Here is a 144,179-nt window from a genome sequence, read left to right on the forward strand (position 1 = left end):
AAATTTCCTGCTCAATCTTCTTCAACTCTAATCAAATAAATTTCAGCATTCTCGGGAACTTTTTCGTCACCCTCTCTCCTCACCGAGCTCTCTTCAAAGACAGGAATGGACAGCTTCTCATGTATGAGAGATTTGAATTTCTTGATACAGGCAGAGAGAGCAGTGAGATCCCTTTTAAAATATTGTCTCGATGGCTATTCTCAATACGATGGCGAACTGATTTGTTCGATTTGGTTGGAAGTAGCAGCCCTCCAAACCGAATTTTGTCCTTAGTCAGTAAGTGGCCAGACACCAGTGCCCATTCTGTGGCACCTGACCATGCAACTCCTAGCTTTCCTCTCCTTCCTTCCCAATTTCCAGACATCCTAACAGTTCTCGCAGGCGAAGCAATTCACTCGCAATTCTTCGAGTCCAAGGCATGGCATTCGGTGCACATAGTGTTGACTAATCTAATGCAGGCAGAAATTTAATCCCACCTGCAGACACAGGCCGATTGTTTTGCATTCAGTCCGCCTGTTTATGTCTGAGTGGGGAGCGCACCGCTGCCGCCGCCGCCTGGCCATCCAGCGAACTCTGGCTAGTGAACCGCTCGTCACCGCTAACAGCAGTAAATGGCGGAGAAGCTGCCCGGTCTCGGCCTCTACCTCAGCCCCGGCAACGTGCTGCTCAGTGGGGGCAGTATGGACGCGGAGAAGGTGAGGAAGGGGGCTCGGTGCTGAACAGGCGGGTTCCCAAATGACCGGAGAACCCCAGTGGGCGGGCGGCGAGGGCGCGGCGCCAGGGCGAGAAGCCGGGCCCGATCGGCCGAGAATGGCTGGCTGTATTTCCTGCAGCCGCCGGGAGTGTTTCCTAGTTCCCCACCGGGAGCAGCCTCCTTCCTCCCCCCTCCCGAGAGCGGCCGGGAACGGTCTCCAATTCCCTCCTCGGGAGCGGCTGGGATTCATCCTTGTCCGTAACTCTTTGCCATATGTCACATAAAGTAGATGATCGTCAATCGTTCCTAAATGGGCAATAGCTCCTTCCCCTCCCATTTCAGCATTTCGCAGGGATCACTCACTTTGTAACTCCATGATCTGAACATGACAGCACAAGAACAGGCCCTTCAGCCCACAATGTTGTGCTAAATTAAATAAATTAGTAATCAAATGATCAGCCAAACTAATCCCCACTGTCTACAGATTATCCAAATCCTTCCATTTCCTGTACCTTCATGTGCCTATTTAACGCCTCTTGAATGCCCATATGGTATTCGCCTCCACCACCACCCTAGGCTACATATTCCAGGCATCCACCACTCTCTGTGTGGAACACTTGCCCCTCTCACCTTTAATGTACGCCCTCTGGTATTAGGCATTTCAACCCCCGGAAAAAAGAAGATACTGGCTGTCTACCTCTACCTTCTGGCTGGCCCACTCTGACCTTCGGTCCTCTGGGCTCCTGCATTGCTATGTGTTCAAAGTCAAGCTTGAGGAACAACACCTCCTCTTCCATCAGGATTGCATATTGAATTCTACAATTCTAAGTAGTTCATTCTTTCTTTCACTCTGCTTCAACACTAGCCATTTCAGCTGGTCATTATGTTGGTTCAATTTTTCTTATTTCTATTCATATAGTCTAGTGTGTGGGGGGCATATCCCACAGCCTCACCATTTATAGTATATTTCATAGAGAAATGAGCTTATTATGCTGGTAACCATTCCCTTTAAGCTACTTGACTTACCCCTATTAGAGATACTTCATTTGTTCTACACATCTCTCCCCATCTGCTCACTTGATGAAAACCAATTTGTATTTCCCTTTCACAATTCTGACCAAGATAGGTTAACCATTCTGTCTTGATTTGTTGAGTGATTCCAGCTCTTTCAGTTTTGTTTCAGATTTCCAGCATATTATTTTCTTTCACTGTCCAGCCAGACTAGGAGCTGGCCACTTTCTTACCAGTATTGCTGGAAATCACTGATAAACCCTCTAGGAACACACGGCATTAGGGTAGGCTGAAATTGGCCACTGCCCCATCAGAATAATCTCTGATCTGTTCCTGCTCCAGAAAGGCAGGGTAGGAAATGAAGCAACATACATCAAAGTTGCTGGTGAACGCAGCAGGCCAAGCAGCATCTCTAGGAAGAGGCGCAGTCGACGTTTCAGGCCGAGACCCTTCGTCAGGACCTGGCGTTCACCAGCAACTTTGATGTATGTTGCTTGAATTTCCAGCATCTGCAGAATTCCTGTTGTTTGCGTAGGAAATGAAGAATTGGTTGAGCCATTATTTGGGGCAGCTGTGAATTTTGTAATAATTTTGTGACAGATAATTAGAAATAAAAAATAACATCCCATCAAAAATGAATCAGAGGAACAAGAATTCACATCCTTAAGATATAAGAATGACTAAAGTTTGGAAAAGAATGTAAACTGACAGGAATGCGCAGAATGCCAAGTTTCTGGAAAGTAGGCAGGATTAAGAGCAAAAAAAACAGACCATTTGGCATTGCATTTGCTCCGCAATTGCGACAGTTAGCTCATTGCCACATTCCTGGGCTAAATCCTATTTTCTGAATCATTTAATATCTAGAAATCTATTATTATTTCTGTGATCCTCCACTGTTCTCCGATAAATAATTCCAAAGATTCAGTAACCTCTAGATGTAGAAACTTCCACTGGTCTCAGTTCTTCTTTAGAGTTTGTGATCTCTGGTTCTTAGATGTATAGCTTTGGTAATACTATAAATAATTCTATATGCTTTGTACCATTTTTCAAAACTCTTATAGAGTTTACACCCAGTCAATTCAATCCAGTACATCTCTCCTCACAGGAGGAACCTTCACCCTAACAATCAATCTGGTGAATCTTTCTTGCTTCAATTCCAAGTTTATTCTTCCTTTAGGTGGGAAACAAGCCCTATATATAATATTCCAGGTATGGGCTCTCTAAGGTCCTTTGTGACAAAAGTTGCTACTTCAGGGTATCTGAGAGTAATGCTGTCTATACAGAATCAGCATCTAATTTCTCTGGTATATAACTAAGCTTCCATCAATTTCAGAACAGGTTTTTGAGGACAACAACGAACTTCTTATCAAACGCTCCTCATACGATAACGCTTTCAATCCTGCTATCATCCTCCTCTGAAGCCTTTCCAATGCGAGCACATCTTTTCTTAGGTAAAGAGCCCAAACCTGCTCACAATACTCCAAGTGCATTCTGACCAATGCCCTTTGAAGTTCAAAATAACACGAAGTCCAGTGGAATACCACTCGTCACCGTCAGCAAACTAGAAAAGGCCTCCTTTTTTCGCGCACTTTTCCTGCTGCCAGTCAGCCTGTCTTCTACCTATGTCAGTGTCTTTCCTGTAATACCATGGGCTCTTATCTTGTTAAGCAGCCTCATGTGCGGTACTTTGTCAAAAGCCTTCTGAAAATCCAAGTAAGCAACACCCACTGACTCTCATTTGCCTATCTATCCTGCCTGTTATTTCCTCAAAGAATTCCAACTGATTTGTCCTTAAGGAAACCATGCTGACTCTGGCCTATTTTATTATGTGCCTCCAAGTACTTTGAAATCTCATCCTTACTAATTGACTCCAACATCTTCCCAACCACTGAAGTCAGGTTAACTGGCATATAATTTCCTTTCTTCTGCCTCCCTCCCTTCTTAAATGGTGAAGTGGCATTTGCAATGTTCCAGTCCTCCCAAACCATTCCAGAATATAGTGATTCTTGAAAGATCACTACTAATGCCTTCACAATCTCTTCAGCAACCAATTTTTAGAACCCTGGGGTGTATTTCATCTGGTCCAGGTTGGTCGTCCCCTCCCAACAATGTCTACCTTCAGATGTTTGTGCTTCCCAAGCACCTTCTACTTAGTAATAGGTATTAAACTCGCTTCTGCACCCCTCAGCCCCCCAACACTCTCAAATTTTATCAGGCTGCTGGTACCTTCCACAGTGAAGACTAAGACAAAATACTTATTCAATTCGTCCATCATTTCTTTGTCTCCCTTTACTACTTCTCCAACATCATTTTCCAGTCGTCCAATATTCACTCTCACCTCCCTTTTACTCTTTATATATCTGAAAAAGCTTTTTGTGTCCTCTTTTATATCATTGGCTAGCTTATCTTTATAGTTAATCTTTTCTCTCCGTATTGCTTTTTTAGTTGTCTTCTGTTGATTTTTAAAAGCTTCCCAGTCGTCTAACTGCCCACTAATTTTGCTTTTTATGATGTCTTTGACTTACCTTATCAGCTACGATTGTGTCATCCTCCCTTTAGAATATTCCTTCATCTTTGGAATGTATCTATCCTGTGCCTTCCAAGTTGCTCCCAGAATCTCCTGCCATCACCCCTGCTAGTGTCCCCTTCTAATCAACTTTGGCCACCTCCCCTCTCATGTAATTCCCTTGACTTCACTGTGATACTAATATAAATGACTTAAGCTTCTCCCTCTCAAAGTGCAGTGTGAATTCTGTCATATTATGATCTCTGTCTCCTAAGGATTTCTTTACCTCAAGCTCCCGAGACACATCTGATTCATTACACAACACCTATAGCATTTTCTCTAGTGGGCTCAACCAGAAGCTGCTCTAAAAAGCCATCTACCCGCATTTTGGAATTCAACTAATATAACATTGCCCTTTCTACCTGCCTTTTCTATATCCTGTTGTAATTTGTATCCCTCATCCTGAGTACTGTTCGGAGGCCTGTATGTAACTCTCATCAGGGTCTTTTTACCCCTTTAGTTCCTTAACTCTACTCACAAGGATTCGACATTTTAAGGATTTGATTTCATTTTTTTCCAACAGAGCCACTCCAGCCCATCTGCTTATCTGCCTGTCCTTTTGATACAATGTGTGTCCTTGGATGTTAAGTTCTCAGCCATGATCTTCTTTCAGCCACGACTCAGTGATACCCACGTCATATTTGCTGATCCCTAACTGCGCCACACAAGCATCTACCTTAGAAACATAGAAACATAGAAAATAGGTGCAGGAGTAGGCCATTCGGCCCTTCGAGCCTGCACCGCCATTTATTATGATCATGGCTGATCATCCAACTCAGAACCCAGCCTTCCCTCCATACCCCCTGACCCCTGTAGCCACAAGGGCCATATCTAACTTCCTTTTAAACATAGCTAATGAACTGGCCTCAACAGTTTGCTGTGGCAGAGAATTCCACAGATTCACCACTCTCTGTGTGAAGAAGTTTTTCCTAACCTCGGTCCTAAAAGGCTTCCCCTCTATCCTCAAACTGTGACCCCTCGTTCTAGACCTCCCCAACATCGGGAACAATCTTCCTGCATCTAGCCTGTCCAATCCCTTTAGGATCTTATACGTTTCAATCAGATCCCCCCTCAATCTTCTAAATTCCAACGAGTACAAGCCCAGTTCATCCAGTCTTTCTTCATATGAAAGACCTGCCATCCCAGGAATCAATCTGGTGAACCTTCTTTGTACTCCCTCTATGGCAAAGATGTCTTTCCTCAGATTAGGGGACCAAAACTGCACACAATACTCCAGGTGTGGTCTCACCAAGGCCTTGTACAACTGCAGTAGTACCTCCCTGCTCCTGTACTCGAATCCTCTCGCTATAAATGCCAGCATACCGTTCGCCTTTTTCACCGCCTGCTGTACCTGCATGCCCACTTTCAATGACTGGTGTATAATGACACCCAGGTCTCGTTGCACCTCCCCTTTTCCTAATCGGCCACCATTCAGATAATAATCTGTTTTCCTATTTTTGCCACCAAAGTGGATAACTTCACATTTATCCACATTAAATTGCATCTGCCATGAGTTTGCCCACTCACCCAACCTATCCAAGTCACCCTGCATCCTCTTAGCATCCTCCTCACTGCTAACACTGCCACCCAGCTTCGTGTCATCCGCAAACTTGGAGATGCTGCATTTAATTCCCTCATCCAAGTCATTAATATATATTGTAAACAACTGGGGTCCCAGCACTGAGCCTTGCGGTACCCCACTAGTCACCGCCTGCCATTCTGAAAAGGTCCCGTTTATTCCCACTCTTTGCTTCCTGTCTGCTAACCAATTCTCCACCCACACCAATACCTTACCCCCAATACCGTGTGCTTTAAGTTTGCACACTAATCTCCTATGTGGGACCTTGTCAAAAGCCTTTTGAAAATCCAAATATACCACATCCACTGGTTCTCCCCTATCCACTCTACTAGTTACATCCTCAAAAAATTCTATGAGATTCGTCAGACATGATTTTCCTTTCACAAATCCATGCTGACTTTGTCCGATCATTTCACCGCTTTCCAAATGTGCTGTTATCACATACTTGATAACTGACTCCAGCAGTTTCCCCACCACCGACGTTAGGCTAACCGGCCTATAATTCCCCGGTTTCTCTCTCCCTCCTTTTTTAAAAAGTGGGGTTACATTAGCCACCCTCCAATCCTCAGGAACTAGTCCGGAATCTAACGAGTTTTGAAAAATTATCACTAATGCATCCACTATTTCTTGGGCCACTTCCTTAAGCACTCTGGGATGCAGACCATCTGGCCCTGGGGATTTATCTGCCTTCAATCCCTTCAATTTACCTAACACCACTTCCCTACTAACATGTATTTCGCTCAGTTCCTCCATCTCACTGGACCCTCTGTCCCTTACTATTTCTGGAAGATTATTTATGTCCTCCTTAGTGAAGACAGAACCAAAGTAATTATTCAATTGGTCTGCCATGTCCTTGCTCCCCATAATCAATTCACCTGTTTCTGTTTGCAGGGGACCTACATTTGTCTTTATCAGTCTTTTCCTTTTTACATATCTATAAAAGCTTTTACAGTCCGTTTTTATGTTCTCTGCCAGTTTTCTCTCATAATCTTTTTTCCCCTTCCTAATTAAGCCCTTTGTCCTCCTCTGCTGAACTCTGAATTTCTCCCAGTCCTCAGGTGAGCCACTTTCTCTGGCTAATTTGTATGCTACTTCTTTGGAATTGATACTATCCCTAATTTCTCTTGTCAGCCACGGGTGCACTACCTTCCTTGATTTATTCTTTTGCCAAACTGGGATGAACAATTGTTGTAGTTCATCCATGCAACCTTTAAATGCCTGCCATTGCATATCCACCGTCAATCCTTGAAGTGTCATTTGCCAGTCTATCTTAGCTAATTCATGTCTCATACCTTCAAAGTTACCCCTCTTTAAGTTCAGAACCTTTGTTTCTGAATTAACTACGTCACTCTCCATGTTAATGAAGAATTCCACCATATTATGGTCACTCTTACCCAAGGGGCCTCTCACGACAAGATCGCTAATTAACCCTTCCTCATTGCTCAAAACCCAGTCCAGAATAGCCTGCTCTCTAGTCGGTTCCTCGACATGTTGGTTCAAAAAACCATCCCGCATACATTCCAAGAAATCCTCTTCCTCAGCACCTTTACCAATTTGGTTCACCCAGTCTACATGTAGATTGAAGTCACCCATTATAACTGCTGTTCCTTTATTGCACACATTTCTAATTTCCTGTTTAATACCATCTCCGACCTCACTACTACTGTTAGGTGGCCTGTACACAACTCCCACCAGCGTCTTCTGCCCCTTAGTGTTACGCAGCTCTACCCATATCGATTCCACATCTTCCCGGCTTATGTCCTTCCTTTCTATTGCGTTAATCTCTTTTTTAACCAGCAACGCCACCCCACCTCCCCTTCCTTCGTGTCTATCCCTCCTGAATATTGAATATCCCTGAACGTTGAGCTCCCATCCCTGGTCACCCTGGAGCCATGTCTCTGTGATCCCAACTATATCATAATCATTAATAACAATCTGCACTTTCAATTCATCCACCTTATTACGAATGCTCCTTGCATTGACACATAAAGCCTTCAGGCACTCTTTTACAACTCTCTTAGCCCTTTTTAATGCTTGCCCTGGATTTGTCGGCCTGCCACTTTTACTTTTCCCCTTTGTACTTTTTGCTTCTACGCTCACTTTACACCCCTCTGTCTCTCTGCACTGGTTCCCATCCCTCTGTTGTGAACTAACCTCCTCACACCTAGCCGCTTTAATTTGATTCCCACCCCCCAACCATTCTAGTTTAAAGTCACCTCAGTAGCCCCCGCTAATCTCCCTGCCAGGATATTGGTCCCCCGAGGATTTAAGTGTAACCCGTCCTTTTTGTACAGGTCACACCTGCGCCAAAAGAGGTCCCAATGATCCAAAAACTTGAATCCCTGCCCCCTGCTCCAATCCCTCAGCCACGCATTTATCCTCCACCTCATCGCATTCCTACTCTCACTGTCGCGTGGCACAGGCAGTAATCCCGAGATTACTACCTTTGCGGTCCTTTTTCTCAACTCCCTTCCTAGCTCCCTATATTCTTCTTTCAGGACCTCATCCCTTTTCCTACCTATGTCATTGGTACCTATATGTACCAGGACCTCTGGCTCTTCACCCTCCCACTTCAGGATATCTTGGACACGATCAGAAACCTTATTCCACATACTGCGAGCATTCAAATATAAAACCTTCAACGCTGTTTTCATCACCCTTTTCAATTTTCCCCCATGTTATACTTCAATTGAACCGACTGCAAATTTGCCTTATCATCTACCTGTCCTTCCTCACAGTCTCACTATATGTTGCATCTTCTTGTAAACCAACTGCCCCATCCATAGCCTTATCACTCTGGTTCCCATCCCCCTGCCAAATTCATTTAAACCTTTCCCAACAGCTTTAGCAAACTTGCCCATAAGGATATTGGTGCCCCTCGAGTTTAGTTGTAACCCGTCCTTTTTGTTCAAGCTCGAGTTTATTGTCATTCAACTGTATACATCCAAATGAAACAACGTTCCTCTGGACCAAGGTGCACAACACAGTACATATAACTCACACACACACAACACGTTAGGTAACATTACCACTAGTAAATTCACAAATAATAAGGTGCATTTGTGATACAAGTTAATGACTATACCAAGTTAATGATCATACTTCCCCAGAAGAGATCCCAGTGATCCAGAAATCTGAACCCTTGCTCTCAGCACCATTTCCTCAGCCACACATTCTTCTGCCAAATCATCCCATCTTACCCTCACTGGCACGTGACACAGTCAGCAATCCAGATATTACTACCCTTGAGGTTCTGCTTTTCAGCTTTCTCCCTAACTCCTCCCATTCTCTCTTTAGGACCTCATCCCTTTTCCTACCTATACTGTGGGTACCAATATGTACCATAACTTCCATCTGTTTACCCTCCCCCTTTAGGATCCGAGACATCTGTGACTCTGGCACCTGGGAGACAACATAATATCCAAGTGTCTCTTTTGCATCCACAGAATCTCATGTCTGCTCCTTTAATTATGGAATCCCTTATCACTACTGCACTTCTCTTCTGAGCCACAGAGAAAGACTCGGGGCCCAAGGCCCAGTTGCTGCACCTTCCCCCAGTAGCTCATCCTCTCTAACAGTATCCAAAGTGGTGTACTTATTATTGAGGGGAATAGCCACAGGGCTACTCTGCAGTGGCTACCTATTCGCATTTGCTTTCCCTTTCCTGACAGTCACCCAGCTATCTGCCTTGTACAATTTAGGAGTGACTACCTCCCTCTAGCTTCTATCTATCAGCGCCTCATTTTCCCATATGAGCTGAAGGCCATCCAGCTTCGCACCTCCAGTTCCTTAATGTGGTATATAAGGAGCTGTAGCTTTATGCACTTAATACAGATGTAGTTATCAGGGAGACTGGGGGTCTCCCAGTGTTCCCACATCTCACACAAAGGATATATCACTAACCCTGGATCTATTCTCAATGCACTATATACTAATAAACAAAGGAAGAAAAAAAACTTAGAGCCTCCGCCATTGTCATCAGAGCCTGTTGAGCTAAAGCCTTCCACTCTAACCCTGGCCCACTCCAACAATGGCCGCTCTGCTCACTTCTTTTTATTGGTCCTTGCTAATTTACTAACAATGCAAGCAGTATTCTGCTCTGCAGACAAATCCTGACAGGTCCCACTTGCTATTGAAAACTGGCGTGTAAACTGCCCAAGGAACTGTCTCAAAATCTCTCTGCCTTGAAGCATTCATTTGACCAAAATTCTACTACACTGGATGTTTATTACTTTCCCCTTTTTATAGGCCTCCAACAATTCAGTGGTAACATTCCGTCCTTCAAGTTTGAACATCATGGTTTTACATTATTTTACAGAGACCTGAATGAGACTATGGAGCACTGCATTGTCAGAGGTGCAAAACAAAATTGAGATGATCCTGCCTGCCCCACTTAAGTAAAATATCTTGTAACACAAAACAAAGAGTAGGAAAGTTGTCCTAATGCAATTCCAGAGTATGCACGTTCTCTTTTGTGAGTGTGATGCAATTGGTTTGTGCACGGAAGAGTGCTCAACAGAAGTGAGATGAGGGATATGTCTTAGTATTGGACATGTCCAGTTACTGTGTCATGATAATACAATAGTACCCAGTTGGTAGAGTTGGCTGTGTTAAAACAATGCAATATTATATTTTGTGTGCTATTTCTGTTCCCTGTTGCCTTGGGAAAGGTCAGAATCAGATTTATTATCATCGACTGAGATGACGTGGAGTTTGTTATTTTGCAGCAGCAGTACAGTGCAAAGACAATTATTATAAATTACAAAAATAAATAGGAAGTTAGTGATCATGCACCATTCAGAAATCTGACCGTGGAGAGAAGGAAGCTGTTCCTGAATCGTCGAGTGTGGGTGTTCAGCTTTGTGGTCTTTCTCCCCCATCAAGAAGAGGGCATGTCCTGAATGGTGGGGGTCTTTCGTGAAGAATACCAAATCTCCTTAAAGTCTTAACAAAGTAAAACTACTGACTTAGCTTTGTTGTGATTGCATCAGTGTGTTGGGCCCTCTGAAAGATTGACGCCCTGGAGTGTGACACTGCTCACCGTATCTTCCACTGATCCCTCAATGAGGACTGACTTCCTTTTCACGTTCCAGTCAATGCTTGTGGGAAACTTCAGTGCAGAGACAATTCAAGATTGACTCTTTGAGAGTTGTCTTTTTTAAAAATCTCTTCCCTCTGGCTCTGAATTGAAATGATTATAAAGTAACTCTTGAGCCCTTCAAGGGTATCCTGATGAGAGGGAATCTCAAAACTAATCCTGGGACAAGATGACTGAAAAAATATTTCCTGGCATCGACAGGAACAATAATAGAGATAATCAGAAATGATTTTAATCTTGTTACAAAGGAATTGTTATATTGAGACTTTAAAATTAAAATTTAAAATCACTTGGTTAACACACTCTGAGTAGCACACTCCTTTAAAAACACACCATGATATTTGAGAGTACATCTGATAATAGTTGTGGAAAACATTGTGTAACTAAAACCAGCTCATTTACTGTTATAGGTTCTTTACATCCAAGTTGCTGTATCAAACAGGGAGCTTTCATATTTCAAGAGTGTATATGATGGACCATTGTTCATAATTTGACCCAGCCTGTCCAATATTTTTGACCTATGTAAATACAGGATGACAGTACTGGCTTAATAGGGCTGATCTCAGTAATGCTAAAATCCAATACCTTGAATTTCCTTTCCAAAGAAAATGTAAGCAACTGGAGACTGATTTTTCAAGTTATGCTGAAACTGGACAGAAGGTGTCTGTGTACTGTATGTCATGGATCCAAGTGAGTAGGGCAGTAGCAGGAAATGCAGCAGGACAGCGCTCGTACTTCCTCCGCCAGTTTTTATTTGAATTTCTGTCAGCATACACTTCAATGTTCAGGATAAGGCAACATCTACTACGAACTGCAGACATCCCACCCTGCAAAAACTGATTTCAGGGAGGTAGCACCATCAATTTGCGGGAGACTTCTGGGAGAGGTGGGATGTTTGCAATAGAGTAGCTCCTTAGCAACCAGACAGCTAGTTTAAATAACGTTAACTATGCCAATAAACGAATGACACCTGTTAAACTCACCTCAACATGTCTTTTACAGTCTTAACCCACCATGGGCAATAGAAAAGTCACTGTTGTAAACAGTGCAGCGAGCAATACTGTCATTATTTTTGACCCCTATTAGGCAGGGGTACACTTTAGTGTAGTCTGGGGTGACGTACTTTTTATTTTTTTTTGGAACACTCTGCCATGGCGCGCCCTTGCTCTGTCTCTCACGCTTTCTCTCGCGCTCTCTCGCTTGCTTTCTTGCGCTCTCACTTGCTCTCGTGCTCTCGCTTGCTTGCTTGCTCTTGCTCGCTCTTAAAAAAATTTGATTTCTGTGATATTGTATATAATTTACGGGCATCAGGGAGCCACTAATTCATATGCGGGAGGCTTCTGGAACTTATGGGAGAGTTGGGATGTCTGGAATTGACACTGTCAAATTTATTCTTTTGTGATTCTTCTAAATGGTTTATTTCTTAACAGCTGCAAGCAAGTGGAAAATCATTTGAGAATATAGAACTTGGAGACGTGAGCACAAGGAAACAAAAGGTTCCTCGGAGAATCATTCACTTTGCAAGTGGCGAAACAATGGAGGAGTATAGCACTGATGAAGAAGAGCCGGAAGAAGATAAGAGAGATTTGTTGCCTACAATTGATGTGGTAAGTTTAAAATGTACTATAAAGTTATTTTTGCGAATCCTGGCAGTATGAGTGTCCAGGTATAAAGTATCAAACTTTTTTTTCTAGAGCAAACTTCCATGGGGCCCATTTCTGTGGTTCTACATGCTAAGATTTGCAACAGGAACACTATCTGGTAAGCATGGTATTCAAGTAGTATCACTAACTACAATGGTCTTTTGTCTGGATTGGATGATGGTTCTATGATTAGATGCAGGAGTGTAATTAGTTGACAGAATAAAGAGTAAAAAATTAAATAAAATCAACAACTAGAAAACAAACAAAATCTGACAATGATAAAACTGAACATTCATTAACAATTTTGTAATTTTGTTTTGAATAGTGTGCGACTTCTTAGGAGAAAAATTAGCTTCCCTTTTTGGTATAAATGCACCAAAATACCAGTATGCTATCGATGAATACTATAGAATAAAGAAGGAGGTAAGCAAATGGCATGCTATTATTCAGTAAAGAATGTGTAATTTGTCTCAAATCTCACTTTGGAGGTGCTTGTGGGAAAAAAAGTAAGCACGTTTGAACTCCTTAAACTAATTAGAGACAACAAAGATGATCTGTAATTCCCCATATATAGCCTCAGAATTTGCATTTAGTGCTTTAGAAAGTTTACCCGATGCAGAGAAAAGGAAGCTTGAGATCATGGCTCCAGGATCATTCATGACTTGAAGAGGAATAAGGAATAAACAACAGCCATCTTAGGCTTGTCTCTGAACTTAGGCACCATCAACAACTGTATGACGATCTGACACAATTTAAATTTTAATATTTACATCTAAAAATACTAATATAGTGCTCATAATCATTTCTCTCTTTTGAAATCAATGAACAAGGTTTATCTGTGTCACATCTACATGGACAGAGGTTATTGGAATGAACAGAAATTATTTGTAGACAATAGGCAGTTGCTGCAATGTCACGTTCCCTCGCTACAGATCTTTTGGAACCAATGTCAGTCGGGAAAAGTACCGCATACAGATCATTACAACTTAGGGACTCCTGACATAACTCTGCAAAGTCCTATTGATTTGCAAAGAGTCTCAGTTATATAGGTATAGCCATGATCATCATGGGGTGGTGAGAGGGCTCTGGGGAGTGGGTGATAGCAAGACGTAATCATTGATCGAGCGGCAATACAAAATGTAGATTCTAACAAGATACTTAACAGGGTACTTCTTCCTAAAATGTTTCTATGTGAAGCATTTCAAATCTAAGATACTGACATTATATTTTAAACTTTGAACTTGAAAATTCATTTATATCCAAGAGGCTTAAGGTAGTTTGCAAACTCTATCAAATTTCCAGACATTTCTATTTCTTTGATATAACATAGAGCCAAGGTTTAAAACACAGATATCAAACATAATTTTGGAAAAAAAGTCAACTTAAAACCAAAAGTTCAAGCAAGTTGTCCAGAGTGGAATCCTACTTTTACGTATTCCTGTGCAATTCTATACCATGTTTCCATATGTTCTATATTTTCCATATATTCTACATTTACATCAAGTAATTGTCCTCCAATACTCTATACTTTGACCTGCATAAGCTGTAATTTGAGCTTCCTTACGGGTTTGTGGATGGTATTAATCCAGTATTTCTTTAGGATCCTGGCGATCTGTAAGGAAGCTCAAATCACAGTTTAAGCAGGTCAAAGATGACCTGGGACTTAGGGTGGCTAGTGTTTACAGGATTCCCTGTGAATGCAGAGCGGTGCATATTGGCCAGACGGGGCACAAGGAGAAAAGGTACATGAAGATACATGAAGCCTAGAAAAATAGAGGGCTGTGGTAGGAAAATTCTAGGCAGTTTCTAGATTAGGTTACATGGTCAGCATAACTTTGTGGGCCAAAGGGCCTGTAATGTGCTGTGATTTCTATGTTCTAAGGAGCACAGGAGGTGTAACCGTTTGGGTTACTCAAAGAAATTGATAGAACATCATTGCATTCACAATGGCCATAGGATTGCCTTTGACAGCACAAAACTACTGTGCCACGCCAATGGCTTTTGGGACTGCATGGTGAAGGAAGCCATTGAAATTGTTGTTGTTTTGTATGGCAGGTGTTTTTCTCTTCACACCTCTAGTTGTCATGATGAAGTGTGGCCCCATAGGGGCAGATGCGAGTCTGTCAGTTTGGGAGCTGGGGTTGGATCAATCTCCATCTGGCATCTCGTCCAACATGGGTGGCCCTGAGTTGGCATCATTGCCTGGTGGAGTCCTCGAAGCACGCAAGCCTCCATACGAGGTCAATGTGTTGATCCGGGCCATGAAGGAAGCCATTGAAATAAAACTAGAGAAAAAGAATTTTAACAAAGACAAAGGTCTCACTCTAGGTAAAAACTAGAATTTGGTTGTAAACAAGGTGGGTCAAGCAGAAACTTGATTGGATGAAGACTGACGGATAATGGTATATATACACCATCAGACTAGACCTGCCCAGGCATCATCCTGGATGAAGATGGAAAAGTTTGTCATCGAAACATCAGTTAAGATCGCTATCTGTATCTGGTTGGTGAATTGTTGCAGAAGAGCAGGAAACCGTAGAGAATTGGCATTAGATTAAACAATTTATTGCAAAGAATTAAGTAAAGGAATTTTATTGAATTAAGCTTAATTGCCAGTTTGCCTAAGACTGCTAATATTTGAAACTGTAAATGTTACAGGAGGAGGAAGAAGAGGAAGAAAATAAAATGTCAGAAGAAGCTGAAAAGAATTTCCAAGAACAAATGGAAAAGCAGCAAGATGTAGTCAGTTCACATGAGGGTTTGCCAGCGGTTAACGCATCATTTGTAAATGTCAGTTTTGAAATAGAAAATGATCCTACACCTATAACGGAAACCAAACAAAGAGGTGATCCTATCCCTTCTTAGAGGAAGCTCTACAAAAGGAGGATAAACAGGCACTCAAGTTCAGCACTCCTCCCCTCCCCCCCAAAAACAGGCCTTAATTCACTGATTAAAATGCAGCTGTGCCTTGTTAAAGTCATTCACTTTTCACCTAATTTGACCTTCTGTCATGAATCTGCTATTATAATAATACTGCACATCAGGTGTTTATTGTTTAATCTATATAATTACATTATTTATTTGTAGTTTGTTCTTTATAAATAAATTGTCTATTCACTTTTGTAAATTACAAAACTTTAATAAAATTTTACGCAAACTATTGTTACACTATGTACAGTTTTAAAAACTCAGTACAAATACTGATCAATTATAACTGAGGGGAAAGAAAAACAAGCAATGCACAAAATCATGGATCTTCCAGATCAGCACCACCATCGTTGTCACTTGCAACAAGAACTTCTCGGTTTTCATAAGTCCAAAATCCATTTAGATCAATCAGAATGCTGCTGACAGTGTCACCTTGCCCACTGCTTATTAAATCTTGAAGGGTGATTTTATATGGATCTTTAGGCTTAACCATGTCAAAGATTTCATCCTGCAAAATTTAAAATGTTCTTTAGAGAATTTTATAGATCAAACATTAATTACAGTAAAACAAGCCTAAGTTTTCTTATTCTACCAAGGTGTAACAGCTGAGCTAGGGCTTCCAGAGCTCCCAACAGAAACTTGTTGCCACATTTCTACAAAATGAGGCATAATTGCAGGTTTGTGTGCCTTTTTACAGTTGGATTGTGGAGGTGCAATTTAAAGCTGTATGTTAATAGCATAGGTCTTCGTAGAGCAATAGGAATACCAACAATTTGAAAGGAAAGTCGCTAGACAAACATTTGGTACTCCCAATCACTGCTTTTGATTTGTGATAAACAATTTATTCCTGTCCCCATCTATTATGTTGATCAAATGACAAATTGCAAAATAGTTGTGCTTTTGTATTATTTATCATCAATATGACTTCTCACAGTTACAAATATACCTTAACATCCTGAAAAGAAACTGGTTCCTGCCCGTGAAGCTTCATTTGCTCCTGGATAGCCTATATGAATACAAACAAATAACATTAACTTCATTTCAATTGCAAATAAATCAGCAAAATGCTTTTGCTAAAATCTATGTCAGCATTTAGGTTTGTAAACATGTAATGAACATTTGTTTAGAGTTTATTAATTTCCATGAAAACCGAACAGCTTTGCTAATGTCATGGAGGGAACGAATCTGCCTTGTATGTGACTCCAGCTTCACGCTAATGTTTGGCCCACCTGTCACTACATGGCCATTAAATCATCAAAAAGTAGATAGACATATGCAATATATCAAGGCATTATTCTGCAAAGCATGCCTTGTTGATAAATCAAACCAGGTGTCAAAGTCTCCAGCTTGCATTCATTCATAATTATGTCTATGAGACAGTATCCCAAGCACCTTTCAGCATCAGCACAGTGGAGTCTTGATTATTGGGAGTTCTCAGTATTAGCCAGACTCTAAGTTATATATCAACAGGTTAAATAACAATGAACTCTTGTGCTGATTCTCACCTCCCTTTATGAGGCACCATTCAGAGAAGCCACGAAAATAATGTACTTTGGGTGGAGATTATATATTCCAACGCTGAGGATGGTTTGGTACCTAGATAATCTGGCCAAACCCTGAAGGATGTTGCTGTCAGAATGAGGCTGCAGCAGATGGCTCTTTCTCTATGGGTTGTTCAAAAAAAGCCTGACCATAGTCCATTGGACCTCAGCCAAATTACATAACTACTTCCACATCTTAAATACAACAATCTCAAACAAGCTATTGATCTGTTTGAGGATGAAAAAAAATAAATATTCAACAAGAATATAGGATATCAAAAGTTTCATCAGATACATAAAGTGTAAAAGAGAGGCAAGAGTGGATATCGGATCGCTGGAAAACAATGCTGGACAGGTAGTAATGGGGTCAACAAAATAATGGACCAACTGAATAAGTATTTTGCATCAGTCTTTACTGAGGAAGACACTAGCAGTATGGTGGAAGTTCCAGGTGTCAGGGGGCATGAAGTGTGTGAAGTTACCATAATGAGAGTGAAGGTTCTTGGGAAACTGAAAGGTCTGAAGGTAGATGAGTCACCTGGACCAGTTGGTGTACACCCCAGAGTTCTGAAAGAGGTGGCTGAAGAGATCATTGGGGCAATAATCTTTCAAGAATCACTAGATTCTGGAATGGTTCCAGAAGACTGGAAAATTGTAAATGTCACTCCACTCTTCAAGAAGGGAGAGTGGCAGAAGAAAGGAAATTATAGGCCAGTTAGTCTGACCTCAGTGGTTGGGAAGATGTTGGAGTAGATTATTCAGGATGTCTCAGGGGACTTGGAGGCTCATGATAAAGTAGGCAGTAGTCAGCATAGTTTCCTCAGGAAAAACCTTGCATGACAAATTCATTGGAATTCTTTGAAGAAGTAACAAGATAGACAAAGGAGAATCGGTTGATGTTCTGTACTTGAACTTTCAGAAGGCCTTTGACAAGGTGTCACACATGAGGCTGCGTAACAAGTTATGAGTCCATGGTATTACAGGAAAAATTCTAGCATGGATAAAGTCATGGCTGATTGGCAGGAGGCGAAGAGTAGGAATAAAAGGAGCCACAGGGGTCTGTGTTGGGACCGATTCTTCTTACTTTATATGTCAATGATTTTGATGATGGAATTGCTGGCTTTGTACAGTTTGCAGAAGACATGAAGATAGGTGGAGGTGCAGGTAGTTTTGAGGAAGTAGAGAGGCTACAGAAGGACTTAGACCGACTCGGGGAATGGGCAAAGAAATGGCAGATGGTATATAGTGTCAGGAAGTGAATGGTAGAAGAAATGGAAGGGTTGACTATCTTCTAAATGGAGAGAAAATAGAAAAAAACTGGGTTCAAAGGGACTTGGGAGTCCTTGTTCAGGATTCCCTAAAGTTTAATTTTCAGGTTGAGACTGTGGTGAGGAAGGCAACTGTGACGTTAGCATTCATTTCAAGAGAACTAGAATATAAAAGCAAAGACGTAATGTTGAAACTTCATAAAACACTGGCGAGGCCTCACTTGGAATATTATGAACATGTTTGGGCCCTTTATCTTAGAAACAATGTGCTGAAACTGGAGAGGGTTCAAAGGAGGTTCACGAAAATGATTCCAGGATTGAATAGCTTGTCATATGAAGAGTGTTTGATGGCTCTGGGCCTGTATTCAGTAGAATTCAGAAGAATGAGGGGTGACCTCATTGAAACCTATTGAATGGTGAAAGGCCTTTATAGAGTGGATGTGGAGAAGACGTTTCCTACAGTGGGAGAATCTTAAGAATAGAGGACACAGTCTCAAAATAGAGAAGCGTCCTTTTACAACGGAGATGAAGAGGGATTTCTTTAGCCAGAGTGGTGAATCTGTGAAATTCTTTGCCACAGGCAGCTGTGGAGGCAAGACTTTATGTATATTTAAGGCAGAGGTTGATAGATTCTTGATTGGTCAGAGCATGAAGGGATACAGGGAGAAGGCAGGTGATTGGGGCTGAGAGGAAAATTAGATCAGCCACGATGAAATGGCAGAGCAGACTCGATGGGCTGAATGGCCTAATTCTGCTCCTATATCTTATGGTAACAATGCAAGTCCGGTGGTGGTACTAAACAAATCAGCCTGATCAGCATAAAGGAGCGATCCGAGCTGGCATGGCCCTACCCGACCCTGAACATTTACTGGAATATATACTGCACCTGACCCAAACCCAATACATACAGCTGGGCTCCAGCAGGTTTTAGTCCTCACCAATCTACTATTAGCTGATACATCTGTTAATGACACATCACTATTTGTTATCATTGCAATCATTCTGGAGTGGCCATTTTCACAAGGGTGGGAGCATTGTGCAGCAATACCACCATGTTGAGTGTTTCAGATCAACAGATCCACTATCTTAAAAATCAGCTCTCAAAGCACTGTGCCCAAAGGCATTAATGGAAAACATTTCAGTGTCCTGTTTCTCACTGGGAAGGTACTGCCTGTTGTTCTGAATATCCCCAGCGTTTTGATTTCATTTTAGATTTACAGCAACTACTGTTTTTTGCTTTTCAATTAACAAGTGGGTAACTTCGCAAAGGTCTGCATCTTGAGCAACAAAAGACCCCAGCACTCTAATGCAAGTCTGTACAGGTTTCCATCATCCTGACTGGAACATAAAATTCTGTTCTCTTTCTTGCTTGATCAAAATTTTGGAAAATCTAATGCAACATCATTCTGTGCACGTTTAGAATGTACACTGAACAATTGGCTATTAATTCGGAGGTTACAGCATTTTATAGTATAAACAGGCCCTTTGGTGTACAAAACCTGTGCAGGCCATGGTGTCAATTAAGCTAATACCTTCAGTTTACACCTGATCTGTATCCCTCCACTCCATCCATATTCTTGTGCCTATCCAAAAGCCTCTTGATGCCACTATCATTTCCATCACCACCACCATCCCCAGTAGCACATCCCAGCTACTACCACTCTGTTTAAAAAAAACTTACCCCACACATAGTCATAGTCATACTTTACTGATCCTGAGGGAAATTGATTTTCGTTACAGTTGCCCCAACCAAGAATAGAGTATAAATATAGCAATATAAAACCATAAATAATTAAATAGTAATATGCAAATTATGCCAGGATATAAGTCCAGGACCAGCCTATTGGCTCAGGGTGTCTGACCCTTCAAGGGAGGAGTTGTATAGTTTGATGGCCACAGGCAGGAATGACTTCCTATGACGCTCAGTGTTGCATCTCGGTGGAATGAGTCTCTGGCTGAATGTACTCCTGTGCCCAACCAGTCCATTATGTAGTGGATGGCAGACATTGTCCACAATGGCATGCAACTTAGACAGCATCCCCCTTTCAGACACCACCGTCAGAGAGTCCAGTTCCATCCCCACAACATCACTGGCCTTATGAATGAGTTTGTTGATTCTGTTGGTGTTTGCTACCCTCAGCCTGCTGCCCCAGCACACAACAGCAAACATGATAGCACTGGTCACCACAGACTTGTAGAACATCCTCAGCATTGTCCAGCAGATGTTAAAAGACCTCAGTCTCCTCAGGAAAAAGAGACGGCTCTGACCCTTCTTGTAGACAGTCTCAGTGTTCTTTGACCAGTTCAGTTTATTGTCAATTCATATCCCCAGGTATTTGTAATCCTCCATGACCACACTGACCCCCTGGACTCACCCACTATAGGAAACATCCTTTCAACATCCACTCTATCTAGGCCTTTCAATATTCGATAGGTTTCAATTAATCTACCCCATTCTTCTAAATTCCAATGAGTACAGATACAGAGCTATCAAGCATTCCTCATACATTAACCCTTTCATTTCTTGAATCAATCACATAAACCTCCTCTGGACCATCTCAAATGCCAGCACATAATTTCCTAAGAGGCCCAAATTTGCTCATAATGCCCCAAGTGTGGTCTGACCAATACCTTATAAAGGGTCAGCTTCATATCCTTGCTCTTATATTTTAGTCCTCTTGAAATAAATGTTAACATTACATTTGCCTTCCTTACCACTGATTCAACTTGCAAGTTAACCTTCAGGGAACTCACAACGAGGATTCCCAAGTCCCCTTGCACCTCTGAGTTTTGAATTTTTTCCCCAGTTAGAAAATAGTCCACACCTTTATTCTTTTTACCGAAGTGCATGACCATGCACTTCCCTACACTATATTCTATCTGCCACTTCATTGCTCATTCTCCCAATCTGTGCAAGCCTTTCTGCAGACTCCCTGCTTTCTCAACACTGCCTGCCCCTCCACCTATCTTTGTGTTGCCTGCAAACTTGGCTACAAATTCATTAATTCCATCATCCAAATCGTTGCCATTCAATATGAAAAGAAGGTAACCTGTGGGGAAAACCACTAGTCACTGGCAGCCAGCCAGAATAGGCCCCCTTTATTCTGACTCTTTGCCTCCTGCCAGTCAGCCAATCTTCTATTGATGCTAGTATATTCCCTGTAATATCCTGGGCTCTTATCTTGTTAAGCAGCCTCATGAGCAGCACCCTGTCAAAGGCCTTACAAAAATCCAAGTACACAACGTCCACTGACTCTCCTTTGTCTAATCTGCCTGTTATTTCCTCAAAGAATTCTGACAGATTTGTCAAGCAAGATTTCCCCTCAAGGAAACCATGCTGTCAATAGCCTATTTTACCATGCACTTCTCAGTACTCTGAAACCACATCCTTAATAAAGGACTCCAACATCTTTCCAATCACTGATGTCTAGGCTAACTGGCCTATAATTTCATTTCTTCTGCCTCTTTCCCTTTTAAAGAGTGAAGTGACATTTGCAATTTTCCAGTCCTCCAAAACCACTCCAGAATTTACTGATTTCTGAAAGATCATTATTAATGCCTCCACAATCTCTTCAGCTACCCCCTTCAGAACCCTGGATATAGTCCATCTGGTCCAGGTGACATCTACCTTCGGGCCTTTCAGCTTCCCAAACACTTGGTAATATAATAGCAACAACCCTCACTTCTGCCCCATGATGTTCTCGAAGTTCTAGCATTCTGTTAGTGGCTTCCACAGTGAGGATTAAAACAAAATACTTGTGAAGTACATTCGCTATTTCATTAACCTCCATTACATACTCTCCAGCATCATTTTCTGGTGGTCCAATATCCACTCTCGACTCTCTTTTACTCTTTATATATATGAAAATAACCGTTAGTATTCTCTTTAATATTATTAGCCAGTTTACCTTCATATCTCATCTTTTCTCTCCTTATGGTTTTTTAGTTGCCTTCGTTGGTTTTTAAAAGCTTCCCAACCCTCTAACTTTCCACTATTTTTGCTATTGTATATGCCATCTCTTTCACTTTTATGCTGTCTTTGACAGTCCTTGTCAACCACAGTTGCTTCATCCTCTCTTTGGGATGTATTTATTCTGCACCTTTTGAATTGCCCTCAGAAACTCCATCCATTGCTGCTCTGATGTCACCTCTAGTATTGTCCCCTTCCAATCAACTTTGACCAGCTTCTCTCTCATGCCTCTGCAATCCCCTTTACTCCACTGAAATATTGATACGTCCGATTTTAGCTTCTCCTTCACAGCCTGCAGGGTAAATTCTAACATATTATCATCACTGCCTTCAATGGATTTCTTCACCTTAAACTAATCAAATCTGATTCATTACACAACATCCAATCCAGAATTGCCTTTCCCCAAGTGGGCTCAACCACAGGCTGCTCAAAAAATTCCCTCTCTTAGATCCAGCACCAACCTGATTTTCCCAATCTACTTGCATATTGAAATCCCCCATGACTATCGTTAACTTATTACATGCCTTTTCTATTTCCCATTGATATTTATATCCCACATCCTGGCTACTGTTTGGGGGCTTGTACATAACTCCCATCAGGGTCTTTTTCCCTTTGCAATTTCTTAACTCTACACACAAGGATCCTACGTACTCCGGTGCTGTGTCACCTTTTTCTAAGGATTTGATTTCAATTTTTACCAACAGAGCCACTCCATCCCCCCGCCTACCTTTCAATACAAGGTGCATCCTTGGATGTTAAGTTCCCAACTATCTTTTCAGCCATGATTCAGTGATGCCCACAACATCAAACAACACATGCAAAATGCTGGAGGAACACAGTAGGCCAGGCAACGTCTAGAGAAAAAAGTAGTCAATGTTTTGGGCCAAATCCTTCAGCAGGCCCACAACATCATATCTGCCAATCCCCAACTGCACATGATCATCTATCTTATTCCATAAACTGCATGCCATCAGATATATCTCCAGTACTCTATTCATCACCCTTTTCAATTTTGACCCCATGTTATACTTCTGCTCATGCCATTGATTGCAATTTTGCCCTGTCATCTGCCTGTCCTTCCTCACAATCTCACTCACATTGCATCTCATTGTATACCAATTGCCCTATCATCACTCTGGTTCCCATCCTTCTGCAAACTTAGTTTAAACCCTCCTCAACAGCTCTAACAAACCTACCTGCAGATATTGCATCCCACCCCCACCCCGTATTCATCCTTTTTGTACAGGTCACACTTTCCCCAGAAGAGATATCAATGATCCAGAAACCTGAAACCGTGCCTCCTGCACTACTTCCTCAGCCACTTATTCATCTGTACTATCGTCCTACTCCTGCCCTCACTAGTTTGTGGTACTGGGAGTAACCCACAGCTTCAGCCTCTTCTCCAACTCCGTATACTCACTGCGCAGGACCTCTTCCCCCTCTCTACCTACAGTATGTCATTATGCAACACAACCTCCAACTGCTCATCTTCGCTCTTGAGAATCTTCTGTAGCCGCTGAGACATCCTGGACACTAGCACCTCGGAAGCAACACGCCATCACGGCTTCTTCTCATGGCCACAGAATCTGCTGTCTGTTCCTCTGACTACCGAGTCTCCTATCACTCCTGCCTGATTTTACCCTTCCCTGCAGAGCCTCAGAGCCAGCATTAGTGCCAATGATCTTGCTGTTGATGCTGTGTCCTGATAGGTCATGTCCAACCCCCTCCCCCATACCCTGCAGCACCCACAGGGGTATTCTTGTTGCTGAAGAGAATAGCCATGGTGAACTCTGCTTACTTCTTCTGGTGGTCATCCACCTACTATCTGAAGACTGCACCCTGGGCGTCACCACCTCAGTAAGTCTCATCGCTAAAGTTTTCAGCATCTCAGATGGTCCTGAGTGCACCCAGCTCCAGTTCCAGTTCCTTGACTAGTCAGTCAGTTGGGTGCACTTCCTGCAGAGATAATCATCAGCGAGACCATTAGGTACTCTGAAATCCCTCATCTCACAGGAGGAGCATTCTACTATTGTCCTGCCTACGCTTGTTATACCTCTAACTTATCAAACTCAGGCTCTAGCCTGGGCCTGTTCTCACCCAAGCCTGTGGAGCTAAACCCTGCCCACTCCAACAATGGCCACTCTGCTTAAACTTTGCTTCTTTTTACTGGCTCAGTAAACCTCTTCTGAATCCTCTGCACCCTTCCTGTAATGGGGTGACCAAAAATGCACACACTAACCAGAAGTGCAGCCTAACCAAACTTTCAAGCAACTGCATCATGTCTTTGTGACTCTTATAACTTATGCCTTAGCGATGAAAGCAACTGTTACCATATGCCTTCTTTACCACTATCTACTTGCTTTGCTACTTTTATTACCTAGTGACACAATGCTTAAATTACTTAATGGTGAAAGTAATGGATGCGTACTGTGTAAACAGATTTAGGTATTACTATATATAGTGAAAACAATCTTAACTAAATTCGAGTTTCATTTAATTAACAATATATTGCACTAAAGAATATATAATGCAGTTAAACTTTGATAAGCTGGCATGCTCAGAACATTGGTGGTGCAAGACTAGCAGAATTTTGGTACTACTGGATGTTATTCCCTATTAACATCACAACACATTATTATATTAAACTTCTGTGTAATATATTTATAACTTTTCCGATGAGCCAACTAAGTTCAATGGGAGTGCAGGAAATAGGGTCCCAGTGAGTTGAAAGGGATCATGAGAAACGTCACCCAGTGAGGAGCCCGATTTCAGAACTGCAGGAATTCCGAGCAGTTGGATAATACATTATTGGAGTTTTATTGTAATGTAATAGTTAAATAACTTGGAGATTAGACACTAATTCACCTTTGAGAACTTGGGAAGGTGGGAAGGCCAAGCAGCTGGAATGAAAAGTCCCATGTGGTTAGAGCTCTGCTGGTAATGGCAAATGATTCACGTGGTTCCATGGTGAACAGTATTATCTACAGCATTTGTTAAACTTACACCAATCTCAACACTTACTCTGAAAAAAAAATTGAGGGAAAAAACATTTAGGTATCCTTTATTTTCCATATCTAATAACTTAAAGATATACTGGAGTGCAGCAGGTTCCTTTCGATTCTCCAAAGCAAGAACAAAGTCTAGGTAAGTCTTGTAATCCTGGAAAAAAAAATGCAAAAAAAGACAACATGACATCTATCTAACCTATGATTCACAAAGATATATCACACGTAAATATTAAGCATGGTATTAATATGGTAAACAAAAATTAGTCAATTTCTCTCACACAACATTTTCATTTCCCTTTTAATTTACTGAGCAGAGACATTTTTCTTCTTTCACCTTTCCGTGGTTTCAGTAAGAATACTAACATTTTAAAATGACAAGTGACCAGCAAGAAACATTAACCAAAAGCAAAAGAGAAAAGGAATGTGATGACTGGAAATCGGAAATATGTACTGAAATAGTGGAAACATTCAGTCAGGAAGTATTTCAGTTGATACTTCATTGGTATTGGAGGAAGTTAATTCCCTAACAAGTTTTAATTTGACACAAAATGTAGCGAAGCAGGATGGGGAGAGAACAAGAAGAAATATGACAACAGGAAATAATAAATTACAAAAAGCTGGTCATAGGTAAAAGGGTCGTAGAGGAACGAGAACGAAGAGTCGAGAGGAAATGTAACTGTGAATAAGAACCTTTACTAAATGCTGCTTTTCTAAAGAAAGCAATGATCATGATTTGAATGTGTTGAAATCATAAGACAATAAAGTTAATTTCTTAAGCAAGAAGTTGAGACGTTATTCCTCAACCTTACTTTTTGCCTGAGAGAAACAGGAAGCCAAGGAAAGAAATGTCAGTGGAAAAGTGTCAGGCAACAGGAAATTCAGTCAAGTTTACCAACTGAATGGATGTTCTGCAACATGAGCAGGGATTACAGTGTATGAAATGCAAAGTATAACAAATAAATTGTTATTTCACCTGGAAAGCACATTTGGGACCCTACACAAGAAAGGAAGCCAAATGGTGGTAGCAACTGAGGAGCGGACCAAGGTGTTACCATAGGAACAACTGCTTCAGAATGCTGAAAAGAGTGAGATCAAACTAGGAACGTAGAAGATTGAAGGATGGTCATACAGAGGTGTATAAAATCAAGAACGAACAGGTAGAGTGAACACACAATCTTTTTCCAGGTCTCAAAGCTAGAGGGCATAGGTTTAAGGTGAGAGGTGAAAGATTTCAAAGGGTCCTGAGGGGCAACTTCTTCATATAGAGGGTACTGCGTATAATGGAATGAGCTGAAGCAGGTATGATAATAACATTTACAAGACATGTGGAAAAGTACAAAAATAGGAGGGTGTTAGAAGGACATGAGTCAAATGTGGGCAAGTGGGACTAGTTTGGTTGCACAATGACCAGCATGGACGAGAAGGTCTGAAGGGCCGTTTCCTCTGTGACTGCTAGTAAAATGATAGAGCATTATCTATTGAATGTGAAGAATGAGCCTCCTTTAATTTATTAATTTCTCAGGACTGGTGTCACTGGCAAGGACAGCATTTGTTGGTCATGCCCATCCCTAGATGCCTTTGAAAAGATGATCATGACTCCCCAGCTGCAATCCTTCTGGTGAAGGCACTTCAGCAGAGCTTTAAGGTTAGGATGTTCAGATGTTATGCTCAGAGACTGGTGATGTGTAATTTGAAGGGGAATATATAGGTGGTGCTTTCTGAAGTACAATCAGAAAGCTGTGAGAGTCAATAGATGTTGGCTGTAAAGATCACCCTGAGATGAAAAATGGGGATATGAAGGTAAAGTGAGATCCAGAAATGGACTATGGCTTCCTTTGACCCATAATAAATGAGGTAGGAAAAAAAGCTTGCATAACAATAACCATATGACAAATAATGGACTTATAATGCACAATATAACTTGTCACATTAGACAATAATTGTTTGATACAAGTCATTTGACTTCAAATAGTAATCAGACATTCTTAATGGAGATAAAACATCAAAGAGCTTAATATTTTTAAAGTATACTATCAAAGAATTACAGTGGATTTATGCATAAACTAGGGTTAGTACATTAAAATAGCAGATTCAGAAATAAATGTGCTATGTCCAGCGTTAATAATCTATGAAGTCGTCGTAAGTCATACAGCTATTATTTATTACAATAGGTTAATATTTTGTGATGGTTGCAATGATGGAATTCCATTTCAATACACAAGGAAAAATTCTAACTAAAATAAATTGTTACAGGTTGAATTTGTAAACAATTACCATTTCTCCATCATATGTTAGACACTCCTGAAAGACTCGATCCAAAAACACTCCTGTAAGAGTTCCAGTACCATAACGTGACAATTCTTCTTTGCTGAGCATTCCATTGTGATCTTTATCTAGATTTAAGTATTGTCCTAAGGCATAAACAAAATTATATTAGAAAAACATGATTATAAGTAGTTATACCCACTTATTATGAATATAAAGTTCATGTATGCATCTAACACATACCATATACTCTCAATGCAGAGGGAGCAGAAAACCAGTTTGATTCTTGACTTTCTTTGGACAGTTCCTCATCTCTGAGCTACAAATAAAAGCGCCAAGGCAAAAGCAGTCACCATCTTTAAAATATATAAATACATCAGATTTGAAATTAAACTTTTATTAATGTTTTACCTCCAACAAATCATCCAGAAAGCTGCAGGCCAAAATATCTTGGATTTTTATCTTGCCTAGAAGGATATTAAATGAGAAAGTTTTGTATTGAACAATTGTATCAGCTTACATATAGTACCACGCAGAAGTGTTAGGCACGTATATATAGCTAGGGCACCCAAAACATTTGCAGAGCACTGTAGTAATGTCATGTATCACACTGTTCTGCTGCTGCAGCATAAAAAAAATCGTGACATGTGTGTGATGATAAACCTGATTCTGATGTGTGTCTCTACTGTGGACTGAGAGTGGGAGGGGGCAGGGAAAGGGGAATCACGTTTGGGAAAGAAAAGGGAAACAGGAGGGAGTGAGAAGCACCAGAGAGACATTCTATAATGATCAATAAACCAATTGTTTGGAATCGCATGACCTTGCCTGGTGTCTCAAGGCTGAGTGTGTCTGCACCCACCCCTGGCACTCCTATGCCTATTGTCCCTCATCACCCTGCCATAGTGCTCCACCCTCACCATTCCCAACATCCTTTGCTCCTGCCAGATTTACAAACTTGCTGTCTGCTCCACGTTGACAAATACAATAAGGTCCAAATGTCTTAGGCACCCTAGCTATGCATATATGTGCCTAAGACTTTAGCACAATACTGAACATAAAAATAACCTAAAGTTAAAAGGTTTGAATCAACAGACACCAACCTACTACAATTTCCGTTCCGATCAATTCTATCCATCAAATACCACAAGGATAAAAGGAGTGAATTTATACCTAGAGCCAGAGGATGTAAATGAAGTACTGGGACCGTTGCTTTTCACATTATTTAGATATTGGAATTGATGGCTTTGTTGCAAAGTTTGCAGATGATACGAAGATAGGTGGAGGGGTAGGTAGTGCTGAGGAAGCAATGCAATTGTAGTAGGACTTAAGACAAATTGGAAGAATGGACAAAAAGTGGCAGATGGAATACAGTGTTGGGAATTGTATGATAATGCATTTTGGTAGAAGGAACAATAGTGTGGACTATTATCTAATTGGGGAGAAGGTTCAAAAATCAGAGGTGTAGAGGGACAGGAGTCCTCGTGCAAGACTTCCAGAAGGCTAATTTACAGGTTGAACCTGTGATAAAGGCGGCAAATGCAATATTGGCATTTATTTCAAGGGAAATAGAACATAAAAGTAAGGAGATAATACTGAGCCTTTGTAAGACACTAGTCAGGCTGCACTAGAGTATCGCCAACAGTTTTAGGCCCAATATCTCAATGTGTTGTCATTAGAGAAAATCCAGAGGAGGTTCACGAGGATGATTCTGGGAATGAAGGGGTTAACATATGAGGAGCGTTTGGTAGCTTTGGGCCTGTACTCACCGGAATTCAGAAGAATGTGGGGGAGGATCTCATTGAAACCTACCGAATGTTGAAAGGACTAGATAGAGTAGATATGGAGAGGATGTTTCCTGTGGTGGGTGTTCCAGAACTAAAGGGCACATCCTCAAAATTGAGACACGACCCTTTAGGACAGAGGTAAGGAGGAATTCTTTTAGCCAGAGAGTAGGGAATCTGTGGAATGCTCTGCCACAGACTGCGGTGGAGGCCAAGTCCATGCGTATATTTAAAGCGGAAGTTGATAGTTTCCTGAGGGCATCAATGGCAAGAGGGCAGGTGTATAGGGTTGAGTGGGATCCAGGATCAGCCATAATGGAATGAAGGAGCATACTCGATGGGCTGAATGGCCAAATTCTGCTCCTGTGTCTTATGGTCTTAAGTACTAAATGAGTATTAGATGGGCTGATTTGTACGCTTGCAGATGAACAGAAAAAATGGTGGAGCTGCGGATAGTGAAGAAAATCATCAAAGTTGTCAGTGGGATACGGATCAGCAGCAACATGGCCCAATAAATGTTTAATCCGGGAAAGTGTGCGGTGTTGCACTTTGACAGGTAAGGGGAAAGTATCCAGTAAATTCTAATTCCAAATACTGATGTGAACACTAGCTCTGTGAGGATTTCAAAACAATGTCATGTATTCTTGCAACCATATAGCTGGCGCCAAACAACACGAGGTGATTCTTGTGAAAATATCGCACAGCTCTCAGATTATAAAACATCATTTGCTGTTTATTTGGCAGTAATCATTATGTACATGCTGTATGAGGATTATCTGTTCAGCACTTCCAGCTGACCATAGTCAAGGTACGTACCTAGAAATAATAGTGTCAAAATTAGATGGAGACTATATTGGACTGGCACAAGGAGAGTGCCTTAAAAGGAGAGGACTCAGACCTTGAGTTTATTCAAAACAATGGATGGATTTCTGGATTCTAAAGGGAATGAAGGAACTGGGACAATGCATATACGTAGATAGAGCTGATGTTGACTATCAGCCTTGCCGTTGTTAGATGGTGGAGGAGACTTGGGGGATGAGGTGGCCTATTCTTATTCCTACTTATGTTTCAGCCAAAAGCTTAAGTACATGAATCCCAGTCTGAGAATATTGTGAATCTACTTGCTCTCACATTTCATTGGATTGTGCAATTGTTTAACACCATCCTGGCAGCATGAGGACGAAAATAAATAATACGTTGGCTAATCATAGTGACAGTGCTAATTACCAAAACTGCTCAAGTAATCTACAATAGATATTCAAAATTAACAAAAACATTTGAATACAATGAAATATACAGTAGCATATAACTTGCCTGTTCTGAGTGGATCAAGGAAAAAGAAAAATTTTCTAACAGCTGTGCACACATAAAATGAATAGAAGGACTTCTCTAAGCCATCAAGCTGTGGTAAAGTTGGAATGAGCTCCAAAATGTAATTTTCCAAGTCCTGTTGGTATAATTTAGTAAAGTGTTAACATTTCATAGACACAACATATAGCATTAAAGGGGAATCATTTTAATTTAACCGTCAAGTCTGAGCACAAATACTTACAGATTCACGAAGATATCCTTGACCTGCTACATCATACAAACTGAGTCCTATTCTTGTCTGATGTAGCCAAACTGAAATGCAAGGTTTCAGTATGTTATAAATAACTGAATATTCAGTTAAAATAGAGATGAATGTACATTTATAGCTTATAATTCTATTACCTTTTCGCATGACATAATTGAAGAACTGCATAATGGAAATCCTCCCATATGGATCATTGTGCAAAAGTTTTGCAAATATCTTAGCTGCGAAGAACTGTCTGTTGGAATTCATTAAAATGCAATACAAAAGCTCTAATAAATTAAAAATGTCCTAAGATTAACATTTAAAGTATATGCTTCCGTTTTAACTTCATATGAAGAAGCTGGATAATTCTCTACAAAAATTACATCACAACTTCGAACCACTGAAGCAAGTAACAAGACACCAACCCACTCTTTTGAGAGTTTTCTGTTGTGCAGGCTACTTCAACAAAAGTAGCAGCTTTACTCAACTAATTACTTTATTTAATTTAAGCTAGGTCAAGTTACAAAGTATTATAAAGTTACGAAGTATTTTAATTAAAATACACTGAATTCCTTTGTTTTAAAAACCTCAAAAGATATACATAAGACACTTACTTGCATTTCTGGCCTGCCTTTTCTTTGACCTGCAGAAAATTTTCATAATTTATCATTGCTTCCTCTCCTAGCAAAGGAGGGGTTTGATGTTTGTCTAGGTGAAACCACAGATTCTACAAAACAAAATTAAACAAGAATAAGCTCAACTATTTCAGATTCAAAGTATTTGTTACGGAACCTGGAACACAGGTTGAACATTGGCTTTCGCATTGTGTTGTTAATCCAAAAGAAATCTAACATGCATCAGTAGAACCACAAACTTCTACAATCGAAAATATTTGTTTTAAATTTCTGTCAGCAAATTAAATTATAGATTCTGTTACAACTACTATGTGTAAACCATGACTAGGAAGCCAAATACTTTAGCAATTTACCAAGAATGCCATCCTTTTGTGATGCCTAGTCTGAATTATCTTGGCTCAAACTACCACGTCATGTGGCTAAGCATAACTCCAATGCCATCTTCAAATTTGCCCAGATACCACTGTTGCTGGATGAATCAGACAAGGTGACGAGTCAGCTTACTAGAGCAAGATAGGGTACCTGATTACGCAGTGCCATAACAATAACCTCTCGCTCAATGCCAGCAAAACTAAAGAACTGATTGTTGACTTCAAGAAGGGGAAGGAGGATAAACATGTGTGTCTATAACGAGGGATCAACAGTGAAGTAAGTCAGTATCTTTCAATTCCTGGGAATTAACCTATCAGGTGACTTGTCCTGGGCCCAGCACACCAATGCAATTAGAAGGAAAGCACTAACATCTTTTCTTTCTTCGGAGGTTAAGAAGGTTCGACTTGTCACCAAGCATTCGAACAGGGTACCTCAGTAGCGTCGCAGTTAGCGTGACGCTATTACAGCTCGGAACATCTGAGTTCAGATTTCAATTGCAACGTCATCTGTGAGGAGTCTGTACTTCCTCCGCAGGGCACGTGTGGGTTTTCTCCGGGTGCTCCAGTTTCTACCCACCGTCCAAAGACGTACCAGTTGGCAGGGTAAATGGTCATTGTAAATTGTCCCGTGATTGGGCGAGGGTTAAATCAGGGGTTGCTGGGTGGCACAGCTCAAAGAGCCAGAAGGGCCTATTCTGCGCACTCTCTCTCTAAATAAACAAAAATAAATAACTTCTACAGATGTACTGTTGAAAGTATCCTGACAGGTTTCATTTGTGGTTTGGTATGGCAACTCAAAAACATAGGAACACAAGAAGCTACTAAGAGAAGTGGACTCTGCCCAATAAATCATGGGCACATGCCTCCCCGCCACTGATGGTTTCTACTGGAGGCGCCACCTCAAGAAGACAACATTGATCAAAGATCCCCACCATCTGAGCAACGCCATGTTTTTGTAGCTACCATCAGGCAGGAGATACAGAAGTCTAATGTTATACACCACCAGGTTCAAGAACAGCTACTTCCCTTCGACCATTTGACTCTTGAAACAACCAGCTGCAGTTTAGCAACACTATGATCACTTTGAACTCTTTGCACTAAAGTGGACTTCTTTTGTTCTAATTGCACTTTCTGTGCATAACTGATGTTTAATAAATTGTTTCTCGTGAACCCTGTGTATAGGATGCTATGTGCCTGTGATGCTGCCGCATTGAAGTTTTTCAATGTACCTGTCCATGTAATAAACTTGACTTGGAGACTGAGACTGTCCGTTTAAATTCTAGAACTGTGAGGAAAATACGGAGGGAAGAAAGGCACAGCAGACATTGATCCTGGTCCTCACATAACAGCAAGCCAAAATGAAAAATAATTCAAACTTGAACTCATAAATTCATGTTTGAATTGGGTGGGGAGAACAGGAACGCAGGGATGATCACAGTGCCAGAAGGATGGGGGCAGTATTACTGTGCTTTTGTTCTGTTGTTTATATACTAATTATCTGGAGGCAATTAAACAACTTTCATTTTCACTTTGTATGTATCTTTGAATACAATGGTAGAGTTATGCTGTGTGAAATTTCTGCTTTTCCTGTGAACAGTATATATTAGGTGAACAAAACTTTACAAAGATTTTTGAAAGTGCAAGGCCATATTCAATCTGGTGTCAATTAAATCAGTGTTATTTTAAAAAGGGATTTTGATTGTATATTATGCTAATTTTGGTGCTACAAATTAATTTTTCATCCTGACAGAGCAATTCATTAAAGCTTCAAACATATCTATGCTTTCCATCAAAAATAATATCAACCTACTGTGCAAACGGTTTGATTTTCTTGAAGGCATCTACCTATCTTTATCTATCAATGCAAGTTCTCAAAACAAAAAGCAAGATTAAACTTCAAACATTTGTGCATGAATGTTTCTTCATAAGGTCAGATCTGGGCTTTTTTTGAAGATTGAACCATATTCTATTAATTGATTCTTCAAGAAAGTAAATAGTCCACACCTGTACACGAGACATAGATACCTTCAGGCACAACCAGATAATTAACACACTATATTTGCGTCACAACAGTAGCAGACAACTCCATCAAGAAAGAATCTAAACACTTACTTTGACCATTGCCAAGTTTTCCCACTGAAAACCTGGGAGTCTTAACTGGACCATATACTGAATAACATGGCTAAAAAATGAGTGTCCAAAAGAGAGTATATCCCTGACATCCCAAAGCCTTTCTATCACTTACAGCGCACAGGTCATAATAAAAGCAAACCAAAAAGGAAACTGCAATAATTTATTTATTGAGATACAGTGCAGAATAGGCCCTTCAGGCCCTTAAAGCTGCACTGCCCAGCATCTCCCGACTTAACCCTAGCCTAATCACAGGACAATTTACAATGACCAATTAACCTACCAACCGGTACATCTTTGGACGGTGGAAGGAAACTGGAGCACCCGGAGAAATTCCACGCATTCCATGGGGAGGACATACGAACTCCTTATAGATGACATCAGAAATGAACTCCAAACTCTGACACCTTGAGTTGTAATAGCGTCATGCTAATTGCTATGAGAGTTCAGTTAACAAAACTTTAAAATGCATTTAATAAAGATCTATTTGCCTCCTTTTTAACAAATGCTTTTTTTTTGCTACTCAGATACACTCAGTTACATTATTTAGCTCATGAAAAGCAAAACTATAACAAGCTCTTGCATTTACTTCCCTACTTTCTTGTTTGTGAATTACATAATCATGAATAAATATGACAATGAGGTAGATATCAAAATTAATCACACATTATAGTACATTCTGGTATCATCAATCATCATCTTATAAATGTAGAGGTTTTTCATACCTGTAACTCTTCATTATCTAACAATTCTCTACTCTTTCTTTGAAGAAATACTGCTCTGGATTCTTCTCTTAATTTCTGCAACAAAATTTCGTCTTCTGCTGGAAGCTTACAAAGCATTGAAAGGGTTTAGAAATCTTGTTAGTTTATTCTCAGCAAAACAGTTACAATTATGAAATACAGAAAGTAAATTACATTATCAACCAACATCAGTTATTAAAATACAAGAAATTACTCTAATTATAGTAAAACATTTGAACTTAAATTTAAAAACAAATAAATTTATACTGTTTCTATGATTATACAGATATTTGAAAATATATATTGCAATCCTGCAGCTTTTACATAGTGAAAACTATGCAAGCTGGAAATAGAAATTACTTACCCTATAATAAAATCTTGGGATGCTTCGGTAAGATAAATTGGCCATTTTCCTGTCTCCTCTCCATTCCACGTAATATTTAGTAAATAGTTCCATCTCATTATCCTTTAGTTCTTCATCTGTCTTTTTGGCTATTTCATTAAAACAAATAAAATAATAACACTTCCTTCAGTAAGAATATTGTGACCATTATCAACGAGCTGTTTTACATGTATTATTCAGTTATTATAAGTATCTAATAGTGGGACATATGTAATGAATATTTTTTCACTTATTTTCTTCTGCCAAGTACATTCAAACCGTTCTCAAAATTCTATTCTTACTCGCAACGCAATGTAAATATGGAAGAATCAAGTCAAGTGACTTGTTTTGCTAAGTAACCACAATATAAAAATAGGAAAATTGCATGTTTTGTATACATGCAATATTACTGTACTGTATTATCTTGCTGCTTATTTAGTTAATCAGCTTGTAGGCTGTTGGACTGATACTTGCACTGTTTATTCTATGAGCTTCTACTTAGTACAGTTAAAAGAAAACAATTTTTGCTTGAATTTCCAGTATCTGCGGATTTTCTCTTGTTTGGAATTTCTATATTTTCCCCAGGATCAACAACATTTCACAAATATCAGCCATTTAAAAATGGAGGAAGTTAATGGGAGAAACTGGAATGGTTTCAGTACTGAGCACAAACATGGTAGTGGTGTTTCTGCTCCCTTCAGAATGTCAATATTCTCTCTGAGTTTATGCTTAAAGAGTACTTCTATCATAGTGCAGCTAATATCCATGCACCAACACTGTAAGAGCAAAGATTAAACTCAACAAAGCTTCAGAGGCATTACAAATGTTGACAGGATGGTCCAATTTCAATTACTAATGAGTGGTGTTTTCTGAGACTTACATGTTAAGTTCTAATGAAAGTTGTGCATTTTAGAGTTATGAAAATAGAAAGTCTGATGCTATGTATATGGACTTTTCAAATACCTTTTGAGAAACTGCTACCTAGAAGCAAAATTGAAGCCAAAAGGAACTGAAGAGGAATATAAAATGTATACATAATTAACTATAAATCAGAAAGCAGAATGGCTGATTGTCATTTTGGATGGAATAATAGTTATGACCCATAAGGAGGTGGTATTCGGATTACTGCTTATTTTAATACATTTGAATGGCCTGGAATCAGATATAAAGGACATCATTTTGAAGGCAGCAATAGTCTGAAATGGAGTTAACAACAAGGAGAATAGGTGCAGATATCATGGGAAAAAAAGAGTTGATAAAGCAAACACACACAGAAGATATTTGACAGAAGCAGAGAGGAAAGAATGCAATAATGCAACATAAGCAAGATGATATAATTTTAAAGGGAACTTAGTAACAATATTATCTGAGATTTCCCAAAGAATATTTTTAAAAGTGGAAGGACAAGTAATGAAGAAGAACACATTGATTTTGTATTTCTAAATACAAAAAGAAAAGACATGCTAAATCATTATATATCACTAGTTAAGCTACTGGAGAAAATAAGAACCATACCAGTGGACTGAGCAGACGACACTCAAAATGCTGGAAGAACTCAGCAGATCAGGCAGCATCCATGGAAATGAATAAAGTGTCGATATTTCAGGCTGACACCCTTCTTCAGGACTGGAAAGGAAGGGCGAAGGTGCCAGAATAAAATAGTGGGGGGAGGGGGAGGAGGACTAGCAGGAAGGTCTTAAGTGAAGCCAGATGGGGGGGGAAGGCAAAGGGCTGGAGATGAAGGAATCTGATAGGAGAGGAGAGTGGACCATGGGAGAAAGGGAAGGAGGAGGGGCACCGGGGGAGGTGATAGTTGGAAGGGAAAAGGGCTGGAGAGGAAGGAATCTGATAGGAGAGGAGAGTGGACCATGGGAGAAAGGGAAGAAAGAAGGGCACCAGGGGAAGGTGACAGGCAGGCGAGGAAAAGAGGTAAGAGGCCAGAGTGAGGAATACAAGAGGGAAGGGAGAGAAAAAATTACTTCCAGAAAGAGAAATAAATGTTCAGGCTATCAGGTTAGAAGCCACCTAGACGAAAAAATGAGGAGTTGCGCCTCCTCCCTGAGAGTGGTCTCCTCCTGGCAGGAGAGGAGGCCATGGACCGACATGTCGGAACAGCAACGGGGATAGGAATCAGGCATCTGAGGTTGGCCACCAGGAAATTCTGCTTTTTGCAGATGGAGCGGAAGTGCTTGACAGAGCGGTCTCTCAATATACGTCAGGTCTCACCAATATCGAGGAGGCCACATTAGAAACATCGGATTTCACAAACAAGCCCAAGAGATTTGCAGGTAAAGTCTTGCCTCACCTGGAAGGACTGTTTGGGGCCTGAATGAAGGTAAGGGAGGAGGTGAATGGGCACATGTAGCAGTTCTGTCACCTGCAGTGAGATTAGTAGGGAGGGACAAATGGACAAGGGAATCATGGAGGGCGCAATCCCTGCAGAAAGCAGAGTGGGGGGGGTGAGGTAAAGATGAGTTTGGTGGTAAGATCCTGTTGAAGATGGCGAAAGTTGTGTAGAATGATGTGTTGGATGGGGAAGCTCATGGGGTGGTAGGAAAGGACAAAAAAGACTCTATCACTGTTAAGTCGGTGGGAAGATGGGGTGAGTGCAGATGTCTGGGAAATAGAGAAGATTTGGGTGAGGGCAACATCAATGGTGGAAGAAGGGAAACCCCATTCTTTGAAAAAGAAGGACATCTCTGATATACTGGAAAGGAAAGCAGCAAGGAAAGGGAACAGATGTGGCAGAAATGAAGGAACTGAGAAAAGGAAATGGCATTTTTACAGGAGATAGGGTGGAAAGAGGTATAGTCAAAATAGCCATGGAAATCGGTAGGTTTATAAAAGATGTCGGTAGGCAGTTTGTCTCCAGAGATTAAGACAGAGAGATTGAGAAAAGGGAGGAAGGTGTCAGAAATGAACTGTTAATTTAAGGGCAGTACAGAAGTTGGAGGCAAAGTCGATGAAATTGATGACATCAGTCAACATGGGTGCATGAAGCAACACCAATGTAGTCATCAATGCAGCGGAAGGAGAGATGGAAAGCATTACCAATGAAAAGACAGGCATAGCTGGTGCTCTGCGGGTACTCATGGCTCCCCTTGAGTTTAGAGAAAGTGGAAGGAGCCAAAGGAGGGTGTTGAGGATGAAGACCAGTTCTGCCAGACAGAGGAGAGTGGTGGTGGAGGGGAACTGGTTGGGTCCTTAGTTGAGAAAGAAGTAGAGAGCTTTAAGGCTTTCCAAATGGGGGATAGAAGTGTTCAACAACTGGGCAGCCATGGTGAAAATGAGGTGGTCTGGGCCAGTTGTTGAGGAAATCGAGTACATATGAAACATTGGGGATGCAGGTGGTAAGGAAATGAAACAAGGGGGATTGAATGGAGTTGAGGTATGCGGACACAGGTTCAGTGGGGCAGGAGCAAGTAGAGACAACGACCATACCCGGTCTGCCATGTTTGTAGATCTTGGGTAGGATGAACTTTCACCCACCACATCCATGCCATATTTATGTTTGCTCTCAACACCACTGCTGTTGGCTGAATCAAAAGTGGTGATGAAACGGCATATACAATGGTGCTAGAAACTTTGTGAACTCTGTAGAATTTTCTCAATTTATGCATAAATATGACCTAAAATATGATCAGATCTTCACACAAGTCTAAAACTAGGTAAAGAAAACCCAGTTAAGTAAATAACACTAAAAACATTATACTTGTTCATTTACTTATTGAGAAGAATTATTCAATATTACATGTATTTGTTGGAAAAGAATGTATCTCTGGGGTAATGCCTTCTATAAAAGCTGTTTGGAGTCAGGTGTTCTAATCAATGAGGTGAGATTGGAGGTGTGAGTTGTAGAGGTGCCCTGCCCTATAAAAAAGGCACACAGAGTCAGGTTACTGACAAAGCCTGTGCCTCTCAAGAAAGAGCTGTTTATCTGCACTACGCCTCAATCAAAACAACTTTTACAGCACCTTAGAAGAATTGTAGAGATGCATGAAGCTGAAAAAGGCTACAAAAGCATTTCTAAAAACCCGAGTGTTCATCAGTCCACAGTAAGAGAAATTGTCCACAGAGGAAACTCAGTACTGATGTTACTCTCCCTAGGAGTGGGCATCAAACCAATAGCATAATGTGCAATGTTGAAGGAGACGACAAAGAACCCAAGAGTAACAGCAAAAGACCTGCAGAAATCTCTAGAACTTGCTAAAAGTCCCGTTCATGTGTCCACTATAAGAAGCACAATGAACAAGAATGGTGTTCATAGAGGGACACCACGGAGGAAACCACTGTTCTCCAAAAAAAAAAGCATTGCTGCACGTCTGAAGTTTTCAAAAGACCATCTGGATATTCTACAATGCTTCTGGGACAATGTTCTGTGGACAGATGAGACAAGAGTTGAACTCTTTGGCAGAAATGCACATTGTTAGGTTTGAAAGAAAAAGGGCACTGCACACCAACACCAAAACCTCACCCCAACTGTGAAGCATGGTGGTGGAAGAAGCATCATCGTTTGGGGCTACTTTGCCGCCTCAGGGACTGGACAGCTTGCAATTGTAGAGGAAAGAATGAGTTCAAAATCGTATCAAGACATTTTACAGGAGAATGTCAGGGTAGCAGTCTGTCGCCTGAAACTCAATAGAAGTTGGATAATGCAACAAAACAGTGATTCAAAAGACAAGGGTACATCAACAACAAAATGGTTTAAAAAGAAGAAAATTCATTTTCGAATGGTCGTCAAAGTTCTGACCTTAATCCTAGAGATGGTGTGGAAGGACCAGTTCATGCAAGGAAGCCCACCAATATCCCAGAGTCGAAGCAGTTTTATTTTTAAGGAGAAATGGCCTAAAATTCCTCCAAGCTGATGTGCAATACTGATCAACAATTAGCGGAAATGTTTGGTTGAAGTTATTGTTGTACAAGCGGGGGTCACACCAGTTACTGAAAGTAAAGGTTCACACACTTTTTCCAACAAATACATGTAATATGGGATATTTTTTCTCAATAAATAAATGAACAAGTATAATGTTTTTTGTGCTATTTTTTTAATTGGGTTCTCTTTATCTAGTTTTAGGGCCTGTGTGACGATCTGATCACATTTTAGGTCATATTTATGCAGAAATTGAGAAATTTCTACAGAGTTCACAAACTTTATAGCACCACTGTAGGAGGGACAATGCAAATCTGGTTGAATGGTGCCACAACAACAACCTCTCACTCACTGTCAGCAAAACCAAAGAGCTTACCATTGACTTCAGGAACAAGCTGCCAGAGGTCCATGAGCCAGTTCTCATCAGTGGATCAAAGCGGAGAGGGTCAGTAACTTTAAATTCCTTGGTGTTACCATATTAGAGAATCTGTCCTGGAACCAGCACGCAAGTACCATCAGAAAGAAGGCATGGCGGTGCCTCTACTTTCTTAGAAGTTTGCATTGATTCAGTATGTCATCCAAAACTTTGACAAACTTTTATAGATGCACAGTGAAGAGCATCAGGGCCTGGAATGGAAACACCAATGCCCAAACGAAAAGTCTATAAATAGTGATGGATACAGCCCAGTCCATCACAGGCAAAGCCTTTGCCATCACTGAGCACATTTACAAGCAGCGCGAGCCCAAGAAAGCAACATCCATCACCAAGGACCCCCATCATCCAGGCCATGCTCTCTTCCTGCTAGCACCTTTGGGCAGGAGGTACCAGAATCTTAGGTCCCACACCACCAGGCTCCTGAACCAGAATGGATAACGTCACTCACCTCAATGCTGAACTGATTCCACAATCTATACACTAATTTTCAAAGACACTATAACTCATACTCTCAGTATTACTTATTTACTTTTATAATTATTTTCAGAATTTGTCTTCTTTTGCACATTGGTTGTTTATCAGTCTTCAGTACTTCATAAATTATATTGTAGTTTATTTTTCTGTACATGGCTGAAGCTAAGGAATCTCAAGGTAGTGTATGGTGACACACAAGCAGTTCTGATAATAAATTTACTTTAAATTTTGAACATTGACGATCAAATTCCCATCTATATTAATCCCATTTACAAGCACTTAGTCAGTAGTCTTTTATACCTGGGGGATTCAAATAGGTATTTTGTACAAAATTGGTAAGAAAAAAAATTAATATCAAAATCACAAAGAGTTTAGCTCAAATAAAGCAAAAACTCTCTGCTGGGAGATGGTTTTTCATGTAGAGGATATACATTTAAAACGAGATGCGGAGGCTTACATGAATAATTACAGGCAGCATGGCAGTGTAGTAGTTAGCACAATGGTTTACAGTACCAGTGATACAGGTTCAATTCCCACCGCTGTTTGTAAGGAGTTTGTACTTTTGCCCATGGCTGTGCGGGTTTCCGCTGGGTGTTCCGGTTTCCTCCCACGGCCAAAAATGTACCAGTTAGTAGGTTAATTGGTCATTGTAAATTGTCCCGTGATTAACTAGGATTGCTAGATGGCACAGCTCGAAGGGCTACTCTGTGCTGTCTCAATAAGCAATATGGAAAACATTACCATCAAGAGTAGCAGAACAAGTTTCATGGAACATTAAAAGTGATTTTAATAGACTATTGAAGATAATTTCAGAACAAAGGAGAAAGAAAGGGGCAAAAACAAGAGATTCTACAGATGTGGAAATCTTGAGTAACACACACAAAATACTGGAGGAACTCAGCAAGTCAGGCAGCATCTACAGAGGAGAATAGAGTCAATGTTATGGGCCACAAGTCTTCATCAGGACTAGAAAGGAAGAGGGCAGAGACCAGAGGCCAGACTATGAAGGTGGTGGTGGTGGTGGTGGTGGGGTGTGAAGTACAAGCTGGCAGGTGATATGCAAAGCTTGGAGAGGTAGAAGATGGGTGGGTGGGGGATGCGGGATGAAGTAAGAAGCTGGGAGGGCACAAGTGAAAGAGGTTAAAGGCTGAAGGAAAAGGAGCCTAACAGGGGACGATTGTGGACCATGGAATAAAGGAGAAGTGAACTAGAGGTGATGGATAGGTAAGAAGGTAACCAGAATGGGGAATGGGAAATGGGGAGAAGGGAGAGTACCAGAAAATGGAGACAAGGGGAGAGTAATTATTGTAAGTTTATATACATTGATTTCTCTAACTTCTAGGTAATTACTACTTCCTCCTCTCTTTTTCCCATTCCCCATTCTGGTTTCCATCTTACCCCTTCTCTTCTCACCTGCCCGTTGGCTCCCTCTGGTTCCCTTCCTCCTTCCCTATATTCCATGCTTAACAGTCCTCTCCTATTAAGACTCCTTCAGCCCTTTAGCTCTTCTACCTGTCATCTCTCAGCTTCTTACTTCATCCACCTTCCCACTCAATTAGTCTTAACTATCGCCTGCCTCTTTGCCTGCCCCAACTCCTTATTCGGTCTTCTGCCCCCTTCCTTTCCAGTCCTGACGAAGGGTCCCGACCCACAACGTCGACTGTTTCATTCGCCTCCATAGATGCTGTCCGAGTTCCTCCAGCATTTTATGTGTTGTTGAGAAAAGCAACGTGACAGCTGGAAAATCCTTCCAAAGAGTAAGTAAAAGTGGAGCGAATTGCTTTTTGTGCTGCTTCGGAATTAAACCGATGATCAAAAATCAGATTTTCAACTTTTTACATTTTTGTTTTAGATTTCCAGCATTCGAATGTGTTCATGAGTTCAATCCTAGATACATATGCCTTCAGCAACTATTGCAATTCATTAAAAAGTTTACCGTAACTAAGCGATTTACAATCAGACAGCAATGTTATCAGTAGCACAATTAATGGTGAAACCTCGCTTCTTTACTTACATAATTGCAAATACAAACCCCAAAATCCTAATGAGGAGATGAGTGCCTATGTGGTCTTTGTGCTCACTAAGCGAAGACACTTACGTTTCTGGGAAGCCACAGTTCTCAACCGATTCTTTAACGTCTGTTTCCAATCCCGAGCCGGGGCCGGAGTCGGAGTCGGAGTCGGAATTGGGACCGGGGCCGCAGCCGGTGCCTGGCCCTCGACCGTCTCCATGGCGCTGCTGCCGGAATCGCCGTCCGGCAACCTCATTGGTTGAATGTCTTTCACTCTCACCTCTGACCCTAAGACCTTCTCCAGACAACCAATGCTCAGCGGCGGCTTGTTGTCGTCATGAAGATGCGGCGGCGGCGGATGATGTGAGTGCGTGCTGTATTTGGAAAGGAGAGTCGCTGTCGGCGGGGATTTAAGTCTCTAGTGCTGATAGCTGTTGTCCATTGCTGTTTTATACGTTCAGTGTGCTATGCTGACACCGGCTAGACCTGACTGGCGGAGAATTATTTGTGAATCGCATCGTTTCGCCCGGGAGAGCGTGGTTTTCAGCCGACCTGTTGTGACGGTCGTGAGGTCAAGGAAACGTGCTTAGTATGTTGCCTTGGCGTACAGGGACTTTTGCTTCCAATTTAAAACGTACGTTTACTTCTGTGATCAGAGCTCAAGGTGTACCGGGACTTTTGCCATGTTCCTTTGCTCCGTGGTCCTGCACCCCTTTGAGATTTTTAATGTTAGGTGTGAGTAGACAGGATGATGGCAACAAGAGGATTTCACCAAGTACTCAGCAAGAAAAAGTTCGCAGAAGTGCAACTGGTACTTCGTTTTCTTTGTTTACTGCAGGGGCTGCCAGAAAAAGAGCCGGGTTAGCAAAAAGCAAACTTGGTAACAAACTGATTGATGTTCCAAAGATAGTTAACTCTGCAAAAACGCCAATACCAATAAAACCTTTAAGTATTGATGAATGGAAGAAAATGAAAGCTGAAACGTACAACAAAACCCGTTTTGAAGTAAGCATGATGGAAAAGCTCCTGTCTAATCATGCAAGTATTGACATAGCTAAGTCACTTTTAGTTTATGTGACAAAGGAAACTGGTACAGTTGACTATGAACTTCTTTTGAAATATTTAGCACTGTGTGTCCAAGGGAATCATGTAAATGAGGTGCTAGATTTATATGGCATTATGAAAATGAAATTTGAGACATTGGATACTGGAGCTTACAGCCTCTTCATCAATGGATTTAGCAAGACTGATCGTTGGAAGGAAGCCATGATATTTTTGGATTCAATCAAAAAGATGATTAACCCATCACCAAGAAATTATGGTGATATTATTATTTCTGCGCTCCAGCACAAAGAAGTAGAAACCGCTTGGAGGTTATTTAAAGAGATGGAAGAGAGAAACCTAAGCCCAAATGAAGATACGTTACAGGCATTTTTTGATTGTGGTAAATCATCTTGTGATGAACATTATGAAAGTATGATGTTGAATATCCTTTCATATCTGAGAGACAATCAGATATATCCTGGAGAAAGTTTAATGCAGAGTATCCAGTCATGGTTTGAGAGGTAAAAACAATAATCTGCTTTTTGAGGTTTAATAACAAATTCAATTTATCTTTGTTCCTTTATAGTGCTGTGGGTTAGGTACAGTTCCTTTGTGTATGTTGTTTCAATGTAGCAAGCTGTTGATCTTTGCACAGAAAAACTCTTGACACCCAGTCTGCAATGCCCACTTTTTTTTTTAATGGTCACCTTCTATCACAAATTAGCACCATTTAACATTATTTGCTTGACTTTTATTCTTAGTCTTGTTGTTCAGTCGTTAAGTTGAGTCCAACTCTTCGTGATCTCATGGTCATAGGGTTCATAGGGTTTTCATGGCAAGATATGGAAGTAGATTTCCAGGCCTTTCTTCCATGCAGATGCTGCTGCTGCTGCCCTGGTTGGGACCCGGCTGGGTTTGAACTCAGGACCATCTGTCTTGAAGTTCAGTGCTGATGCCACTACACCACCAGCCGGCCCATATTCTTAGTCACTTTTCATTTAAATGGAGATTTCATATAGAATAAGCTGTGAGTTTAATTATTACTCATTTTTTTAAGGAAAATATCCTTAGCTTTTCTTTTACCAATTGGACCAATTACTTGTGTGGGTACATCTTGTGATTCTGTGATAGTTTTGAGAGAAGATGATCTGTAATTTTCAAAGTTAATTGGTTCACTTGTATTAATCAATAATATAACAGTTTCAACATGATATTGATGAAACTTTACTGTGCATGTATTCAACAATTACAGAATGATAATATCAAGATTGGAAGTTGGCTGTATCTAAAACTATGGACACTTGTATATGCTTTCTAGTGATCATCACAGAATGACTTGTCATAATTCAAATCCTTGCACTGTCTCTTATTTGATCATAAGACATGGCTCCAATATTCTGAAATGACTACAGTGTTCCTTATCATAGCCTATGTGAGTACTGGAATTTGGGAATATAGTAAAATATTTTGAACATTATTTTGAATGAACCTTTTTACAATAGCAAACTTTAAACTTTTTTTTCATTTATTATAGCTGTTATTTATTATGTTTTTATTGTAATTTCAGCCTTCCAGGTAAGAGATGGGTAGGACACAAAGCAACTATTGCACACAGGTATGTTCTTATAATTTAGATTCCTTAGCATCAGTGATTTTTATATATCCTCTTTATACAATAAAGAAGTAAACTTATTTTGTAAAATCCTGGCCCAAATTTTATTCCTGATAGTAAGTTGAATTATCTGATCTTGGCTGGAGTTAGTGAAAGGAATTTGGTGGAGCTGAGTGTGAATGCTGAAAACTATGTGTACTTCATAGTTCAGTGAAATCATTTTTATGTACAGAACTAAACACCTCTTTGCTGTCTATAGTCAAAGCATGATGGCTTTTGAAAATAATTTTTTAGCATTCAAATGTATTTTGTTCTGATTTACAGCCTGTTGTCTGTAGACTCAACAAAGGAGTAAATTTCCCTTTTATAGCATCATTTAAAAATAACCTACAACATGTAACTTTAGAACAATGTAATCTGATGCAGTGTCTGTTAAGTACATTTTTTCATTCATGTTGTTCAGTGTTTTTGCACATTAACACATTAAATTAAAATTATTTTATTTCTTAAATAGATGATAGAGTGGAAGTTGATCTTTGTGCTCTATTTATTATTATTATTATCATCATCAATACTACAGAGTCTAATTTGGATTCAAGTACAAATCAGAATTGTGGACATTTTATGTTAAACATCCCCTGGACTCCACATTGTCTTGCATTTTTGTGCATGTGTATTCATGTCATTGAAATGGTTTTTTAAAGATAGTTTGGCTTGATTTTAAAATTTTTCAGTGAAGACATCATTCACAGTTTAATTGCCAAGATTATTAGCTAATCCTTCGATTTAAATTGATTCTGCAAAAGCCAGAAGCAATCTTAGGTGGCAAAGACTTTAAAATTAGTTTACAGTTATTTTAAAGTTCGAACTGTTTCTTATTGTCGAACTGCAACTTGGATGACGATCACTATTTCAATATGTAACATTACCACATGCCTCTAATATAAGATTGCAATCGATATTAAAGGAACTACCTACTATGGATTGCTAAAGTCATGCTTTAAAAAGTTGGTGTGATTTAAGGATTAGGGACAAGTTTGGACTGTGTTCTTTTGCACATTTTCCTTTAAACCTACTTTAAATGTGTACTGTCTTGAGATTCATTTTCTTGCAGGCATAAACAAGAGAAATAAACACAATAGAATTTTATGAGAAAACTATATATAAACAAAGACTGTGCAAAAAGAAAACGAACTGCAAAGAAAAAAGTACTGAGAATATGAGTTGTAAAAAGTCCTTGAAAGTGAGTTTGTAGAATCAGCTCAGAACAGAGGTGAATGAAGTTATCCATGCCAGTTCGGGAGCCTGATGCTTGTAGGGTAAAACTGTTCTTGAATCAGGTGGTAACTATGGCTTCTGTATCTACTACCCAATGATAGTAGCAATAAGAGGGTATGGCTCGGATGGTGTGGGTCTTTGGTTGTTGCTCTCTTGTGGCAGCACTCTCTTGTAAATGTACTCAGTGCTGGGGATGGCTTTGTCTGTGATGGACTGAGCTGTATCCACTGCTTTCTGTACCCTTTCTGTCCTAAGCATTAGTGTTTCTATACCTCCATGATATAATCAGTTGGGATACTGTTCATCTTGCATCTTTAGAAGTTTGTCAAAGTGTTTGGTGATATACCAAATCTACACAAACCTCTAAGAAAGTAGAGGCACTGTCGTGTCCGTGCGCTCCAAAGTTGAGTAAAGAGTCAGTGAAATGGCATCTACTCTTGACCGGTTGTGACAGTGTGCAAATTGGAGCAGGTCCAGGTCGTTCCTCGAGGAGGAGCTGGTTCGCTTCATGACCAACCACTCAAAGCAGTTCATCACAGTGGATGTGATTTCTGCATGATAGTCATCGAGGGAGATTACTATGTTCTTATTTGGCACAGGTATGACTGTTGCCTACTTGAAGCAGCTGGGTAATTCAGACTGCCAAAGTGAGAGATTGGAGATATCCACGAGACCTCCAGCCAGTTGATTAACACAAATTCTCAGTACTCGGTCACGTGTGTCACCTGAGCCAAATGCTTTTCACGGATTCACCCTCCTGAAGGATTCTCTCGTATCAGCCTCAGAGACTGAGATCACCGGCTCATCGGATGCTATGAGTGTTTGTGAAGGTGCCTCCACATTCTGACAGTGAAAGTAAGCATAAAAGGCATTGAGTTCACCTGGGAGTGAAACATCATTGCTATCAATAGCTCATTGCCAAGGGCGCTTCTGACTCTTGCTTGTATTAAGATTCACCTAGTAATTTGGCACTCAAGACTTTAAAACAAATGAAGTATTAGAATAATAAAAGAAACAAGAAGAGAAAAATACAAGAAAATATTTTCAAAAGCAGTGTAATGTGAAATATGGACGAATTAACTTTGATTTTTATAGAAACTGCACATCCTTGAAATGGTCCTCTTTAATTACATGTGAACATGTAGTTGGTTTGTCAAGCCAAATATGGTAATCAATATAGAAACAGCAAACTATCACAAAGGATTAGCTAAATGTCCTGTTTATCCAATTTTGACTCAAAATATCAACAATTCTTAACCAACCCACGCCCCCAAGAGGTGCTGCTTGACTCCCAGCAGGCTGATTGTCTGTTTTCTGAATCCATGAAATGTGTAATTCCATTATCTGTGAAGAGACAAATGAAGTTAACAAGTCAGATGAATTGCCTTTCATCATTATGGGATGTTTTTAGTTGCAAAGGATGGGGAAGAATAGTGGTTCTGCTGAGAATATGGTGATTAATTGTTAGTTGTGGCTGATGCATCCAGTGGAGATGTATGGATAAGGACTATGATGCTAGTAAATCCAGTGCAGGTCAGGCAGCATCTGTGGAGAGGAGAGTAGAGTTGAGATTGCAGGTTGATAACCTTTCATCAGAATTGACCAGTTCCTAAAGCAAACAGAAAGGTTAATTATCTGAAATTTATTTAGATCAAAGTTGAGTCTGAAGGCCTATAATGTACATGGTAGAAGATAAGGTGCTTTTCTTTGAGCTCACATTGGATTTTGTTGAATCAGTGTTATAGGTCAATGATCAGGAGATCAGAGTTGGATAGAAAAACAAAGTGAGAGGTAGTTGGAGCTCCGGATTATCCAGATGGATGGAAAAGAGGGACTCTGCAAAGTGATTTCACGTTTTAGATTTGGTTTCTCAGATGTAGTCAAGACTATTTTGTTGATTCAAAATTGTTCTCTATCTTGAATGTTTCAGAAACTTGCAAACTTCACAGCCACCTTAGAGAGATTTGCAAAAATCCTCTACCTTTCTTTCATGAATATATTTCTTCACATCATATCACAGTCCTGAAAATCCAAACCCTCTTTGACACTGACCCTTTGGACCTTGTAAGATCAGCTAAGGGAAACAACATCAATTGACCTTCCTCACTCAGTCGTGCGCGAGTTCTGAATTTTTCAATATGGGATCCTCGCAGTTTTCAAAACTTTCTAGTCAGTCTAATCTCTCTCCCATAGGACAACAGGACCCATCACTAGAGTCAATCTGCTGAACTTTCTAATGCAGTGTATCCTTCCTTTGGCAAGGAGGTCAGACCTATAGGTACTTTTCCAGTTGTGGCCTCATTAGGGTGCTATGTAATTGTAGTAAGGTGTCCTGACTCTTGCAATGATATTGCAATACTTTTTACCATGCCTCCTGTTAGCTTAAAGAGATATACATACAAGCATATGCATGCATTTCACTCTAAAGCCTTATTTCACTCCTAATCAGTAAGGCCTCATGCTGCAACCAGGCTTGTACAAAGTAAGTCATTTCAGAGGGCACAATAATCCTGAATATTTACTACCTCTTGATCTCTAGACATTTTTAAAAAAAACACTTCTCCCTTTCATTGTTGCTTTTCCTGTAAGTTAAGTTCTATCTGTACAATCTTGTGCTTTAACCTAGCCCTGATTTCATCTTGCAGAAGCCTCTCTGCATGCTATCTGCAACTTAAAACATACGTTTTTGGATCTGATGAAAATGTTAGAGCTATTTCTCCCTCTACTGGTGTTGTACAGGCATTTTATGATGATACGTTATTTCAGCATTTACATTTTTTTGTGCAACATCAGTGAGATATTTGAATCTCCACCATTTTGTGTCATACTTGGCTTGTAATCAAAATTCTACTGAGAAGGTACCCAATGAAATTTCATATGGGAACATCTGGAAGCAGGTTTATGTTCTTTATTCAGCTCCCATGGAAGAAGGCATATGTTTCACATATTTGGTTATTTTCTTCAAATGCTTCATCTTGTGCAAGAATACCACTGTGCATGGTGAAATGAATCCCTAGTTGAAGATCATTGAAATAGTGTGTATGCAGTGCAACATAACCCAATTTTTGTTTGTGGTCTTTACCAACTGTTTAATAGAGCAGGTGATCTGGTGTGGCACGATATCTTATAAATATCCATGTAGCACCAATTAATGTGTTACCTATTTGAAAAATTAGTTTTCCCACAGTGTGCAGTAAAAGTGGCAGGATTAAAGTAATGATAGTAAATGTACGTACCACCAGCATTTATAACTAATCAATTGAAATATTTCTTTTAACAGTGGGGAATGCCATATATGCAACAGATTGCTGGAGACCATTCAGCTGAATGAAGATGAGTACAGTATATTAAAAGAACATGTGATGAACGATGTCATACAAGGAAATGATGTTTTTAGGAAGACAACTCCTGCGGTAAGCAGTGCGGATAATATAATGTGGAATTCTACAAGTTGTTTATCTATATTTGAAAACAATGACTAAAATAACCATTGCTGACTACTGTTGTCAAGATTTCCTTTTGGCAATTGCCTGACCAAAGCCTTATTTCACTCCTATTCAGTGAGGCCTCATGCTGCAACCAGGTGTGTACAAAATTAATCATTTGAGAGGGTGCAATAAGCTCTGACTACCGTGTACATACGTCTACTGATGCTTCTGGACACATCTTCAGTGATGTTCCTGGAATCATCGGGTGCTTCGGGTCTTTCAACATCATACAACCTCTTCCAGGGGACCCAGCCGGGGCTGATCAGACCCCAGCTTGTGTCCAGATGGCTAGCTACTTATGACTCCATGGCTCCCCCCTTTTTGAGCCTCAACCATCTTGAGGCCCTCTCTGCCGCATCGGTGGTACTGCGGATGGCTCTCCTCTTCCTCTCTCCCTCGATGCCCAAAATGCTGAAGGCTCTAACTAAAGAACGGGCTATGAATCCCCTACAACCAACCTCCACTGGGAGACACCTTGCTCTCCATCCAGCCTGCTGACAGTTGCTGACCAGTCCTGCGTGACTACAAAGGTGGCATGCAGATAAAATATACTTAACTCTTTAAGCTGTTTAGAACATATTCTGAATGTTACTGGTGGTCAAACTTACTATTTGATGCATAGATTGGGATTTAAGTAAATAGAAAAGGTGGTAAATGAATGGAGTTAAAACTAACTACCTTGCAAATGTTTTGCTCATTGTTGTTGTATCTGTGGGAAGATCATATTAACACAGGATGAAGAATTGGCCTGATTTTGTAACCCCTCACTGGGAATTGCATCAGGATTCCAGCATTTTGTGCAGAGAATGAATAAGCAATAGAATTGTTCTTAGCAGGATTGGCACTTAGGGCAGGCAAGCTGGAAAATTTGCAATTTCCTGGTATTCACATCGGAAAGGCCGGGATTTCCACACACAATGGTATGAAAGAGTCTGCCGGAAGACACTATAAATTGTAGATTTCAATATTCTGCAGAAGAATTTTGCTGTGTCATAGGTAAAGTGGCTACCAGTACTTGCTGACTTTTCTCCATCTGCTTTTTGTTTTCATTTCATCTCCCTTGGTTGGAAAAAGTGATGGACAATACTAAATTGCCCTTTCACAAACCAGGCAAAATCAGAATTCGGTTTATTATGTTGTGAAATTTGTTAACTTAGCAGCAGCAGTTCAATGCAATACATAATACTGTATAGAAAAGAGAAAAAAATAAAATAAAAATAGTAATAAGTAAATCAATTACAGTATACATTGAATAGATTTTTAAAAATGCAAAAATCAGAAATATGTATATTTTTTTTAAAAATGAGGTAGTGTCCAATGTCCATTTAGGAATCGGATGGCAGAGGGGAAGAAGCTGTTCCTGAATCGCTGAGTGTGTGCCTTCAGGCTTCTGTACCTCCAACCTGATGGCAACAGCGAGAACAGGGCATGCCCTGAGTTCTGGAGGTCCTTAAAAATGGACACTGCTTTTCTGAGACACCGCTCCCTGAAGATGTCCTGGGTACTTTGTAGGCTAGAACCCAAGATGCAGCTGACTAGATATACAACCCTCTGCAACCTCTTTTGGTCCTGTGCAGTAGCCCCCCCCCCCCCCACCAGACAGTGATGCAGCCTGTCAGAATGCTCTCCATGGTACATCTATAGAAGTTTTTGAGTGTATTTGTTGACATGCCAAATCTCTTCAAACTCCTAATGAAGTATAGTCACTGTCTTGCCTTCTTTATAACTGCATCAATATGTTGGGACTAGGTTAGGTCCTCAGAGATCTTGACACCCTGAAACTTGAAACTGCTCACTCTCTCCATTTCTGATCCTTCTATGAGGATTGGTATGTGTTTCTTCGTCTTACCCTTCCTGAAGTCCACAATCAGCTCTTTCATCTTACTGACATTGAGTGCCAGGTTGTTGCTGCGACACCACTCCACTAGTTGGCATATCTCACTCCTTTACGCCCTTTCGTCACCACCTGAGATTCTACCAACAATGGTTGTATCGTCAGCAAATTTATAGATGGTATTTGAGCTGTGCCTAGCCACACAGTCATGTCTATATAGAGGGTAGAGCAGTGGGCTAAGCACACATCCTTGAGATGCGCAGTGTTGATCATCAGTGAGGAGGATATGTTATCACCAATCTGCACAGGTTGTGGTCTTCTGGTTAGGAAGTAGAGTAACCAGTTGCAGAGGGAGGTTCAGAGGCCCAGGTTCTGCAACTTCTCAATCAGGATTGTGGGAGTGATGGTATTAAATGCTGAGCAGTGGTCGATGTACAGCATTCTGACATTGGTGTTTGTGTTGTCCAGTTGGTATAAAGCCATGTGGAGAGCCATTGAGATTGCATCTGCCGTTGACCTATTGTGGTGACAGGCAAATTGCAATGGGTCCAGGTCTTTGCTCAGGCAGGAGTTCAGTCTAGTCATGACCAGCCTCTCAAAGCATTTCATCACTGTAGATATGAGCGCTACTGGGCGATAGTCATTAAGGCAGCTCAATTTATTCTTAGGCACTGGTATAATTGTTGCCTTTTTTGAAGCAAGTGGGAACTTCCGCCCGTAGCTGTGAGAGGTTGAAAATGTCCTTGAATACTCCCACTAGTTGGTTGGCACAAGTTTTCAGAACCTTACCAGGTACTCCATCGGGACCATCTGCCTTGCGAGGGTTCACTCTCTTTAAAGACAGCCTAACATCGGCCTCTAAGACAGAGATCACAGGGTCATCAGGTGCAGCAGGGATCTTCACAGCTATAATTGTGTTCTCCCTTTCAAAGCAGGCGTAGAAGATGGTGAGTTCATCTGGTAGTGAAGCATCACTGCCATTCATGCTATTGGGTTTCACTTTGTAGGAAGTAATAGAAACATAGAAACATAGAAAATAGGTGCAGGAGTAGGCCATTTGGCCCTTCGAGCCTGCACCGCCATTTATTATGATCATGGTTGATCATCCAACTCAGAACCCCGCCCCAGCCTTCCCTCCATACCCCTTGACCCCCGTAGCCACAAGGGCCATATCTAACTCCCTCTTAAATATAGCCAATGAACTGGCCTCAACAGTTTCCTGTGGCAGAGAATTCCACAGATTCACCACTCTCTGTGTGAAGAAGTTTTTCCTAATCTCGGTCCTAAAAGGCTTCCCCTCTATCCTCAAACTGTGGCCCCTCGTTCTGGACTTCCCCAACATCGGGAACAATCTTCCTGCATCTAGCCTGTCCAATCCCTTTAGGATCTTATACGTTTCAATCAGATCCCCCCGCAATCTTCTAAATTCCAATGAGTACAAGCCCAGTTCATCCAGTCTTTCTTCATATGAAAGTCCTGCCATCCCAGGAATCAATCTGGTGAACCTTCTTTGTACTCCCTCTATGGCAAAGATGTCTTTCCTCAGATTAGGGGACCAAAACTGCACACAATACTCCAGATGTGGTCTCACCAAGGCCTTGTACAACTGCAGTAGTACCTCCCTGCTCCTGTACTCGAATCCTCTCGCTATAAATGCCAGCATACCATTCGCCTTTTTCACCGCCTGCTGTACCTGCATGCCCACTTTCAATGACTGGTGTATAATGACACCCAGGTCTCGTTGCACCTCCCCTTTTCCTAATCGCCCACCATTCAGATAATAATCTGTTTTCCTATTTTTGCCACCAAAGTGGATAACTTCACATTTATCCACATTAAATTGCATCTGCCATGAATTTGCCCACTCACCCAACCTATCCAAGTCACCCTGCATCCTCTTAGCATCCTCCTCACAGCTAACACTGCCACCCAGCTTCGTGTCATCCGCAAACTTGGAGATGCTGCATTTAATTCCCTCATCCAAGTCATTAATATATATTGTAAACAACTGGGGTCCCAGCACTGAGCCTTGCGGTACCCCACTAGTCACCGCCTGCCATTCTGAAAAGGTCCCATTTATTCCCACTCTTTGCTTCCTGTCTGCTAACCAATTCTCCACCCACACCAATACCTTACCCCCAATACCGTGTGCTTTAAGTTTGCACACTAATCTCCTGTGTGGGACCTTGTCAAAAGCCTTTTGAAAATCCAAATATACCATATCCACTGGTTCTCCCCTATTCACTCTACTAGTTACATCCTCAAAAAATTCTATGAGATTCGTCAGACATGATTTTCCTTTCACAAATCCATGCTGACTTTGTCCGATCATTTCACCGCTTTCCAAATGTGCTGTTATCACATCCTTGATAACTGACTCCAGCAGTTTCCCCACCACCAACGTTAGGCTAACCGGTCTATAATTCCCCAGTTTCTCTCTCCCTCCTTTTTTAAAAAGTGGAGTTACATTAGCCACCCTCCAATCCTCGGGAACTAGTCCAGAATCTAACGAGTTTTGAAAAATTATCACTAATGCATCCACTATTTCTTGGGCTACTTCCTTTAAGCACTCTAGGATGCAGACCATCTGGCCCTGGGGATTTATCTGCCTTCAATCCCTTCAATTTACCTAACACCACTTCCCTACTAACATGTATTTCGCTCAGTTCCTCCATCTCACTGGACCCTCTGTCCCTTACTATTTCTGGAAGATTATTTATGTCCTCCTTAGTGAAGACAGAACCAAAGTAATTATTCAATTGGTCTGCCATGTCCTTGCTCCCCATAATCAATTCACCTATTTCTGTCTGCAGGGGACCTACATTTGTCTTTACCAGTCTTTTCCTTTTTACATATCTATAAAAGCTTTTACAGTCCGTTTTTATATTCCCTGCCAGTTTTCTCTCATAATCTTTTTTCCCCTTCCTAATTAAGCCCTTTGTCCTCCTCTGCTGAACACTGAATTTCTCCGAGTCCTCAGGTGAGCCTTACCCCCAACATCAATACCTTACCCCCAATACCGTGTGCTTTAAGTTTGCACACTAATCTCCTGTGTGGGACCTTGTCAAAAGCCTTTTGAAAATCCAAATATACCACATCCACTGGTTCTCCCCTATCCACCCTACTAGTTACATCCTCAAAAAATGTTCTGAAGACCACGCCAGAGTTGCCATGCATCCGATGTCGCCTCCAACTTCATTTGAAATAGTCTCTTTGACCTTGAAGATCGCCCTCCGCAAATCATACCTGGTTTTCTGGTACAGGCCTGGGTTGCCAGACTTGAATGCCACAGATCTAGCTTTCAGCAGATGACATACCTTCTGGTTCATCCACGGCTTTTGGTTTGGGAATGTACAGTAATTGTTCGAGTCCCATCAGTCATGCTGCGAAACAACAGATATCATTCATGTGGGTGCAAAAAACATTATCCAGATAAAAGCCGGTGGAGCATTTACCTCAGTGGAAGTAACTGTGGGATGCATCAGTGCAGATCACTGACTCTACAGCATGTCCTTGGATTTAATCTTCCCTCTGAGTCACTCAGTGTATAGCCCAGTACTGCAGGACACAAAAACGCAACCAATGAACATTAATGTGTATTTGGCAATTTTTTTTTTGTGTGGCTCATATCCTGATTTGAGGGGAAATGGTTAAATTGACAGACTGGACATCAATATGGGGTTCCTCATCTCACAATAAGGATGAAGAATTACTTAACAGACAAAGAGTAAAAGTTCACATCAGTACAATATATAAAAGAAAACCTAAGTCATTAAAGTGGTTTGTTTTTTTTAAACATCTTTGCCTAAACTGGAGACTTTAGAGTGCCTTTGTCTTCTTGATTTTAGCCAGAAGGTGGCACTTTTGTCATAGGAGCTTCACAGACTTGATTACAGGCAAGAGGAAGCTTAAGCAAACCGTTTTTTATGTTGGTATCTAGCTTGAAATTTTTTTATTGTCTTCAGAAAGTGGAAGCATTAATATTGTGGTTATTACAATACTGAATTAGAGAACTAGATGGGAATTATAATTAATTGTGGAATAAGACGGATTGTCATAAAAACATCTGATTTACAATTGTTTAAGGACTACTGTTAGGCCTTCAAGCCAAAACAGATCCACAGCAATATTAGCCTCCCTGACTTTGACAGTTTCAACATACCTCGTGGGTGAGGTGATGGGCAAAAAGCATTTTAAGTTCAATCTTCCCTCTGTTTTGAGATATATATGTTTAAAATTTGTGGTATGGATCCTGTCCTCTGCATTATTATTTATCATTCTGCTAAATCCAATGCTACTCTGTCATGGATGGTCCCAAATCTGACTGCCAAACGAGGAGGGTTGGGCATTGGGCTAGAAACTCCTTTGCTTAAAAACTCAGAAGAGCTACCGAAATGCCAACAGAAGCTCCAAAGACTTCATTCCTGGGAGAGAAGGGATCTTTGCCTTGAAGACGTATGAAGTCGTTTGCTGAAAGTGAAAGTCATAGAGCTGATCAACCTTCTGTCGGCGCAGGACAGAGGACTCTGGGGTGCTGCTGTCGGCTGCCTATAGAAGGATAACCTATAGCACAATACAGGCCCTTCAGCCCACAAAGCTCTGCTGAACAGGTCCTTACCTCAGAAATTACCTAGGGTTACCCATAGCCCTCTATTTTTCTACGCTCCATGTACCTATCCAGGGGTCTCTTAAAGGACCCTATCATATCCACCTCCACCACCGTCACCGGCAGCCCATTCCACGCACTCAATTCTATCAGGTCACCTCTCATCCTCTGTCGCTGCAAGGAAAAAAGGCTGAATTCACTCAACCTATTCTCATAAGGCATGCTCCCCAATCCAGGCAACGTCCTTCTAAATCTCCTCTGCACCCTTTCTATGGTTTCCACAACCTTCCTGTAGTGAGGCAACCAGAACTGAGCACAGTACTCCAAGTGGGGTCTGACCAGGATCCTATATAGCTGCAACATTACCTCTCAGCTCCCAAACTCAATCCCACGATTGATGAAGGCCAATACACCGTATGCTTTCTGAACCACAGAGTCAACCTGTGCAGCAGCTTTGAGTGTCCTATGGACTTGGACCCCAAGATCCCTCTGATCCTCCACACTGCCAAGAACCTTACCATTAGTACTATAATCTGTCATCATATTTGACCTACCAAAATGAACCACCTCACACTTATCTGGATTGAACTCCATCTGCCACTTCTCAACCCAGTTTTGCATCCTATCAATGTTCCGTTGTAACCTCTGACAGCCCTCTACACTATCCACAACACCCCCAACCTTTGTGTCATCAGCAAATTTACTAACCCATCCCTCCACTTCTTCATCCAGGTCATTTATAAAAATCATGAAGAGTAGAGGTCCCAGAACAGATCCCTGAGGCACACCTCTGGTCACCGACCTTCATGCAGAATATGACCCATCTACAACCACTCTTTGCCTTCTGTGGGTAAGCCAGTTCTGGATCCACAAAGCAATGTCTCCTTGGATCCCATGCCTCCTTACTTTCTCAATAAGCCTTGCATGGGGTACCTTATCAAATGCCTTGCTGAAATCCATATACACTACATCTACTGCTCTACCTACATCACATCCTCAGTTTTAGTCACATCCTCAAAAAATTGCTCTAGTAGGGCTGATGGGTTTAAGAAAAAGAAGAAATCCAATGCCTGCTTTCTCTTGGCATTCTCATCCTCTGTTACATTGAACTACTATAGGATTTTTCATTGCTGGTGATTCCAATACTTACATCAATGATCTCTCAAATGCGAACTCAGCTGAATTCATGAGGTTACTAGACAGCCTAGATCTTACCCAGTCCGTCACTGAGCCCACTCATCGACTTGGAAATGAATTTGACTTAATAATGACAAAAGATTATTAATGTTTCTCTGTCTGATATCACAATCTCTGATTTTTGTATACTTTTTGATGCCCTCCTATCATAACCAAGACCACGAAATAAATTAGTTTAAAAAAACTGGTTTCTTGATGCTGCAACACTACTTGAATTCGCTGAATTGTCTGGTTTATATGACCTATATTGCTCACTGAATGAAATCATTGATTCTTTCAGCTTGATAAATATATTAAAAACAGTGTCCCCACTGAAGGTTAAAAAGGAATCACTTGGTAAAATGTTGTCATGGTTAAACAATTCTGTCCACAAACTTGAGATCATGCAGAATAGCAGAGAGAAAATGGAGGAAAACTGGACCAGAAGTCCACCATAATATTTTCAAGGGAAAATTAAATTCCTTGAATTCTGTTATATGCTCTGCAAGAAGAGGCCATTTTCCCAAAATTACTATAGAGAATAGCAGCGATTCAAGAGTCAGGCAGGAAGGCAGAGGGGGTGGTATGGCTCTGTTGGTAAAATATGAAGTTAAATCATTAGAAAGAGGTGACACAGGGTCAGAATGTGTTGAATTGTTGCAGGTAGAGCTAAGGAACTGCAAGGGTAAAAGCACCCTGATGGGAGTTGTATGATGGTATCGATGTGGTAACAGTAGTAAAGATGTGGTCTACAAACTACAATGGGAGATAGAAAATTCATGCTAAAAGGGCAATGTTACAATAATCATGAGGAATTTCAACATACAGGTAGACTGGGAAAATCAAGTTGGTGCTGGATCCCGAGAGGATGAATTTCTAGAATGCCTATGAGAGGGCTTTTTAGAGCAGCTTGTGCTTAAGCTCACAACGGGATCTGCTATTATGGATTAGGTATTGTGCAGTGAACCAGAATTGATTAGAGAGTAGAATTGTTTAGAGAACTCTTGGGGGGAGGGGGAAATGATCATAATACGATAGAATTCACCCTGCAATTTGAGGAGGAGAAGCTAAAGTCAGATGTATCGGTATTACAGTAGTGTAAAGGGAGTTACAGAGGCATGAGAGAGGAGCTTGGAAAAGAACACTGGCAGGTATGACAACAGAGCAGCAATGGCTGGAAATTCTGGGAGCAATGTGGAAGGCACAGGATATACAGATCCCAAAGAGGAAGAAGTATTCTAAAGCCAGGATGCCACAACCGTGGCTGACAAGAGAAGTCAAAGCCAACATAAAAGCTAAAAGGAGGTAATATAATAGAGCAAAAATTAGTGGGAAATTAGAGAATTGGGGAGCTTTTAAAAACCAGAAGCCAACTAGAAAGTCATAAAGAAGGAAAAGATGGAATATGAAGGTAAGCTAGCCAATAATATTAAAGAGGATACCAAAAGCTTCAGTGGATATATAATGTGTACAAAAGAGGCAAAAGTAGGTATTGGAGCACTGGAAAGTGATGCTGGGGAGGTAGTAATGGGAAATAAGAAAATGGTGGACAAACTGAATAAGCATTTTGTATCAGTCTTCACTGATCAATATTGGCTGGCTGATATCCCAGAGTCCTCCATTGTTACCCCTGATTATATAATGGTTCAGTGGTAGATCTAATGCACCAAAGTGGTTTGCAATTAAGAGGTGGTTCTGGGTGTCTTTAGTATTGATTCTGAACCCTATGGAAATTATCATTAAGCCATATATAGCGAGGTAAACTACCTGATTGGTATCTGCTGCTTCTCTCAGGTAAATTTATTATCCTTCATTTTGAACATGTAAAACGGAGAGTCAACTATAGTTGGGGATTTCAAAATACTCCTTCAAGAATGGTATGATAGCACTTATACTGAGCATGTTCACCAAGTTGAACAGCAGAACTACAATGCAGAGTGTGGTATTTAATGAGAAAATTGACATCAAGGACAAGGCTACTTGCCAGTCTCCCTGTTTTGTGTGCATCTGCTCAAGGCTATTGATAGGAGTAACAACACAGTCCCTCAGGGGAAAAGTCCTGCTTTCGTACTAAGGACACCCCAACAAAAAGATGGACAAATCCAATCTTGCAAATTACCACCCTTCAGTTTACTGTCAGTTACTAGCAAATTAATTGATTGTCAAGAAGTACTAAAAATCTGGATTTAATTACCAAGAACATGAAGCTCAGTGGTAGATTAAAGATCTAGACCTCCCTGCTAACTGTTAATCTGTTGGGTCTCCAAAATCTAACATCTTTATCAGAATGCAATTATCAGCCTATATATAAAAAAAATTAAGGAAGATATAACAAGATGGAACCTTATTCCTTTTCTTGGTCCACGTTCAAGGATTGAACCTATTAAAATGAATATACTGCCCAGACTGCTGTATCTCTTTCAGACCCTACCAACAGAGAATAACCAAAATCAATTCAATGAATGGAACAAGATGCTATCAAGATATATATGGCAAGGTAAAAGGCCTAGAGTTCATCTCAAAACTTTGCAATTAGCCAAGGAAAAGGGGGGATGGGGCCTACCTTCTCTTAGAGATTACTATTTTGCAGCACAGTTGAGAGCTGTGCTATGCTGGTGCAATCCATCATATGACACTCAATGGAAAAACATTGAGGAAAGGATACTTTCCAGCCCCATACAAGCAATTTTGGCTGATAACAACCTACAAAGTTACATAAATAATATTGATAACCCATGGGTGAAATAGACTCTTAAAATATGCAAAATTATTATAAAAGAATATAAACTAGAGAGAGACATTGCAATTCTTAGATGGTGTGCATATGACTCGGATTTTACGCCGAATAAACTGGATGCTAGATTTAAGGACTGGACAGCTAAAGGAATAACAGCTATTTGCAATATAATGAAAGAAGAAACACTGTTCAGTTTTGAAATGCTCAAAGAGAAACACTTATTAAAACAAGACTTTTATCGATATTTACAGATGCATCATTATGTTAATAGGACGGTTAAGAATGTAACCAAGGCAAGTACATGTTTGATAGAAATATTTAGAAAAGCATATAATTCAGACAACGGTGGTAGAATAATTTCAATCGTGTATAAGGGTTTGTCAAATTTTAAAACACATTCGACTTCATACATTAAAACAAAATGGGAGACGGAAGGAGGGATAATAATATCTGAGGAAGACTGGACAATAATATGGAGGTATCAATGGAAGTGTATCAGTTCACAGAAATGGAGGGAGTTCGGGTAGAAAAACTTGATAAGATATTTTATAATACCCTTTCAGAAATCTCATTATGATAGTAACCTCCCTGTTTGCTGGAGAAATTGTGGAAATCAGAATGCAAACCATTATCATATTTTCTGGGAATGCCCCGTTATCAAAGACTATTGGAGTGGGATACACAATGCCCTACAAGACATCTTTAAATGTGAAATACCCTTAGAAAGTAAGATCATATATTTTGGGTATATACCTCAAGAATGGTTGAAAAGAGATAAATATTTAATGAATATACTGCTGGTGGCTGATAAAAAGACCCTTACTGGGAAATGGTTATCAAAGGAGAGCCCAACTTTAAATGTATGGATAGAAATTATAATGGACATTTACAAAATGGAGACGATAACAGCATCTGTTGATCACAAGTTGGAACAATTTGATTCATACTGGGAAAAATAGTTTAACTACATAACACCTCATAGGTCTGACTTTATTCTCACAAGTCAATGAATATGTTGTAAAAAAAAATCACTCCCTACTCTGTACATAGTTTTCTTCTTTTGATTGTTCTTTCTTTCCTCTCCTTTCTGTAAGTGTATACCTCAGATAAATATTATGTGGAGATTTGTGACAAATATGACTATATGATAGATATATATACACACACACATACACAGTATCTAGAATACATCTTATGGAAAGTTTTGTTTGATGAACTTCAATAAAAAATAAATTACAAAAAAAACAAAGTTTCATGATTCCTTAAAAGCTCAGTTGTTAGTAGGTCATCTGTGTACATCAGGACAATTCTGAAAATTATTCTAATCTATTTAATTCCTTTTGCAGAGGTATTGACTTGAGTTTCTGAAAATACTGCAAACAACTGGTCAAGCAGCATCTGTAAGAACAGAAACCGTTAACATTTCAGATCACACAAATTCTGATGAATGACCGTACCCTTGAAATGCTAACTCTATTTCTCTCTCCACAGATTTTGTCTTACTTACTAAGTGCTTCCAGCATATTTGGCTTTTCTGTTTCAAGTTTCTAATAGCTGCAGTTCTTGGTTTTGCATTGGCATAAATCTCAAATTACATTACTCTAACACTGGCCCTTCTATTCCTTGTAGCTGCTGGAAGAGAAACCACTACTATTTCAGGTTGAGACAAAAGATTCTGCTGATGCTTGAAATCTTGAAACACACAACATGCTGCAGAAACTCAACAGGTCAGGCAGCATCTACTACATGAAAAGAACTGTCAGCATTCCAGGCTAAGACCCAGTGAATGTAAGGGAGGGGTACGAGTCTGATGTGTTTAAGACCAGGGTATGATCTTTGGGTGGCACAGTGGCGTAGTGGTTGGCGTAACGCTATTACAGTGCCAGCTATCACCAACAGGGGTTCAATTCCCACTGTTACCTGTAAGAGTTTGTACATTTTCCTCATGACCTCATGGGCTTCCCCCCCCAAGTGCACCTGCTTTCTTCCTCAGTCCAAAGACAAACACTTGGGGTTAGTGATTGTGGGCATGCAGTGCTGGCACCGGAAGTGTGGCCACATTTGCAGGCTGCCCAGTGTCAATCCTCACTTTGACACAAACAACACATTTCACTATGTTTTGATGTACATGTGTTGAATAAAGCTAATCTTTAAAGATTAATCCCTCTTCCTCAGTAACTTCTCCAAGAGAAATAGAACTTCTACTACTGAAGATTCAGCTCTGCCCCCTCCTTAATCTCAAACTATCCCAGCACATTAACATGCCCCTCTCTTTTTCACTATCCCCTAATTCCTTCTTGACAAATATTGGTATAAGTGCTCATTTAGTACCTTGGTCACTTACTCTGACTCCAAGTACAAATTCCTTCTTCTATCCTGGAGTGGACCTCCCTCTCCTTAGTTATCTTCTCTCAATGTAAGTATAAAACGCTTTGGGATTCTCCTTGATCTTGCTCACCAGAATATTTCATGGTCTCTTTTAGCCTTCTCAATTGACTGCTTAGAACTTCCCTAGTATCTTTACATTCCACCAGGGCCAAGTCTGATTTTAGTTTCCTAAACCTTGCTCATGCTTCCATTTTCCTTCCTGACTAAATTTCATTCTTTCAGGTCATCCAAAATTCCCTTACCTTACCATCCTTGTGCTGCCTTCATACTGGAACATGCTGGTCCTGAATTCTGATCAGCTGGTCTCTTTTTTTTTCCGGAAAAAAAAAAGTCCTCAAAACTAGGTCTTGTACGTCTCTCCTCTAGTTGAACTCTCCACATACTCTTGCAAAAACCTTTATTGGATTCATTAAAGAAATCCCACCCCCTTTTAAGTTTGTTGTGTTAAGTGAAGTCCAATTAAAACTGGGGAAGTTAATATCCCTACCATTACAATACTGTTGCGTCTGCATCTTTCCATAATCTGTCTATATCTGTTCCTCCACTCTATTGGGAGACCTATAATATCCTATCAGCCTAATTGTATCTGTCCTGTTTGAGCTCCATTCAAATTGCCTCAGTGGATAAACCCTCCACTATGTCACCAGAGTACTGCTGTGATATTCATCCCTATAAATAATGCGACCCCACACCCCTAAAGACAATGAAACTCAGAAACATCGAGCAGCCAGTCCTGTTCTCATGCAACCAGGTGTGTCTAATGCAAACTCATTGTAATTCCATAGACTGATCCAGGCTCTGCTTTCATCCTCCTTTCCTATAATACTGGTTTTGAAATAAACACATTTATTAGCCTGGCCCTTGCTGTCCTTTCTCACAGTTTTATTTGTCGTACCATTTTTCTTGCTTTCAATCCTACCACCTGTTTCCATGCCACTGTGGTTCCCATCTCCCTGGCACGCTCATTTAAACCCTCCTGAGGGGCACTACCAAACTTCACAGTGAGGGTTTTGCTTCCTGGACTGTTCAGGTGCAATTTCCCTTGTACTAGTCCCACCTGCTAAGGAAGAGTTAGCAGCTGTTGATCCATATATCGAAGCCCTTCCTGCTCCAGCTCTGGAGCCACATATTGAACTGCACCATGTATCAATTTCTCACCTCATTAGCAGTAATCCTGAGATTACAACTCTGGTAGTCCTGTGCTTTAGCTTTCTAACCAGCTCTGTAAAATCACTTTGCAGGATCTCATCCCTGCTGCTGCCTATGTCAATGGTACCTATAATGGACATGGCTGCTCACCTTCCCCTCTCAAAATATCCTGTACTTACTGCGAGACACCCTTGACCCTGGCACCAGAGAGGCACTGCATAATCCTGGACTCTCATTTGCAGCACCTATCTGCGCACCTTACTCTCAAGGTCCCTTTCGCTATTGCTCTGCCTGTCTTTATCTTTTCCTCAGCTGGGCATGTTGTCTCTGACCCTGCTACAGGTACTGGCCTCTGAAAGGTCATCCTCAATATCCTCAATATCAAGCCTCACTCAGTCCAGGCAGCCACAGATCAATTTGATAAAAGGGAGAACAGGATTACTGCAGAATAGGGGGAAAAATAAAGTGATTGCAATGCATTGCTAAATATAGGTAATGAACTAGAAGAATTAAGAGCAGTTGTATCACAGGGCAACAATTTATTAGGACAACAGAAGATCTGGTACTGAGTGGAAATAGAAAGGAACACATTGCCCCAGATTTTGTAGCAGGAATAACAGTGGTCACCATTATTTAAGAATAAGTTAAACAGCACTATCTAGCATCCATTCACATATTCAATGCATGTGGAAATCAGGAAATTGATGTCTGATTTTTTTTTTCCTCTGCTCAATTCCTTGATATTCTGAAACCTCACTGGAGAGTCGTCATTAGACATATAGCATGTATACAGTGCTTGCTGCACAAAAAAACAAAAACTATCTGGAAAAGGTTGAGCTTGTATGTTCAACTGCAGATGAATATTTGTGTAAAACTTAGTAGTGTACTTGTCTATGATGTGCTGTGCCGTTTGTATTTACAGTTAATGTTCATTTATTACTTGTCCTAAATTGCCAATCAATTGCTAGGCTTTTTCAGGGGGCAGTTAAGAGACAACTGCGTTGATATGTATGGGGTTATATTTGGGCCTGACTGGGTAAGCACAAAAGATTAACATTTCTGAAGAACATTGAAGTACCAAATACATAGATTTTATAACAGTCCAATAGTTTTTTATGCTCAAAATTACTGATATTGGCTTTCCAAAAAGCAAGTAAATAACATACACTGTAATAGATATGTCTTTCATTGCTCTGAAATTGCTGGCTTCATGCATCAATGCAATACTCTTCCTCTGTAACTAAGTCTTTTGCTGAGAGGCTGGCTTCCAGCACTTCAAGGTGGCCCATTGCAACAAAGGGGATCACTCAGCCCAGGCAGTTGCTGACTCACTTTGATGGTTGGTGAGCCTTTGCTCCAAGCCTGTCAATGTAATCGGAGCTATTGAATGCTTGTGAGGTTCTTTGACATTCAGTAACATGCGAAAAGTCTCTGCGGGGAGGGGGAGGGAATAAAATGTTAATTTTTTTTTACATGTGCCACTTTAAAGACATCCACGTGGATGAAATCTATTTTAAACCAGCATGAAACTAATTTAAATAAATAGTTTAATAAGTTATTGCTAACTCTTTTCCTCCAACATTTGCTCTCTCCCACTCATTTGAAAGAGGGCTGCTGGTCTTATGTTGTGTTTAACCCAGCATAAACTCAGTGGGGTGTGTTCTGAGTTTGAGAACTGGGAAATGTTCAGATGTTTGCTTGGAGCTGCACGTTGTCACTGGTGATGTAGGCTGATGTAAGCAATGGAAACTAGATTTCCAGTGGAATTAATCCTGGTATAAATGTTAGTTTAACAGTGGAGGATCTGCTTCAATCACTTCTTCACATACATTTTTCTAAACTTTTAACTACAAAAGTGACTTCACTGGTTTTGCTTGACATAATGGCTGCACTTATACTGCTCTTCTGCTGACCCCAGCAGACTTTGCGTTATGGGAGTAGTTCATTTCAGCTGGCAATGATTCAGTGCTCCAATCAACTTCAGTGTTTCTAAATTTAAAAAAAGATGAAATTAATTTAAAGGTTCAAATACGATTTCTTTCCAAAATGCTTATTACAGCAGGTTTCTATACAAGCCACAGTTAAGGAAGGGTCTCAGCAATAATGTGTACTAAGATTAAATTGGTTGCTAAGTCCCCATTGAGACGAGTATATGAATAAGGTATTTGGATTGCTAATCAGTTTATCATTGTCACATGTGAAGAGATACAGTGAAAAGCTTTTGCTTGCATGCCATCTAGACAGATCATTCTGCATGTAAATTCACTGAGACAGCAGAAAATGGGGGGAGCAGGATACAGAATATAATATTACAATTACAGAGGAACTGCAGTGCATGTAGACCAAATAAAGTGGATGGGCCATGATGACTTCTATTGGGAGGCGAAGGATTCATTAAGCTGTAGCCTTGGAGAAACTGGCACATTCAGAAAATACTGAAAGGAAAATAACCATCATTGGATCACTATTGAAAGTTTACTAAAAGTAGAAGTCTTGGCTGATTTAATTCCTCCATTCCCAAAACTGCTACCTATCCCAATTAAATCTTGAATTGGCAGAATTGAATGACTTGGTGACACTGGATTTTTGAAAACTTCCTCAGACTAATTTTTTTTTACAAGCTCTGCACAAAATGATACATATTCATTGGACTAATACTGATTTGTATATGAATATTTGTAAGTGCACTAACAGATTATTCTAAAGTTCAAAGTAAATTTATTATCAAAGTACATCGGTCACCATATTCAACCCTGAGATTCATCTTCTTACAGGCATTCACAGTAAGTTCAAGAAACGCTGTCCCCAACAGGACGGACGAACAGCCAATGTGCAAAAGATGACAAACTGTGCAAATACTAATAATAATAAGAAATAAATATTGAGATATGAGATGAAAAGTCCTTGAAAGTGGGTCTATAGGCTGAGGGAACAGTTTAATGTTGGAACAAGTGAAGTTATCCCCCTGGTTCAAGAGCCTGATGGTTGAGGGGTAATAACTGTTCTTGAAACCAGTGGTGCGGGTTCTGAGGCTCCCATACCTCCTTCAAAGATTCAAAGTACATTTATTATCAAAGAATGTATAAGTTATACACCTTGACATTTGTCTGCTTACAGGCAGCCACAAAGCTTAATCCCTAATGGCAGCAGTGAGAAGAGAGCATGGTCTGGGTGGTGCTTTCCTACTCTGTGTAGATGTGCTCAATGGTGGGGAATGCTTTATCAGTGTTAGGGCAGATTCAGTCAGTCAGTGGGTGCCGTCCCAAATCCGGGATGGGTGGCTATGCACCTCCATCTTCTTCGATCTTGGGACAGCACCGAGTACAGCCTCTCCTCCAGTTTGTTCTCGCTGGCCGCCTTGGCACGCCCACCACTGCCCCCGCCGATCTCAAGCCCGAGGCCATGTTGGCCTCCGGCCATGGCCGCTTCTTCAAGCTCGGCCCTTCCTTGGGCAGGTCCGGGCACACGGTGCAGCGCCCCCAAGTTCATCATATCTCTTCTAACATAGCATATGATTTTTAGACACACGGTGAGGCTTTAATCTCTTTCACAGAAGATGGTCGTTGGCTCACAAGGAGCTCATTCACCCTTTGTCAGGTCTCGTCTTTTTTAGTCCTGCTGGGTGTCCTCACACCCTCCTCACCAGACTAAGTCCAGTGGGGGAGCCCGCCCAAGTCGTCGACCACTCGACCACGGTCCCCGGCCGAGCACCGGGCACCCGCCCCCCACCGAATCTCTCCAAGCATCCGGCACCTGACCGAAAACCATGGTCGAGTGAAGTTGCACTGATGATGTTGCCTACTTAGGTAACGAAATGTCTGCAAGCTAATAAGCCAGCTCAGCGAGCTACTCAACAATAATCAGTTTATCATTGTCACATGTGAAGAGATACAGATTATGGAACAATGATTCCTGAGAGAAACAAGTTACCACTTCTTTCTCAAAGTACAAGCAAGCATGCGAGTCAGTTACTTGTAGCTGGGTATGGTTAGTTAGTTGGCAATTTACCAAGAACAGACAGTACTGCTGTCGTGGCAGAAATGGCTTGACCCTTTGGTCCCTAATCGGTAATAATGCCTTAAATTTTCTTCCACAGTGGGGAAGGCTTTATCAGTGATGGACTAGGCCATATCCACAACGTTTTGAGGGCCTTTCCATTCAAGGCAATTGTTGTTTTGATACCAGGCCAAGACACAACCAGTCAATATACCCTCCTCCACACATCAATAGAAGTTTTGTCAAATGTTTAGATGACATGACAAATCTTCGCAAACTTCTAAGAAAGTAGAGGCATTGCTGTGCTTTCTTCATAATAGCACTTGCATGCTGGATCTGGAACAGATTCTCTGAAATGATAGCACTGAGGAATTTAAAGTTGCTGACCCTCTGCAACTCTAACCCCGATGAGAAATGGCTCATGGACGTATGGTTTTCTCCTCCTGAAGTCAATAATCAGCTCTTGCTGACCTTGAGTGAGAGATTGTTGTAGCACCACTCGGTCAGATTTTCAGTCTGTCTCCTATATGCTGATTTGTCACCACCTTTGACTTGGCCAGTGAGAGTGATGTCATCGACAAACTTAAGCATGACCCTGGAGCTGTGCTTAGCCACACAGTCATAAGTATAAAGTGAGTAAAGCAGGGGGTTAAGCCCACATCCCTGCAGTGCTCCTGTGCTGGTGGAGATTGTGGAGGAGATGTTTTTGCCAATCCAAACTGGCTGGGGTCTGCAAGTGAGGAAATTGAGGATCTATTTGCATAAAGAGGAATTAAGGGCAAGGCTTTAAAGCTTATTGATAGTTTTAAGGGGATAATATTATTGAACGCTGAGCTGTAGTCAATGAAGAGCATCCTGATGTATGCATCTTCACTGTCCAGATGTTCCAGGTTTGAGTGAAGAGCCAATTAAATAGAATGTACTGCTGACCTGTTGTGCTGGTAAGCAAACTGGAGTGGATCCAAGTTGCTTCTCAGGCAGGAGTTGATGTAGGAGAGTATTCCACATATTTCCATAGTCTACCTGCATATACAATGATTTTATATTCTTTGTTAGAAAAGATTTGTAGCTCGGATTGAGGATGTTGTACATGTCATTTGAAGTTGCATTGATGATGTTGCCTCCTTGGGTAACGAAATGTCTGCAAGCTAATAAGCCAGCTCGGCGAGCTACTCAAGAGCATTTTATATTCTGCCAGCACAATGTATGTTTTCAATTTTTGTTTAGGAATTGCAAGATTTCCAGTCCTTCATGAAAAATCGTTTGCCTTTTGATGTTGTAATTGATGGATTAAATGTCGCCAACATCTCAGCTAAGGGTATGCAGTCCAGAATTGTGAGTATTCAATACAGAATATTTAACAACACCCTTTATTTGATTTTTATCTGCAAGCTGATGCAAATGTTTGTATACTATGTTAAAACTTTATTTCTTATATTCAGTTTATTTAGCAATGTAGTGCAGAGTAGGCTCTTCTGGCCCTCTGAGCCCTGCCAACCCCAGCAATCCCCACAAACCCAATCAACCCTAACCTAATCATGGGACAATTTACAATTACCAATTAACCTACCTGGTACATTTTTCGATTGTGGGAGGAAACCAGAGCATCTGGAGAAAACCATGGGGCAGATGTACAGAAGCTAATTATAGAACGGTACGGAATCGAACTCCAAACTCTGGAACGCCCCAAGCGGTAATAGCCTTGTGCTAACCACTACGCTACACTACCATGGCACACCAGATAGCATCAAGTTAAGCACAGCCAACATTTATTTATATTTTTAGCTTCATCGTGTAGTGGCATAGTGCACTGCCCCTATGAGATACCGTAGACAGAAATGTACATGACTCTGGGCAGGAGTTCTGAGAAAATCCTTGTGGGTCAACTTGCTTCTGGTGGCACACTTGCGTGTTGAAATGCAGAAGCCAGAGCTGAGCTAGAAGTCAGACGCTGGTGAGCTCAATGCTTTGCATTTAGCTTCTGACCTGGTACAGGTAAAATCCAATGCTGTCTACATGTTCATTCAGTTAGAAATAGAAACGTCAATATAAATAGTAAAGTTTCACTTTTAGGTTCTGACACTAATCAACATATAATCAATAATAAAATGCTTGTACACTCTTGATCTCTGCAGATATTTTATTTCTCCAACTGATTTTTCATCCTTCCTTTATAATTGCTTTGCTCCTTTGCATTACTTTAGACCATAAGACATGAGAGCAGAATTTGGCCTTTCGGCCCTTCAAGTCTACCCCACTGTTGCATCATGGCTGATTTATTGTCCCACTCAACCCCTTCTCCTGCCTTCTCCCTGTAATCTTTGATGTCCTCACCAAAAACCTATCAACATCCATTTTAAACGTACCCAATGACTTGGCCTCCACAGATTCACCACTCTCACCATCTCTGTTCTAAAGGGACATTCTTGTATTCTGAGGCTGTGGCTTCTGATCCTAGACTCCCCCACTATAGGAAACATCCTTTCCACATACACTCATCTAGTCCTTTCAATATTCGATAGACTGCAATGTGAACTCCTCCCGCGCCCCCCCCCACCAAAATCCTTCTAAACTCCAGTGAATACAGGTCCAGAGCCATCAAATGCTCCTGATATATTAACCCTTTCTTTCCCATGATGATTCTAATGAACCTCCTCTGGACACTCTCCAATGCCAGCACATCCTTTCGTAGCTAAGGGTCCCAAAAATGCTCACAATGCTTTAAGTGTGGTCTGACTATTACCTTAAAAAGCTTCAGCATTACAACCTTGCTTTTATATTCTAGTCCTCTCAAAATGAATGCTCTCAAATTGGCTTCTTTACCACCGACTCCACCTGCAAGTTTAACCTTCAGGGAATCCTACTTGAGGACTCCCAAGTCCAATTGCACCTGTGATTTCAGAATTTCATCCCTATTTAGAAAATAGTCTACACCTTCACAGTATTCCTTCTACTAAAGTGCATGACCATCCACTTCCCCACACTTATTCCATTTCAAACACATTTCACGACATATGCCAATGACATTAAATTCGGATGTGCCACTTTTTGCCTAATCTCCTAATCTGTTTAGTCATTCTGCAGACTCCCTGCTTCCTCAGGATTACCTGCCCCTCCACCTATCTCTGTATCGTTTGCAAACTTGGCTACTTTAATTGATTTTATCAATGGTATTTAACAATATAATCTGTATATACTATATTGCAAATCTTGTATTGATCAAATATTGTGTGCACTTCTCCCTGATAAATTCCAACGAGTATGTTTTGTAGTAGAACTGCAAAAACAAAATTCTCAACAGCAGGAATGCATGATTGTAACAGGTCATATATTCGTCAATATCTACTGTAATGTGTGTATGTGAACAAGAGACATTACACTGGAACTATAAATGGGGCAACAAAACAGGACTGCATGACTTTAAAACAAGAACTGACCACTTGTGAAGTCCATTTATTTTTTGCCCTATTATTGCTCTGTGCACTTTCCATTTCCCAGGAACAGTGCCCTGGGTTGCTCATCTTGTATAGTTACTTGAAAACACAGATACTTGTTACTTGTGAAACTCATTACCTAATTTTCATCTTGGGGACATGACAATGTCTGTAGTATATCTGAAAATATGATCTCACAAGGTGTATTATGTCGAAGTTGCATTCTATAGTTTGTTCTACAGGTCCACAATCCCTTATCCGAAATCCTTGGGGGGCCAGTTGCATTTCGGAATTCAGAATTTTTTGGATTTCAGACCCCCCCCCCGCCACCGATACCAAAAAACACGTATGCTCAAGTTCCTTATTTAACCTGTCTCAGTGTGATGCACTTTAGGACCCAGCGGCGCACCAAACCTACGCACATCCTCCCGTATACTTTAAATCATCTCTAGGTTACATAATACCTAATACAATGTACATGCTATGTAAATAATTGTTATACTGTATTGTTTAGGGAGTAATGACAAGAAGAAATTTTATTTCCAACAAAAGCATTCAATAAAACATAAAAATATACAGCTTCAAACAAACCGAATCAAACACATGGTGAATGACTTATTGGAATAAATGTAGAACGTCACTGTCACTATAAAACTTCAGTAACTTGTCTTTCTGTTTATTTAAATCATATACAGTGGTAGTTCCGACACTATTTTCTTCAGTAAGACGCCGCGCAGACACACCACTATCAAGCTTCTGCAATAACTCCACTTTCTGCGTTATTGATAGAGAAGATTCCTTCTCTTTTTCTCATTGTTACCCATGGGGGTATCTGCAGCTCTTTTTGACATTTTTTCACAGTGAAATTAAACACAAAGTCAACAGTGAACACAAAATATCAGCAACCAGCAAATGCACTTGTAACCAGTATGAGCGCTGAGCCACAACTGACATCTGGTGGCCTCTGCTAGTGCTGCCACGTCACACCTGAGTGATGTCAGCTGTTGGCGAAAAAAACTTCGGTTTTCGGAGCTTTTTAAATTTCAGAATTTTGGATAAAGGAATGTGCACCTGTAGTAAGTTCTTTGAGCCAAGTTGAGAAAGGCACACATAAATGTAAACACACACTACAGTTAAAATAGACATCAACATTCAATTCTATATGGTGCCTAGGAAATACTATAAAGTAAAGGACAGAGTTTCTCCCCACACCTTGTTTGGCACATCAAACAGCAACCTTGCTGTTTCTTTAGCGTTTTGTCTGGTTTACGAGGCTGAGTTGCTGGCTGGACACTCAACACCGCACCGATGGAGAGCATGCAAGGAGTCAGCCGGATTTGAACCTTGTTCCAAAGTCCGCATGCTAATACCACTGCACCACCGGCACAGGCTGGAAATACTATATGTCTAATTTATACTGTATAGAGAAAAATACTTTAACAGATAATTTCAGTTGCTGTATTCAGTATGGTGTATGTGGTTTATTTGTGTCCAAATATCCGGACCTGCCTCTCGGTTTTTTTGCACTACCTTACTTTCCATTTTTCTATTTTCTACTTATGATTTAGAATTTAAAATTTTAATATTTACTAATTTTTACTATTTTTACTATTTTTAATATTTAATATTTGTAACCCAGGGAGTGGGAAGCGCAGAATCAAATATCGCTGTGATGTTTGTACGTTCTAGTATCAATAGTTTGGCGACAATAAAGTATAAAGTTTTATATGGGGTTGTACTCTTTCCAACAATCATCTATTGAATCAATTCTTAACTTGGATGCTGTTGCATATTAATTAGGCAAGCTAGACAGTTAAGAACTACAGAGAGGTTAACAATGAGGTGTAGACTAGTGAAATTCCGTCAAGGGGTTACAGGTCTGTTAAGCAGCGTAGACAGTTTAAAATAGTTTGACCAGTGGGATGAAAGAAAGCTCTGCATTCCAGCCACGTGCAGAGTTGTGAATGGCAGGAGACGGTTGTGCAGAAGAAGAGAGAGCATCAAAGGAAAGAATAGTGAATATGTTCATGCAACTTGAACACATCCCCATTCCTTAATCATTGTTAGATCCAAATCCTGGAACTCGATACCAACACACATCAAAGTTGCTGGTGAACGCAGCAGGCCAGGCAGCATCTCTAGGAAGAGGTACTGTCGACATTTCGAGCAAGGGTCTTGGCCTGAAACGTCGACTGTACCTCTTCCTAGAGATGCTGCCTGGCCTGCTGTGTTAACCAGCAACTTTTATGTGTGTTGCTTGAAATTCCAGCATCTGCAGATTTCCTCGTGACTCGATACCAACAGCATTGTTTGAATACCTTCAGAAAGGAACTACAGTGATTAAGTATGGCAGCTCACCATTACCTTTTTGAGGGAAGTTGGAGATTGATGATATATGTTGGCCTTGCTTGTAGTATCCTTATCTTAAACATTGAGTAAATTTAATTGCTGTACTTTAAAATATATTTAAGTTATGGGCACTCTCACACTTGACTAAAGAAATCAGGCAGTAATTATTATTAAGGGAATGCTCTCAACATTTTTTCCAGCATCTTTCAAGACATGGGTCATTAGAAGTCACCTATCACAGCCTCCTGGTGAGGTTGAGATGGCATGCTAATCGACCACCGCTCCCTAGCACACTCCTGGCTAACATTCAGTCCCTGGACAATAAGCTGTGCAAACCGTCGACCAGTGGGAAACAAAGGAATGTAATGTTTTGTGCTTCATGGAGACCTGGCTGATGGAGGAGATGGTGGATCACACCATCGAGCCTTTTCTGGGCGAACAGGGCTAAAAACCTCTCTGGGAAAAGTAAAGGAGATGGGGTATGCTTCATGGTCAATAATGCTTGGTGCAAGCCCCCAGAATATATATATGTCCTCAAATCCTTTTGTTTCCCAGATCTGGAGTACCTTGTGCTGCTGTGCAGACCTTTCTGGCTGCCTAGGGAGTTTACGGCTGTTATTATCACAGCTGTGTATATTCCACCACAGGCTGATACCAACCTGGCTCTCAAGGAACTCTACGAGACCGTCAGCACCCTGGAGTCTGCACACCCAGAGGCTGCCTTCATCATCGCCCGTGACTTTAATAGAGCATCGCTGACTAAAGTCTCTCCGAAGTGTCTCCACATCCAGGTGAGCAAAAGGTGAGGTAGCATACTCGACCACTGCTACTCTCCCTTCCATAACACTTACAAAGCACTCCTCCGCCCGCCGTTTGGAAAGTCAGATCACTCCTCCATCTTGCTTCTGCCGATGTACAGGCAGAACCTGAAACAGGAGGCGGCCATAGTTAAAACCTTGCACTGTTGGTCCGACCAATCGGTCTCCATGCGACAGGACTGTTTTGATGACATCAACTGGAATGTCTTCCATGATGAGCATGTCTCCAAGTTCACAGATGGGGTCACGAGCCTCATCTGGAAGTGTATCAAGGATGTTGTCCCCCAGAAATCGGTCAGGGTCTACGCAAACCAGAAACCCTGGATCAGCAGTTCCGTGCGAGCAGCACTCACCACGCGAGACAGAGCTTTCGCTGCCGGCGACCACCAGGAACTCAAAAAATGCAGCTATGATGTGCAAAGTCATCAAGGCAGTGAAACAATAATACAGGGACAAGATCCAGACACAATTCTCCACCAACAACACACACAGCTTACAGCAAGGTCTGCACACCATTGCAGACTTGAAAGCTAAGCGCAGTGTTGCTGCCTCTCTCCCAGATGAGCTAAATCGATTCAATATCGCCAACACTGAGCCCCCAAGGAGAGCAGCTGAAGTGACCTGCACCTTAGTCACCTGTGACGCTGAAGTAGGCAGGTGTTTCCAATGAGCGGACAGTCACAAGGCTACGGGATTGGACAGCATCCCACAGCGGGTACTCAGGATGTGCGCAGCACAACTGGCAGGTGTGTTTACAGACATTTTTAATCTCTCCCTCTCCCAGTGTAATTTCCATCCTGCTTCAAAACATCCACCATTGTCCCTGTACCTAAAAAGACCAAGGTAACATGTCTGAACGACTGGCGTCCTGTCACACTCACCTCAATAATAAGCAAATGCTTTGAGAGGCTGGTCAAGGACTACATCTGCAGCATGCTGCCACCCACACTGGATCCCCTACAATTCACCTGCCGACCCAACCGATCGACAGATGACGCAATAGCCACAGCTCTACACATCGTCCTTACGCATCTGAAGAGGGATGCTGATGTGAGAATGCTGTTCTTGGGCTACAGTTCAGCATTCAACACCATAATTCCCTCCAGGCCCAACAAGAAGCTCAGAGACCTCGGCCTTCACCCTGCCTTGTGCAGCTGGATCCTGGACTTCCTGTCAGATCACCAGCAGGTTGTAAGAGTGGGCTCCCTCACCTCCATCCTTCTGACTCTCAACACAGGAGCCCCTCAGGGCTGTGTCCTAAGTCCCCACCTTTACTCTCTGTATACCCATGACTGTGTCACCACCCACAGCTCCAATCTGCTAATTAAATTTGCTGACGACACTACACTGATTGGCCTTATCTCAAATAATAAAGAGACAGCCTACAGACAAGAAGTCATCACCCTGACACAGTGGTGTCAAGAAAAGAACCTCTCCCTCAATGTCGCAAAAACAAAGGAGCTGGTTGTGGACTTCTGGAGGAATGGAGACAGGCTAACCCCTATTGACATCAATGGACCTGGGATTGAGAGGGTGAACAGCTTTAAGTTCTTCGGCATACACACCACTGAGGATCTCACGTGGTTTTCCCCAAGTCCTAAGGAATTTCTACTGGGCCACAATTGAGCATCCTGACTGGCTGCATCACTGCCTGGTATGGGAACTGTACTTCCCTCAATCGCAGGACTTTGCAGAGAGTGGTGCGGACAGCCCAGCACATTTGTAGATGTGAACTTCCTACTATTCAGGACATTTACAGAGCCAGGTGCGTAAAAGGGCCCGAAGGATCATTGGGGACCCGAGTCACGCCAACTACAAACTGTTCCAGCTGCTACCATCCAGAAAACGGTACCTCAGCATTAAAGCCAGGACCAACAGGCTGCGGGACAACTTCTTCCACCAGGCCATCAGACTGATCAATTCACACTGATACAATTGTATTTCTATGTTGTATTGATTGTCCTGTTGTACACACTATTTATTATAAATTACTATAAATTGTACATTGCACATTTAGACGGAGATGTAACATAAAGATTTTTACTTGTGTATCTGAAGGATGTAAGAAATAAAGTTAATTCAATTCATGATGTTTTCTGGCCTATTTGAACCTGTGTTGTACTGTCATTTCAATTATAGCATATTTTTTCCAATTTAAATGTCTGTTACTTTTTGCATGTGCAGTTAATTTGGACACATTGGGAGCAGAATATTTTGACCCAATTAAGTGGCTGCTCCAATTTGCCAAAGTTTCATGGAAATAGTCGAAAAGGTATTTTTTTAAAAAAGACAAACTACAATTTAACTAACAAATCATGTATTTGAGTGAAATATAGAACAAATTAGAACACTACCAATACTACTACAGTACTATAAAGCTGTGTATGAATTCCTAATAATTACCAACGCGGGAATTCATCCTATGTACACTACCATTTTCTTTTTATTTTCTGTAAATGAACAAAATCAGTGCAGACTCTTTAGTGCAGATAATGGACTGCCTTCATACAATGCTTTGGCAACTGCATCCTCCAAATCTTCATTTCATTGTAACATTCAAGATGATTGTCAATACCTTCAAATTCTTCATAGTTTCTAATTTGTTGTAGTAGTGAAATCATTTCATTTTCACACCCAGCCATTTCTGGCAACTCCATGCCTTGAATGCTTGAAACCGCAGTGAGTAGAACAGTTTTGAGTTGTCTTGCTGCTTATTTCTTGCCAAATATCAGTGACAAAAATCACTGGTTTTTAAACACAAACATGTGGAACTGATGCTATTTTAAAAGCTATTCGCTGTAAGCACGGTTTAGTGTCCCATAGCCACTCAAGTGCATGCAACTGTTTGGCAACAGTTTCCTGCCCCAATTAACAAGCATAGTGTCCCAAAAAAGTGAAGGGTGTCCTGACCTTTTTCTCAGTTGATTCCTGCTCTTTAAGAGTTGTCCCAAATGAGCAGCTGCCCCGATTAACCAATGGCCCAATTAACCAGAATCCACTGTACGTGATTAGCTAAGGTGATGTTCAGTTGTCTTAGCCATGACTGATTTCTTTATTAATTTAGTTTAGTGTATTGTCAAATCAGTGTTGTTTTATACCATTGAAATGTGTCACATGTACTTTGGAATAGCCTTTATTAGCACATTTAGAATGAGTCATGTTACTTGCTTGGTAATACCCTACCTTTTGAACTTAAAGTGCGTAATAGACAGAAAGAAAGCACAGGATGATTCACTGTTTTATCAGGGCTTAGGAATCTTGATTTAGAAAATCCAGAGAGGAAAAAAATTTGGGTGTGTAGTCCATATCTTGTGACAAAACTAATTTATACACACTGCTTAAAATAACTTGTGTTGAAAAAACCATTATTACACAATTAACTTAAATTTATCATGTGCTTCATAATTGATTAATATTAAGAGCTCTATGCATTGTTGACATCTTCAGTGCTTTTATTCTGGTGTTTAAATTTTGGCAGTCAGGTTTTTATCTATTCATAGCATTGAACTTTAATAAGAATCACATATAGTAACAACAATTCTCTGTTACTTTAAATCTAGTTATGGTCCTCCTTGATCTCCATGCAATTTTTGCCAGCATCATTGATTGCCTTGTCTTACATTTCAATTGTGCATCTTAATGGAACTGCATTTGCACAGATTAACTTGCATTGAGTGTCTAAATTAGAAGGAGACATATCAGATTTTGAACTAATCTGTGAGTGTCCGCATAAGTCTTCTCCCGTTCTTCTTCACCAAACACATCAGGAATATCTTTCTGTTTCATTCCTCTATCTATCAATCTTTGCCTTTCATCAATATTATTTACCTCTGCCATTACTATGAACATCAATTCCACTTGATTTAGAGGTTCCATGTAAGAGCGAATTTCATTTTCTTAGAATTCTTTTAATAAAGAAAACTCTTCAATATTCCCTGGCAGATTTGTTAGTGACTTCCTCACATTGAAGTTTTAACTTCAAAATAGAAACAATTTCTCCAGCCTTGGATCCAATAGCATTGTGGCACAATGTACATACAGTATAAGCTCACTGGATAGTGTTTGGAAAAAAAATACTGGAAATATAAATAGGGCAGCATTTGTGGAGGGCGAACAAGAGTGTCAGGTCAGAACCCTTTCTTCTGTTACTGATTTGCATTTTTAAACTGTTTTTCTCTTTATGATGCTTTTTTTTAATAACACCATACAAACCATTCCATTCACTTCAGCAGCCAAGAGGAAAGCACACAACTGTCTGTACCACATTTGTTGATTCCTCTACTCTTTTTGTTGTTAGATAATTTGCCTTAAGATTCCATTTTTGATTGCATTTTATTTTCTGGACGGTATGCATTGCAACGAAGTGTGTTCGAGAAAAATAAAGTAAATATTTAGGCTAGGGTATCCAAACAGGCAAACAGGTGCTGGTGGGTGCTTGAATATTACTGGAACTGGAAGATTTGAGTGAGCGGAGCAGCGCGTACTGTGTCAAACTCTCTTGACCTGTGCTTTGCAGATGATGAATTGCCCTTGGGATTTTCCACCATATGAGAACTAAGGCTTTGACCTGCCACAGTAGCTGGCAGGTTGAGTTTTTACTATCATGGACAGTATTGGCTTTCTCACAAATCTGTCTGAATTTATCCTTCTCCATTGCCACAGAGAGGCCAAACTCTGTTTGGAAGAACCAACATTTCATATTCCACTTGGGTCGCTTACAACCTTTTGCCTCAATGGATGCTGCTTGATCTGCTGAGTTCTGCATTTTTTAATGAGTTTAGTGCTGGGACATTTCCCTGAAGATCTCTTGCAGCACTATTCTGAGACTGGTATGATTGACCTGCAGCATCCAGAACCTCCACCTTTTATGCAGGGTAGAATTCCAGTCATTAGGTGTTTCCCCTCAATGTTCATTCACTTTGATCTCAGTATGGCCCCTTGATGCAGACTCTACTAAATACTGTCTTTGTCAAGGTCAGTCATTGTTGTCTCCATTTCTGAAATTAGCTCTTTTGGTCTGTGTTTGGACTAAGGTTACAATGAGGCTTGGATTCAATTAGTCCTGGAAAACTCAAACTGGGGACCAATAAGCAAGTTGTTAGTGAGTACGAGGGGTAATTGATAAGTTCGTGACCTGAGGTAGAAGGAGTTAATTCTAGAAAACCTAGCACATTTATTTTTCCTACATTTACACACTTAGTCCAACAGTCGTGGAGCATACGGATCCCTTCTTTGTGGAAGTTGGCGCCTTGAACCTCCAGAAGTGGTCCACAGCAGGGGTGATTGATAAGTTCGTGGCCTACGGTATAAGGGAATGAGTTATTAACTTCAAACTTTCTGCATTTTTCACTCAAAGAATGAAACTGCATGTGCATATAACAAGAGCTGTAATAAATCATCTCCTTCTACCTTAGGCCATGAACTTATCAATCACCGCTGCTACAAAGAAGGGATCTGTATGCTCCATGGCTGCTAGACTAAGTGTGTACATGTAGGAGGGGACTATGTTGAAAAATAAATGTGCTAGGTTTTCTAAAATTGACTCCTTCTACCTTAGGCCACAAACTTATCAATCACCCACCGTAAATGCTATTTTGTAGCATTGTTGCCAATAATTGTGTAGTAACCAACTGGATTGGAATTGTCCTGAATATTGTGAACAGGACATACCTTGGTATTTTTCCACTGTTTAAAGATACACCAGTGGAATAGCACAGCTAGTTTTGGGGCATAGCTCTTAAGAACTGCAGCTAGAATGTTGTCTGGTCCCATAAGCTTTGCTGCATCCAATGTTCTACTTTCAGTTTTAATAGCGTGTGAAACAATTGGGTTTGCTGAAGGCTGGCTAGGTGAGGATCTTGGGAAGAACCCATGTTGGAGCATCCACAGAGCACATCTAGCTGAACACGATTGTAAATGCTTCCACCTTGCTTTATGCACTCACATTATGGCCTAAGCTGATTGACCCGGTGCCATTGTAGACAGGAGTTGTAATATGATCTGCTGTTCATGGGAGTGCTTAGTTTATTATATTCCGGTCTGCTTTTGTTCCTTACAATTCACGTAGTCCCAGATTGGAACTTGGATAATTTGAGGCTTTTTGTAACACAGCCTGATACAGTGCTTGCTCTTCTGCACCTCACACTAACCAGGATTAACTTCTTGGCCTGATTGCAATGATAGTGAGGGAAATGCCAGGCCAAGGGGTTACAGCTCAATGTAGGATATAAATTTGCTGGTCCATAGCATTTCATGAATTCTCACTTTTGAGCTGTCAGATCTGTTTTGAATCAGATTGTGCATTCAGAATGCAGAAAGAAATGTGAAGATCACAAAGTATTTGAACATGATAATAATTTTAAATCGAAGCTGATAAGGGACCTGATCTGGTTAATCCTAATTAGCACTATTATAGTGATACATGTTACAATGGGGATGTCATCACTCTTAAGCCCAAGGACATTTGGTGTCATCTAGCCTTTGCTGCCCAATCTTAACCTACATCTAGTCAAATTCACATATCAATAATAAGGTTACTGTTATATTGTTCCCCAGCATCTTCAATTTAAGATTCCATCATGCTCAAGTCATTTTGTGATCCTAAACGTTCTCCTCTGCATAGCTTTCCATCCTTGCCCACACCCAGGAACTCAGCACTTTTCCAACCCCTTGACTTCTTGTATTGCTTCCTAGATATATGGAAGAATTTAAACTTCTCCATGGGGGGCATCAAGAACACATGTATATGTTTTCCATCGTGCATTCTGAAAATAATTCCTGATATCTGGAAAACATAATCATTCCTGGCCTCTCCATACCCAGCACATTCTTTCCCAGGCTGGAAGCCATGTCATTTTCATCTTTTCTTTTTCTGAGACACTGAATTCAAGACTTCAGTCTGATTATCTGGTTTTCATACACAGGTTAATTACTTAGTGCCTTGTGCTTTACTCGGGTAATAGTAACTAGTCAGTAATTCACACCATTTTATAGAAAACAGCAAGACCAATCTTTTAAGTTAGCAAAATAATGAGATTGACAGACCTGCGTTCAGTTGTAATTATCTGAAGAATTTATAAACTTGATTTTTTTTATTCACCAGGAATCAATGACAATGATGGTTGAACTCCCTGAAAGATTTTTTTTCAAATTTTCATGTATGGATGTTTAGAATGCATTTAACTCTGTTTATTTGATTGCATCACCATTCATGCAAGGTTTGTATTGCTTGACTGGTATTTCCATTCTTTTAGTGATTAAAGGATACTGAATTAGGTGTTGGTTTCCCCACTTATGACTTCCAGAGGTGGGTGTATAAAAATACGTTGTAAAGATTGCATTATAGAAATTAAGAGTGAACCAAAAGCAGTTGGTGTAATGGCAATTGTGCCAATTAAATAATCTCTATTGTTAATGTATTTTGCATTATTCTCCAGCGGTTGTTGTTCCTTCTCTTTGTAACATTCACACACACTGCACTTCATATCTGTAATATCAGGCAGTAAAATTTAGTGAAATTTAATGCTTCATCCTTATATAACCATATAACAATTACAGCACGGAAACAGGCCATCTCGGCCCTTCTAGTCCGTGCCGAACACTTACTCTCACCTAGTCCCATCTACCTGCACTCAGCACATAACCCTCCATTCTTTTCCTGTCCATATACCTATCCAATTTTTTTTTAATGACATTGAACCTGTCTCTACCACTTCTACTGGAAGCTCGTTCCACACAACTACATCTGAGTAAAGAAGTTCCCCCTCGTGTTACCCCTAAACTTTTGCCCCTTAACTCTCAACTCATGTCCTCTTGTTTGAATCTCCCCCACTCTCAATAGAAAAAGCCTATCCACGTCTACTCTATCTATCCCCCTCATAATTTTAAACATCTCTATCAAGTCCCCCCTCAATCTTCTACGCTCCAAAGAATAAAGACCTAACTTGTTCAACCTTTCTCTGTAACTTAGGTGCTGAAACCCAGGTAACATTCTAGTAAATCTTCTCCGTGCTCTCTCTATTTTGTTGACATCTTTCCTATAATTCGGTGACCAGAACTGTACACAATACTCCAAATTTGGCCTCACCAATGCCTTGTACAATTTTAACATTACATCCCAACTCCTATACTCAATGCTCTGATTTATAAAGGCCAGCATACCAAAAGCTTTCTTCACCACCCTATCCACATGAGATTCCACCTTCAGGAAACTATGCACCATTATTCCTAGATCCCTCTGTTCTACAGCATTCCTCAATGCCCTACCATTTACCATATATGTCCTATTTTGATTAGTCCTACCAAAATGTAGCACCTCACGCTTATCAGCATTAAACTCCATCTGCCATCTTTCAGCCCACTCTTCTAACTGGCCTAAATCTCTCTGCAAGCTTTGAAAACCTACTTCATTATCCACAATGCCACCTATCTTAGTATCATCTGCATACTTACTAATCCAATTTACCACCCCGTCATCCAGATCATTAATGTATATGACAAACAACATTGGACCCAGTATAGATCCCTGAGGCACACCACTAGTCACTGGCCTCCAACCTGATAAACAGTTATCCACCACTACTCTCTGGCATCTCCCATCCAGCGACTGTTGAATCCATTTTACTACTTCAATATTAATACCTAACGATTGAACCTTCCTAACTAACCTTGCTTGTGGAACCTTGTCAAAGGCCTTACTGAAGTCCATATAGACAACATCCACCGCTTTACCCTTGTCAATTTTCCTAGTAACCTCTTCAAAAAATTCAATAAGATTTGTCAAACATGGCCTTCCACACACAAATCCATGTTGACTGTTCCTAATCAGACCCTGTCTATCCAGATAATTATATATACCATCTCTAAGATTATTTTCCATTAATTTACCCACCACTGACATCAAACTTACAGGCTGATAATTGCTAGGTTTACTCTTAGAACCCTTTTTAAACAATGGAACTACATGAGCAGTACGCCAATCCTCTGGCGCCATCCCTGTTTCTAATAATATTTGAAATAGTTCTTAATATTTCTAATATTAGGAATATTATATTCTTTAATATTTCCTAATATTAAGGAATATTTGAAATATTTCTTAATCTTGACAAAGACATTAGGATTACATTGTCTTTTAAGTTTAAAGCTAAAACATAATTTTGGAGATGATATTCTCATCACTGATAAGAAAATTGACAAACAGTAATGTGCAATCTGCAAAAAAGAAGACAAACTGTAAAGAAAACGATTGCTGAGATCATGGGTTGCAAAGGGTCTTTGTAACTGAGTCTGTAGCTCCTAGAATTGGTTCTGAGTAGTGGTGAATGAAGTTATCCACACCACTTAAAGTGCTTGATGACTGTAGGGTAATAACTCTTCCTGAACCTGGTTGTGTGGTACCTAAAAGGCTTCTGCACCTCCTAGAAGAGCATTCGTGAGGTCTTTGATGATGGATGCTGCATTCTTGTGGCAATTCTGTGTAAATGTACTCCATGGTGCAAAAAGAAAAGAGAAATATTAAGCAGTTTCTTAATTTTTTAAGATGAATAAGTTGCCATACCTAGATAAAATATATCTTGGGATATTAAAAGAAGGAACTTTAACTTCACTAGTGGCAAACAATTGGAATTCATTCTAAGGACAGGATTGATCTTTCATTTAGAAAGTTGCAGTTTAATCAGATATAGTTGGCAATAATTTATTAAAAGAACAGCATGTCTGACTAATATATAAATCCGGCTAAGGAGTTAACATTGGGCAAAAAGAGTCTAGCATTTAATGTAATTTGGATGCATTTAAACAAGGCTCTTGTAAAGCATTCATGTGGAATGTGTTAAAGAACGTTGTGACCTAGTGTCATGGCAACAACCTTTCCCTCAATGTCAGCAAAACAAAAGCAGTAGTTGTTGACTTCAGGAAGGAGGGCAGTGGATGTACTCCTGTTTACGTCAATGGTGCAGAAGTTGAGAGGATTGACGGCTTTAAGTTCGTAAGTGTGAATATCAGCAATAGTTTGAATAGTTTGTCCTGGTCCAACCACATTGTCACTATGGCAAAGAAAGCTCACCAGTGCCTCTACTTCCTCAGGAAGCTAAAGAAATTTGTCCTCTCCTTATTGACCCTCACTACTTTTTATCAGTGCACCATAAAAAGCATCCTGTCTGGATGCATCATAGCTCTGCTAATGACCACAAGGAACTTCAGACTTGTGGATACAGCTGAACACATTGCAGAAACCAGCTCCGCCTCCATGGACTCTGTCTATACTTTTTGCTGTCTCAGTAGAGCAGCCAGCATAATCAGAGATTTTAAGCAATCCAGATGTTCTCTCTTCTCCCCGTGCCATTGGGCAGAAGATACGAAAACCTCAAAGCACATACCAGCAGATTCAATGTCAGCTTCTATCCTATTGAACAGTTCCCTAGACTGATAAAAGAAACACTTGACTTTATAATCTACTTCGCTATGTCTTTGCACCTGCATTAGACTTTCTGTGTAATACTTTATTATGCACTCTTATGTTCTACCTTGTACTACCACAGCACTGTTAAAATGAATTGATCTGAATGGGCGGTATGCAGGACAAGTTTTTCAATGTACTTTATGACAATAATCTACCAATTTACATGGCTGGTGACCATTTTAGTGCAAGCATATCGGATCCAAGGGAGAATTTAATAAATTATATCCAAAATTAGTTCAGTGGCAAGAAACAAAGGATAATGATGGTTTAGTATTGTATTTGTGACTGGAAGGCTCTTCCTTGTCCTGAGAACTGCAACACAGCACATGATCCCTTATATATTTATGATAATCACTTGTATGTACAGCAAGTAATAAACTACAGTTTGCAGATGATACAAAAATTGACCACATCCCCAACACAGTCCAAAATATAACCAGGAATAATACTGTAACTGGAAAATAAGAGAATAGCAATGATGATTAACTTTTTTTAAAGCATATCCTCTATATACTAAAAACTTGGCATTGGGTTACTTAATACAGTTGCATCCCCCCTTTTAAGAATTTTGTGATTGAATTAATTGGACCCCCATTTGACCGACACTGTAGTTTTAAAGGATCTGCATACCTCACAGATCTGTCTCAACTCGGCATGGGCCAAAATCATAATGCTCCAGTTCAATTTGAGGTCTCAAAAACTGCAGTAATCAGTTAAAGCTTTGAAATGTTTTTCATTTCTTTGTTTCATTATATATTATATATTCATCAATATTTGAGTTACTGGCTGTCTTGTCAAAGTTTTGCGTCAATGGAATTTTTGGAAAGTGTTGATGACATTAAGTCATATCAATTTTTGTAAAATATTTGAGTCTCCAGAATGCAAAATATCTGCATCTTCAGTTTTGACCAGTTTTTAAAGCAAGTATTAGCATGCAATAAAAGTAGTCCAACACAGGAACTAAAGATTAGCACAGGAGGTTTATTTATCACCCACACAGGATCTTTCAGAGTCTAGGGGAATTTTTTTGCTGATGTACTTTTTTCCATTGAATTATTTTACCATGTTTAAAAATTTTATTAAATCAAACATGGATTTTGTTAATTGTATATTTAATTCCTCTAAAGGAAAGATGTTACATGTTTGGGAAGAAGGGTTGCTCTTTTAGGTTTACTGAAGATTAGTGAAACGAACTGTGCTGTGTACTGTAGAAACGTACTCCACAGAAAGCGGCCGTTCAGCTCAACAAGTCTATTCATCTGTCTCGCTTAATCCCACTTTCCAGTTTTTGCCTCATAGCCTTGTAGGTTAGAGCATATCAAATGTTTGTTTATGCTCTTTTTTTAAAAAAGAGGTTAGCAATAATAGCACTGGCCCTTCCTACAGCATGTGCTCTCGTACAGAAAAATGGCACTGTCCTCAAACTGATAACATTTGTTGTTGAATTTCTTTAGTTTTCATTTTAAATTGCACCAGTTTCATTGTTACCTTGTGCTGACTGAAATATTGATAGCTTCCCACACCTTTAATCAGGGGCTTTCACTATCTAGAATGACAAAGATAAAAAGTCCAAGTTTATGAGAAGGACAAACAACTTTAAATGTGTGGGATGGTGTTAAGAGCAAAATGTAGATTTTTTTAATGCTATATGTTTCAATTTTCGTTTTCATTTTAAAAGATGTTTAATCAGCCACTTAAGTTGTAGCTGTTTTAATTTGCCATATAAATGAAAAATTTTAAACTGCAGATGATGGAAATCTGAAAGAAAAACAAAATATTCTGGTAGCTCCCAGCAGATTATAAACTTGAAATCTTAATTCTTTTTCCAGAGATGCTGCATGATGTGTTTTTTTGAAAAAAAATCCACCATTTTCTGTTTTTGTCTTTTTACGTACATACTCCAATTTTATGATAACTGCAGGAAGAATTTTTTTGTCTTGCATCATGTTGGTTGTATATAATGTTTCATCATGTGCACTTCCTAACGTTTTGAGATCATTATGAGCAAATCGTGAGATATTAACCCATAAGTGGATTCCATTGCATTTTATACATTGTGGTAAAATGCTACCATTCTAATCAAGGAAATGGCCACATGTGGACAATAATATGGTGGGGTGGTGGCGAGTGCTATGGAGGAAGAGGGTGGTGCTTAGAATGAATGAAAAAGCAAACATATCTACTTTTCACTTTGCCTAGCTACAAATGTTAGTGAGTTGACCCATAAGCTTGCTTAATTTGATTATGGATTAAAATAGATAAAGAAAAGTGCAGTAGAACAGAGGGATCTAGGAATAATGGTGCATAGTTCCCTGAAGGTGGAAACTCATGTGGATAGGGTAGTGAAGAAAGTTTTTGGTATGCTGGCCTTTATAAATCAGAGCATTGAGTATAGGAGTTGGGATGTAATGTTGAAATTGTACAAGGCATTGGTAAGGCCAAATTTGGAGTATTGTGTACAGTTCTGGTCACCGAATTATAGGAAAGATGTCAACAAAATTGAGAGAGTACAGAGAGGATTTACTAGACTGTTACCTGGGTTTCCTCTCCTAAGTTACAGAGAAAGGTTGAACAAGTTAGGTCTTTATTCTTTGGAGCGTAGAAGGTTAAGGGGAGACTTGATAGAGGTATTTAAAATTATGAGGGGGATAGATAGAATTAACCTGGATAGGCTTTTTCCATTGAGAGTAGGGGAGATTCAAACAAGAGGACATGAGTTGAGAGTTAAGGGGCAAAAGTTTAGGGGTAACATGAGGGGGAACTTCTTTACTCAGAGAGTGGTAGTTGTGTGGAACGAGCTTCCAGCAGAAGTGGTTGAGGCAGGTTCATTTAAAGTTAAATTGGATAGGTATGTGGACAGGAAAGGAATGGAGGGTTATGGGCTGAGTGCAGGTCGATGGGACTAGATGAGAGTAAGCGTTCGGCACGGACTAGAAGGGCCGAGATGGCTTGTTTCCGTGCTGTAATTGTTATATGGTTATATGGTTATATAAAACTTGCATTTAGGTTATATTCAGGCCATGCCAATGTGTGGTAAAGTCAATGAATTACTTCTGAAGTGTCGTCCTTCTTATAAATTGCTTAGAACAAACCCCTACCATAAGCCATGTGATGGTGGTCAAATAATCTGATTATTTGAAATGTTGGTTGGAGAATATTAAAGTAAGGAAATCAATTGAAATAATTGACTAAGGACAATTCCCCTTATTTTCTTCAAAATTGTTTCATACAATCTTTTGCATCCACCTGACACAATATATGGGATTACAATCTAATGTTTCACCAGAAAGACTACACTTCCAACAGCAAATATTGAGCACTTGTTAAGATTTTTCCCAAAAGTTAGCTTTAGCTAAGTAGAATTGATGTTTATGAAAAGCGATAGAAATGGCTTATGTCCACATTCTAGAAATCTGATACTGGAAATGTTATGTTTCTTGGTTTAGAGTTGTATAATGTAAAAAGTTTAGTCCTTAGAGTTTCTGATATTCAACTGTTTATCATTAGCTGTTGTATTTAAGTTGGCAGCATGCAGCATTTTTCTTCAAAATTGTGTAGGTACATATAAAATAATATCAATCAAAAAGAAAAGTCAACACGTCTTAGTATTCAAAAGTTCAAAGTTTACAGTAAATTTATTATCAAGATACTTATATCACCCTATACAACCCTGAGATTCATTTTCTTGCGGGCATACTCAATTCCAGATAGAATAATAACCATAATAGAATCAATGAAAGACTGCACCAACTTCGTCATTCAACCACTGTGCAAAAGATAACAAACTGCAAATACAAAAAGAAAGAAAGAATAACAATAAATGAATAAGCAATAAATACTGAGAACATGAGATGAACAGTCCTTCAAAGTGAGTCCATAGGTTGTGGCAAGTGAAGTTATCCCCTTTGGTTCAAGAGCCTGATGGTTCGGTGTAGTAACTGTTCCTGAACCTGATGGTGTGAATCAAGAGACTCCTTTACCTTCCTGATGGCGACAGCAAGAAGAGAACACATGTAGAGGTGCTTAATATTTCTGACCCTCTCCATCTGTCATCCTGTGATGAGGATTGGCTCGTGGACCTCTGCTTTCCTTCCCGAAGTCAATAATCAGCTCCTTGATCTTGACGGCATTGAGAGAGAGGTTCTTGTTGTGGCACCACTCAATCAGATTTTCAATCTCCCTCCTATATGCTGATTTGGCCAATGACGATGATGATGTCAGCAAACTTAAATATGGCATTGGAGCTGCACTTAGTATAAATGAGTAGAGCAGGGGCTAATCTCACAGCCTTGTGATGCACCTGTGCTGATGGAGATTGTGGAGGAGACATTGTTGCCAATTTGAACTGATTGGGGTCTACAGCTGAGGAAATCAGGGTTCCAGTTGCTCAAGGAGGTATTGAGGCCTCGGTCTAGGAGCTTATTGATTAGTTTTGTGGAGATGATAGTATTGAATGCAGAGTTGTCATTAACAAAGAGCATCCTGATGTTGACCTGTTGTGACAGTAGTCAAAACTGGAGCGAATCCAAGTCACTTCTCAGGCAGGAGTTGACAGATTCATCCCCAGCCTCTCAAAGCACATCATTGCAGTGGATGTAAGTGCTACTAGACGATAGTCATTAAAACAGGTTACCACGTTCTTCTTGGGCACCAGTAGGCACAAGTGAAGTCTGCTTGAAGCAAGTGGGTACCTCAGACTGCCGAAGCGAGAAATTAAAGATCTCAGTGAGCACTCTAGCCAGCTGATCGGCACATGTCTTTAATACCTGGCCATGTACCCTGTCTGGGCCCTGTGCTTCTCATGGGTTCACCCTCCTGAAGGCTGCTCACACATCGGTCAGGGAGATTGAAGGAGCTGTGGGAGTTCATGATGGTTCCACCATGTTTTGACGGTCAAAGCGAGCATGGAAGGCATTGAGCTTTAACTGGAAGCGAAGCCCTGTTGTTGCCCATGTCACCTGATTTGACTTCTTAAGACATGATGGCATTTAAACCTTGCCACATCTGTCGAGCATCCTTTATTGAATCAAGTTTAGTCCGACCAGTACATTCATAGGGAGTGTTCATTTCCATTTGCTATAGAATCATAAGTAGTGGTTTTTGGGTTATTCCCTTGCCCTTTATCTATAATGTTGAATTTCCTTATTCTTTTCAAGCCAAAACTGATCCATTTTTCATTCAGTGGAAGGTTTGGGACTTACAGAATCACTTGCTGTGCAAGGGAGATCAGAAAATGGCAGAATCAGTACTGGTAGGACCTATGCTTGTGGTTGGTGAGTGGTGGACAGGTCAGCTGCATTGCAGAGGCCCTAGTGACAACATGGTCAAAATCCAACTGTATCCATATCATTGTTGCATGAAGGAAGTCATTGGAGAAAAGTACTGATAGGTATGAAGCAGCCTCTTTATTCAACAAAATACGATGCAGCATCAAACAGAAGATGCTTTTGGTGGGAACATCTACCTATGCCCAGCACTACACACATTTTATATGCTAAAGATCAAAAAAATTCAGGACAATTCAAACAAATCCATTTTTACAATGCCCTCTTGAACTATACATATAACCATTTAAAATGTCTGGATCTTCCCACCATCACACCCAAAACAAGTGCTAATACCTGTCGCATCTGTGCAGCGAAATGTTGATTGGACTCATGCATATGCAGACATTCAGCTAAGTGCATGTTTCCTGTTCTGTCTGGTCTGTGATTCAAGGCTTTTAGGAACCTATTGTTCAGAGCCGCACTAAAGTCAAATCCACAATCCATATTCAGATCTAAAGGCCGAGGTTATCCACTAAGTGTGCTAAACCCAAAAATCGCTCTAACAGTCCCTCCTCATGGACCTCCTGGACAAAAATAAATTTGTATCAGGAAATGTTGACCTTAAGGAGGACCTATTTAAATAGGCCAGCAGAAATGCCCTGCCTCGGAATCCCCCCCCCCCCCATTATTTTGAATGCATCTGTATCTACATCTACCCTATCATCCCTAATTGCTACCTACAAAATACTAAACAGAGAGATTGTTCCAGAAATTTGAAGAATGGTCTTCAGAAATACAGCTTTGTTCGTAAGTCTGTTGCCTCCTTCCCTGCTGGCCGATTGCAGTTTAATCACATTCCTTGTCTGTACCCCTTCATTCTCTGGTAGCTGAAACTCTCTCTTCCAGGGACAGCAGCAAGGTAAGTGCATCAGGCTTACAGGCCCTCTCATCAATGGAAGGGGTTGGGGTGGTCTCTATCCGAATGACTGCAAGGGCCTCCCCCCAGTGGCACCCCCTTCCAAAATGTCCAGTCAATCACTGGCCTGTCTACTGAAAGGACCCGGCTCATTTGTATTCACTCCCCATTCAGGCTGGGGTGATTGCCTTCAGATGCCATGTGCAATCTTCCTCTGTCTGCCTTGCCATCAGTTGTGAAACCTGATGTCTCTGATGTAACCTAAATCCCACTCCATCTATTTTCCCCAATATCTTTTCTATGTTAATCAACTAATCATCTACTTCCAGCAACCAGCCTTCATTACATGGGTTTCTGTCACGCTGTTGGTGTCTTCTGCCTTTGCATTTTGCTGTGGGTATGTTTCCATCAACTGTGGTCAGGCCTGGTGTGGCTGGCTGATGTTCATCTCCTAGGTTCTCTGAAATTACATGGTTACTGGGTACATTTGATCCCCCACTCTGTCTTTGGGGCCAACAAGAAGGTGAGTCATACAGTTTAATCTGAGTTCAGTGTCTCCACTGGCTGCCTCACTGAGTCTGCACACAGACACAGGTGTCACTTGTTAAAAGTACCATCTGTGATCCTATCCATCTGGGGGAAAACCCTACCCTTTCTGGCAGCACCCTCACCATGGGTGACTATCCCCTTTCCTTCTGGCTCTCCCTGATCAGCAATGTGCTGCTGTTTTGCTCGGTCCTTCAACACTTTTAAGTTGTTTACAAAGGTCTTTCACATACTGTGTCATTCTATCCCTGTAAGCCCCAGGCTCCCCACAGCCTGTAATTACCCCATAATGGAGTCACATTGCTCACCCCATCAATAGGGGCTGCGACTTACTGTGCAGTTTGGGGATTGCTCGCTATGTTATCAGGATTCCTGGTAATACATCAACCCATGTCTTTCCTGTCTCGGCTATAGCTTTGCCTAAGGCATTCTTGATTGTTCGGTTCATCCTTTCTACCATTCCTGAATTCTGAGGGTGGTAGGGTACTTGGAACTGTTGTTGAACCCCTAACAGTCGGCACATTTCCTTCATCACTTTCCCTGTGACGTGCTCCTGATCCAAGTCCACCTGGACTGGAGTTCGCCACCTTGGGGGGATTTTCTGGTCTCGAATCCGTGCACTTATTTCAAAAAGTCAACAATTATACCAGTGCCTAAGAAGAATAATGTGAGCTGCCTTTATGATTATTGCCCGGTTGCACTCACATCTACAATGATGAAATGCTTTGAGAGGTTGGTTATGACTATACTGAACTCCAACCTCAGCAAGGACCTGGACCCATTGCAATTTGCCTATCGCCACAATAGGTCAACAGCAGATGCAATCTCAGTGGCTCTCCACACGGCTTTAGACCACCTGGATGACACAAGCACCTATGTCACGATGCTGGTTCATCGACTATAGCTCAGCATATAATACCATCATTCCCACAATCCTGACTGAGAAGTTGCAGAACCTGGGCCTCTGTACCTCCCTCTGTAACTGGATCCTCAACTTTCTAACTGGAAGACCACAATCTGTGCGGATTGGTGATAACATCTCCTCCTCGCTGACGGTCAACACTGGTGTACTTCAGGGGTGTGTGCTTAACCCACTGCTGTACTCTCTCTATACCCATGACTGTGTGGCTAGGCATAGCTCATATATGGTACGATCTATAAATTTGCTGATGATACAGCCACTGTTGGTAGAATCTCAGATGGTGACAAGAGGGCATAAAGGAGTGAGATATGCCAGCTAGTGGAGAGGTGTCGCGGCAACAACCTTGCACTCAACGTCAGGAAGATGAAAGAGCTGATGGTGGACTACAAGAGGATAAGATGAAGGAACACATACCAATCCTTATAAAGGGATCAGAAGTGGAGAGAGTGAGCCGTTTCAAGTTCCTGGGGGTCAAGATCTCCGAGGACCTAACCTGGTCCCAACATATCAATGCAGTTATAAAGAAGACAAGACAGCAACTTTTCTTCATTCGGAGTTTGTAGAGATTTGGTATGTCAACAAATACACTCAAAACTTCTATAGATGTAGTGTGGAGAGCATTCTGACAGGCTGCATGACTGTCTGGTATGGGGGGGGAGGGGGCTACTGCACAGGACCAAAAGAAACTGCAGAGTGTTGTAAATTTAGTTGGCTCCATCTTAATTAGCAGCCTACAAAGTACCCAGGACATTTTTAAGGAGCAAGAGGATAAGACGTGAGAGAATAGGACCAATCAAGTGTGGCAGTGGAATAGTGTGTATGGAACCAGAGGAGGTAGTGGAGATACTTAATGAATACTTTGCTTCAGTATTCACTACGGAAAAGGACCTTGGCGATTGAAGGGATGACTTACAGCGGACTGAAAAGCTTGAGCGTATAGACAATAAGAAAGAAGATGTGCTGGAGTTTTGGAAAGCATCAAATTGGATAAGTCACTGGGACCCAATGAAATATACCCTAGGCTATAGTGGGAGGTGAGGGAGAAGATTGCTGAGCCTCTGGCAATGATCTTTGCATCATCAATGGGGACGGGAGAGATTCCGGAGGATTGGAGGGTTGCTGACGTTGTCCCTTATTCAAGAAGTTGAGGATGCCATAGTCTACCTGCTGAACCATGTCTACGCCCACCTGGACAAGCCAGCGAGCACTGTGAGGGTTATGTTTTTTGACTTCTCCAGTGCGTTCAACACCATCCACCCTGCTCTGCTGGGGGAGAAGCTGACAGCGATGCAGGTGGATGCTTCCCTGGTATCATGGATTCTTGATTACCTGTCTGGCAGACCACAGTACGTATGCTTGCAACACTGTGTGTCCGACAGAGTGATCAGCAGCACTGGGGCTCCACAGGGGACTGTCTTGTCTCCCTTTCTCTTCATCATTTACACCTTGGACTTCAACTACTGCACAGAGTCTTGTCATCCTCAGAAGTTTTCTGATGACTCTGCCATTGTTGGATGCATCAGCAAGGGAGATGAGGTTGAGTACAGGGCTATGGTAGGAAACTTTGTCACATGGTGTGAGCAGAATTATCTGCAGCTTAATGTGAAAAAGACTAAGGAGCTGGTGGTAGACCTGAGGAGAGCGAAGGTACCGGTGACCCCTGTTTCCATCCAGGGGTCAGTGTGGACATGGTGGAGGATTACAAATACCTGGGGATACGAATTGACAATAAACTGGACTGGTCAAAGAACACTGAGGCTGTCTACAAGAAGGGTCAGAGCCGTCTCTATTTCCTGAGGAGACTGAGGTCCTTTAACATCTGCCGGACGATGCTGAGGATGTTCGAGTCTGTGGTGGCCAGTGCTATCATGTTTACTGTTGTGTGCTGGGGCAGTAGGCTGAGGGTTGCAGACACCAACAGAATCAACAAACTCATTCAGAAGGCCAGTGATGTTGTGGGGATGGAACTGGGCTCTCTGACGGTGGTGTCTGAAAAGAGGATGCTGTCCAAGTTGCATGCCATCTTGGACAATGTATCCCATCCACTACATAATGTACTGGGTGGGCACAGGAGTACATTCAGCCAGAGACTCATTCCACCGGGATGCAACACAGAGCGTCATAGGAAGTCATTCCTGCCTGTGGCCATCAAATTTTACAGCTCCTCCCTTGGAGGATCAGACACCCTGAGCCAATAGGCTGGTCCTGGACTTATTTCCTGGCATAATTTACATATTACTGTTTAACTATTTATGGTTTTATTACTATTTATTATTTATGGTGCAACTGTAACGAAAACCAATTTCCCCTGGGAGTAATAAAGTATGACTATGACTACTAAGAAAGGGAGTAGAGATAGCCCAGGAAATTGTAAACCAGTGAGTCATACTTCAGTGGTTGGTAAGTTGATGGAGAAGATCCTGAGAGGCAGGATTTATGAACATTTGGAGAGGCATAATATGATTAGGAATAGTCAGCATAGCTTTGTCAAAGGCAGGTTGTGCCTTACGAGCCTGATTGAGTTTTTTGAGGATGTGACGAAACACATTAATGAAGGTAGAGCAGTAGATGTAGTATATGTGGATTTCAACAAGGCATTTGATAAGGTACCCCATGCACAGCTTATTGAGAAAGTAAGGAGGCATGGGATCTAAAGGGACCTTGCTTTGTGGATCCAAAATTGGCTTGCTCACAGAAGGCAAAGAGTGGTTGTAGATGGGTCATATTCTACAATGGAGGTCGGTGACCAGTGGAGTGCCTCAGGGATCTGTTCTGGGACCCCTACTCTTCGTGATTTTTATAAATGACCTGGATGAGCAAGTGGAGGGATGTGTTAGTAAACTTGCTGATGACACAAAGGTTGGGGATGGTGTGGATAGTGTGGAGGGCTGTCAGAGGTTACAGCAGAACATCGATAGCATGCAAAACTGGGCTGACGAGTAGCAGATGGAGTTCAACCCAGGTAAGTGTGAGGTGGTTCATTTTGGTAGGTCAAATATGATGGCGGAATATAGTATTAATGGTAAGACTCTTGGCAATGTGGAAGATCAGAGGAATCTTGGGGTCCGAGTCCATAGGACATCCAAAGCTGCTGCACAGATTGGCTGTGTGGTTAAGAAGGCATATGGTGTATTGGCCTTCATCAACTGTGGGATTGAGTTCAAGAGCCAAGAGGTAATGTTACAGCTATATAGGAACCTGGTCAGACCCCACTTGGAGCACTGTGCTCAGTTCTGGTCACCTCACTGCAGGAAGGATGTAGAAGCTATAAAAAGGGTGCAGAGGAGACTTACAAGGATGTCGCCTGGATTGGGGAGCATGCCTTATGAGAATAGGTTGAGTAAACTTGGCCTTTTCTCCTTGGAGCGGTGGAGGATGAGAGGTGACCCGATAGAGGTGTATAAGATGATGGGAGGCATTGATCGTGTGGATAGTCAGAGGCTTTTTCTCGGGGCTGAAATAGCTAACATGAGAGGGCACAGTTTTAAAGTGCTTGGAAGTAGATACAAAGGAGATGTCAGGGGTAAGGTTTCTACGCAGAGAGTGGTGAGTGCGTGGAATGGGCTACCAGCGATGGTGGTGGAGGCAGATACAATAGGAACACTTGGATAGATACATGGAGCTTAGAAAAATAGAAAGCTAGGGGTGACCCTAGGTAATTTCTAAAGTAAGTACATGTTTGGCACAACATTGTGGGCCAAAGGGCCTGTATTGTGCTGTAGGTTTTCTATGTTTCGATGAGCGTTGTCTCAGAAAGGCAGTGTCCATTATTAAGGACCTCCAGCACCCAGGGAATGAATGCCCTTTTACTCACTGTTACCATCGGGTAGGAGGTATAGAAGCCTGAAGGCGCACACTCAGCGATTCAGGAACAGCTTCTTCCCTTCTACCATCCAATTCCTAAATGGACATTGAACCTGTGAACACTACCTCACTTTTTAAATATATATTATTTGTTTTTTGCATGATTTTTAATGTATTCAATATATATGTTGTATATACATACTGTACTGTAATTGATTTACATATTTTTTATTTCTTTTTCCCCTTCTATATTATGTATTGCATTTAACTGCTGTTGCTAAGTTAACAAATTTCACGTCACATGCCGGTGATAATAAACCTGATTCTGATTCTGACCTCTTCATATAATTTTTCTAAACTGTAGTAGTTTCTTCCTGCACACTTGCAATTTCAATTGCCTCTTGTCCCTCTGCTGCCTTCTTCACACTGATGTCTGCCCACTCATTTCCTCTCTGCTCCTTACGCTGCCCTCTCTGGTGAGCTTTTACTTTAATTACTGCCACCTCTGCTGACAGACTCACTGCTTCAAGCAGTTGTTCTATTAAGTGCCTGTGCTGAATACATGCACCTGTTGAGGTTACAAATTCCCGTCGTGCTTATGCCATCAGATAATCATTCACCACCCCGAGGGCATACCGGCTGTCTGTGTGTGTGTATATATACTTGTCTGCCTTTACTGTAGCTCAGTGCTTCTATCAGGGCTACCAGTTCTACTACCTGAGCTGAGCAACCCCCGGCAGTGCTCCTGAAGATAATTCTTCACCTGTTTCCTTTACTACAACTCACCCCATCTGTGGCTTCCTGCCTATGTACCTCTGAGACCCATCTTTAAAAATTTCCTCTGCTTCCCCTTCCAGAGGTGTTTCCTTCACACTGATATCATCTTCCTGCTCTATTTCCATTTGGCACTCGTGAGCCTCCCCCTGTTAGGATGGTGCTTGCAGGATTCATTCCAGTGTCCCTAACTATCGTGACTGACTTGTCTTTGGGGATGAGAACCAGCTCCCAAAGCTGCCCTCTGCTGTTGGTGGCTGCTCTCAGCCTCCCTGTATTCAGGAGCTCTACAATGGTATGGGCTGTGTGTAGTATGACTTGTCCCATCATTACGACTTGCACTGCCCACACGGTGCAGTCTAAAGCTGCTACACAGCGGGGAAGTCCTGCTGCAATGGGTGTCTGTTTCATTGCCTTCTTGTGTCCTCATCGTTCTGCACCACTACTGCATTATAATACCCTCCCTCATTGCTGCTGTATAGGTGAAAGGGGTGAGCCACATCTGGTATCCTAGTGCAAATGCAGAAACTAGGGCTTCCTTGATATCTGTAAAAGCCTTTAGCACCCCCCCCCCCCCCACAATTACCTTATGTGCATCTGCACATCTCAAAGCAGGGCAGGATTGTGCAGCTGTACTGTGTAGTGTCACACAAGTTCCTGTCTCTAACTTTTTGGGGAAGAGCAATTTCCAAGCTTGTACTTTGGTTCTCTGGAGAGTGCAGGGCATGGAGAAAGAGAAGATAATATGCTTTTACAAAGTGAAGAGAATATGAAGTGAAAATTGCCAAGCTGCAAACTTCGAAATGGGAATATGAAGGGGAGAGATTGAAGAGGCAGAATTGTCTCCTCTCTCAGTCTCTGTTGTATTTGTTTTTGTGATTGTGTGTCTAGGAGTCATTGGAACAGATCTTATTTTGCCCCAGAAATTGCTACCTACTTGCACAACACCACACTGTTTGCCAAAGGTCCATTTTCATTAGAAACCCAGCAATGAATGCAGCATTGGGTTGTCTTAACACAGGCAGCCATTTGTATTCACAGAGCCCTTTTGAGCACCAGAAAGGCCCATCTGCCCAGTTCCATAGACTTTCAACATTGTCATTGTGATCAAGATCATTGAAGCTTTGTGAATGTCTTTGACAATAACGAGCATTCTGCAAAAATCAGCTATATTAAAGTTTAAAGTATATAGGTAAATAATAATGGTATCTTTAAATTTAAAACTACATCAATATAGTAACTTTAAAAAAACACTAAAACAAAATAAGTACTGAAAACATTACTCCAAACACTAGCGTCAGGGACTGCCATACTTGTACCAGATTTAACCTGGCACAGATTCAGGGAGCTTTTCAGCTCAAGAGCTAGAATGCCTGTGGAAGATTTTGCAACCTTGTTATATTCCTTGAAGAGTTCATCAGAGAAGCACAGGGCAGGCAGAAGATATCACTGCCAATTTAGACTGAATCCAGTACTGGAAACTTGGACTCCAAGAATGTTCCTGGCGTTAGTGTCATGACTTACCCATGTGCCCATAAATATCCTGCCACTATAAACTTTTGTGTATTTTTAAAATCAAGTTAGTGATGGAAAGAGGAGAAATTATCATGTCAAAAGCACAGTCATGCTACAATCCAGCATTTGGTGTTAGTATCAAAGCATACCATTCTGAAGTTGGAACATTTGGTTACATACTCCTTTTAACTTCGGTCAAGGACCAAGCAATTCTAGATTTCAAAATAACAATGAAAAATAAGGGTTCTCATTCTTTTTAATCATATTTGATTATTTGCCAACATTTACCTGAAATCCCTGTTGCCATAGTGACAACCCCATTGATTTACCCTGTAGATTAGAGTAGAAAAGGTAAATTAAGCTCACTTTTTTCATATTTTATAAATTCTCCTCAGGTGACTGCAGGGTTCTATTCATATAAATTGTTCATAAGCCAGAAAGTTCACAGGTTAGAATTGCAGCTCCAGATGAAGTTCACATCCCCCCCCCCCCCCCACACACACACACACACACACACACACACACAGCAGGAGATGCTTGCAGCCCCACAGCAGCCAACAGATCTATTCTACTGGTCTCCCAAACAAACGTACAGGCTGTACTTCAGACAGGTGTAGGGGAAACCTGTACTTTATTGCAATATTTTTATTTATCAGAGTCTAAATGTGTTTTAAGTTCACTTAGTTTCTATTTATTTAAATCAATCTTGTATGTAAAACTCTTCCAATATTTAGCAGATTTTGATGGAAGGTGAGTCTCCATCTCCCCGCTTGCCTCCTATCAGGACATATTGTGCCTTTCAAGATCCTACAAAGTGTTTCACTGCCAATGAATTACCTATCCTTGGAGTCATTGAAAAATCTGGAAATATAGTGGTCTTCTGCAAGAGACAGTTACAAAATAATATATCTTATATTTATTTGGATTATTTCCTTTTTTCACAAGCAGGGATTTTCCCAAAAATATACGAAGGATTTTTGTAAAGATTTAATAGGAAGAAGAGTGTGAACTGATCTTACTAGCAGTAAAGGAGCTTGACATTCATTACTCTGAAGCCTTTGTTAGTTTTGTAATGCCCATTGTCATGTTTCAACAGTATCCCTATCATAATTAATTGTTTAGCAGAAGACAACTTAAATATACATTTGTATGCAAATATAGAAGAATGTTTACATTAAATATGAAGCTTTAACTTTATTAATTTGCAATGTTTTTCAAACAGCTCCTTGACGTAGTTTCTCATCTTGCCCGACAAAACTTGCGTATCCTTGTCCTTGGGCGCAGGCACATGTTGAAAGGAACACGGAACTGGGACAAGGGCCATATGGCTGCCATACAGAAATATGCGGACTGCTTCTTTACCTCAAATATGTAAGTTAAGTTTTAAAGTAATAAGTAAAAAGGAAAATTTCAGAAAAAGCTATCACCCCATCTTAGCATAAAGAATTTAATAATTTCCAATACCAGAGTTAAAAGAAAGGTAAAGAAGGGTTGTTGGATTAATCATGCCTGTCTAATCAAGAAAACATGGTGGAGTGGGGCTATGTTTTCAGCTCTTTCAGACAGCTGGTACAGGGCAATGAGCCAAATGATTTTGTTCTTCTAAGTATAGTTTTGAAGTAATTATAAGACTATAAGACCATAAGATATAGGAGCAGAATTAGGCCATTTGGCCCATTGAGTCTGCTCTACCATTTCATTATGTCTGATCCAATTTTCTTCTCAGCCCCAATCTCCTGTCCGCTCCCCATAGCCCTGACCAATTAAGAAACTATCAATCTCTGCCTGAAATATACATAAAGACTTGGCCTCTGCTGCTACCTTCCACTGAATTCCACAGAATCTTCACTCTCTGGCTGAAGAGAATCCCTCTCATCTCCATCTAAAAGGATGTCTCTCTATTCTGAGGCCGTGTCCTCTGGTCTTAGACTCTCCCACCACAGGAAACATCCTCTCTACATCCAATCTATCAAGGTCTTTCACCATTCGATAGGTTTCGTTTTTTTGTAATTTATTTTTTATTGAATTTCATCATCAAACAAACATTTCCATAAGAAGTATTTCAGATACTGTACATATATATCATATAATCATATTTGTCACAAATCTCCACATAACATTTATCTGAGGTATACACTTATAGAAAGGAGAGGAAAGAAAGATCAATCAAAAGAAGAAAACTATGTACAGAGTAGGAAGTGATTTTTTTTTTACAACATATTCATTGACTTGTGAGAATAAAATCAGGCTTATGAGGTGTTATGTAGTTAAACCATTTTTTCCAGTATGAATAAAATTGTTCCAGCATATGATCAACAGATGCTGTTATCTTCTCCATTTTGTAAATGTCCATTGTAATTTCCATCCATACATTTAAAGTTGGGCTCTCCTGTGATAACCATTTCCTGGTAAGGGTCTTTTTACCAGCCACCAAGCTGTACATTCATTAAATATTTATCTCTTTTCAACCATTCTTGAGGTATATACCCAAAATATAGGGTCTTACTCTCTAAGGGTATTTCACATTTAAAGATGTCTTGTAGGGCATTATGTATCCCACTGCAATAGTTTTTGCTAACGGGGCATTCCCAGAAAATGTCATAATGGTTTGCATTTTGATTTCCACAATTTCTCCAGCAAACAGGGGGGTTACTATCATAATGGGATTTCTGAGAGGGTGTAATAAAATATCTTGTTGAGTTTTTCCACCCGAACTCCCTCCGTTTCTGTGAACTGGTACACTTCCATTGATACCTCCATATTATTGTCCAGTCTTCCTCAGATATTATTATTATTTGATAGGTTTCAATGAGGTCACCCCTCATTCTTCTGAATGCTGGTGAATACAGGCCTAGAGCCACCAGACACACCTCATATGACAAGCCCTTCTATCTGGAATCATTTTCATGAACTTCCTTTGAACTCTCTCCAGTTTCAGCACATCCTTTCTACAATAAGGGGCCCAAACCTGCTCAAAATACTCTGAGAAAGGCCTCACCAGTGCTTTCTAAAGTTTCAACATTACATCCTTGCTTTTATATTCTAGTCCTCTTGAAATGAATGTTAACATTGCACTTGCCTTCCTCACTGCAGATTAACCTGCAAATTAACCTTTAAGGGATCCTGCACAAGGACTCCCAAATCCTTTTGTTTCTCGGATTTTTGTATCTTCACTCCATTTAGAACAGGGATCCCCAACCCTTTTTGCACCGTGGACCGGTTTAATATTGACAATATTCTTGCGGATCGGCTGACAGCGGGTGGGGGGTGTTCAAGTTCAACAGTGCGTGATGGGGAATGAGGAAAGGTGCAGCTGACTCAAATCATATCGTTTCCTCGACAGTGGTTGGGGACTACTGATTTAGAAAATAGTCAACCCTATCATTTCTTTTGCCAAAGTGCATGGCCATACACTTTCTGACACTGGATACCATCTGCCATTCTTTGCCCATTCCCCTAATTTGGCTAAGTCCATGTGTAGCCTCTCTACTTCCTCAAAACTACCTGCCCTCCACCTATCTTCATATCGTCTGCAAACTTTGCAACAAAGCCATCAACCCCTTCATCCAAATCATTGACATAAAACGTAAAAAGAATCAGTCCCAACACAGACCCCTGTGGAACACCTCCAGTCACTGGCAGCCAGTCAGAAAAGGCTCTCTTTATTCCCATTCTTTGTCTCCTGCCAACTAGTCATCGCTTTATCCATGCCAGAATCTTTCCTATAATACCATGGGTTCATAGTCATAGTCATACTTTATTAATCCCAGGGGAAATTGGTTTTCGTTACAGTTGCTCCATAAATAATAAATAGTAATAGAACCATAAATAGTTAAATAGTAATGTGTAAATTATGCCAGTAAGTTATAAAATAAGTCCAGGACCAGTCTATCGGCTCAGGGTGTCTGACCCTCCAAGGGAGGAGTTGTAAAGTTTGATGGCCACAGGCAGGAATGACTTCCTGTGACGCTCAGTGCTGCATCTCGGTGGATTGAGTCTCTGGCTGAAGGTGCTCCTGTGCCCGCCCAGTACATTATGTAGTGGATGGGAGACATTGTCCAAGATGGCATGCAACTTAGACAGCACCCTCTTTTCAGACACCACCATGAGAGAGTCCAGTTCCACCCCCACAACATCACTGGCCTTACGAATGAGTTTGTTGATTCTGTTGGTGTCTGCCACCCTCAGCCTGCTGCCCCAGCACACAACAGTAAACATGATAGCACTGGCCACCACAGACTCGTAGAACATCCCCAGCATCGTCCAGCAGATGTTAAAGGACCTCGGTCTCCTCAGGAAATACAGACGGCTCTGACCCTTCTTGCAGACAGCCTCAGTGTTCTTTGACCAGTCCAGTTTATTGTCAATTCATATCCTCAGGTATTTGTAATCCTCCACCATAGCTTGTTAAGTAGCCTCATGTGTGAAAATCCAAATACGCAGCATCAACCAATTCTCCTTTGTCTATCCTATTTATTATTTCTTCAAAGAATTCCAGGGAAAATTTTCCCTTGAGGAAACCATGGAATTACAGCCTATTTTATCATGTGCCTCCAAGGATCCTGAGACCTCATCCTTAATAATCGACTCCAACACCTTCCCAGCCACTAAGGTCAGACTAACTGGCCTACAGTTTCCTTTCTTCTGCCTCTCTCCCTTCTTGAAGAGTGGAGTGACATTTGCAATTTTCCAGTCTTCCATAACCATTCCAGAATCTAGTTATTCTTGAAAGATCATTACTAATGCCTCCATAATCTCTTCAGCCACCTCTTTCAGAATTCTGTGGTGTACACAATCTGGTCCAGGTGACTTATCTACCTTCAGACCTTTCAGCTTCCTAAGAACCTTATGTCTAATTAATCTAACTTCACACACTTCATGCTCCTTGACACCTGGAGCTTCCACCATACTGTTAGTGTCTTCCACGGTGAAGACTGATGCAAAATACTTATTCAGTTCATCCGCTATTTCGTTGTCCCCCATTACTACCTCTCCAGCTTAGTTTTCCAGAAGCCCAATATCCATTTTTACTTCTCTTTTACACTTTATGTATCTGAAGAAACTTTTGATGTCCTCTTTAATATTATTGACTAGCTTACTTTAGTGTTCCACTTTTACCTTCTTTTTAGTTGACTTCTGTTGGTTTTTAAAACCTTCCCAATCCTCTAACTTCCCACTAATTTTTGCTCTATTTTGTGCCCTATCTTTGGCTTTTATGTTGGCTTTGATTTCTCTTGTTAACCATGGTTGTGTCATCTTTCCTTTAGAATACTTCATATATATATCATGTGCCTTCTGAATTGCTTCCAGAAATTCCAGCCGTTGCTGTTCTGCTGTTATCCCTGCCAGTGTTCTTTTCTAATCAATTGTAGTATATTTATGTTTTTCAAAATTGAGTCCTTTCCATGACTTCTTAATTGTTAACTTTTGGGAATCCTGCCTCAAGTTCCTATTATCAACTTCATTTCTTATAACTACTAGTTCATTTCGTTAAGTTAATATACTGAATAATTTTAAACCATTAATGTATTCTAATAGTATCATTAAGAAATATCTCTTGATTCAGTAATCTTACTTGCCATCATCCATTTAAAAGATAACAAAAGAAAGAAATTGAAAAGTGAATTTATTTTTACACATCCATCCTGTAGTCTCAATCATAATGGTAAGTATCTGCTGTTTTAGCAAATTTAGGTATACCTTGGTTGTCTGAATTTAGCTTTAGAAATAAGGTCACTCACTGAAGCCTCACAGTTATTTACTGCTTTACAGAAGTTATTTCCTATTGTCTGATATAATAGATAGTGAGCATTACATTGAAAATATTCAGTAATCTACTGTATGTTGGATCTCTATTCTATTGGGGGGAAAGTGAGCACTGAGTTTTAAGTAATTATTTGGTACAAACAGTTCAAATTTTGTGCATTATTGGGTCTTTCAAAAAAAAGTAGGGTGTGGGGTGACCTAATAGACATCTTTAAACTGATAAAAGAATTCGATATTGTATATTGAGAGAGTGTTTCTATTTGTGGAAGGGCATAACTAGGTTCCATTAATGCACTGTAGTCCCCATAAAATCTAATAGGGAATTTAAATGATCTTTTTTTCCCCAATGAGTGGTACCAATGTCAGACATAGTCTCAGGTGAAATCGTTGAAGTGAACGCTATAGATGCCTAAAAGGCTCAAAAAGCATGTAGAGGGCCAGGCCGATAGATGGAGATGAGAAAAAATGGGAGAAGATTCACATGGAGCATAAATACTGGTTAGGCTAATTGGCCTGTTTTTGTTCTGTATTTAAAACATCAATAAAGAGTATACTTGTCCATCTGAAGAACTCATATTTAATGTGAAAACATGCTGATACTATTGAAATAGTATCTCTCTTACTATCTTTTTGTTGGTTTACATTCTTTGCAGACATCCTGTTCATGTTGGGCTGATCTTGTCTGTTTTAATTGAATCCAAAATTGTTTCCCTTCAGAGAATTGCAGAAAGTCAAGTCAAGTCAAGTCAGGTCAAGTTTATTGTCATTTCGACCATAAACTGCTGGTACAGTTCACAGTAAAAACGAAACAACGTTCCTCCAGGACCCTGCTGCTACATGAAACAACACAAAACTACACTAAGTGAGACAACAAGGCTACACTAGACTACGTAAAACAACATAAAAACTACAATGGACTACAGAGCTACACAGGACTACATAAAGTGCACAAAACAGTGCAGGGCAGTACAATAAATAATAAACAAGACAATAGGCACAGTAGAGGACAAATTACAATATAATAATAAATGATGTAGATGTCAGTCTAGACTCTGAGTATTGAGGAGTCTGATGGCTTGGGGGAAAAAACTGTTGCACAATCTGGTCGTGAGAGCCCGAATGCTTTGGTACCTTTTGCCAGATGGCAGGAGGGAGAAGAGTTTGTGTGAGGGGTGCGTGGGGTCCTTCACAATACTGTTGGCTTTACAGAGCAGCACGTAGTGTAAATGTCTTTAATGCAGGAGGAGAGACCCCAATGATTTTCTCAGCTGACCTCACTATCCGCTGCAGGGTCTTGCAATCCGAGATGGTGCAATTCCTGAACCAGGCAGTGATGCAGCTGCTCAGGATGCTCTCAATACAACCTCTGTAGAATGTGGTGAGGATGGGGCGTGGGAGATGGACTTTTCTCAACCTTTGCAGAAAGTAGAGATGCTGCTGTGCTTTCTTGGCTATGGACCTGGTGTTGAGGGAGCAGGTGAGATTCTCCACCAGGTGAACACCAAGAAATTTGGTGCTCTTAACGATCTCAACAGAGCAGCCGTCAATGTTCAGCGGAGAGTGGTCGCTCCGTGCTCTCCTGAAGTCAACAACCATCTCTTTTGTTCACATTCAGAGACAGGTTGTTGGCTCTGCACCAGTCTGTTAGCTGCTGCACCTCCTCTCTGTATGCTGACTCGTCATTCTCGCTGATGAGACCCACCACGGTCGTGTCATCGGCGAACTTGATGATGTGGTTCAAGCTGTGTGTTGCTGCACAGTTGTGGGTCAGCAGAGTGAACAGCAGTGGACTGAGCACACAGTCCAGGGGGGCCCTGTGCTCAGTGTGATGGTGTTGGAGATGCTGCTCCTGATCCGGACGGATTAGAGGTGTGAATCAAGAGGCTGCATGTTTCCTGAATGACTTGACATTGCTCAATAAAGACCAACGTTTAAAATGTGTAACAAAGTAACTTTCCCTCCTAAATCATCTCAGATTTGCCTGTTGTTGAGCAATCTAGCAGTGCAGCTTTCTGGATTAACACATGAAAGTCGTGTGTCTTAGCTTTGTACAAGCGGATCTAATATCCACAAAATCCTGAACTATATGTAGCACTAATCTACAACCACCACCTTTTGAATACAATTCCACAAAGCTAGATTGCATGTGAGAGATTTAATTAATGTCTTCTATCTAATTAATTGCTTCTAAGATACCACAGGGAGAGGAGAAAAAATTTACACAAGATCATAAGGCTAGCTAATTGACCTTCAAATTGACCATTACTGAACAGAAGCTAAATTTCCATTTTCCCCCTATTTGGAATGTGGAATATGCTGCAACAAAGATATTTGTGAATGTAGATACTATGTGATCTAATAAGGGCTTGTTTTGTTTTGCTTTCTCTCGATCCAGATCAGAAGATGACCCTTTTCTCTTATATGCAACAATACTTTCAGGCAATCACTGTAAATTCCTTAGTAGAGACCTCATGAGGGATCATAAAGCTTGTATGCCTGACGAAACCACCCGGCGCCTGTTCTTCAAGTGGCAACGTGGACACCAGCTTGTGCTGTCAGGTTGTAATCCAGGGCACAAGATGAAATTTGAGGTGGGAGCACACACTGACTTAATTTAGAAGTAAAGAATATGATGCAACCTTCTTGCATAGACTGGGAGATAGTAGGTTGCAAATGATTCTTTCAAGGGAAAATACGTAATATATTGAGCTCTAATGCGAAAAGGCAATATATTCTGAAAAGAAGTTTTGCATTTTAAACATAAATTTGAAAAAATTGAGATTAATATTAATGTTGAGAATGCTAAGATTTGTTTTCCATTGATATTCAAATTGAAGATTGTAGCTAAATAGAAAAAAAGAAAAATTTGAAATGCAATGCTAAAACTAGTTAGGCCACATTTGGAGTATTGTGGCCTCATTAGAGGAAATATATCGAGGCTTTGGAGAGGTTTACCAGGATGCTGCCAGGATTAGAAGGCATGTGCGATAAGGAGATATTGAACAAACTTGGGTTGTTGTCTCTTGGGTTGTTGCCTTTGGCATAGCAGAGGCTATGAGGAATCAGATTTAAAAGATTATGAGAGGCATAGAGCCAGTATCTTTTTTCCAGGGTTGAAATGTCTAATATCAGAGGGCAAACGTTTAAGGTGAGAAGGGGTAAGTTCAAAGAAGATTGGCAAGGCAAGTTTTGTACACACAGAATGTTTGGTGCCTGGAATGCACTGTCTAGAATGGTGGCGGAGGCAAATAAGATTGGGGCATTCACGAGGCTGTTAGATAAGTACATGAATGTGCAAGGAGAATGCATTAGTTTATCTGGGCATTAGATTATTAATTTAATCCTGTGCTATACTGTTCTGTGTTCTATAAAGTCTTGGAAAATACTCAGCAGATCAAGCATCGCCTATGCAGAGAGAAAACAGTTAATAAAAAGTGTTAGTAAATGGATCAGAATGCTCTTAAATCTGAAACCTGACACCAGTATCTCTTGTCCTTATTTGATGGAAGCTGTTGAAAGGATAAGTACCCCACCCAGTCCTGAGTTGCAGGTTTGGTAACTCAAGTATTTTAATAATTTAACGCCTTCAAATTTAATCTACTTTACAGGTTGTACATTTCTGATGAAAGATCATTAACCTGAAATTTTATTCTGTAATCAACCTAAGTCCAAACATCTAAAAAACCCTCATAGTTATCTTCAGCTGGAATTTGCTGGCCAAGTGGCCAATATTACTCAACTGCCATGAAGCTTGAGCTCCCCACAATTGTTTAAGTCCCAAATCTGCAGGCTACTCTCTGAGTTTTGCCAGCTGTATTTCAACATTAGACTGCTTGTGGGAATTGAAAATGCAGCAGTTCCCCAGCCTATCCGCTTCTGAATCTGCTTTGGATTAATGCTCTTGCATGAACTGCAGACCATGTCATCCCATGTAGAGCTTTGTCTGAAAGAACAAGAGTGTGCCGTAATTACTTTCTACATTTTGAATAATTTTTCTGTTTATATTGTTTATTTATGTACTTCAGAGTTTCCTTTTGTTCAAGATACTAAAAAGTATTGTGGTTGTATTCTACTGGCAGGATAAAAATACAAAATCTCTCTGTTAATTGGCCTAATAATATTTTTTAAAACGTTTGCTAAACTTCTGATAATAGTTTATAAAGTGCAGACTGCTTGTATTAAGTATTTGCATATTGATTAAACATTATCATATAAAAAGAATGAACTTCACATTTTCCTACCAAAAATATTTGTTATAATTTATAATATTGAGTTTGTTTCAACATTACGTGACAATTTTTAACATTTATTTTTCTCTGTAGGTCATACCAAATTATGACACAATAGTGCAGTCAACAAAAAATACTTGGCACATACCATATGAAGAAGAAGGAGTGGAGAGAAGCTCCTGTGAAGTTCCACGTAAATGGTTGTGTCTTCAAAAGCGTAATTGAGGAGACAGTAGTGGAGGTATTGCATGAATATTGTAGATTTAGTTTTTAAAGAATTGGTTTATATTTAGAACATTTTCTTTGGCCACATTGAAATGTTTTTTTCTTATCCATTTTTTCTTCTAGAAATATAACAGCACCATGTCAACATAGTGGCTTACAGTTATCCTTAGCAAATCACTCTGGATGAGTTAATTCTGGAAAATAAATAGTTATTTTGAGTTTATCATTTACTGTTGTATACACTCATTAATCAAATCAAATAAAACAATATCTCTGCAAACAATGAATTGGATGTTTTTACGCGCACACACACAGAGTAGTCATTTTTGTAGTAATTCACTTCTGTTTAACCTTCTTCAGCATTTCTTTTTCAAGCAGTTGTCTAATTTCCTTTCAAACTCAATGTTAGATTTTATATCAACAATTTTCAATTTTTATCAGGTTTAACATTTGGCTAGCAGACACTTTCAGGGTGAAGACGTACTTATAACTGGAGAGGCCGGAACAGTTTTTATCAGGAGAACTGGTTAGATTACCATTTCAAGTCAAGTCAAGTTTATTGTCACTTAACTATGCATGTATACCGTCAAACGAAACAATGTTTCTCCAAACCAGTGTGTAAAGCACAGTAGTACACATAACACAAACAAGCCACAACAGCAGATGGATTACATAAAAATAAGCAACTAAAGTGCATAAATTATATATTGGAAGGTACAGAACAGATTAACCAGTGACACTTTGAATGCAGTGCGGCAGGCAGTTCAAAAGCCTAATGGCCTGGGCCGGCTGGTGGCGCAACGGCGCCGGACCGGGAGCGGAGGTTCCCGGGTTCGAGGTTGGTCAAGTCCGCTCCCGAATGCGCTTTCCGTCCGTGCCGGGTTGAGTGTCAAGATCGCAACTCAACCTCGTAAAGTGGAGGGAAAATGCTGTGAGGGTGTCTGTGTGGAGAGTGGCGCACCATGCGGTCTCTCTCGCTCCGCACCTTGTGGAGGCCATGGGGGGGGACGTTATCTCAGACGCACATGCGCGGATGCGCATGCACGCAGGCACATGCCAAGAAAAAAAAGCCTAATGGCCTGAGGAAAGAAACTGTTCCCCCATCCTGACCATTCTCGTTTTTATGCTTTGGAGTCTCCTTCCTGATGGTAGAAGGTCAAAGAGGATGCTAGATGGATGGGTGGGATGATTATCTAGAGCAGGAGTTCCCAACCTTTTTTATGCCATGGAACAATACCATTAAGCAAAGGGTCCATGGACCACATGTTGGAAACCACTGATCCAGAGTATGAATTCTTAAAAGATTTCCAGATACTTTCTGATACAGATGGCATCCTATTGAAATAGTCTCTGTCTTTACGCAGGAGATACAAGTGGGTGCTAATGCTGGAATTTGGAGCATAGAACGATCTCCTGGAGAAATTCAGCAGCTCAAGCAGCATCTGTGGGGAGAGGGGAATTACCGACACTTTTGGTCAAAACTGTGCCTTCAAACATTAAAATAATTCAATTAAATGTAAGAGACTTGGATTTCCATGCAAAAAGTCATTATCAGTCCTTGCCTTTTGTGAATGCAGATAGATCTCTCTCAGAATCCCCTCCAGTAACTTTCCTGTATGATTTGTAACTCCAAAACATAAAACTATTTGAAAGAAAAACACAGGAGCCCAGGGAAAAGTGTCTCTATTTCGTTATACTTTCGTGAGGCACACACATACTTGTGACGTTTTGGCGTAACGATGTATGGATTCACACACTTTTACATGTAATATGTAATTAATTGTGTAAACAAAAAATGCTTAATGAAACAAAATGTTTACAATATTATTCAAATGTTACTGCAGTATTAAACAGTACTCTTCCCTCAACTGAAATATGTAGCATATTGCTCCCTAGTCATATATTTTTTCTCACCCCTTATGTGTATTTTCCCTCAATCCCAGGTCCTTTACTAGAGGCCTGTCCTCTTCTGGACCGAGATGTCAGATGTTGTTCCCGGGATTTGTTGGAGCCACGCTCCCAGTCCAGGTGTCACAGCTCCAACTACTCCTATCTCCCCTGGGATTACTCTAGCTTTAACCTTATACATCCTTTCTATCTGCTCTTTCAAGCCCTGGTATTTCTCCAGCTTCTCATATTCTTTCTTCCTGGTGTTAATGCCATTCAGGATTGCCCCATCTATTACTATTGCTTTCTTCTATTCCCATGTTCAGTATTAGTATGTCTGGTTGGTTAGCCAGTACCTGCTTATCACTCTTTATTCGGAAATCCCACAGGAGCATGGCCCTATCATTCTCCACTACCTTCTCGGGTGGTTCCCATTTGGACTTGTGAGTGTCCAATCTATACTCAGCATAGATGTTCCTGTACTAAATTCCTGCAACTTGGTAGTGCTGTTCAGTGTATGTCCCTGCCTGCATCTTTCACCTTGCTACTATGTGCTAGATAGTTTTAGCGGATTCCTTGCAGTCTGCGTTTTGGATCTTGTCTGGTGTGATAGATCCCTGCTTCTATTGCTAACATGCTCAGCGCCTGTTCTGGTGCAGCCATGAGCAGCAGCTCTGTGCTGTCCCTCAGCCCTGCCATTTCCAGCCATTGGTAGGTCTTTCTTATGTCAGGCACCGCTGATATCGGGCGATGGCACATCCCGCGCAGTGGCTTGTCTTGCCATGGCCTCTGGTCCTCTGGCTGTGCTTCACCCACTTCCATTTTCATGTCCCCTGCCTGCTGTCTGAGGTATTTCCCCAGCAGGTTGCCCTTAGGGGCCATCTTCCTGACATACTCTGGGATGTTTCAATACCTAAGTCCCTGTCCTCCTTTATTCTGGTGGTGTACAGTTGATCGACCTTGGACTTTGGATGGAATCCTCCCTGTATTTTTAGTAGTTTCTGGGTATTGATGTCAGCAGCTTCCAGTTCATTTCTTGGCCAACACACTATTGCGGCTGGGTATCTGATGACTGATAGGGCGAATGTCTTGATGGCTCTGATCTCGTTCTTCCCATTCAGCTGGCTTTTTAGGACCTGTCTCACTCTTTGGAGTTACTTGGATGTTGCAGCCTTCTTTGTGTCCTCATCATGGTTTCCATGCGTCTGCAGGATCCCCAGGTATTTGTAGCTGTCCTGCACATCTGGTATGTGGTCGTCAGGTAACTCAACTCCTTCAGTCTTGATGGGTTTGCCTTTTTCACTACCACCCGGCTGTACTTTTACAGTCCAAATTACATCCCGATGTCTCTGCTGTACACCCTTGTCAGATGGATTAGTGAGTCAATGCCTCTTTCATCTCTGGCATACAGCTTGATGTCATCCATGTACAGGAGGTAGCTGATGGTCACTCCACTCTTGAACCTGTATCCATATCCACCCATCTGAGATGATCTGGCTGAGGGGGTTCAAGCCTATGCAGAGCAGCAGTGGGGATAGTGCATCACCCTGGTATATTCCACATCTGATCGTCACTTGTGTTGTTAGCTTTGAGTTAACTTCTAGCGTTCTCCTTCAATGGCCCACTGAGTTCTTGATGAAGGCCCTTGGTGTCTTGTTGACTTTGTACATTCCAGGATCCATATATGGGGCATTTCGTTGTATGCTGTCTGGTGGTTGATCCAGGCTGTGCTTAGGTTGGTTTATCTGGTCTTGGAGTCTCACTTGACTGCTTTGTCTGCCAGCAGTTGGTACTTGAGCCTCTGGTTCCATTACCAATCCCCCTCTGAGCAGGGCTCAGGAATTTGCACACATATTCCTTCAGTTTGGCGGTTATGATGCCTGATGTTGTTGACAGGCAGGTTATAGTCTGGCTGGTGTTGCTCTTTGTGAGGATCCTTCATTATGAGTACTGTGCTTCCTGTCAGGGTGGGAACCAGCTTCAAGTAGCTGGTTCATTTGAGCTGCCAGTCATGTACATAATGCTGTTAGTTTCTTCAGCCAGTAGGTGTGGATCATGTCAGGGCCAGGTGATATCCACACTTGCTACCTATTGCTTGACCTCTACTGCTGTGACAATGATTGGTTCTTCCTCTGAGAGATCGCAGATGCTTACTTGTAGATCTTTCAGGCAGTGTTAAGTGATGCTTCATTCTCCTATATACCCTTCGGTATTCCTCAGTTGCTGTCTTGGTTGGTTGAGGTACTGGCATATTGTTGCTTTGGAACTGTGCAAATACTTTAAGAACATAGAACATAGAAAACCTACAGCACAATACAGGCCTTTCGGCCCACAAAGTTGTGCTGAACATGTCCCTACCTTAGAAATTACCAGGCTTACCTATAGCCCTCTATTTTTCTAAGCTCCATGTACCTATCCAAAAGTCTCTTAAAAGACCCTATTGTATCCGCCTCCACCACCGTTGCCAGCAGCTCATTCCACACACTCACCACTCTCTGAGTAAAAAAAACTTACCCTGCCATCTCCTCTGTACCTACTCCCCAGCACCTTAAACCTCGTGGCAACCATTTCAGCCCTGGGAAATAGCCTCTGACTATCCACACAATCAATGCCTCTCATCATCTTATACACCTCTATCAGGCCACCTCTCATCCTCCGTCGCTCCAAGGAGAAAAGGCTGGGTTCACTCAACCTGTTCTCATAAGGCATGCTCCCCAATCCAGGCAACATCCTTGTAAATCTCTGCACCCTTTCTATGGCTTCTACATCCATCCTGTAGTGTGGCGACCAGAACTGAGCACAGTACTCCAAGTAGGGTCTGACCAGGGTCCTATATAGCTGCAACGTTACCTCTCAGCTCTTAAACTCAATCCTACGGTTGATGAAGGCCAATGAACCGTATGCCTTCTTAACCAACCCGCGCAGCAGCTTTGAGTGTCCTATGGACACGGACCCCAAGATCCCTCTGATCTCCACACTGCCAAGAGCCTTACTATATTCTGCCATCTAATTTGACCTACCAAAATAAACCACCTCACGCTTATCTGGGTTGAACTCCATCTGCCACTTTTCAGCCCAGTTTTGCATTTTATTGATGTCCCGCTGTAACCTCTAACAGCCCTCCACACTATCCACAACACCTCCAACCATTGTGTCATCAGCAAACTTATTAACCCATCCCTCCACTTCCTCATCCAGGTCATTTATAAAAATCACGAAGAGTAAGGGTCCCAGAACAGATCCCTGAGGCACTCCACTGGTGACTGACCTCCAGGCGGAATATGACCTGTCTACAACCACTCTTTGCCTTCTGTGGGCAAGCCAGTTCTGTATCCACAAAGCAATGTCCCCTTGGATCCCATGCCTCCTTAATTTCTCAATAAGCCTTGCATGGGGTACCTTATCAAATGCCTTGCTGAAATCCATATACACTACATCTGCTGCTCTTCCTTCATCAATGTGTTTAGTCACATCCTCAAAAAATTCAAACAGGCTTGTAAGGCATGACCTGCCCTTGACAAAGCCATGCTGACTATTCCTAATCATATTATACCTCTGCAAATGTTCATAAATCCTGCCTCTCAGGATCTTCGCCATCAACTTACCAACCACTGAGGTAAGACTCACTGGTCTATAATTTCCTGGGCTATCTCTACTCCTTTTCTTGAATAAAGGAACAACATCCACAACCCTCCAATCCTCCGGAACCTCTCCCGTCCCCATTGATCATGAAAAGATCATCACCAGAGGCTCAGCAATCTCCTCCCTCGCCTCCCACAGTAGCCTTGGTACATCTCATCCGGTCCCGGCGACTTATCCAACTTGATGCTTTCCAAAAGCTCCAGCACATCCTCTTTCGTAATATCTACATGCTCAAGCTTTTCAGTCTGCTGCAAGTCATCACTACAATCACCAAGATCCTTTTCCATAGTGAATACTAAAGTATTCATTAATACTTCTGAAATGCCCAGTTTGCTGCCGCTGCTACTGTGTGATCGAGAATCTCCGGAGGGAAGGCCCCAAAATCCTTGGCTTTGCCTGCTGCTGGCAGCTGGGGCTAGGGTCGAAGCACTCGGCAGAGATGGTGCTCGGTGTCAGAGGGCTGGTCAGAGGTTCGAAATTTTCGGACGACTCAGAGTCGGACTGTGGTTGGGCAAGACAGGGACAGTTTTCTTCTCCCGTCTGCATGAGATGTGGGATTTTTGAGAGACTTTGGACTTTTTTTACCGTGCCCATGGCCTGTTCTTCATCAAGTTATGGTATTGCTTGCACTGTTGTAACTATATGTTATAATTATGCGGTTTTTGTCAGTTTTTCAGTCTTGGTCTGTCCTGTGTTTCTGTGATATCACACCGGAGGAATATTGTATCATTTCTTAATGCATGCATTACTAAATGACAACAAAAGAGGACTGTGTGTCCTCATAATCTAATCTAATTAAGTCCCTCTGCTATTTCCTCCGGTTCCATACATACTTTCCCACTGTCACACTTGACAGGTTCTGTTCTTTCACATCTTATCCTCTTGCTCTTCACATACTTGTAGAATGTCTTGGGGTTTTCCTTCATCCTGCCCGCTGAGGCCTTCTCATGGCCCCTTCTGGCTCTCCTATTTTCCTCCTTAAGCTCCTTCCTTATAATCTTATAGATCTCTAACGATTACCTAGCTCTCTGAACCTTTTGTAAGCTTTTCTTTTCTTCTTGACTAGATTTATTACAGCCTTTGTCCACCACAGTTCCTGTACCCTACCATAACTTCCCTGTCTCACTGGAATGTACCTTTGCAGAACTCCACACAAATATCCCCTGAATATTTGCCACATTTCTTCCTTTCTTTTCCCTGAGAACATCTGTTTCCAATTTAAGCTTCCAATTTCCTACCTGATAGCCTCATAATTTCCTGGTTCTTTGGAGAAGAGTACATTTGTTCACTTGGCCTCTGCGTCCTTAGTGTACTTCTGTGGTCCAGTAACCAGAGCTGTTAATTGTTGCCTGGCAGTTTCCAGAGCTTCGGCTATGGATGTACCCCTTTATTTCCTTAGTAGCTGAGATGAGTCTTTGGTCTTCCCACTTTTCTGCAGTTTAGTGAGTCTGTTGACCTCAGCCCCTGTAGTTTTCATCTTGGCTTCCAATTGTTGTCTCCGGGGTGGGGGGTGGGGGGTTATAACAGTACTCTCCACTGTGCCGAGAAGTTGTAGTGGAGGCTATTGGGCACACATATGGTCACTTTGTAGCTGCATCCACTACTAGCAAGAAATTTGTGCCCATAAATGGGCTGGCAAAATCCACATGAATCCTCTGCCAGGGCAATGTAGGCCATTCCCAGGAATGGAGAAGTGTTGTTCTTGGCATCTTCTGGATGTGTTGCCATCCCAAACAGTGCATGGGAAGCTGCTCAATCTGTTCATCTATCCCAGGCCACCAGACAAAGCTTCAAGCCAATCCTTTCATTTTGACCATGCATGTAGCTTCTGCAACACTTTCACTCTCAGCTTGGATAGTACAACTCTCAACCCCCACATAAGGTAATCTCCGCCAAGGGTAAGTTCATCCTGGCTCTGGTAAAGATGGAGGAAATTGAATTTCTGCTGCACATTCCAGCCATTTTGGGTGATCGTGTAAACTTGAGACAGTGTTCGGTCTTTTCTGATTTCCCTTTGGATCATCTCTGCTGTAATAGAGAGACTTTCGATTTGCATTCAGAAGAAAATATCAACAGGAGTGTCTTTTGTAAATTTGTTAGGTATTCCCTTTTCCAAGGGTAGAAGGGAGAATCCATCAGTATTTCCATGATTTAGCCATCCTCTTTAATACGATCTTGTGATTGCGTCTTCCAAGAAACAGTGCTCATCCCCACATTTGTGCTGCTGTTAGTCAAATAGCCTATCTGTGGATTGAAAATGGACACTAATAGTTGATGATCAGAAATGAAAGTAAACTCTTTCCCATACAGGTACTGGTTGAAATGTTTTACACCACAAACCAGATTCAAGGACTCTCTGTCAATCTGTGCGAAACTTTTCCCTGCAGCGGTAAGGGAAGGTGATGCAAAGTCCGTGGAGCATTCACTTCCATCACTCATGACGTGACATGGCTGCATCCATACCATAAGGCAAGGTGCCACAGGCCAGCTTCACTGGACAGCGTGGATCGTAATGTGTGAGTACAATGTCTGGCATCACCATTTCCTTTACCTCCTTACACTGCTTCGTCCATTGCCATTCTTTCCAGTCTGTAGTAATGTGTCCAAGTGGTGGAGCACAGTAGCCAGGTTTACTATAACCTGTTATAGTAACTGACAGATACTAAAAAGGACTGTGATTGTGACATGTACTGTGGCCTTGGGGATTCCAGCACTGCTTGAATTGCCTCAACACACTTGTGTATTTATTGTGCAGCAATAGTGTGACCACAGTAAGTGATATATGATGTAAAGAATTCACACTTGCCATGTCATGCTCGGAGCCCATAACCTAAGTGTCTTTTTAACACTGTCCAGAGAGTTTGGAGATGTTCCTTGTCATCCTCATCAGTAACCATGATGTCATCCAGGTAACACTGAGTGCTTGGGCAGTCTTGCAACACCTGGTCCATTGGTTTATGCCAGAGTGCAGGTGCCGATGCTACTCCAGAAATAAGCCTTGGACAGATACTTATCCTTGCAAGCAGAACGAGTGCCATACCTGCCCCTACACCACCTCCCTGACTACCATTCAGGGTCCTAAACAGTTCTTCCTGGTGAGGTGTCACTTCACCTGTGAGTCTGTTGGGGTTAATATTGTATTCGGTGCTCAGGTGTGGCCTCCTGTGTATCAGTGAGGCCCAAAGTAGACTGGGAGACTGCCAAGCACCTACGCTCCATCCATCAGAAAAAGCAGGATCTCCTGGTGGCCGCACACTTAAATTCTACTTCCCATTCCTATTCCGACATGTCAGTCCATGGCCTCCTCTACTGCTGCGATGAGGTCACACTCAAGTTGGAGGACCAACACCTTATATTCTGTCTGGGTAGCCTCCAACCTGATGGCACGAACATCAATTTTTGGAACTTTTTGTAATGCCCCCCAACTTCACCATTCCTATTCCCATTCCCCCCCCACCTCATTTCCTTACCACCTTCTGGTGCTCCTCCTCCTTTCCTTTCTTCCATGGTCTTCTACCCTCTCCTATCAGATTCCTCCTTCTCCAGCCCTTTATTTCTTTCACCAATCAGCTTCCCAGACCTTTACTTCACCCCTCCCCCTCCCCTGGTTTCATCTCTCTCCTACCACCTTTCTCCCCTCCCCCCACCTCCTTGTTCTAATCTTTATTCCGGTCCTAATGAAGGGTCTTGACCCAAAACGTCAACTGCTTTTTCTTTTCCATAGATGCTGCCTGTCCTGCTAAGTTCCTCCAGCATTTTGTGTGTGTTGCTTTGGATTTCTAACATCTGCAGATTTTCTCATCTTTGATAAACATATCTATTTTGTTTTCCTTTAGAGAAGCGCACACGTATGACCTGGTACTGTAATGACGTACGCCATTCATGTACTTTTATATATACCGTGGACCACACACAGAAGTACAGTGGTTAACACAATGCTTTACAGTACAAGTGATCCAGGTTCAATTCCCACTGCTGCCTGTAAGGAGTTAATATGTTCGCCCTGTGACCACGAGTTTCCTCCCACAGTCCAAAGACGTACTAATTGACCGCTTAATTGGTGATTGTAGATTGTCCCGTGATTAGGCCAGGATTAAATCGGGAGAATGCTGGTCAGCGTGGCTCAAAGGGCTGGAAGGGCTATTCCACACTGTATCTCAATACATAAATACAAAACCCATAATGAATTATGTAAACAACAAAGAATTCTTCATAAAACAATGTATTTACAATATTACTCAAATGTTACTGAAATATTAAATACACAACATTTCCCAGCAATAATGTTATGCTCACTGGTCCATAGTTCCTAATATGGTGTGTGCATGTTTAATGTTTGGGTCTCATAGCAGTTACTTTATGCCAAAAGATATTAAGCTAATTTTCAATTAAGACAGATTGCAATAATGTCCTGCCTTGAAGATGGTCAACTTTCTTGATAGGGTGTTCAGTACTTAGACACTTTCCAAGGAAAGTTATAATCTCAACTACAGAGCTTAACTTCCAAATATGTATTTCATTCATCTTCAACAAGGTCACTTTATTTTTTAGTATTTGCTGTCTAATAATACAAATTGAGCAATGTCAGATTTACTCCCTGTACTCTTAACAAAATGTTAGAACATTGTTTTAAACAGTTTGACCCTTCTAAACTGTGAATTGATTCTAATCATTATTTTGTGGAGATTATAGGTAAAAATTCTGAATGTTTGCCTCATGCTGTAAATAAAAAAGGAAGGAAAGTATTGGTGGCAATGCAAAGGAAGAGGAACCTTCAGTTAAGGAAATCAACTTAACCACAGGTGTTCTCTACAGTTTCAAACAGGAATGTGCCTGTTGGCTGGGCAGAAGTCAAAGACTGAAACCGTATTTTAATAAATTTTTTAAAAAACAATCCTCCTGCCATGCCAATTTCCCTTAATTTGGCATTAATTATTGCCTACGATAGTAGTCCAACCCTGGGGAAGGGGAGAGCTGTACAAGAGGGACTGGAGAGAAACCAGTATCTCGGCTGTGAGATCCGCTAATGCTGCTCGGGATGGTTTAAACTAGCTGTGCAGGGGACTGGGGACTGGAGCACCAGGTCAGTAAGTAAACGATTGAACAGGAAGTTAGATGTCAGGGATATTTATTTTTTGTGGTGTAATATATAATTGGTGTAAAAAATTATATTGTACTAATCTAAGTCGAACATTTATTGTATTTGTCATACTGTCCAGACAAAGTCTTGACCAATTTATTTCATCAATATTAATATTCAGATCTGTTTCCCATTTTTGCTTTGACTTATAGGTTCCTTGTTTAATTGTCTGTTCTTGAATCAAATTATACATACAAGAAACAATTTTTTAAATTTTTCCTTTTTGAATTAAAATTTCAATTTCATTAGCTTTTGTATTACATTTTGTATTCTAATTGGTAACGTTTTATTGATCAAAATTGCTACTCCCCTCGCTTTTGAATTAAATGAGGCTGCAACAACATTACCCACCCAATAGATTAAATTCAAATATATCTGATAAATGTTTTCGGTGTAATCAAGAAATTGGTACTTTTCTACATTCTACTTAGTCTTGTTTTAAAATTCAACCCTTTTGGATAAATTTAAGAATCTTATTGGATCAAATTACTGGAATTCAACTTCCACATAACCCTGTATTATTTCTATTAGGCGATATTGAAGGGATAAAACCAAAACTTAAATTGAATAAATATCAAAAAGAATTTATAAAAATTGCATTGGTAGTAGCTAAGAAGACTATAGCAGTTACTTGGAAATCTGATTCGTATTTAAGTATGGATCGTTGGAATAATGAAATGGCTAGTTCTATTCCACTTGAAAAAATTACTTATAATTTAAGAGATAATTATGTAACATTCTTGAATATTTGGCGCCCTTATTTACAAAAGATAGGATGTCATATTTAAGTGCTCCGACAAAGAATTTGGTTACTTGGGGAAAGTAACGAATAATTATACCAAATTTATTTTGAATCCCATGGAGCGTGTGGAAACCTTCCAATACCCAGGCGGCTCTTCTTTTTTTTTTCTTTTTTTTCTTTTAGGTAGGTCTATATATGGGGGAGGGGAGGGTTAAGGGGGGGGGTAGATTTTATCTTTTCATGTATTCTTTTTGAAAATTTAATAAAAATTATATATAAAAAAAAGATGTCAGGGATAGTACTGATGGGCAAAATCGAAATAACAAGGTATGATGGGACAGAAAATTTGAAGTGCATAATTTTAATGCTAGAAGTATTACAGGTAATAGTGATGAACTTAGAGCATAGAACAATAATGTTGTGGCCATTACAAAGACTTGGTTGAAAGAGGGACAGAAATAGGTGATTAATGTACCAGGTTTTTGAAGTTTTAGAAAAGATAGAGGAGGTAAAAGAGGGCGAAAGTTGCATTACTAATCAGCTGCACTCGGGATAAATATTAGAGGATGCAGACACTGAATCCATTTGGGTAGAACTCAAGAATAGGAAGGGAGCAATAACATTGATAAGATTGTACTACAGACCACTCTGTAGTATCCTAGCAGAAAGGTTTACTAGTGCTGCACAGAGGGGTTTAAACTAGGGTTGCAAGGGGATGGGAACCAGAGTGCCAGAACAGATAGTGGAGAGGTTGTGGAAACAGTTTGCTAAGAGCTCGGACAAAGTCAGAAACCAAAAGGTTGAGCAGGATGCGACTAATGTCCTGAGCTGCGTATATTTCAATGCGAGAAATATTGTAGGAAAGGCAGATGAACTCAGGGTGTGGACCAACACCTGGAATTCTGATATTGTAGCCACTAGTGAAACTTAGTTGCAGGAGGGGCAGGACTGGCAGCTCAATATTCCAGAGTTCAGTTGTTTTAGATGCGACAGAGTGAAAGGGTTTAAATGAGGAGGGATGGCATTACTAGTCAGGGAAGATGTCAGGCAGCACTCAGACTGGAGAGCACGTCTAGTGATCATTAAGGGGGGAACTGAGAAATAAAAAAGGCATGACCATGGTTAATGGGGCAACATTACAGACCACCCAACAGTCCGAGGGATTGGAGGAACAAATTTGCAGAGAGATTGCAAACTGTTGCAAGAAACATAAGGTTATTATAATTAGTGATTTTAACTTTCTACATATTGACTGGGAATTCCATACTGTAAAAGGACAAGATGGGATTGAGTTTGTCAAATGTGTTCAAGAAAGTTTCCTTAATCAGCACATAAGAAGTCCCAATGAGAGAGTGTGTGATACTTGATCTGCTATTAGGGAGAGAGACAGGGCAGGTGGCAGAAGTTTGTGTAGGAGAGCACTTGGCACCTAGTGATTATAATGCCATTAGTTTCAAAGGAAATATCCGAAAAGATAGGTCGCATCTGTGGGTTGAGATTCTAAATTGGAGAAAGGCCAATTTTAATGATATCAGAAAGGATCTGGCAAGTGTGGATTGGGACAGACTGTTTTCTAGAAAAAGTGTACTTGGTAAGAGGGAGGCCTTCAAAAGTGAAATTTTGCAAGTACAAAGCTTCTGTGTGTCTGTCAGAATAAAAGGTAATGACAACAGCTGTAGGGGACCTTGGTTTTCAAGAAATATTCAGGCCCTGGTTAAAAAAAAGAGGTGCATAGCAGGTATAGGCAGGGTGGGAACAAATGCAGTGCTTATGGAGAATAAGAAATGCATGAGCACACTTAAGAACGAAATCAGGAGGGCTAAAAGAAGGCATGAGGTTGCCCTAGCAGATAAAATGAAGAAGAATCCTAAGGAATTGTACAGATGTGTTATGAGCAAAAGGATTGCAAGGGACAAAATTGGTTCGCTGGAAGATCAGAATGGTAATCCATGTGTGGAGCCAAAATAGATGGGGGGAGATCTTAAATTTTTTTTTTACATTTGTATTTACGCAGGAGACAGACACAGAATCTATTGAAGTGAGGCAAACCAGCGTCATCATCATGGACCCTATACAGATTACAGAGGCAGAGGTGTTTGCTGTCCTGAGGCAAATTAGGGTGGATAAATCCCCAGGGCCAGTGCAGAATTTGCAGAGGCCCTAGCAGAGATAGTTAAATTATCCATAGCAACAGGTGAGGTACCAGAGGATTGTAGGTTTATAAGATCGTATGAGGCATAAATAAACAGGGAGTATCTTTTTCCCAGGGTTGAAATATCTAATACCAGAGGGCATGCATTGAAGGTGAGAGGGGGTAGGATCAAAGGGGATGTGATGGGTAAGTTGTTTTTACTCAGAGTGGTGGATACCTGGAATACACTGCCTGTTATGGTGGTAGAGGCAATACATTAGAGGCTTCTAAGAGATGTTTAGATAGGTACATGGATATGAGGAAGATGGCGGAATATGGACATTGTCTATGTAGGAGGAATTCGTTTTTGGGTTTTTAAAAATTTACTTTTTAGCTGGTTCAGCACAACATTGTGGGCTGAAGTTATTAATCCAACCTGGTCTATTGTGGTGGAAGCTAAAGTCAATACATTATGTGATCTAATTTTAACGCACCCCTGAAGCCCAATCACTGATGCTGCTCCATTTGTCCTTGCTTCCAGCTCCAGGCCTAATCTTCCTTGGCCCCTTACCTCCAATTTTCTTTCTGTACATTGTTCATGATTTGCAACCTTCCCTACTTTCTCTACTAGCTCCACAAAGGAATAGTTTTTGCTTGTATTTATGTGTGTGTCTATTCTATCATGCATGACACCTTGGCACAGTGCGTGGTGGATTTTGACTGCATGAGGCATCATGTAAATTGTTACATGTTTTCCTGTGCAGTGACATCAACCCTCTTCTCAATCTTCTTCAAAGTAATTAATGGATCCTATCAACAATCCCAATGGAGTTAGGTGCAGGTACAATATAAATAGAAATTATGTACCTTCATTATCTTCATCCCAAAACCAAGATCACCTTTTCCTCAACCCATAATTCACAATACTTGATAATATTTGCATTTATGCAAATTCACATACCAAGCTTGAGATCAATGACTCATACATGAAGATACAGGAAGATAGATATTTCAAAGATCAGGACTCACTACCAACCTACCCTACTGCACAATACTGAAGATAAATCAAAGAAAAAAACATGCAGAGCAGCATTGAGCAGTGTGGTTCACATTTTTCGACCACACTAAATCCTCAAACTCTTTCAACAATCAAAATCTTAAATGAGACCCTCGAAAATGTGAACCACTTCACATGTCTCAGGAGCCACCTCAGCAAGGCAGACATTGATAATATGAATCCCATAGAGCTATTGGGAAAAAATGACAAAAAACTTGGTCAAAATTAGAAGCTTTAAATATAGATATTGCTGAAAATACTAAGACCTATTGCCCATCACTAATTGCTCTTGAACTGAGGAGGTCAAAAGTCAACTGCATGGGTGCATTTGGAACCTCTTATACGACAGATGGGTAACAGATGTTTTTATCTGTGAACAAGATGATAACATATTTAATGTTATTGAAATTAGCTGTTTAAAAATATCCAGATATATTAATTATTTAAACTTAAATTCCCCAGCTGCCAGGGTAAGGAGAGTTTAGACAGACAGGGTTTATTCTCACTTTAATCTAGGAGCTTGAGGGATCACCTTGCAGAGGTCTATAAAATTCTGCAGATCAGAGATAGGATAGATAGTCAGAATCTTTTACCCCAAGGCAGGGGAGCCTAGAATTAGAAGGCACAGGTCTAAGGTGAGAGGAGATCTGAGGGGTTTTCCCACACAGGTGATCAGTAGCATGCTGTCAGAGGAAGTGTGGAGGCAGAAACAATTGCAACATTTATAGTCAGTATAGATGTGGTTCAAAAGGGCCCATTTCCTGTGCTGTACAGCTCTGTGATTCTAGTGTCACCTGCTATTTGGAACAGAGATCTTTGGTCCATGTTTGAAATCAGGGCTATAAATGATGTCTGGAGTTAAAACGATCCCAGTGGAATCCAAACTGAGCATCTGTGAATATATAAAATCTTATGTTTGAAAGAAAATTGAAGAAGCTACAGGAGAGAATTGTTAGGCCGGAAATCTAATTTTCATTTTAAAAGACATTAGGGTGCGTTTACATTAAGCCTTGGGATTCAGCATTCTCATGACCCCTCTCTCCTGACACACCACTTGGAAAGTAAATACTCCCTTACCCGGTTCTTGACTTACAAGCAGTACTTTCTGCCCATTTCCAATTTTCTTTATTATTAAATGTCATCGAGCACTACACCACAGAAACAGGCTCTTTGTCCCATCTAGTCCATACCAAACTGTTAATCTGCCTTGTTCTATTGTCTACCACTTCCAGTGGCAGTTTGTTCCACCCTCATACTATCCTCTGAATGAAGAAGTTCCTCCTAAATGTTCTCCTTAAATATTTCACCTTTCATCCTTAACCTATGGCCTTTAATCCTAGTCTCACACAATCTTAGAAGAAAAAAGCCTGCTTGCATTTAGCTTATCTATACCCTTCATAATTTTACTTTATCAAATTTCGGCTCATTCTCCTATGCTCAGGGAAAGTGCTAACCTGTTTAACCTCTCCCCGGTAACTCAGGTTCTCAAGTCCCGGCGCATCCTTGTAAATGTTCTCAGTTTTATTAATATCTTTCCTGCAGGTAGGTTCCCAGAACGGTGACCCACCTACTGACCCTCGCTGGCAACCTCCCCTGAGACTGGGCTGAGCTTCCAGCACTGAGTAACTGCACTGTGGTCCCCCCTCAGCCTGGGCTAGATGGCATCAGTAGTGCTTCCGGGGCGGGCAAATAGGCAGCGGATCAGTTCCGGCGCCGAGCTGCTGTCTTGCATGTCGTTGATCGGCTCGGTTTCTTTGTGAAAATGTCCCGCGGTTCGAGCGCCGGCTTTGACCGTCACATCACCATCTTCTCCCCAGAGGGGAGGCTCTACCAAGTTGGTGAGTAAGAGGCGCGCATCCGATCCCGGCGCGGCTCTGGGCTCAAGGCCTAGTTTCTATGCTCAGTCATGCCAGGCCCGGGGCTCGGGTTTGGCTCCTGGGCAACTTTTTTGGGATGTCGGCGGGCGTCTGGTGCTCCTTATGACTGTGTGGAAAAAGTCAGGCTGTAAGAACGAAGCATGGCGGATTTAATGGCGATCGGATTTAAATGTCATGAATACTGAGGGCAATCTTTTCTTGTCTTGCAGAATACGCGTTTAAAGCTATAAACCAAGGCGGGCTCACGTCAGTCGCTGTTCGTGGCAAGGACTGTGCTGTAGTAGTTACACAAAAGAAAGTGCCGGTGAGTGTAGGCCGATGTAACTTTTAATTGGGTCTAGAACAGATTTTGACTGGATTTGAGGTGGTGCTACTGGCTTAAAGTTCAAACTTCAAAGTAAATTTATTATCAAGTACATATATGTTACCATCTACAAAGCTGAGATTAATTTTCTTGCAGGCATACTCAGTAAATCTATTTTAGAATAATAACCATATAGAATCAATGAAAGACTGCATCAACTTGGGTGTTCAGCTATTGTGCAAAGGACAACAAACTGCAAATACAAAAAGAAGCAATAACAAATAAGGGATAAATATTGAGAACAAGAGATGAAGAGTCCTTGAAAGTGAGTCCAAAGGTTGTGAGAACATTTCGGTGCTGGGCCCTTTGGTTCAAGAGCCTGATGGTTGAGAGGTAATAACTGTTCCTGAACTGGTGGAGCAGGCCCTGAGGCTGATGTACCTTCTTCCTAATGACAACAACGAGAAGAGACAATGTCCTGGGTGGTGAGGATCCTGATGATGGATGCTGCTTTCCAGCGACATCGTTTCATGTTGATGTGTCAGTGGTAGGGAGGGCTTTACACATGATGGACTGGGCCGTACCCACTACTTTTTGTTGAAGGCCATTGGTGTTTCCATATCAGGCTGTGATGCAACCAGTCAATATACTCTCCACTACACATTTATAGAAGTTTGTCAAAGTTTTAGATATCATGCTGAAACTTCACAAGCCCTGAATGAAGTCAAGGCGTCATTATCTGTGAGGACCTAACCTGGAACACTAGAAAATTTTGGACAAGAAGAGGCCATTTGACCCAATAGAGCTTGCCAATTTCCAATTCACACAGCATTGAAATAACTATCAAGTTTAGATTTGAAAGTTTCTGGGGTACACTTCTCAACTACACAACTAGGTAGTTTCTTCCATGTGTCCACAACTCACTGTGTAAAGAAATGCTTCCTGATGTTAGTCTGAAATTTCCCTTTACTGGTCTGTCCTATGGCCCTGTGTCCTTGATGATGAATTAATTTTGAAGTAGCAACTGGCATCCAACTTACTTATACCCCCCGCAGACTGGGAGACCGCTTTGCTGAACATCTACGCTCTGTCCGCCAGAGAAAGCAGGATCTCCCAGTGGCCACACATTTTAATTCCACATCCCATTCCCATTCTGACATGTCTATCCACGGCCTCCTCTACTGTGAAGATGAAGCCACACTCAGGTTGGAGGAACAACACCTTATATTCCGTCTGGGTAGCTTCCAACCTGATGGCATGAACATTGACTTCTCTAACTTCCGCTAGGCCCCACCTCCCCCTCGTACCCCATCTGTTACTCATTTTTATGCACACATTCTTTCTCTCACTCTCCTTTTTCTCCCTCTGTCCCTCTGAATATACCTCTTGCCCATCCTCTGGGTCACCCCCCCCCCCCGTCTTTCTTCCCGGACCTCCTGTCCCATGATCCTCTCGTATCCCCTTTTGCCTATCACCTGTCCAGCTCTCGGCTCTATCCCTCCCCCTCCTGTCTTCTCCTATCATTTTGCATCTCCCCCTCCCCCTCCAGCTTTCAAATCCCTTACTCACTCTTCCTTCAGTTACTCCTGACGAAGGGTCTCGGCCTGAAACGTCGACTGCGCCTCTTCCTATAGATGCTGCCTGGCCTGCTGCGTTCACCAGCAACTTTTATGTGTGTTGCTTGAATTTCCAGCATCTGCAGAATTCCTGTTGTTTACTTATACCCTTAATGGTTTTGAACACTTCTATCATGTCTCCTCTCATTCTATGTCTTCTTAGGCTAAAAGGATTGAATTCTTTCAATCCTTCATTGCTCATACCCCACAGACCTGGAATGAGTCTTGTCACCCTTCTCTGAGCTCTTTACAATGCTACCTGTTATGGTTTGTACAGCACTTTGGTCAACATGGGTTGTTTTTAAAAGTGCTTTATAAATAAATTTGACTTGACTTGACTTCACATCCCTCACACAATATGGACTACAAAATTGTACACGGTGTTCAAGGTGTGGCTCACAAGCGTATTAAACAATTTAAGGAGAACATCTCTGGACTTGAACTCCATTGAGCACATTATATAGGCCAACATTCTTTCAGCCTTCCTGATTGCTTCTGTGCGGTGTCTAGATGTTGATCATGATGAGTCTATCAGGACGCCCAAATCCTGCTCATGCAGTGCACTTTCTAACTCAAGACCCTACATTGTATATTTATATCTTAATATTTCTTCTTCCTATATATAATACTTTACGTTTACTTACATTAAATTTAATCTGCCATTTATCTGCCCACACCTGATTTTGTTCATTCTAGCTGTATTGATTCTGCTGCCTGAATGTTATCAGCCCATCTCCCTACTTTTGTGTCATCAACAGACTTTACTTGTTTATTTGTTACATGCTTATCCAAATCATTAATGTAAATTAAAAGCAGCAGTGGCCCCAAAACTGATACCTGTGGAACCCCACTTTTAACATCTTCTAGGTGTGAAAATGATCCTTTCACCATAACTTGTTGTTTTCTCTTTATGAGCCAATTCGCACACATTACCCTAAACCTCTACCTCCTGTAATTTGATTACTAACCTCTTGTGGGATACCTTGTCAAAAACCTTCTGAAAGTCCAAATAAATTATATCAACTACTCTATTGTCATAAATTATAGTTGCCTCTTCAATAAAACTCCAGCATATTGGTAAAACATGATTTCCCCTTTCTGAACCCATGCTGGCTTTCTGCTAACATGCCTCTTCTTAGCTGCTTTTCCATCTCATTCTTATTATTGTTTCCATTATCTTACCTGCAATACACGTTAAGCTTACTGGCCTATAGTTATCAGGGTCACCCTTCTTGTATACCGGGACAACATTAGCCCGTTTCCAGTCTTTAGAGATTTCACCAGTTTTCACTGACTTGAAAAATACATATTAGGGATTTGTATATATAATCAGACCTCTTTAAGTACCCTTGGATATATGTTGTCTGGCCCTGGAGATTTATTAACTTTCAACCTTTTCATCTGAAGCAGGACCTCAATTTCTAAGACCTCTAAGTCATTTAAAACAACCTTATTTTTCTCTACACTTACTAGCATATTGCTAACATTTTCAGAGGTGAATACTTTAGCAAAATATGAGTTAAGAGTATCTGCTGTGTCCTTCTCTGCGTAATTTAACAGCCCACTATTATTCATAGCACACTTAACTTCCTCCGTGACTTTTCTTTTAGTACCAAAGTATTGGGAAAGTTCTGTTGAGGTCAGTTTTAGTATTATCAACAATATTAATGCAGCTATAAAGAAGGCAAGACAGAGGCTATATTTCATTAGGAGTTTGAGGAGATTTGGTTTGTCAACTAAAACACTTGAAAACTTCTACAGCTGTATTGCAGAGAGCATTCTGACTGGCTGATCACTGTCTGGTGTGGCGGGGGGGGGCGGCTACTGCACAAGACTGAAGTAAGTTGCAGAAACTTGTAAAATTAGTTAGCTCCATCATGGGTATTAGCCTCCGTAATATCCAAGATATCTTCAAGGAGCGGTGCCTAAGGAAGGCAGCATCCATCATTAAGGACCCACACTAGCCAGAACATGCGCTCTTCTCAGTGTCACTCTAGGGAAGGAGGTACAGAAGCATGAAGGAACACACTCATCAATTCAGGAACAGCATCTTCCCCTTTGCCATCCCATTTCTAAATGGACATTGAACCCATGAACACTACCTCAGTACTTTTTTATTTGTGTTTTTTTTTGCACTACTTATGTTAACTATTTAATAGACATATGTTTACTGTAATTCATTTTTTCTCTGTTGTTATTTATCATGTATTTCATTGTACTGCTGCTATAAAGTTAACAAATTTCACAACATCTGCTGGTGGTATTAAACTTGTTTCTGAAAAGTCTGCACACAGCACTGAGATCGGGATTGTTGGTGCTGTGAGTTCTGTTAGCTGCAGTGCTGTGTCTTCCTAAAGACGTGATTAAATTTGGAGACGAATATAAGGCCAAAATTTGAGAAGGATCAATGTTTGAAAGGGGAAGAGGTTGCAGGAATGGGGGAAGTAGGACGCCAGAGAGATTTGCAAATGATGAAAGTTTTAGGTATTGGAGCATTGTTTAACTTGGAACCAATACTGGTCAACAAGCAGTGAATGGGACTTGGTGCAAGACAGGCAGTGGAAGTTTGTACTGTTTGATGTCAATGATAGAGGCCAATCAGGAGTACTTTGGATTGGTCAAATCTAGCGATACAAAGGGTTGGACAGTGGTTTCAGGAGGAGAGGTCTGAGGGAGGGCAGAGTTTGCCTGTGTCATGGAAGTGGAGACAGATGTAATGAAGGCTTACACATGTAGTTGTCTCAGGAGAATTACGTTTTTCAAAAGAAATTCGTATCACGTTGGTTTAATGATAATATTTATCAGTTTGAGCAGAAGTATGTTAAAATTCCCAGGTCATTCTAAACTGAAATCCAGGTCAACAGTTCAAAGCAGAGATGGTCATAACCTTGCTTTACCCCTGTCTGAGAGAGTATTGATTCACTGTCACATTCAGTTGTACAATCTTGGAGCTAGTTTATTATTGTCACATGTACTGAGATACAGTGAAAAGCTTGACTTGCATATTGTTCATACAAATCAGTCATTATGCAGTGCATTGAGTTAGTGCAAGGTAAAACAACAGCAGAATGCAGAATAAAGTGTAACATCTATAGAGAAAGTATAATACAATTAGGCAAGAAGGTACAAGAACATACTGAGATAGATTGTGAGGTCAAGAATCCCTCATATCATACTAGGGCACCATTTAGTAATCTTATAACAACCTGGTAGAAGCTGTCCTTGTGCTTGGTTGTACATACTTTTCGGGCTTTCATCTCTTCTGCCCAATAAGCGAGAGGTGGAGAATGTCCAGGGTGAGTGGGGTCTTTGATTTACTGAGGCAGAAAGAAGTATGGACAGAGTCCACATGGAGGGGAGGTTGATTTCCATGATGTACTTAGCTAGGTCCACAGTTTTAGTTTGTAGTAGCTTTTCAGATCCAGAGGCAAGCTGTCTTTCAGAAACAAATCAAATCTTGCCTGTGTGAACGGTATCTGCATTATTGATCTAGCAGACGTGGAGAGTCATTTACATTATAACCTCTCTTGTTTCTTATTGTGTTTCTTCTTAACCTAATTGCTAGACTTTCTGTTTTCTCAGGATAAACTTTTGGATGCCAAAACAGTCACTCATCTTTTCAGAGTAACTGAAAAGATAGGATGTGTAATGACAGGAATGACAGGTAATAAACTTCCTGAAAAATATTGCTCCTCTTGGGTTGAGAACCTTCTGCCTAGATAGACTATTTTGTTATTTGTTTTATAAGTGTGGAGTTTAGATAATTCAAGGTTTTAGAAACATGTCCGTGTGTTCCAATCAATAATTAATAAGATAGGCATAGTAGAGATTCCAAATATTACAAGCGTAAATTCAGAATGGTATTTCTTTCTGGTCTACAGGCTTTTCAAATCTGTGTTTGGTGCCACTTAACAGGCTATTTAATTGCTTCCACTCGTTTCTCCATTGATTACGTCCAATATCTTGGCACTTTAATCCTTTAAATTTCTGAAGAGATAATCATGTTTCATAAGTTTTTCCTAAATATTTGCATTTTCACTTACATATGTTCTTACTCATTTTTACAGCAGACAGCAGGTCTCAAGTTCAACGAGCTCGTTATGAAGCAGCAAATTGGAAGTACAAGTATGGGTATGATATCCCAGTAGACATGCTGTGCAAGCGGATCGCAGACATTTCTCAAGTATACACACAGAATGCAGAAATGCGACCTCTAGGATGCTGTAAGCAACTTGTTTATGTTGCACAACGATAATGCAACATGAGGCTATGCTTCAGACCATATCTTATAAGTTGTTCATCCATTACAAAGTGATAATCATGTTCTGTTCCATCTGTTATTTTTCTAATTTATTTACTTTATTAATTGAGAAAGAGCAAATCATTAAACTAGGTAATTTTCCAATTTTTGCAAGGCCTAATGGATAACCTAGCAACCCTCATAGCAAAAAGATCACATTTGCACTTGGTTCAGTACTGAATCAGAAGATTTGTATGAACAGAGCATCTTTGACATCTTCCAGTTCACTGCAACTAACTGCTACATTTTGAAGGCTAGTCAGGCTTTAACATATGGAAATACACCAACCGGCAGGGATTGAACAAAAAGTGGTGTTATTCGCAGATGATGTTTTGGTCTATCTGAGTGAACCAGAAAAATCATTTATAGGATTGTTTACACTGTTGGATGACTTTGGGAAAATATCAGGTTATAAAATAAATGTAAAGAAAACGCAGGTTATGTCCCTAAATTATACACCATCCAAAAAATTGCAGGATACATACGATCTTAAGTGGGAAGCTAAATCATTAAAATATTTAGGAATAACCCTGCCGAAGGATCTTTCAACACTGTCACAGATAAATTATGGGCCATTAATCTCAGAGGTAAAAGCAGATATGCATAGATGGAATCTTATCCTCTTTTTAAGTTTAAATTCAAGGATAAATACTATAAAAATGAATATTCTTCCTCGGTTATTGTATCTTTTCCGTATTTTACCGGTGGAGGTGGATGATAATCAATTCAGGGAATGGGACAAATGGATTTCCTGCTTCATTTGGCAAGGAAAGAAACCTAGAATTCGATATAACACCTTACAGTTAGGGAAGGAAGGAGGAGGTATGGTTCTTCCTTGCCTGAGAAATTATTTTTATGCCTCACAGATAACCCCTCTGTTATATTGGTGTAATAGGGAATATAAGGCTAGATGGAAGGAAATAGAATTTGGATTAGTTGACAGTTTTCCTCTACAGGCCTCAATAGCTGACAAAGGATTGATGGCCCAGTTGGAAAAATTTTAAAACAGTTGGATAAATCTTACATTAAAAGTATGGCAGAAGGTGGTTAATTCATGTGGAATTAATAACATGTTAAAACTCTTTAGATGGTGTGCATATTGAACCAAATTGGTAAAGGTGCTGAGGAAGAGGATTTCTTGGAATGTATGCGGGATGGTTTTTTGAACCAACGTGTCGAGGAACCAACTAGAGAGCAGGCTATTCTGGACTGGGTTTTGAGCAATGAGGAAGGGTTAATTAGCGATCTTGTCGTGAGAGGCCCCTTGGGTAAGAGTGATATTAATATGGTGGAATTCTTTATTAAGATGGAGAGTGACATAGTTAATTCAGAAACAAAGGTTCTGAACTTAAAGAGGGGTAACTTTGAAGGTATGAGATGTGAATTAGCTAAGATAGACTGGCAAATGACACTTAAAGGATTGACGGTGGATATACAATGGCAAGCATTTAAAGGTTGCATAGATGAACTACAACAATTGTTCATCCCAGTTTGGCAAAAGAATAAATCAAGGAAGGTAGTGCACCCATGGCTGACAAGAGAAATTAGGGATAGTATCAATTCCAAAGAAGAAGCATACAAATTAGCCAGAGAAAGTGGCTCACCTGAGGACTGGGAGAAATTCAGAGTTCAGCAGAGGAGGACAAAGGGCTTAATTAGGAAGAGGAAAAAAGATTATGAGAGAAAACTGGCAGGGAACATAAAAACGGACTGTAAAAGCTTTTATAGATACGTAAAAAGGAAAAGACTGGTAAAGACAAATGTAGGTCCCCTGCAGACAGAAACAGGTGAATTGATTATGGGGAGCAAGGACATGGCAGACCAATTGAATAATTACTTTGGTTCTGTCTTCACTAAGGAGGACATAAATAATCTTCCAGAAATAGTAGGGGACAGAGGGTCCAGTGGGATGGAGGAACTGAGCAAAATACATGTTAGTAGGGAAGTGGTGTTAGGTAAATTGAAGGGATTGAAGGCAGATAAATCCCCAGGGCCAGATGGTCTGCATCCTAGAGTGCTTAAGGAAGTAGCCCAAGAAATAAGTGGATGCATTAGTGATAATTTTTCAAAACTCGTTAGATTCCGGACTAGTTCCTGAGGATTGGAGGGTGGCTAATGTAACTCCACTTTTTAAAAAAGGAGGGAGAGAGAAACCGGGGAATTATAGACCGGTTAGCCTAACGTCGGTGGTGGGGAAACTGCTGGAGTCAGTTATCAAGGATGTGATAACAGCACATTTGGAAAGTGGTGAAATGATCGGACAAAGTCAGCATGGATTTGTGAAAGGAAAATCATGTCTGACGAATCTCATAGAATTTTTTGAGGATGTAACTAGTAGAGTGGATAGGGGAGAACCAGTGGATGTGGTATATTTGGATTTTCAAAAGGCTTTTGACAAGGTCCCACACAGGAGATTAGTGTGCAAACTTAAAGCACACGGTATTGGGGGTAAGATATTGGTGTGGGTGGAGAATTGGTTAGCAGACAGGAAGCAAAGAGTGGGAATAAACGGGACCTTTTCAGAATAGCAGGCGGTGACTAGTGGGGTACCGCAAGGCTCAGTGCTGGGACCCCAGTTGTTTACAATATATATTAATGACTTGGATGAGGGAATTAAATGCAGCATCTCCAAGTTTGCGGATGACACGAAGCTGGGTGGCAGTGTTAGCAGTGAGGAGGATGCTAAGAGGATGCAGGGTGACTTGGATAGGTTGGGTGAGTGGGCAAATTCATGGCAGATGCAATTTAATGTGGATAAATGTGAAGTTATCCACTTTGGTGGCAAAAATAGGAAAACAGATTATTATCTGAATGGTGGCCGATTAGGAAAAGGGGAGGTGCAACGAGACCTGGGTGTCATTATACACCAGTCATTGAAAGTGGGCATGCAGGTACAGCAGGCGGTGAAAAGGGCAAATGGTATGCTGGCATTTATAGCAAGAGGATTCGAGTACAGGAGCAGGGAGGTACTACTGCAGTTGTACAAGGCCTTGGTGAGACCACACCTGGAGTATTGTGTGCAGTTTTGGTCCCCTAATCTGAGGAAAGACATCTTTGCCATAGAGGGAGTACAAAGAAGGTTCACTAGATTGATTCCTGGGATGGCAGGACTTTCATATGAAGAAAGACTGGATGAACTGGGCTTGTACTCGTTGGAATTTAGAAGATTGAGGGGGGATCTGATTGAAACGTATAAGATCCTAAAGGGATTGGACAGGCTAGATGCAGGAAGATTGTTCCCGATGTTGGGGAAGTCCAGAACGAGGGGCCACAGTTTGAGGATAGATGGGAAGCCTTTTAGGACCGAGATTAGGAAAAACTTCTTCACACAGAGAGTGGTGAATCTGTGGAATTCTCTGCCACAGGAAACAGTTGAGGCCAGTTTATTGACTATATTTAAGAGGGAGTTAGATATGGCCCTTGTGGCTACGGGGGGTCAGGGGGTATGGAGGGAAGACTGGGGCGGGGTTCTGAGTTGGAGGATCAGCCATGATCATAATAAATGGCGGTGCAGGCTCGAAGGGCCGAATGGCCTACTCCTGCACCTATTTTCTATGTTTCTATGATACCGAATTCCTTCCCAACAGAGGAGATAAAAGATTTGAGCTATGGATAAAGAAAGGTCTTACAACCTACCTCTCATTTATAGATAAAAGAGTATTACAAAGTTTCCAAATCCTGCAGGACAAACATGGCCTAGAACACAATGACTTTTTTAGGTACCTTCAAGTACGAAACTATGTTAACCAGAGTTGTAGATATACAGACCTATCAACAGTAGAATTAGAATTTTTCAAGATTCTGAATTCGGCTTGCAGTTCAATACCTAGTAAATCAGTTTCTCGATTATATAATGCACTCTCCCATGCTAAAAATGTAAATACACTGTATATTAAAGAGAAGTGGGAGAAAGAAGCGGGGTTGGTACTTTCAGAGGAGGCTTGGGGGAAAATCTGCAGCTTTCAATGGTCCTCGACTAATTCTTTGACTTGGAGAGAACATTGTTGGAAATCATTATAAGATACTTCAAGACCCCATATCAGGAAAAATATAAAGATACAAACGTGACGTGTTGGAGAAGGTGCGGCTCCAAGGAGGCAAATCATTTTCATATTTTCTGGGATTGCCCTAAATTAAGTCTATATTGGGAAGGTATTCATAGAACATTAGTTAAGGTACTTAGGTCCCAGATACCTCTGAACTTTGAGACGCTCTATTTGGGGCATGTATTATTTCTTGAACAGAAGGAAGATATAAAGTTGCTGCAGGCCCTCTTAGCGGCAAGTAAGAAATCAATCACTAGAAAGTGGCTAAATCCAATACCACCTACATTAGAAGATTGGCACGAAATTATCTTGGAAATATTTAAAATGGAAAAGTTGACTTACTCCCTGAGAATTCAAAAAGAAAAGTTTTATCAAATCTGGAATAAATGGATTGAATATATAACCCCAATGCGAGCAGACTTTAGATGACTCTCCTAATGATTTATACTGCTCTTCTCATCAACACAGTAATATTACTAACGTAAGCACCCCGAGTCTAAATGTCTTTTTTTTTTGTTTTCTTTTGGAAAATGGAGAATTAACACAAGTAAAGGGAAAGATTTGGGGAAGGGATAAAAAATGAAAAAATTAAGTAAGTAAGTACATAGGGATTGGATAATTATGTCTGTGGGCAGGAGCAAGCATGAACAAATTAGGATATAAACACCTACAATGGTTGTTACATAGGCTTACATACAACATTTTGGACCAGTGAAATGGTCCAGAAGAGTTAAATGGAAACTATTATTACTATTTTTCTTAACAACTAATACCATTACTTAGCCTAATAGATTAGAATTACCACAGTACATAATTATCTATTTGTGTCTAATTTCCTTTTATATCATCTCCATGTGTACTTAAGAATGTATAAATAATTATAGTTTTATACATATTAAAAAATGGAAAAGGTTATATGTGTGAAAAAAGTACATGATATTTGTGAATTCCTTATCCAAATAAAAATAAAATTTAAAAAAATAATTTAAAAAAAGGAAATACACCAACCAGTTTGTATCCTGCAACAAGGTTGAGATCAATTTTAGTAATATTAAAATTACTGGATAAATATTCAATCACAGCTCTGCTTTTTCATCACTCTATGACACCCATATTTCAACAATCTTTCGATATTCGTAGCTCCTACTTGAATAATGATTGTTGGGATGATAAAAGCAAGAGAGTTTATGGTCTGGGTGGAAGAAGGCTAAGAAAATGTGTAAACCTTGTAAAAAAGATTTGAAGGACCAAAATTACGAAAACCTGTAATTTTGTTACAAGCCTGCTTTTTACAAGAAGTTTATTGTATAATACTGGCACTGTTAAAGTCAGCAGCATGTATATATATCTACTGCAGAATTCCTCATTAATTCAAACTCACCATGGTATTGGAAAAAAATGTCTGCAAATATTTGTTTTCAAATTTATTAGTATCTTTATTGCATCTGGAATTCAAGAAAGGATAATTGCTTTATGGTGGGTGGGATATTTAACTTGCTGAACAAATTCAGATCTTGTGGGTGAAAAGCAAAAAAAACTGTTGATGCTGGAAATCTAAAATCAAATTGGAAATGCTGAGAATATCCAGTAGGTCAGGCTCCATCTGTAGAAAGAGTAATAGAGTTCATATTTCAGGTTGAATATCCATCATTGGTACTTTAGATTTTTGAAAAACTGGATTTGTTGTTACAAATACAGCATTTTTGCTTAGGAAAAATAGAAATGCCCTTAATGTATAATTCGGATGTACTGTATCAGAAAGACTTACTTCTTTCTGGCTGGCAGGCATAGAATTGTGTTGTGACAATGATGAATTTTAGTAGAAAGAGGGTGTATCCAAATCATCGTTCTTTCTCTTCCCTTAAACATTTGACTAGTTAGCAAAAGCAATATACTGCAGATACTGGAAATCTGAATTTGAAAGATAAAATGTTGGAAATATTCAGTAGTTCGTCTGTGGGGAGAAAAGGTTTATCAATCTAAGCCACCAGCTTGGTTACACTCTTGTTTGTTGTTTATACTTTTTACTTCAATCAGGATGTAGAAACCTTTACCTGAAAAAGTGATGGAAGCTGTTACAAGAAAGCAGTTTGAGGAGGACTGGTGACAGATGTAATGATGGTGATTTTGCAGGTTTACACAATGAGGATTTGGGGTTTTGTGCAACTGCACTTTTAGTGGGCCATTGTGAATATTATAAACCAAAATGCTGCCTCTAGTGCTACATATATCTCTGATTCCATGAAATGGCTATTTTAAACCATTTGTATAAAATGTTTTTCCACTTGGACTGTTCTCTCCTTCTGTAGGTATGATTCTGATAGGTGTGGATGAAGAGCTTGGAGCTCAGGTGTATAAGTGTGACCCTGCTGGTTATTATTGCGGTTTCAAGGCCACTGCTGCAGGAGTGAAACAGACAGAAGCCACAAGCTTCTTGGAAAAGAAGATAAAGAAAAAACTTGACTGGACTTATAACCAAACTGTAGAGGTAGGAAAGTGCAATATCTTACAGTAATGATTAACTTATTTACCTGGTCAACTTACTTCCAATGTTGATTTTCTGTTATAGAGTTATCCAATATAGAAAACAGACCTATAGGCTCAGTTACCTAACTGCTGCATTTGACCCATATCCCTCACAATTTCTGATCCATGTACTTGTCCAAATATAAATTAAATGTTGTAATAGTATCCACATCTTCCAGTTCCTCCAGCAGCTCATTCCACCACCCTCTATATAAAAATTTTGCGCCTCAAGTCCCCTTAAAATCCCTTCCTTCACTCTTTAAACTTATCCGTTATAGTTTGGACTCACCTACACGGGGGGGGGGGGGCAGAAACAATGGCTACTCACCCTATCTATGCTCTTTACAATTTTATAAACATCTAGTTGGTCATCTTTCAACCTTGGCCACTCCAGGGAGGACATCTGTACTATCTTTGTAACTCAAACCCTTAGATCTGTTTGCATTCTGGTAAATCTTTTTATACCCTTTCCAGTTTAATGACATCTTTTGTGTCACTTGGTGACCTGAACTGTGCATTATTCTTAATGTGCTCTTACCAATGTCTAGTTTAACTGTAACATGAAGTCCCAACTCCTGAACTCAACCCACTGACTAATGAACCCAAGTGTGCCAGACTTCTGCTCTATCCTGTCTACCTGTGTCACCACCTTCAAGAAACTATGTATATTCACCCCTTGGTCTTTCTGTTCTGTAGCACTCCCCAGGACCCTGCTATTTACTGTGCAAGTCCTGCCCTGGCTTGCTTTACCAAAATGCAACACCCCACATGTATCTGAATTAAACTGCATCTCCCATTTCTCGGCCCACTGACCCAATCGATTAAGATCCCACTGTAATCCTAAATAATCTCCTTCACTATCCACTATACCACCAAATTTAGTTCCATCAGCATTCTCCACCAGATCTTTAAACGATGAACAGCAGTGAGCCCAACATCAATCCCACCTGGGACATTTTTGGGCACAGGGCTCCAGTTTGAGAAACAACTCTTGTACAGTCAAGCCAATTTGATTTTCCAGTTGGCTAACTTGTCCTGGATCCCATGTGCTCTGTCCTAGCCTACCTACCATATGATATCTTGTCAAAGAGATTACTAAAATCCATGTACAATGTTTACCGAGCTGCCGTCATCTATGTTCTTGGTAACATTGTCAAAAAAAACTTAAGTTTGTGCAACACACTATCCTACATACAAAGACACACTAAGATTGTTAGATTGTTTCCTTTGAAATGTAATGAACCATAAATCGACATGCATTTATGTTAAGATATGTACTCATTCTGAATTAATCTATTTTTTTACCTCTAGACAGCAATAACTTGTCTGTCCACAGTACTTTCTATTGATTTCAAACCCTCTGAAATTGAGGTAGGAGTGGTTACAGTGGATAACCCAAAATTTAGGTAAATGAAACCTTTTCAACTGTACAAATCAAGTGCTGATCAAAGATTCTAAATTGCAAATTTATTGTCTCATTTTAATGCTAAGTTTATGTTTCTTGTTGATTTATTTTCCTTCATTTATGTAATTAGTATATTCAGTGTTAAGGATTTTGCAAAAATGTAACCAAATAAAATAGTACATTGTAATATACTTTAAACTACATAGACTACAGGGATGTTTGATAACAGTCTGTTTCTGTACATGTTGTTCCTGCTGCCTTACTGCTTAAATCATAGCTTCCTATTTTTTGCATGTGTTTGTCACTATTACAAAGTACTTCGGCTTGCAAACTTTCATTTTAACTTTTATTTTTCAGGATTCTTTCAGAAGCTGAAATTGATGCACATCTGGTTGCTCTAGCAGAGAGAGATTGAAATTCGTTTTGTTTAAGACTGTTTGTTACATAAGGAACACTGTTAATGGAAAGCTGTATGTTGCTGTAACAATGCTCATCTGCACTGTATTTTATTCTGTTCAAATAAAACAGGTTTTTGAAAATAGTGTTCTTTAATATATGCAGAAATGTTTGTGTCCTGCTAAAGACAAAGTAATGGGTTATATATAATAAGAAAGAAAAAAAATCAATCTGTCTGCTTCACTTCTGATAAACACCCAAATTTCTCCACATTTAAAGTATGACTTGTAAATTTGGAAATTAGCAAAATAAGAAGATCTGGAATCCTCAGACATTATATAAAGTAAGAAGCCAATTCAGCATCATAGGGGAACTGGTTTCCAATATGGCAATCAGCTGGTGAAAATACTATTCAGCAGCCATTTTCTTCTATAGTTAAATGTTGGGATAAAAAAACTTGGTTTGCTTTTTGAGTTGGCACTTCGCATGTGTTACATTTGAAGAGCAACTGCCAATTTTGAAAGACTGGTAACAACAGAAAGAAACGAATGTTTTACAAACTCTGAAATGTCACAAAGGCCTGTGCAGTGAATGAAGTACTGTTGAAATGTAATCATTGTTAGTATGCAAGATTAGCAGCAGCCATTTGTACATACCAAACTCCTACGAACAAAGTTAAAAACTTGATACGTGGTTCTTTGTGGTGTTTCTCTGACCAATGCATTTTAATCAGAATGCTAAAGATAATGTCTCAGTTTTTCATGTGATGCTCAGAGATCTTTTATGGCCACCTATGCTAATAGATTTTTATATGAAAAGTGGAATCTTAGATACTTCAATACTCCAACTCAGTACAACTCTACCAGTCTCAGTATTTGTGCTGAAGTCTCTGAAGTGAGTCTTTAACCCTTAACTCACAAGCAAGAATGTTACCAGGACTTGGTGCAAAAGTAAATGAACATGTAAATTGCTTCTATCTTGGGCAGTGGTTGCAAGGTTTTTGTTGTATGCTGACACGAGAGTTCAGATGCTTAGTGCAAAGGAGGATAAGAAGAATTTTAACACTTCAAAATTTAGAAAAATTAAATGAGTAAAAATGGGAGATATACTAGCAATTCATAGGAATATCAGTAGCCAGAAGATACATGAAGATAAATGATAAAAGAACCAAAAAATAATTGAGTACTGTTTTTATCCCCTAGATAATCTGGAATACACCAAAAGGGTGGTAAAGGTAATTCGGAGGAAGAGTCACTTGGATAAGGGGGAAGAGAAGGCAAGTAGGGCTAATTGAGTGGCACAAGTTAAATAATACTGAATGATGTTGATTTGTTTGTGACACTACCAGCGAACTATTCACAGTTACTGTAAATCCATACCGAGCTTTAGACGGCAGTAAAGAGTTGAGTGTGGCTTTAGATTACAGTTGATTTACTAATGGAAGAACCCGAATCAGGTTTATTATCACTGGCATATGTCATGAAATTTGCTGCTTGGCAGCAGTACATTGCAATACATAACTTTAAAAAGCTATAAATTAAAGTAAGAAATGTATATTTAAAAAAATAAAAGTAGTACAAAAAGAGAGAAAAATATCTAGTGTACATAGGTTCATTGTCCATTCAGAAATGTGACGGCAAAGGGGAAGAAGCTGTTCCTGAAACATTTCAATAATGGAGCAAGTGAAGTTACCTGCTTTGGTTCAAGAGCCTGATGGTTGAGGGATGATTTTTTTCGTGAACCTGTTTTTTGTAAGTCCTGTGACTCCTGTGTTTTATTCCTGATGGCAACAGTGGGAAGAGAACATGTCCTGGGTGGTGGGGGTCCCTGATGATGGATGCTACTTTCCTGTGACAATGTTTCATGTAGATGTGCTCAGTGGTGGGAAGGGCTTTACCCATGATGGGCTGGGCTGTATCCACCACTTTTTGTTGGATTTTCTGTTTAAGGACATTGGTGCTTCCATACCAGGCTGTGTTGCAGCCAATCAATATACTCTCCATTACACTTCTATTGCAGTTCGTCAAAGTTTTAGATATCATGCCAAATCTTGGCAAACTCCAAAGGAAGTAGAGGTGCTGCTGTGCTTTCTTCATAATTGCACTTAGGTACTGGGCCCGGGACAGGTCCTCTGAAATGATAATGCTGAGGAATTTAAAGTTGCTGACCATCTCCACCTATGGTCCTCCAATGAGCACTGGCTTATGGACCTCTGGTTACCTTATCCTGAAGTCAACAGTCAGCTCCTAGTCTTGCTGACATTGAGTAAGAGGTTGTTGCTATGACACCACTCAGCCAGATGTTCATTCTCCTTCCTATATGCTGATTTGTCACCACCTTTGATTCAGGCTGTGACAGCAGGATCATCAGCAAAGTTAAATATGGCATTAGAGCTGTCCTTAGCCATGCAGGAACGGGAGTAAGCACACAGCCTTTTGGTACACCTGTACTGATGGAGATCATGGAGAAGATGTTGCTGCCAAACTGAAATAACTAGGATCTGCAAGTGAGGAAATCGAGGATGCACTTGCACAAGGAGATACTGAGGCCAAGGTCTCGGAGCTTATTGATTAGTCATGAGGATATGATGGTGTTGAGTTCTGAGCTGTTGATGAAGAACATCCTAATGTATTCATCTTTGCTATCCAGATATTCCAGGGTTGAGTGAAGAGCCAATGAGATGGTGTCTGCTGTGGACCTGTTGCTCTGCTAGGTAAATTGGAGCAGATCCAAGTTGCTTCTCAGGCAGGAGTTGATATGTTTCATCATCAATTTCTCAAAGCACTTCTTCATTGTGGATGTAAGTGCTACTGGACGATGGTCTTTGAGGTAGGTTACTACGCTCTTCTTAGGCACTGATGAAGAGGGCAAGAAGGTCTAAAAGAAGTGAGGGGGGACAGCCGGCACATTTTGCGTGTAACATTTCCCAAGGATTGTGGATAATTAGGCACTTGGCAGGATTCAATAGAAAGAAGTTAGGTTTCAGCTGAGTGGCCATTTTGCAAATAGGCCAGTGCTAGAGTGGGGAATTGAGGATTTGGCTCATCAAGGCTTTAGCAAGGAGAGGCATAGGTTGTAAGTTGATTTTTTTTCATTTATTCTTTCTTTCTTATTGCACATTTAGAGCACTGGGGATGCCAGACAGGATAATGGCATGCTCCTCTTGCAGGATTTGGGATGGCAGGAAGACCTCCAGTGTCCCTGACAACTACAGCTGCAAGAAGTACATCCGTCTGCAGCTTGTAACAGTCCGTGTTAGGGAAAAGGAGCTGGAACTGGATGAAGTCTGTATTATTTGGGAGGCTGAAGGTTGATAAGACATACTGGGAGGTAGTTACACCCAAGGTGTGCAAGACACAGGTAACTGGGTGACCGTCAGGAGGGGGAAAGCAGATAGGCAGCTAGTGCAGAGTACTCCAGTGACCATTCCCCTCAACAAAAGGTATACCGTACTGCTTTGGATACTGTTAGGGTGTGGTGGATGACTAAGCAGAAGAGAGCCACGGCGGTCAGCTCTCTGGCTCTGTGATTCAGAAGGGAAGTGGGGAGAAGTTATGAGCTGTATTGATAGGGGACTAATTGGATTGGAAAACAAAAAGGAGGTTCTGTGGATGATATGAGGCCTCCCGCATGCCAGGATAGGGACACCTTAGGTCAAATCCATAGCATTCTTAAGTGGGAGGATGAGCAGCCAGAGGTCGAGGTCCATGCTGGTACAAATTACATGGGTAGGAGGAATGACGTCCTGCAAAGTGAGTTCAGGGAGTTAGGTGCTAAGTTGTGATCTCAGGATTGCTACCTAGGCCTCGTGCTAGT

The 144,179-nt window shown here is 40.7% G+C and overlaps 4 protein-coding genes and 1 long non-coding RNA gene across 10 annotated transcripts; 3 read left to right on the forward strand and 2 right to left on the reverse strand.

The window, feature by feature from the left end:
• The first annotated feature begins 350 nt into the window (after nucleotides 1-350).
• fam177a1 (family with sequence similarity 177 member A1) lies at nucleotides 351-15,754 on the forward strand. Its single transcript, XM_063049800.1, has 5 exons — nucleotides 351-695; nucleotides 12,379-12,555; nucleotides 12,643-12,709; nucleotides 12,917-13,014; nucleotides 15,250-15,754. Exons 1-5 carry the CDS (start codon nucleotides 612-614, stop codon nucleotides 15,454-15,456), a joined length of 633 nt encoding a protein of 210 aa, XP_062905870.1. The 5' UTR covers nucleotides 351-611; the 3' UTR covers nucleotides 15,457-15,754.
• An 80-nt stretch (nucleotides 15,755-15,834) lies between these two features.
• ppp2r3c (protein phosphatase 2, regulatory subunit B'', gamma) lies at nucleotides 15,835-43,218 on the reverse strand. The gene is made up of 13 exons (XM_063049784.1): nucleotides 43,050-43,218; nucleotides 35,154-35,281; nucleotides 34,772-34,876; nucleotides 31,525-31,637; nucleotides 31,066-31,163; nucleotides 30,905-30,975; nucleotides 30,667-30,799; nucleotides 27,983-28,038; nucleotides 27,815-27,890; nucleotides 27,581-27,717; nucleotides 25,320-25,457; nucleotides 16,466-16,525; nucleotides 15,835-16,027 (listed from the first exon to the last, which is right to left on the reverse strand). Exons 1-13 carry the CDS (start codon nucleotides 43,216-43,218, stop codon nucleotides 15,839-15,841), a joined length of 1,473 nt encoding a protein of 490 aa, XP_062905854.1. The 3' UTR covers nucleotides 15,835-15,838.
• Nucleotides 43,219-43,315: 97 nt separating this feature from the next.
• On the forward strand, nucleotides 43,316-117,239 carry prorp (protein only RNase P catalytic subunit). Of its 6 annotated transcripts, XR_010018172.1 has the most exons (9): nucleotides 43,316-44,527; nucleotides 45,574-45,621; nucleotides 50,177-50,309; nucleotides 69,498-69,605; nucleotides 100,297-100,445; nucleotides 107,236-107,431; nucleotides 109,163-109,310; nucleotides 110,659-110,810; nucleotides 117,134-117,233. XR_010018172.1 is itself a non-coding variant. In XM_063049836.1 (8 exons), the coding sequence occupies exons 1-7, from the start codon at nucleotides 43,554-43,556 to the stop codon at nucleotides 109,292-109,294; spliced, it is 1,740 nt and encodes a 579-aa protein (XP_062905906.1). In that variant the 5' UTR covers nucleotides 43,316-43,553; the 3' UTR covers nucleotides 109,295-109,310; nucleotides 117,134-117,239. The 6 variants fall into 6 exon arrangements, 5 of the variants coding, with proteins under 5 accessions (XP_062905906.1, XP_062905899.1, XP_062905888.1 ...); XM_063049836.1 differs by lacking the exon at nucleotides 110,659-110,810 and having other exon boundaries at nucleotides 117,134-117,239; XM_063049829.1 differs by lacking the exon at nucleotides 117,134-117,233 and having other exon boundaries at nucleotides 110,659-111,011.
• Nucleotides 48,082-78,039, reverse strand: LOC134347520 (uncharacterized). The gene is made up of 3 exons (XR_010018177.1): nucleotides 77,782-78,039; nucleotides 55,674-55,776; nucleotides 48,082-48,240 (listed from the first exon to the last, which is right to left on the reverse strand). It is a non-coding gene; the product is annotated as an uncharacterized LOC134347520 (long non-coding RNA).
• Nucleotides 117,240-125,562: 8,323 nt separating the features above from the next.
• Nucleotides 125,563-142,134, forward strand: psma6a (proteasome 20S subunit alpha 6a). The gene is made up of 7 exons (XM_063049853.1): nucleotides 125,563-125,731; nucleotides 125,980-126,074; nucleotides 131,273-131,354; nucleotides 131,758-131,913; nucleotides 138,346-138,524; nucleotides 139,874-139,968; nucleotides 140,325-142,134. The coding sequence occupies exons 1-7, from the start codon at nucleotides 125,656-125,658 to the stop codon at nucleotides 140,380-140,382; spliced, it is 741 nt and encodes a 246-aa protein (XP_062905923.1). The 5' UTR covers nucleotides 125,563-125,655; the 3' UTR covers nucleotides 140,383-142,134.
• Nucleotides 142,135-144,179: the final 2,045 nt, after the last annotated feature.

Source organism: Mobula hypostoma, chromosome 1 (genome assembly GCF_963921235.1).
Source record: "Mobula hypostoma chromosome 1, sMobHyp1.1, whole genome shotgun sequence".
Classification (NCBI taxonomy): domain Eukaryota; kingdom Metazoa; phylum Chordata; class Chondrichthyes; order Myliobatiformes; family Myliobatidae; genus Mobula; species Mobula hypostoma.

Bases quoted from the DNA above. Each gene is read 5' to 3' on its own strand.
- fam177a1 (XM_063049800.1), top strand. From the start codon at position 612: ATGGCGGAGAAGCTGCCCGGTCTCGGCCTCTACCTCAGCCCCGGCAAC. The intron at 696-12,378 runs GTGAGGAAGGGG...ATTTCTTAACAG, and splicing joins GCAGTATGGACGCGGAGAAG to CTGCAAGCAAGTGGAAAATC. The intron at 13,015-15,249 runs GTAAGCAAATGG...TAAATGTTACAG, and splicing joins ACTATAGAATAAAGAAGGAG to GAGGAGGAAGAAGAGGAAGA.
- ppp2r3c (XM_063049784.1), bottom strand. From the start codon at position 43,218: ATGAGGTTGCCGGACGGCGATTCCGGCAGCAGCGCCATGGAGACGGTC. The intron at 30,800-30,904 runs GTAAGTATTTGT...TTATACCAACAG, and splicing joins AAGGATATCTTCGTGAATCT to GACTTGGAAAATTACATTTT. The intron at 28,039-30,666 runs GCAAGTTATATG...ATATCCTTCTAG, and splicing joins CCTTGATCCACTCAGAACAG to GCAAGATAAAAATCCAAGAT.
- prorp (XM_063049836.1), top strand. From the start codon at position 43,554: ATGTTGCCTTGGCGTACAGGGACTTTTGCTTCCAATTTAAAACGTACG. The intron at 44,528-45,573 runs GTAAAAACAATA...TTGTAATTTCAG, and splicing joins ATCCAGTCATGGTTTGAGAG to CCTTCCAGGTAAGAGATGGG. The intron at 50,310-69,497 runs GTAAGCAGTGCG...ATTTTTGTTTAG, and splicing joins TTAGGAAGACAACTCCTGCG to GAATTGCAAGATTTCCAGTC.
- psma6a (XM_063049853.1), top strand. From the start codon at position 125,656: ATGTCCCGCGGTTCGAGCGCCGGCTTTGACCGTCACATCACCATCTTC. The intron at 125,732-125,979 runs GTGAGTAAGAGG...CTTGTCTTGCAG, and splicing joins GGGGAGGCTCTACCAAGTTG to AATACGCGTTTAAAGCTATA. The intron at 139,969-140,324 runs GTAAATGAAACC...TTTATTTTTCAG, and splicing joins GTGGATAACCCAAAATTTAG to GATTCTTTCAGAAGCTGAAA.